Below are 143,535 nucleotides of genomic sequence, written 5' to 3'. Positions count from 1 at the left end.
GGTGCCCGGGAGCACTCTTCACATTCATAGCAAGGGCAACGTACTCCTTTCTGGGATGCCTAGGTAGAGTGTTCCAATCGTCATAGAGCCTAGCGAAAGCAGCGCCTGGCAGACTCTCTTTGCAAGTGGATCGTCCTCAGTGACAGAAACAGAACTGCAGTGTTACTGCACAATGTGCTTGTGATTCAGTCTGGGACACAGGATAGCACTCTCACAGAATAGAAAGCTAACCTTTGCATCCAGCCTGAAGACCAGTACATTCTTCACTCTTCACACTGTTAAGTATGTGCAGGAGCCTTGATCACCGAGGCCTACCTAAGGTACTGAAATACTTACCCATTTCATCCTATGCAGAGGTCCCTGTGCCCACAGGAACTCCTTGGAAGAGCCCTGTGGGTCCCGTGTGTTTCCTTGAGGTAGTCAGAAACTACTGAGGATAACCTTATGAGCTCAAGTTTGAAACCGGGCAACCCTGGCAAAACCTTCATTTCGTCCGTGGTAGGCGAGACAGGTGCGGATTGAAAGCTGCCTGAAACTCACTCCTGCGGCCCATCTTCTCTTTGCTGCCTGACGGCATCACGAAAGAACTTGAGTGTAATCGTATGAGGAATGCTGGTCTCGGTTCCTTGCTGGGAGTTCCTCCAGGAGCACACTGGAGCTTGCCGGGAAAGAACTGGCACCCCTGTGCTCAAGTAAAATGCAGATTGCTCCCAAAGTAAGTTTAGCTATGCACTAGTGGCGAAGAAGCATGTGCTAAAGGAAGGCTGCAACACTGTTACGTATTTCACGACTCATTGTGCACTCACCTTGGGTGTAACATCTGTGAAAGGGCACTGAATGCCGTCCAAATCTTCTGCTGCGTTTGAGTTCCAGGAAAAATGGGTTCGTTGGTTTTAAAGCTGTGAACGTGCAGCTGTAATGGAAAGCCCTGCCCGGATCGCTCGACAGCTCTCGTTTGTACAGCATTCAAACGGCTTCAGGAACGCCGTTCCAAGCAGCCTTACATTCCATGCTGGCGTAGCCAGGGAGGCATTTGGATTCTTCTCAGAAACAACACTGTGCCTCCCAAGTGAAACCTGTGGGCTCCCAAATACGTCTCCCTACGGCAGCCTGAAATTACATGTTTAGTTCCAGTATGAAAACAACGGACAGCTTTAGCTGTGACAATGCTGGACTTCTTGGACCATCCAGATTCACCAAGGCCTAACTGTTGCCCGGCGGGGGAATGCTCTTCTGTACGTACAGCACTCACCACGTTGAAACCTTTCTTAGCACAAGGAAGCAGTCTTATCCTAGTAGTAGAGAGGTAGGCAGAATCTTCAGATAAACCTGCTGTGTCATCAAGCGTGAAAGTCGGACACCGATGGGAACGTTCATAGTCTCCTGCATGGAAGCCACTTGCTTTGGGCTTCAAAGCTGCCTGAACAGCCCTAGGGGCCCTACTTCTCTTCACTGCAGGATGCTCGCTGTGGGCCAAGGCTGCGTTCTCTCAAAGGCAATAATGTCCTGGCAATTGGTTTCAAAAACTCATCCAACTGCACTCCAGATTCAGCTCCATACAAATGAAATGTGACCTAAGTCCTCAGCGTTAGGTCCAGTGTTTCACATCAGCAGAGATGAGTGTGCAGTTGTAGCCACGAAGCCATACTCTGAAAAGGAGTGCCTTAACTCTGCTATGCCCCTGAGGACACATAGGGCAGTGTATGGTGCACCAGTTTCTCATGATGACCACTGTGTGCTAGAAGAGAGGCCGCTGGCTTCTGAGGAACCCTAGGCGCAGTAGGTGCCCGGGAGCACTCTTCACATTCATAGCAAGGGCAACGTACTCCTTTCTTTTTTTTTTTTTTTTTTTTTTTTTTTTTTTTATAAATCAGTTTATTAATTGCCACAATGGTATAATGCAGTATTTTTTTTTCCATTTTTTAAATTAATTAATTAATTTATTTATGGCTGTGTTGGGTCTTCGTTTCTGTGTGAAGGCTTTCTCCAGTTACGGCAAGTGGGGGCCACTCTTCATCTTCATCGCGGTGCGCGGGCCTCTCACTATTGTGGCCTCTCCTGCTGCGGAGCACAAGCTCCAGACGCGCAGGCTCAGTAGTTGTGGCTCACGGGCCCAGTTGCTCCGTGGCATGTGGGATCTTCCCAGACCAGGGCTCGAACCCGTGTCCCCTGCATTGGCAGGCAGACTCTCAACCACTGTGCCACCTGGGAAGCCCCGTACTCCTTTCTGGGATGCCTAGGTAGAGTGTTCCAATCGTCATAGAGCCTAGCGAAAGCAGCGCCTGGCAGACTCTCTTTGCAAGTGGATCGTCCTCAGTGACAGAAACAGAACTGCAGTGTTACTGCACAATGTGCTTGTGATTCAGTCTGGGACACAGGATAGCACTCTCACAGAATAGAAAGCTAACCTTTGCATCCAGCCTGAAGACCAGTACATTCTTCACTCTTAACACTTTTAAGTATGTGCAGAAGCCTTGATCACCGAGGCCTACCGAAGGTACTGAAATACTTACCCATTTCATCCTATGCAGATGTCCCTGTGCCCACAGGAACTCCTTGGAAGAGCCCTGTGGGTCCCATGTGTTTCCTTGAGGTAGTCAGAAACTACTGAGGATAACCTTATGAGCTCAAGTTTGAAACCGGGCAACCCTGGCAAAACCTTCATTTCGTCCGTGGTAGGCGAGACAGGTGCGGTTTGAAAGCTGCCTGAAACTCACTCCTGCGGCCCATCTTCTCTTTGCTGCCTGACGGCATCACGAAAGAACTTGAGTGTAATCGTATGAGGCATGCTGGTCTCGGTTCCTTGCTGGGAGCTCCTCCAGGAGCACACTGGAGCCTGCCGGGAAAGAACTGGCACCCCTGTGCTCAAGTAAAATGCAGATTTCTCCCAAAGTAAGTTTAGCTATGCCCTAGTGGCGAAGAAGCATGTGTTAAAGGAAGGCTGCAACACTGTTACGTATTTCACGACTCATTGTGAACTCACCTTGGGTGTAACATCTGTGAAAGGGCACTGAATGCCGTCCAAATCTTCTGCTTCGTTTGAGTTCCAGGAAAAATGGGTTCGTTGGTTTTAAAGCTGTGAACGTGCAGCTGTAATGGAAAGCCCTGCCCGAATCGCTCGACAGCTCTCGTTTGTACAGCATTCAAAGGGCTTCAGGAACGCCGTTCCAAGCAGCCTTACATTCCATGCTGGCGTAGCCAGGGAGGCATTTGGATTCTTCTGAGAAACACCACTGTGCCTCCCAAGTGAAACCTGTGGGCTCCCAAATACGTCTCCCTACGGCAGCCTGAAATTACATGTTTAGTTCCAGTATGAAAACAACGGACAGCTTTAGCTGTGACAATGCTGGACTTCTGGGACCATCCAGATTCACCAAGGCCTAACTGTTGCCCGGCGGGGGAATGCTCTTCTGCACGAACAGCACTCACCACGTGAAAACCTTTCTTACCACAAGGAAGCAGTCTTACCCTAGTAGTAGAGAGGTAGGCAGAATCTTCAGATAAACCTGCTGTGTCATCAAGCTTGAAAGTCGGACACCGATGGGAACGTTCATAGTCTCCTGCAATGGAAGCCACTTGCTTTGGGCTTCAAAGCTGCCTGAACAGCCCTAGGGGCCCTACTTCTCTTCACTGCAGGATGCTCGCTGTGGGCCAAGGCTGCGTTCTCTCAAAGGCAATAATGTACTGGCAATTGGTTTCTAAAAACTCATCCAACTGCACTCCAGATTCAGCTCCATACAAATGAAATGTGACCTAAGTCCTCAGCGTAAGGTCCAGTGTTTCACATCAGCAGAGTTGAGTGTGCAGTGGTAGCCACGAAGCCATACTCTGAAAAGGAGTGCCTTAACTCTGCTATGCCCCTGAGGACACATAGGGCAGTGTATCGTGCACCAGGTTCTCATGATGACCACTGTGTGCTAGAAGAGAGGCCGCTGGCTTCTGAGGAACCCTAGGCGCAGTAGGTGCCCGGGAGCACTCTTCACATTCATAGCAAGGGCAATGTAGTCCTTTCTGGGATGCCTAGGTAGAGTGCTCCAATCGTCACAGAGCCTAGCGAAAGCAGCGCCTGGCAGACTCTGTTTGCAAGTGGATCGTCCTCAGTGACTGAAACAGAACTGCACTGCTACGGCACAATGTGCTTGTGATTCAGTCTGGGACACAGGATAGCTCTCTCACAGAAGCGAAAGCTAACCATTACATCCAGCCTGAAGACCTGTACATTTTACCCACTTCACACTGTTAAGTATGTGCAAGACCCATGGTCACCGAGACCTACCTAAGGTACTGAAATACCCGCTTCATCCTATGCAGAGGTCCCTGTGCCCACAGGAACTGCATGGAAGAGCCCTGTGAGTCCGTGTGTTTCCTTGAGGTAGTCAGAAACTACTGAGGATAACCTTATGAGCTCAAGTTTGAAACCGGGCAACCGTGGCAAAACCTTCATTTCGTCCGTGGTAGGCGAGACAGGTGCGGTTTGAAAGCTGCCTGAAAATCACTCCTGCTGCCCATCTTCTCTTTGCTGCCTGACGGCATCAAGAAAGAACTTGAGTGTAATCGTATGAGGCATGCTGGTCTCGGTTCCTTGCTGGGAGCTCCTCTAGGAGCACACTGGAGCCTGCTGGCAAAGAACTGGCAACCCTGTGCTCAAGTAAAATGCAGATTTCTCCCAAAGTAAGTTTAGCTATGCCCTAGTGGCTAAGAAGCATGTGTTAAAGGAAGGCTGCAACACTGTTACGTATTTCACAACTCACTGTGCACTCAACTTGGTTGTAACATCTGTGAAAAGGCACTGAATGCCTCCAAATCTTCTGCTGCGTTTGAGTCCCAGGACGCAAATGGGTTCGTTGGCTTTAAAGCTGTGAACGGGCAGCAGTAATGGCAAAGCCCTGCCCGGATCGCTCCAGAGCTCTCGTTTGTACAGCATTCAAACGGCTTCAGGAAGGCCGTTCCAAGCATCCTTACATTCCAGGCTGTCGTAGCCAGGAAGGCATTTGGATTCTTTTGAGAAACACCACTGTGCCTCACAAGTGAAACCTGCGGGCTCCTAAATACGTCTCCCTACGGCAGCCTGAAACTATATGTTTAGTTCCAGTATGAAAAAAACGGACAGCTTTACTTGAGACAATGCTGGACGTCTGGGACCATCCAGATTCACCAAGGCCTAACTTTTGCCCGGCGGGGGAATGCTCTTCTGCACGTACAGCACTCACCACGTGAAAACCTTTCTTAGCACAAGGAAGCAGTCTTACCCTAGTAGTAGAGAGGTAGGCAGAATCTTCAGATAAACCTGCTGTGTCATCAAGCTTGAAAGTCGGACACCGATGGGATCTTTCGTATTCCCCTGCCATGGAAGCTTCTTTCTTTGGGCTTCAAAGCTGCCTGAACAGCGCGAGGGGCCAGCTTCTCTTCACTGCAGGATTGTCGCTGTGGGCCAAGGCTGCGTTCTCTCAATGGCAATAATGTGCTGGCAATTGCTTTCTAGTAACTCATCCAACTGCACTCCAGATTCAGCTCCATTCAAATGAAAGGTGACCTAGGTCCTCAGGGTAAGGTCCAGTGTTTCACATCAGCAGAGTTGAGTGTGCAGTGGTAGCCACGAAGCCATACTCTGAAAAGGAGTGCCTTAACTCTGCTGTGAGCCTGAGGACACATAGGGCAGTGTATCGTGCACCAGTTTCTCATGATGACCACTGTGTGCTAGAAGAGAGGCCGCTGGCTTCTGAGGAACCCTAGGCGCAGTAGGTGCCCGGGAGCACTCTTCACATTCATAGCAAGGGCAACGTACTCCTTTCTGGGATGCCTAGGTAGAGTGTTCCAATCGTCATAGAGCCTAGCGAAAGCAGCGCCTGGCAGACTCTCTTTGCAAGTGGATCGTCCTCAGTGACAGAAACAGAACTGCAGTGTTAATGCACAATGTGCTTGTGATTCAGTCTGGGACACAGGATAGCACTCTCACAGAATAGAAAGCTAACCTTTGCATCCAGCCTGAAGACCAGTACATTCTTCACTCTTCACACTGTTAAGTATGTGCAGGAGCCTTGATCACCGAGGCCTACCTAAGGTACTGAAATACTTACCCATTTCATCCTATGCAGAGGTCCCTGTGCCCACAGGAACTCCTTGGAAGAGCCCTGTGGGTCCCGTGTGTTTCCTTGAGGTAGTCAGAAACTACTGAGGATAACCTTATGAGCTCAAGTTTGAAACCGGGCAACCCTGGCAAAACCTTCATTTCGTCCGTGGTAGGCGAGACAGGTGCGGATTGAAAGCTGCCTGAAACTCACTCCTGCGGCCCATCTTCTCTTTGCTGCCTGACGGCATCACGAAAGAACTTGAGTGTAATCGTATGAGGCATGCTGGTCTCGGTTCCTTGCTGGGAGTTCCTACAGGAGCACACTGGAGCTTGCCGGGAAAGAACTGGCACCCCTGTGCTCAAGTAAAATGCAGATTGCTCCCAAAGTAAGTTTAGCTATGCCCTAGTGGCGAAGAAGCATGTGTTAAAGGAAGGCTGCAACACTGTTACGTATTTCACGACTCATTGTGCACTCACCTTGGGTGTAACATCTGTGAAAGGGCACTGAATGCCTTCCAAATCTTCTGCTGCGTTTGAGTTCCAGGAAAAATGGGTTCGTTGGTTTTTTTTTTTTTTTTTTTTTTTAACATCTTTGTTGAAGTATAATTGCCTTACAATGGTGTGTTAGCTTCTGCTTTATAACAAAGTGAATCAGTTATACATATACAATATGTTCCCATTTCTCTTCCCTCTTGCATCTCCCTCCCTCCCACCCTCCCCATCCCATCCCTCTAGGTGGTCACAAAGCACCGAGCTGATCTCCCTGTGCTATGCGGCTGCTTCCCACTAGTTATCTATTTTACATTTGGTAGTGTATATATGTCCATGACACTCTCTCACCCTGTCACATCTCACCCCACCCCCTCCCCATATCCTCAAGTCCATTCTCTAGTAGGTCTGTGTCTTTATTCCCGTCTTGCCACTAGGTTCTTCATGGCCTCTTTTTTTTTTTTTTTTTTTTTTCCCCTTAGATTCCGTATATATGTGTTAGCATACTGTATTTGTTTTTCTCTTTCTGACTTACTTCACTCTGTATGACAGACTCTAACTCCATCCACCTCATTACAAATACCTCCATTTCATTTCTTTTTATGGCTGAGTAATATTCCATTGTATATATGTGCCACATCTTCTTTATCCATTCATCTGTCGATGGACATTTAGATTGCTTCCATGTCCTGGCTATTGTAAATAGAGCTGCAATGAACATTTTGGTACATGACTCTTTTTGACCTATGGTTTTCTCAGGGTATATGCCCAGTAGTGGGATTGCTGGGTCGTATGGTAGTTCTATTTGTAGTTTTTTAAGGAACCTCCATACTGTTCTCCATAGTGGCTGTATCAATTTACATTCCCACCAACAGTGCAAGAGTGTTCCCTTTCCTCCACACCCTCTCCAGCATTTATTGTTTCTAGATTTTTTGATGATGGCCATTCTGACCGGTGTGAGATGATATCTCATTGTAGTTTTGATTTGCATTTCTCTAATGATTAATGATGTTGAGCATTCTTTCATGTGTCTGTAGGCCATCTGTATATCTTCTTTGGAGAAATGTCTATTTAGGTCTTCGGCCCATTTTTGGATTGGGTTATTCGTTTTTTTGTTATTGAGCTGCATGAGCTGCTTGTAAATCTTGGAGATTAATCCTTTGTCAGTTGCTTCATTTGCAAATATTTTCTCCCATTCTGATGGTTGTCTTTTGGTCTTGTTTATGGTTTCCTTTGCTGTGCAAAAGCTTTTAAGTTTCATTAGGTCCCATTTGTTTATTTGTGTTCTTATTTCCATTTCTCTGGGAGCTGGGTCAAAAAGAATCTTGCTGTGATGTATGTCATAGAGTGTTCTGCCTATGTTTTCCTCTAAGAGTTTGATAGTGTCTGCCCTTACACTTAGGTCTTTAATCCATTTTGAGTTTATTTTTGTGCATGGTGTCAGGGAGTGTTCTATTTTCATACTTTTACATGTACCTGTCCAATTTTCCCAGCACCACTTATTGAAGAGGCTGTCTTTTCTCCACTGTATATGCTTGCCTCCTTTATCAAAAATAAGGTGCCCATATGTGTGTGGGTTTATCTCTGGGCTTTCTATCCTGTTCCATTGATCTATATTTCTGTTTTTGTGCCAGTACCAAACTGTCTTGATTACTGAAGCTTTGTAATATAGTCTGAAGTCAGGGAGCCTGATTCCCCCAGCTCCATTTTTCGTTCTCAAGATTGCTTTGGCTATTCGGGGTCTTTTGTGTTTCCATACAAATTGTGAAATTTTTTGTTCTAGTTCTGTGAAAAATGCCAGTGGTACTTTGATAGGGATTGCATTGAATCTGTAGATTGCTTTGGGTAGTAGAGTCATTTTCACAATGTTGATTCTTCCAATCCAAGAACATGGTATATCTCTCCATCTATTTGTATCATCTTTAATTTCTTTCATCAGTGTCTTATAATTTTCTGCATACAGGTCTTTTGTCTCCTTAGGTAGGTTTATTCCTAGATATTTTATTCTTTTTGTTGCAATGGTAAATGGGAGTGTTTTCTTTATTTCACTTTCAGATTTTTCGTCATTAGTGTATAGAAATGCAAGAGATTTCTGTGCATTAATTTTGTATCCTGCTACTTTACCAAATTCATTGATTAGCTCTAGGAGTTTTCTGGTAGCATCTTTAGGATTCTCTATGTATAGTATCATGTCATCTGCAAATAGTGACAGCTTTACTTCTTCTTTTCCGATTTGGATTCCTTTTATTTCTTTGTCTTCTCTGATTGCTGTGGCTAACACTTCCAAAACTATGTTGAATAATAGTGGTGAGAGTGGGCAACCTTGTCTTGTTCCTGATCTTAGTGGAAATGGTTTCAGTTTTTCACCATTGAGGACAATGTTGGCTGTGGGTTTGTCATATATGGCCTTTATTATGTTGAGGAAAGTTCCCTCTATGCCTACTTTCTGCAGGGCTTTTATCATAAATGGGTGTTGAATTTTGTCGAAAGCTTTCTCTGCATCTATTGAGATGATCATATGGTTTTTCTCCTTCAGTTTGTTAATATGATGTATCACATTGATTGATTTGCGTATATTGAAGAATCCTTGCATTCCTGGGATAAACCCCACTTGATCATGGTGTATGATCCTTTTAATGTGCTGTTGGATTCTGTTTGCTAGTATTTTGTTGAGGATTTTTGCATCTATGTTCATCAGTGATATTGGCCTGTAGTTTTCTTTCTTTGTGACATCTTTGGTTTTGGTATCAGGGTGATGGTGGCCTCGTAGAATGAGTTTGGGAGTGTTCCTCCCTCTGCAATATTTTGGAAGAGTTTGAGAAGGATAGGTGTTAGCTCTTCTCTAAATGTTTGATAGAATTCACCTGTGAAGCCATCTGGTCCTGGGCTTTTGTTTGTTGGAAGGTTTTTAATCACAGTTTCAATTTCAGTGCTTGTGATTGGTCTGTTCATATTTTCTATTTCTTCCTGGTTCAGTCTCGGCAGTTTGTGCCTTTCTAAGAATCTGTCCATTTCTTCCAGGTTGTCCATTTTATTGGCATAGAGTTGCTTGTAGTAATCTCTCATGATCTTTTGTATTTCTGCAGTGTCAGTGGTTACTTCTCCTTTTTCATTTCTAATTCTATTGATCTGAGTCTTCTCCCTTTTTCTCTTGATGAGTCTGGCTAATGGTTTATCAATTTTGTTTATCTTCTCAAAGAACCAGCTTTTAGTTTCATTGATTTTTGCTATTGTTTCCTTCATTTCTTTTTCATTTATTTCTGACCTGATCTTTATAATTTCTTTCCTTCTGCTGGCTTTGGGGTTTTTTTGTTCTTCTTTCTCTAATTGCTTTAGGTGCAAGGTTAGGTTGTTTATTCGAGATGTTTCTTGTTTCTTGAGGTAGGCTTGTATTGCTATAAACTTCCCTCTTAGCACTGCTTTTGCTGTGTCCCATAGGTTTTGGGTCGTCGTATCTCCATTGTCATTTGTTTCTAGGTATTTTTTGATTTCCCCTTTGATTTCTTCAGTGATCACTTCGTTATTAAGTAATGTATTGTGTAGCCTCCATGTGTTTGTATTTTTTACAGGTCTTTTCCTGTAATTGATATCTAGTCTCATAGCGTTGTGGTCGGAAAAGATACTTGATACGATTTCAATTTTCTTAAATTTACCAAGGCTTGATTTGTGACCCAAGATATGATCTATCCTGGAGAATGTTCCATGAGCACTTGAGAAAAATGTGCATTCTGTTGTTTTTGGATGGAATGTCCTATAAATATCAATTAAGTCTATCTTGTTTAATGTATCATTTAAAGCTTGTGTTTCCTTATTTATTTTCATTTTGGATGATCTGTCCATTGGTGAGAGTGGGGTGTTAAAGTCCCCTACTATGATTGTGTTGCTGTCGATTTGGGTTCGTTGGTTTTAAAGCTGTGATCGTGCAGCTGTAATGGAAAGCCCTGCCCGGATCGCTCGACAGCTCTCGTTTGTACAGCATTCAAAGGGCTTCAGGAACGCCGTTCCAAGCAGCCTTACATTCCATGCTGGCGTAGCCAGGGAGGCATTTGGATTCTTCTGAGAAACACCACTGTGCCTCACAAGTGAAACCTGTGGGCTCCCAAATACGTCTCCCTAATGCAGCCTGAAATTACATGTTTAGTTCCAGTATGAAAACAACGGACAGCTTTAGCTGTGACAATGCTGGACTTCTGGGACCATCCAGATTCACCAAGGCCTAACTGTTGCCCGGCGGGGGAATGCTCTTCTGCACGTACAGCACTCACCACGTGAAAACCTTTCTTAGCACAAGGAAGCAGTCTTACCCTACTAGTAGAGAGGTAGGCAGAATCTTCAGATAAACCTGCTGTGTCATCAAGCTTGAAAGTCGGACACCGATGGGAACGTTCATAGTCTCCTGCAATGGAAGCCACTTGCTTTGGGCTTCAAAGCTGCCTGAACAGCCCTAGGGGCCCTTCTTCTCTTCACTGCAGGATGCTCGCTGTGGGCCAAGGCTGCGTTCTCTCAAAGGCAATAATGTCCTGGCAATTGGTTTCTAAAAACTCATCCAACTGCACTCCAGATTCAGCTCCATACAAATGAAATGTGACCTAAGTCCTCAGCGTTAGGTCCAGTGTTTCACATCAGCAGAGATGAGTGTGCAGTTGTAGCCACGAAGCCATACTCTGAAAAGGAGTGCCTTAACTCTGCTATGCCCCTGAGGACACATAGGGCAGTGTATGGTGCACCAGTTTCTCATGATAACCACTGTGTGCTAGAAGAGAGGCCGCTGGCTTCTGAGGAACCCTAGGCGAAATAGGTCCACGGGAGTACTATTCACATTCATAGCAAGGGCAACGTACTCCTTTCTGGGATGCCTAGGTAGAGTGTTCCAATCGTCATAGAGCCTAGCGAAAGCAGCGCCTGGCAGACTCTCTTTGCAAATGGTCGTCCTCAGTGACAGAAACAGAACTGCACTGCTACTGCACAATGTGCTTGTGATTCACTCTGGGACACAGGATAGCACTCTCACAGAATAGAAAGCTAACCTTTGCATCCAGCCTGAAGACCAGTATATTCTTCACACTTCACACTGTTAAGTATGTGCAGAAGCCTTGATCACCAAGGCCTACCTACGGTACTGAAATACTTACCCATTTCATCCTATGCAGAGGTCCCTGTACCCTCAGAACTCAATGGAAGAGCCCTGTGGGTCCCGTGTGTTTCCTTGAGGTAGTCAGAAACTACTGAGGATAACCTTATGAACTCAAGTTTGAAACCGGGCAAACCTGGCAAAACCTTTAGTTCGTCCGTGGTAGGCCAGACAGGTGCGGTTTGAAAGCTGCCTGAAAATCACTCACGCTGCCCATCTTCTCTTTCCTGCCTGACGGCATCACGAAAGAACTTGAGTGTAATCGTATAAGGCATGCTGTTCTCGGTTCCTTGCTGGGAGCTCCTCCAGGAGCACACTGGAGCCTGCCGGGAAAGAACTGGCACCCCTGTGCTCAAGTAAAATGCAGATTTCTCCCAAAGTAAGTTTAGCTACGCCCTAGTGGCGAAGAAGCATGTGTTAAAGGAAGGCTGCAACACTGTTACGTATTTCACGACTCATTGTGCACTCACCTTGGGCGTAACATCTGTGAAAGGGCATTGAATGTCTTCCAAATCTTCTGCTGCGTTTGAGTTCCAGGAAAAATGGGTTCCTTGCTTTTAAACCTGTGAACGTGCAGCTGTAAAAGAAAGCCCTGCCCGGATCGCTCGACAGCTCTCGTTTGTACAGCATTCAAACGGCTTCAGGAACGCCGTTCCAAGCAGCCTTACATTCCATGCTGGCGTAGCCAGGGAGGCATTTGGATTCTTCTGAGAAACACCACTGTGCCTCACAAGTGAAACCTGTGGGATCCCAAATACGTCTCCTACGGCAGCCTGAAATTATATGTTTAGTTCCAGTATGAAAACAACGGACAGCTTTAGCTGTGACAATGCTGGACTTCTGGGACCATCCAGATTCACCAAGGCCTAAATGTTGCCCGGCGGGGGAATGCTCTTCTGCACGTACAGCACTCACCACGTGAAAACCTTTCTTAACACAAGGAAGCAGTCTTACCCTAGTAGTAGAGAGGTAGGCAGAATCTTCAGATAAACCTGCTGTGTCATCAAGCTTGAAAGTCGGACAGCGATGGGATCTTTCGTATTCCCCTGCAATGGAAGCTTCTTTCTTTGGGCTTCAAAGCTGCCTGAACAGCGCGAGGGGCCAGCTTCTCTTCACTGCAGGATTGTCGCTGTGGGCCAAGGCTGCGTTCTCTCAATGGCAATAATGTGCTAGCAATTGCTTTCTAGTAACTCATCGAACTGCACTCCAGATTCAGCTCCATTCAAATGAAAGGTGACCTAGGTCCTCAGGGTAAGGTCCAGTGTTTCACATCAGCAGAGTTGAGTGAGCAGTGGTAGCCACGAAGCCATACTCTGAAAAGGAGTGCCTTAACTCTGCTATGCCCCTGAGGACACATAGGGCAGTTATGGTGCACCAGTTTCTCATGATGACCACTGTGTGCTAGAAGAGAGGCCGCTGGCTTCTGAGGAACCCTAGGCGCAGTAGGTGCCCGGGAGCACTCTTCACATTCATAGCAAGGGCAATGTAGTCCTTTCTGGGATGCCTAGGTAGAGTGCTCCAATCGTCACAGAGCCTAGCGAAAGCAGCGCCTGGCAGACTCTGTTTGCAAGTGGATCGTCCTCAGTGACTGAAACAGAACTGCAGTGCTACGGCACAATGTGCTTGTGATTCAGTCTGGGACACAGGATAGCTCTCTCACAGAAGCGAAAGCTAACCATTACATCCAGCCTGAAGACCAGTACATTTTACCCACTTCACACTGTTAAGTATGTGCAAGAGCCATGGTCACCGAGACCTACCTAAGGTACTGAAATACCCGCTTCATCCTAAGCAGAGGTCCCTGTGCCCACAGGAACTGCATGAAAGAGCCCTGTGGGTCCGTGTGTTTCCTTGAGGTAGTCAGAAACTACTGAGGATAACCTTATGAGCTCAAGTTTGAAACCGGGCAACCCTGGCAAAACCTTCATTTCGTCCGTGGTAGGCGAGACAGGTGCGGTTTGAAAGCTGCCTGAAAATCACTCCTGCTGCCCATCTTCTCTTTGCTGCCTGACGGCATCACGAAAGATGTTGAGTGTAATAGTATGAGGCATGCTGGTCTCGGTTCCTTGCTGGGAGCTCCTCTAGGAGCACACTGGAGCCTGCTGGCAAAGAACTGGCACCCCTGTGCTCAAGTAAAATGCAGATTTCTCCCAAAGTAAGTTTAGCTATGCCCTAGTGGCGAAGAAGCATGTGTTAAAGGAAGGCTGCAACACTGTTACGTATTTCACAACTCACTGTGCACTCAACTTGGTTGTAACATCTGTGAAAAGGCACTGAATGCCTCCAAATCTTCTGCTGCGTTTGAGTCCCAGGACGCAAATGGGTTCGTTGGCTTTAAGGCTGTGAACGGGCAGCAGTAATGGCAAAGCCCTGCCCGGATCGCTCCAGAGCTCTCGTTTGTACAGCATTCAAACGGCTTCAGGAAGGCCGTTCCAAGCATCCTTACATTCCAGGCTGTCGTAGCCAGGAAGGCATTTGGATTCTTTTGAGAAACACCACTGTGCCTCACAAGTGAAACCTGCGGGCTCCTAAATACGTCTCCCTACGGCAGCCTGAAACTATATGTTTAGTTCCAGTATGAAAAAAACGGACAGCTTTACTTGAGACAATGCTGGACGTCTGGGACCATCCAGATTCACCAAGGCCTAACTTTTGCCCAGCGGGGGAATGCTCTTCTGCACGTACAGCACTCACCACGTGAAAACCTTTCTTAGCACAAGAAAGCAGTCTTACTCTAGTAGTAGAGAGGTAGGCAGAATCTTCAGATAAACCTGCTGTGTCATCAAGCTTGAAAGTCGGACAGCGATGGGATCTTTCGTATTCCCCTGCAATGGAAGCTTCTTTCTTTGGGCTTCAAAGCTGCCTGAACAGCGCGAGGGGCCAGCTTCTCTTCACTGCAGGATTGTCGCTGTGGGCCAAGGCTGCGTTCTATCAATGGCAATAATGTGCTAGCAATTGCTTTCTAGTAACTCATCCAACTGCACTCCAGATTCAGCTCCATTCAAATGAAAGGTGACCTAGGTCCTCAGGGTAAGGTCCAGTGTTTCACATCAGCAGAGTTGAGTTGCAGTGGTAGCCACGAAGCCATACTCTGAAAAGGAGTGCCTTAACTCTGCTGTGAGCCTGAGGACACATAGGGCAGTGTATCGTGCACCAGTGTCTCAAGATGACCACTGTGTGCTAGAAGAGAGGCCGCTGGCTTCTGAGGAACCCTAGGCGCAGTAGGTGCCCGGGAGCACTCTTCACATTCATAGCAAGGGCAACGTACTCCTTTCTGGGATGCCTAGGTAGAGTGTTCCAATCGTCATAGAGCCTAGCGAAAGCAGCGCCTGGCAGACTCTCTTTGCAAGTGGATCGTCCTCAGTGACAGAAACAGAACTGCAGTGTTAATGCACAATGTGCTTGTGATTCAGTCTGGGACACAGGATAGCACTCTCACAGAATAGAAAGCTAACCTTTGCATCCAGCCTGAAGACCAGTACATTCTTCACTCTTCACACTGTTAAGTATGTGCAGGAGCCTTGATCACCGAGGCCTACCTAAGGTACTGAAATACTTACCCATTTCATCCTATGCAGAGGTCCCTGTGCCCACAGGAACTGCATGGAAGAGCCCTGTGGGTCCCGTGTGTTTCCTTGAGGTAGTCAGAAACTACTGAGGATAACCTTATGAGCTCAAGTTTGAAACCGGGCAACCCTGGCAAAACCTTCATTTCGTCCGTGGTAGGCGAGACAGGTGCGGATTGAAAGCTGCCTGAAACTCACTCCTGCGGCCCATCTTCTCTTTGCTGCCTGACGGCATCACGAAAGAACTTGAGTGTAATCGTATGAGGCATGCTGGTCTCGGTTCCTTGCTGGGAGTTCCTCCAGGAGCACACTGGAGCTTGCCGGGAAAGAACTGGCACCCCTGTGCTCAAGTAAAATGCAGATTGCTCCCATAGTAAGTTTAGCTATGCCCTAGTGGCGAAGAAGCATGTGTTAAAGGAAGGCTGCAACACTGTTACGTATTTCACGACTCATTGTGCACTCACCTTGGGTGTAACATCTGTGAAAGGGCACTGAATGCCGTCCAAATCTTCTGCTGCGTTTGAGTTCCAGGAAAAATGGGTTCGTTGGTTTTAAAGCTGTGAACGTGCAGCTGTAATGGAGAGCCCTGCCCGGATCGCTCGACAGCTCTCGTTTGTACAGCATTCAAAGGGCTTCAGGAACGCCGTTCCAAGCAGCCTTACATTCCATGCTGGCGTAACCAGGGAGGCATTTGGATTCTTCTGAGAAACACCACTGTGCCTCACAAGTGAAACCTGTGGGCTCCCAAATACGTCTCCCTACGGCAGCCTGAAATTACATGTTTAGTTCCAGTATGAAAACAACGGACAGCTTTAGCTGTGACAATGCTGGACTTCTGGGACCATCCAGATTCACCAAGGCCTAACTGTTGCCCGGCGGGGGAATGCTCTTCTGCACGTACAGCACTCACCACGTGAAAACCTTTCTTAGCACAAGGAAGCAGTCTTACCCTAGTAGTAGAGAGGTAGGCAGAATCTTCAGATAAACCTGCTGTGTCATCAAGCTTGAAAGTCGGACACCGATGGGAACGTTCATAGTCTCCTGCAATGGAAGCCACTTGCTTTGGGCTTCAAAGCTGCCTGAACAGCCCTAGGGGCCCTACTTCTCTTCACTGCAGGATGCTCGCTGTGGGCCAAGGCTGCGTTCTCTCAAAGGCAATAATGTCCTTGCAATTGGTTTCTAAAAACTCATCCAACTGCACTCCAGATTCAGCTCCATACAAATGAAATGTGACCTAAGTCCTCAGCGTTAGGTCCAGTGTTTCACATCAGCAGAGATGAGTGTGCAGTTGTAGCCACGAAGCCATATTCTGAAAAGGAGTGCCTTAACTCTGCTATGCCCCTGAGGACACATAGGGCAGTGTATGGTGCACCAGTTTCTCATGATAACCACTGTGTGCTAGAAGAGAGGCCGCTGGCTTCTGAGGAACCCTAGGCGAAATAGGTCCACGGGAGTACTATTCACATTCATAGCAAGGGCAACGTACTCCTTTCTGGGATGCCTAGGTAGAGTGTTCCAATCGTCATAGAGCCTAGCGAAAGCAGCGCCTGGCAGACTCTCTTTGCAAATGGATCGTCCTCAGTGACAGAAACAGAACTGCACTGCTACTGCACAATGTGCTTGTGATTCACTCTGGGACACAGGATAGCACTCTCACAGAATAGAAAGCTAACCTTTGCATCCAGCCTGAAGACCAGTATATTCTTCACACTTCACACTGTTAAGTATGTGCAGAAGCCTTGATCACCAAGGCCTACCTACGGTACTGAAATACTTACCCATTTCATCCTATGCAGAGGTCCCTGTACCCTCAGGAACTCAATGGAAGAGCCCTGTGGGTCCCGTGTGTTTCCTTGAGGTAGTCAGAAACTACTGAGGATAACCTTATGAACTCAAGTTTGAAACCGGGCAAATCTGGCAAAACCTTTAGTTCGTCCGTGGTAGGCGAGACAGGTGCGGTTTGAAAGCTGCCTGAAAATCACTCCTGCTGCCCATCTTCTCTTTGCTGCCTGACGGCATCACGAAAGAACTTGAGTGTAATCGTATAAGGCATGCTGGTCTCGGTTCCTTGCTGGGAGCTCCTCCAGGAGCACACTGGAGCCTGCTGGGAAAGAACTGGCACCCCTGTGCTCAAGTAAAATGCAGATTTCTCCCAAAGTAAGTTTAGCTACGCCCTAGTGGCGAAGAAGCATGTGTTAAAGGAAGGCTGCAACACTGTTACGTATTTCACGACTCATTGTGCACTCACCTTGGGCGTAACATCTGTGAAAGGGCATTGAATGCCTTCCAAATCTTCTGCTGCGTTTGAGTTCCAGGAAAAATGGGTTCGTTGGTTTTAAACCTGTGAACGTGCAGCTGTAAAAGAAAGCCCTGCCCGGATCGCTCGACAGCTCTCGTTTGTACAGCATTCAAACGGCTTCAGGAACGCCGATCCAAGCAGCCTTACATTCCATGCTGGCGTAGCCAGGGAGGCATTTGGATTCTTCTGAGAAACACCACTGTGCCTCACAAGTGAAACCTGTGGGATCCCAAATACGTCTCCTACGGCAGCCTGAAATTATATGTTTAGTTCCAGTATGAAAACAACGGACAGCTTTAGCTGTGACAATGCTGGACTTCTGGGACCATCCAGATTCACCAAGGCCTAACTTTTGCCCGGCGGGGGAATGCTCTTCTGCACGTACAGCACTCACCACGTGAAAACCTTTCTTACCACAAGGAAGCAGTCTTACCCTAGTAGTAGAGAGGTAGGCAGAATCTTCAGATAAACCTGCTGTGTCATCAAGCTTGAAAGTCGGACAGCGATGGGATCTTTCGTATTCCCCTGCAATGGAAGCTTCTTTCTTTGGGCTTCAAAGCTGCCTGAACAGTGCGAGGGGCCAGCTTCTCTTCACTGCAGGATTGTCGCTGTGGGCCAAGGCTGCGTTCTCTCAATGGCAATAATGTGCTAGCAATTGCTTTCTAGTAACTCATCCAACTGCACTCCAGATTCAGCTCCATTCAAATGGAAGGTGACCTAGGTCCTCAGGGTAAGGTCCAGTGTTTCACATCAGCAGAGTTGAGTGTGCAGTGGTAGCCACGAAGTCATACTCTGAAAAGGAGTGCCTTAACTCTGCTATGCCCCTGAGGACACATAGGGCAGTTATGGTGCACCAGTTTCTCATGATGACCACTGTGTGCTAGAAGAGAGGCTGCTGGCTTCTGAGGAACCCTAGGCGCAGTAGGTGCCCGGGAGCACTCTTCACATTCATAGCAAGGGCAATGTAGTCCTTTCTAGGATGCCTAGGTAGAGTGCTCCAATCGTCACAGAGCCTAGCGAAAGCAGCGCCTGGCAGACTCTGCTTGCAAGTGGATCGTCCTCAGTGACTGAAACAGAACTGCACTGCTACGGCACAATGTGCTTGTGATTCAGTCTGGGACACAGGATAGCTCTCTAACAAAAGCGAAAGCTAACCATTACATCCAGCCTGAAGACCAGTACATTTTACACACTTCACACTGTTAAGTATGTGCAAGAGCCATGGTCACCGAGACCTACCTAAGGTACTGAAATACCCGCTTCATCCTAAGCAGAGGTCCCTGTACCCACAGGAACTGCATGAAAGAGCACTGTGGGTCCGTGTGTTTCCTTGAGGTAGTCAGAAACTACTGAGGATAACCTTACGAGCTCAAGTTTGAAACAGGGCAACCCTGGCAAAACCTTCATTTCGTCCGTGGTAGGCGAGACAGGTGCGGTTTGAAAGTTGCCTGAAAATCACTCCTGCTGCCCATCTTCTCTTTGCTGCCTGACGGCATCACGAAAGATGTTGAGTGTAATCGTATGAGGCATGCTGGTCTCGGTTCCTTGTTGGGAGCTCCTCTAGGAGCACACTGGAGCCTGCTGGCAAAGAACTGGCACCCCTGTGCTCAAGTAAAATGCAGATTTCTCCCAAAGTAAGTTTAGCTATGCCCTAGTGGCGAAGAAGCATGTGTTAAAGGAAGGCTGCAACACTGTTACGTATTTCACGACTCATTGTGCACTCACCTTGGGTGTAACATCTGTGAAAGGGCACTGAATGCCGTCCAAATCTTCTGCTGCGTTTGAGTTCCAGGAAAAATGGGTTCGTTGGTTTTAAAGCTGTGAACGTGCAGCTGTAATGGAAAGCCCTGCCCGAATCGCTCGACAGCTCTCGTTTGTACAGCATTCAAAGGGCTTCAGGAACGCCGTTCCAAGCAGCCTTACATTCCATGCTGGCGTAGCCAGGGAGGCATTTGGATTCTTCTGAGAAACACCACTGTGCCTCACAAGTGAAACCTGCGGGCTCCTAAATACGTCTCCCTACGGCAGCCTGAAACTATATGTTTAGTTCCAGTATGAAAAAAACGGACAGCTTTACTTGAGACAATGCTGGACGTCTGAGACCACCCAGATTCACCAAGGCCTAACTTTTGCCCGGCGGGGGAATGCTCTTCTGCACGTACAGCACTCACCACGTGAAAACCTTTCTTAGCACAAGGAAGCAGTCTTACCCTAGTAGTAGAGAGGTAGGCAGAATCTTCAGATAAACCTGCTGTGTCATCAAGCTTGAAAGTCGGACACCGATGGGATCTTTCGTATTCCCCTGCAATGGAAGCTTCTTTCTTTGGGCTTCAAAGCTGCCTGAACAGTGCGAGGGGCCAGCTTCTCTTCACTGCAGGATTGTCGCTGTGGGCCAAGGCTGCGTTCTCTCAATGGCAATAATGTGCTAGCAATTGCTTTCTAGTAACTCATCCAACTGCACTCCAGATTCAGCTCCATTCAAATGAAAGGTGACCTAGGTCCTCAGGGTAAGGTCCAGTGTTTCACATCAGCAGAGTTGAGTGTGCAGTGGTAGCCACGAAGCCATACTCTGAAAAGGAGTGCCTTAACTCTGCTATGCCCCTGAGGACACATAGGGCAGTTATGGTGCACCAGTTTCTCATGATGACCACTGTGTGCTAGAAGAGAGGCTGCTGGCTTCTGAGGAACCCTAGGCGCAGTAGGTGCCCGGGAGCACTCTTCACATTCATAGCAAGGGCAATGTAGTCCTTTCTAGGATGCCTAGGTAGAGTGCTCCAATCGTCACAGAGCCTAGCGAAAGCAGCGCCTGGCAGACTCTGCTTGCAAGTGGATCGTCCTCAGTGACTGAAACAGAACTGCACTGCTACGGCACAATGTGCTTGTGATTCAGTCTGGGACACAGGATAGCTCTCTAACAAAAGCGAAAGCTAACCATTACATCCAGCCTGAAGACCAGTACATTTTACACACTTCACACTGTTAAGTATGTGCAAGAGCCATGGTCACCGAGACCTACCTAAGGTACTGAAATACCCGCTTCATCCTAAGCAGAGGTCCCTGTGCCCACAGGAACTGCATGAAAGAGCACTGTGGGTCCGTGTGTTTCCTTGAGGTAGTCAGAAACTACTGAGGATAACCTTACGAGCTCAAGTTTGAAACAGGGCAACCCTGGCAAAACCTTCATTTCGTCCGTGGTAGGCGAGACAGGTGCGGTTTGAAAGTTGCCTGAAAATCACTCCTGCTGCCCATCTTCTCTTTGCTGCCTGACGGCATCACGAAAGATGTTGAGTGTAATCGTATGAGGCATGCTGGTCTCGGTTCCTTGTTGGGAGCTCCTCTAGGAGCACACTGGAGCCTGCTGGCAAAGAACTGGCACCCCTGTGCTCAAGTAAAATGCAGATTTCTCCCAAAGTAAGTTTAGCTATGCCCTAGTGGCGAAGAAGCATGTGTTAAAGGAAGGCTGCAACACTGTTACGTATTTCACGACTCATTGTGCACTCACCTTGGGTGTAACATCTGTGAAAGGGCACTGAATGCCGTCCAAATCTTCTGCTGCGTTTGAGTTCCAGGAAAAATGGGTTCGTTGGTTTTAAAGCTGTGAACGTGCAGCTGTAATGGAAAGCCCTGCCCGAATCGCTCGACAGCTCTCGTTTGTACAGCATTCAAAGGGCTTCAGGAACGCCGTTCCAAGCAGCCTTACATTCCATGCTGGCGTAGCCAGGGAGGCATTTGGATTCTTCTGAGAAACACCACTGTGCCTCACAAGTGAAACCTGCGGGCTCCTAAATACGTCTCCCTACGGCAGCCTGAAACTATATGTTTAGTTCCAGTATGAAAAAAACGGACAGCTTTACTTGAGACAATGCTGGACGTCTGAGACCACCCAGATTCACCAAGGCCTAACTTTTGCCCGGCGGGGGAATGCTCTTCTGCACGTACAGCACTCACCACGTGAAAACCTTTCTTAGCACAAGGAAGCAGTCTTACCCTAGTAGTAGAGAGGTAGGCAGAATCTTCAGATAAACCTGCTGTGCCATCAAGCTTGAAAGTCGGACACCGATGGCATCTTTCGTATTCCCCTGCAATGGAAGCTTCTTTCTTTGGGCTTCAAAGCTGCCTGAACAGCGCGAGGGGCCAGCTTCTCTTCACTGCAGGATTGTCGCTGTGGGCCAAGGCTGCGTTCTCTCAATGGCAATAATGTGCTAGCAATTGCTTTCTAGTAACTCATCCAACTGCACTCCAGATTCAGCTCCATTCAAATGAAAGGTGACCTAGGTCCTCAGGGTAAGGTCCACTGTTTCACATCAGCAGAGTTGAGTGTGCAGTGGTAGCCACGAAGCCATACTCTGAAAAGGAGTGCCTTAACTCTGCTGTGAGCCTGAGGACACATAGGGCAGTGTATCGTGCACCAGTTTCTCAAGATGACCACTGTGTGCTAGAAGAGAGGCCGCTGGCTTCTGAGGAACCCTAGGCGCAGTAGGTGCCCGGGAGCACTCTTCACATTCATAGCAAGGGCAACGTACTCCTTTCTGGGATGCCTAGGTAGAGTGTTCCAATCGTCGTAGAGCCTAGCGAAAGCAGCGCCTGGCAGACTCTCTTTGCAAGTGGATCGTCCTCAGTGACAGAAACAGAACTGCAGTGTTACTGCACAATGTGCTTGTGATTCAGTCTGGGACACAGGATAGCACTCTCACAGAATAGAAAGCTAACCTTTGCATCCAGCCTGAAGACCAGTACATTCTTCACTCTTCACACTGTTAAGTATGTGCAGGAGCCTTGATCACCGAGGCCTACCTAAGGTACTGAAATACTTACCCATTTCATCCTATGCAGAGGTCCCTGTGCCCACAGGAACTCCTTGGAAGAGCCCTGTGGGTCCCGTGTGTTTCCTTGAGGTAGTCAGAAACTACTGAGGATAACCTTATGAGCTCAAGTTTGAAACCGGGCAACCCTGGCAAAACCTTCATTTCGTCCGTGGTAGGCGAGACAGGTGCGGATTGAAAGCTGCCTGAAACTCACTCCTGCGGCCCATCTTCTCTTTGCTGCCTGACGGCATCACGAAAGAAATTGAGTGTAATCGTATGAGGCATGCTGGTCTCGGTTCCTTGCTGGGAGTTCCTCCAGGAGCACACTGGAGCCTGCCGGGAAAGAACTGGCACCCCTGTGCTCAAGTAAAATGCAGATTTCTCCCAAAGTAAGTTTAGCTATGCCCTAGTGGCGAAGAAGCATGTGTTAAAGGAAGGCTGCAACACTGTTACGTATTTCACGACTCATTGTGCACTCACCTTGGGTGTAACATCTGTGAAAGGGCACTGAATGCCGTCCAAATCTTCTGCTGCGTTTGAGTTCCAGGAAAAATGGGTTCGTTGGTTTTAAAGCTGTGAACGTGCAGCTGTAATGGAAAGCCCTGCCCGGATCGCTCGACAGCTCTCGTTTGTACAGCATTCAAAGGGCTTCAGGAACGCCGTTCCAAGCAGCCTTACATTCCATGCTGGCGTAGCCAGGGAGGCATTTGGATTCTTCTGAGAAACACCACTGTGCCTCCCAAGTGAAACCTGTGGGCTCCCAAATACGTCTCCCTACGGCAGCCTGAAATTACATGTTTAGTTCCAGTATGAAAACAACGGACAGCTTTAGCTGTGACAATGCTGGACTTCTGGGACCATCCAGATTCACCAAGGCCTAACTGTTGCCCGGCGGGGAAATGCTCTTCTGCACGTACAGCACTCACCACGTGAAAACCTTTCTTACCACAAGGAAGCAGTCTTACCCTAGTAGTAGAGAGGTAGGCAGAATCTTCAGATAAACCTGCTGTGTCATCAAGCTTGAAAGTCGGACACCGATGGGAACATTCATAATCTCCTGCAATGGAAGCCACTTGCTTTGGGCTTCAAAGCTGCCTGAACAGCCCTAGGGGCCCTACTTCTCTTCACTGCAGGATGCTCGCGGTGGGCCAAGGCTGCGTTCTCTCAAAGGCAATAATGTACTGGCAATTGGTTTCTAAAAACTCATCCAACTGCACTCCAGATTCAGCTCCATACAAATGAAATGTGACCTAAGTCCTCAGCGTAAGGTCCAGTGTTTCACATCAGCAGAGTTGAGTGTGCAGTGGTAGCCACGAAGCCATACTCTGAAAAGGAGTGCCTTAACTCTGCTATGCCCCTGAGGACACATAGGGCAGTGTATGGTGCACCAGTTTCTCATGATGACCACTGTGTGCTAGAAGAGAGGCGGCTGGCTTCTGAGGAACCCTAGGCGCAGTAGTTGCCCGGGAGCACTCTTCACATTCATAGCAAGGGCAATGTAGTCCTTTCTGGGATGCCTAGGTAGAGTGTTCCAATTGTCACAGAGCCTAGCGAAAGCAGCGCCTGGCAGACTCTGTTTGCAAGTGGATCGTCCTCAGTGACTGAAACAGAACTGCACTGCTACGGCACAATGTGCTTGTGATTCAGTCTGGGACACAGGATAGCTCTCTCACAGAAGCGAAAGCTAACCATTACATCCAGCCTGAAGACCAGTACATTCTTCACTCTTCACACTGTTAAGTATGTGCAAGAGCCATGGTCACCGAGACCTACCTAAGGTACTGATATACCGCTTCATCCTATGCAGAGGTCCCTGTGCCCACAGGAACTGCATGGAAGAGCCCTGTGGGTCCGTGTGTTTCCTTGAGGTTTTCAGAAACTACTGAGGATAACCTTATGAGCTCAAGTTTGAAACCGGGCAACCCTGGCAAAACCTTCATTTCGTCCGTGGTAGGCGAGACAGGTGCGGTTTGAAAGCTGCCTGAAAATCACTCCTGCTGCCCATCTTCTCTTTGCTGCCTGACGGCATCACGAAAGAACTTGAGTGTAATCGTATGAGGCATGCTGGTCTCGGTTCCTTGCTGGGAGCTCCTCCAGGAGCACACTGGAGCCTGCTGGCAAAGAACTGGCACCCCTGTGCTCAAGTAAAATGCAGATTTCTCCCAAAGTAAGTTTAGCTATGCCCTAGTGGCGAAGAAGCATGTGTTAAAGGAAGGCTGCAACACTGTTACGTATTTCACAACTCACTGTGCACTCAACTTGCTTGTAACATCTGTGAAAAGGCACTGAATGCCTCCAAATCTTCTGCTGCGTTTGAGTCCCAGGACGCAAATGGGTTCGTTGGCTTTAAGGCTGTGAACGGGCAGCAGTAATGGCAAAGCCCTGCCCGGATCGCTCGACAGCTCTCGTTTGTACAGCATTCAAACGGCTTCAGGAAGGCCGTTCCAAGCATCCTTACATTCCAGGCTGTCGTAGCCAGGAAGGCATTTGGATTCTTTTGAGAAACACCACTGTGCCTCACAAGTGAAACCTGCGGGCTCCTAAATACGTCTCCCTACGGCAGCCTGAAACTATATGTTTAGTTCCAGTATGAAAAAAACGGACAGCTTTACTTGAGACAATGCTGGACGTCTGGGACCATCCAGATTCACCAAGGCCTAACTTTTGCCCGGCGGGGGAATGCTCTTCTGCACGTACAGCACTCAACTCGTGAAAACCTTTCTTAGCACAAGGAAGCAGTCTTACCCTAGTTGTAGAGAGGTAGGCAGAATCTTCAGATAAACCTGCTGTGTCATCAAGCTTGAAAGTCGGACAGCGATGGGATCCTTCGTATTCCCCTGCAATGGAAGCTTCTTTCTTTGGGCTTCAAAGCTGCCTGAACAGCGCGAGGGGCCAGCTTCTCTTCACTGCAGGATTGTCGCTGTGGGCCAAGGCTGCGTTCTCTCAATGGCAATAATGTGCTAGCAATTGCTTTCTAGTAACTCATCCAACTGCACTCCAGATTCAGCTCCATTCAAATGAAAGGTGACCTAGGTCCTCAGGGTAAGGTCCAGTGTTTCACATCAGCAGAGTTGAGTGTGCAGTGGTAGCCACGAAGCCATACTCTGAAAAGGAGTGCCTTAAGTCTGCTGTGAGCCTGAGGACACATAGGGCAGTGTATCGTGCACCAGTTTCTCATGATGACCACTGTGTGCTAGAAGAGAGGCCGCTGGCTTCTGAGGAACCCTAGGCGCAGTAGGTGCCCGGGAGCACTCTTCACATTCATAGCAAGGGCAACGTACTCCTTTCCTGGATGCCTAGGTAGAGTGTTCCAATCGTCATAGAGCCTAGCGAAAGCAGCGCCTGGCAGACTCTCTTTGCAAGTGGATCGTCCTCAGTGACAGAAACAGAACTGCAGTGTTACTGCACAATGTGCTTGTGATTCAGTCTGGGACACAGGATAGCACTCTCACAGAATAGAAAGCTAACCTTTGCATCCAGCCTGAAGACCAGTACATTCTTCACTCTTCACACTGTTAAGTATGTGCAGGAGCCTTGATCACCGAGGCCTACCTAAGGTACTGAAATACTTACCCATTTCATCCTATGCAGAGGTCCCTGTGCCCACAGGAACTCCTTGGAAGAGCCCTGTGGGTCCCATGTGTTTCCTTGAGGTAGTCAGAAACTACTGAGGATAACCTTATGAGCTCAAGTTTGAAACCGGGCAACCCTGGCAAAACCTTCACTTCGTCCGTGGTAGGCGAGACAGGTGCGGTTTGAAAGCTGCCTGAAACTCACTCCTGCGGCCCATCTTCTCTTTGCTGCCTGACGGCATCACGAAAGAACTTGAGTGTAATCGTATGAGGCATGCTGGTCTCGGTTCCTTGCTGGGAGCTCCTCCAGGAGCACACTGGAGCCTGCCGGGAAAGAACTGGCACCCCTGTGCTCAAGTAAAATGCAGATTTCTCCCAAAGTAAGTTTAGCTATGCCCTAGTGGCGAAGAAGTATGTGTTAAAGGAAGGCTGCAACACTGTTACGTATTTCACGACTCATTGTGCACTCACCTTGGGTGTAACATCTGTGAAAGGGCACTGAATGCCGTCCAAATCTTCTGCTGCGTTTGAGTTTCAGGAAAAATGGGTTCGTTGGTTTTAAAGCTGTGAACGTGCAGTTGTAATGGAAAGCCCTGCCCGGATCGCTCGACAGCTCTCGTTTGTACAGCATTCAAAGGGCTTCAGGAACGCCGTTCCAAGCAGCCTTACATTCCATGCTGGCGTAGCCAGGGAGGCATTTGGATTCTTCTGAGAAACACCACTGTGCCTCCCAAGTGAAACCTGTGGGCTCCCAAATACGTCTCCCTACGGCAGCCTGAAATTACATGTTTAGTTCCAGTATGAAAACAACGGACAGCTTTAGCTGTGACAATGCTGGACTTCTGGGACCATCCAGATTCACCAAGGCCTAACTGTTGCCCGGCGGGGGAATGCTCTTCTGCACGTACAGCACTCACCACGTGAAAACCTTTCTTACCACAAGGAAGCAGTCTTACCCTAGTAGTAGAGAGGTAGGCAGAATCTTCAGATAAACCTGCTGTGTCATCAAGCTTGAAAGTCGGACACCGATGGGAACGTTCATAGTCTCCTGCAATGGAAGCCACTTGCTTTGGGCTTCAAAGCTGCCTGAACAGCCCTAGGGGCCCTACTTCTCTTCACTGCAGGATGCTCGCGGTGGGCCAAGGCTGCGTTCTCTCAAAGGCAATAATGTACTGGCAATTGGTTTCTAAAAACTCATCCAACTGCACTCCAGATTCAGCTCCATACAAATGAAATGTGACCTAAGTCCTCAGCGTAAGGTCCAGTGTTTCACATCAGCAGAGTTGAGTGTGCAGTGGTAGCCACGAAGCCATACTCTGAAAAGGAGTGCCTTAACTCTGCTATGCCCCTGAGGACACATAGGGCAGTGTATGGTGCACCAGTTTCTCATGATGACCACTGTGTGCTAGAAGAGAGGCGGCTGGCTTCTGAGGAACCCTAGGCGCAGTAGTTGCCCGGGAGCACTCTTCACATTCATAGCAAGGGCAATGTAGTCCTTTCTGGGATGCCTAGGTAGAGTGTTCCAATTGTCACAGAGCCTAGCGAAAGCAGCGCCTGGCAGACTCTGTTTGCAAGTGGATCGTCCTCAGTGACTGAAACAGAACTGCACTGCTACGGCACAATGTGCTTGTGATTCAGTCTGGGACACAGGATAGCTCTCTCACAGAAGCGAAAGCTAACCATTACATCCAGCCTGAAGACCAGTACATTTTACACACTTCACACTGTTAAGTATGTGCAAGAGCCATGGTCACCGAGACCTACCTAAGGTAATGAAATACCGCTTCATCCTATGCAGAGGTCCCTGTGCCCACAGGAACTGCATGGAAGAGCCCTGTGGGTCCGTGTGTTTCCTTGAGGTAGTCAGAAACTACTGAGGATAACCTTATGAGCTCAAGTTTGAAACCGGGCAACCCTGGCAAAACCTTCATTTCGTCCGTGGTAGGCGAGACAGGTGCGGTTTGAAAGCTGCCTGAAAATCACTCCTGCTGCCCATCTTCTCTTTGCTGCCTGACGGCATCACGAAAGAACTTGAGTGTAATCGTATGAGGCATGCTGGTCTCGGTTCCTTGCTGGGAGCTCCTCTAGGAGCACACTGGAGCCTGCTGGCAAAGAAGTGGCACCCCTGTGCTCAACTAAAATGCAGATTTCTCCCAAAGTAAGTTTAGCTATGCCCTAGTGGCGAAGAAGCATGTGTTAAAGGAAGGCTGCAACACTGTTACGTATTTCACGACTCATTGTGCACTCACTTTGGGTGTAACATCTGTGAAAGGGCACTGAATGCCGTCCAAATCTTCTGCTGCGTTTGAGTTCCAGGAAAAATGGGTTCGTTGGTTTTAAAGCTGTGAACGTGCAGCTGTAATGGAAAGCCCTGCCCGAATCGCTCGACAGCTCTCGTTTGTGCAGCATTCAAAGGGCTTCAGGAACGCCGTTCCAAGCAGCCTTACATTCCATGCTGGCGTAGCCAGGGAGGCATTTGGATTCTTCTGAGAAACACCACTGTGCCTCACAAGTGAAACCTGCGGGCTCCTAAATACGTCTCCCTACGGCAGCCTGAAACTATATGTTTAGTTCCAGTATGAAAAAAACGGACAGCTTTACTTGAGACAATGCTGGACGTCTGAGACCACCCAGATTCACCAAGGCCTAACTTTTGCCCGGCGGGGGAATGCTCTTCTGCACGTACAGCACTCACCACGTGAAAACCTTTCTTAGCACAAGGAAGCAGTCTTACCCTAGTAGTAGAGAGGTAGGCAGAATCTTCAGATAAACCTGCTGTGTCATCAAGCTTGAAAGTCGGACACCGATGGGATCTTTCGTATTCCCCTGCAATGGAAGCTTCTTTCTTTGGGCTTCAAAGCTGCCTGAACAGCGCGAGGGGCCAGCTTCTCTTCACTGCAGGATTGTCGCTGTGGGCCAAGGCTGCGTTCTCTCAATGGCAATAATGTGCTAGCAATTGCTTTCTAGTAACTCATCCAACTGCACTCCAGATTCAGCTCCATTCAAATGAAAGGTGACCTAGGTCCTCAGGGTAAGGTCCACTGTTTCACATCAGCAGAGTTGAGTGTGCAGTGGTAGCCACGAAGCCATACTCTGAAAAGGAGTGCCTTAACTCTGCTGTGAGCCTGAGGACACATAGGGCAGTGTATCGTGCACCAGTTTCTCAAGATGACCACTGTGTGCTAGAAGAGAGGCCGCTGGCTTCTGAGGAACCCTAGGCGCAGTAGGTGCCCGGGAGCACTCTTCACATTCATAGCAAGGGCAACGTACTCCTTTCTGGGATGCCTAGGTAGAGTGTTCCAATCGTCGTAGAGCCTAGCGAAAGCAGCGCCTGGCAGACTCTCTTTGCAAGTGGATCGTCCTCAGTGACAGAAACAGAACTGCAGTGTTACTGCACAATGTGCTTGTGATTCAGTCTGGGACACAGGATAGCACTCTCACAGAATAGAAAGCTAACCTTTGCATCCAGCCTGAAGACCAGTACATTCTTCACTCTTCACACTGTTAAGTATGTGCAGGAGCCTTGATCACCGAGGCCTACCTAAGGTACTGAAATACTTACCCATTTCATCCTATGCAGAGGTCCCTGTGCCCACAGGAACTCCTTGGAAGAGCCCTGTGGGTCCCGTGTGTTTCCTTGAGGTAGTCAGAAACTACTGAGGATAACCTTATGAGCTCAAGTTTGAAACCGGGCAACCCAGGCAAAACCTTCATTTCGTCCGTGGTAGGCGAGACAGGTGCGGATTGAAAGCTGCCTGAAACTCACTCCTGCGGCCCATCTTCTCTTTGCTGCCTGACGGCATCACGAAAGAAATTGAGTGTAATCGTATGAGGCATGCTGGTCTCGGTTCCTTGCTGGGAGTTCCTCCAGGAGCACACTGGAGCCTGCCGGGAAAGAACTGGCACCCCTGTGCTCAAGTAAAATGCAGATTTCTCCCAAAGTAAGTTTAGCTATGCCCTAGTGGCGAAGAAGCATGTGTTAAAGGAAGGCTGCAACACTGTTACGTATTTCACGACTCATTGTGCACTCACCTTGGGTGTAACATCTGTGAAAGGGCACTGAATGCCGTCCAAATCTTCTGCTGCGTTTGAGTTCCAGGAAAAATGGGTTCGTTGGTTTTAAAGCTGTGAACGTGCAGCTGTAATGGAAAGCCCTGCCCGGATCGCTCGACAGCTCTCGTTTGTACAGCATTCAAAGGGCTTCAGGAACGCCGTTCCAAGCAGCCTTACATTTCATGCTGGCGTAGCCAGGGAGGCATTTGGATTCTTCTGAGAAACACCACTGTGCCTCCCAAGTGAAACCTGTGGGCTCCCAAATACGTCTCCCTACGGCAGCCTGAAATTACATGTTTAGTTCCAGTATGAAAACAACGGACAGCTTTAGCTGTGACAATGCTGGACTTCTGGGACCATCCAGATTCACCAAGGCCTAACTGTTGCCCGGCGGGGAAATGCTCTTCTGCACGTACAGCACTCACCACGTGAAAACCTTTCTTACCACAAGGAAGCAGTCTTACCCTAGTAGTAGAGAGGTAGGCAGAATCTTCAGATAAACCTGCTGTGTCATCAAGCTTGAAAGTCGGACACCGATGGGAACATTCATAATCTCCTGCAATGGAAGCCACTTGCTTTGGGCTTCAAAGCTGCCTGAACAGCCCTAGGGGCCCTACTTCTCTTCACTGCAGGATGCTCGCGGTGGGCCAAGGCTGCGTTCTCTCAAAGGCAATAATGTACTGGCAATTGGTTTCTAAAAACTCATCCAACTGCACTCCAGATTCAGCTCCATACAAATGAAATGTGACCTAAGTCCTCAGCGTAAGGTCCAGTGTTTCACATCAGCAGAGTTGAGTGTGCAGTGGTAGCCACGAAGCCATACTCTGAAAAGGAGTGCCTTAACTCTGCTATGCCCCTGAGGACACATAGGGCAGTGTATGGTGCACCAGTTTCTCATGATGACCACTGTGTGCTAGAAGAGAGGCGGCTGGCTTCTGAGGAACCCTAGGCGCAGTAGTTGCCCGGGAGCACTCTTCACATTCATAGCAAGGGCAATGTAGTCCTTTCTGGGATGCCTAGGTAGAGTGTTCCAATTGTCACAGAGCCTAGCGAAAGCAGCGCCTGGCAGACTCTGTTTGCAAGTGGATCGTCCTCAGTGACTGAAACAGAACTGCACTGCTACGGCACAATGTGCTTGTGATTCAGTCTGGGACACAGGATAGCTCTCTCACAGAAGCGAAAGCTAACCATTACATCCAGCCTGAAGACCAGTACATTTTACACACTTCACACTGTTAAGTATGTGGAAGAGCCATGGTCACCGAGACCTACCTAAGGTACTGATATACCGCTTCATCCTATGCAGAGGTCCCTGTGCCCACAGGAACTGCATGGAAGAGCCCTGTGGGTCCGTGTGTTTCCTTGAGGTTTTCAGAAACTACTGAGGATAACCTTATGAGCTCAAGTTTGAAACCGGGCAACCCTGGCAAAACCTTCATTTCGTCCGTGGTAGGCGAGACAGGTGCGGTTTGAAAGCTGCCTGAAAATCACTCCTGCTGCCCATCTTCTCTTTGCTGCCTGACGGCATCACGAAAGAACTTGAGTGTAATCGTATGAGGCATGCTGGTCTCGGTTCCTTGCTGGGAGCTCCTCCAGGAGCACACTGGAGCCTGCTGGCAAAGAACTGGCACCCCTGTGCTCAAGTAAAATGCAGATTTCTCCCAAAGTAAGTTTAGCTATGCCCTAGTGGCGAAGAAGCATGTGTTAAAGGAAGGCTGCAACACTGTTACGTATTTCACAACTCACTGTGCCCTCAACTTGCTTGTAACATCTGTGAAAAGGCACTGAATGCCTCCAAATCTTCTGCTGCGTTTGAGTCCCAGGACGCAAATGGGTTCGTTGGCTTTAAGGCTGTGAACGGGCAGCAGTAATGGCAAAGCCCTGCCCGGATCGCTCGACAGCTCTCGTTTGTACAGCATTCAAACGGCTTCAGGAAGGCCGTTCCAAGCATCCTTACATTCCAGGCTGTCGTAGCCAGGAAGGCATTTGGATTCTTTTGAGAAACACCACTGTGCCTCACAAGTGAAACCTGCGGGCTCCTAAATACGTCTCCCTACGGCAGCCTGAAACTATATGTTTAGTTCCAGTATGAAAAAAACGGACAGCTTTACTTGAGACAATGCTGGACGTCTGGGACCATCCAGATTCACCAAGGCCTAACTTTTGCCCGGCGGGGGAATGCTCTTCTGCACGTACAGCACTCAACTCGTGAAAACCTTTCTTAGCACAAGGAAGCAGTCTTACCCTAGTTGTAGAGAGGTAGGCAGAATCTTCAGATAAACCTGCTGTGTCATCAAGCTTGAAAGTCGGACAGCGATGGGATCCTTCGTATTCCCCTGCAATGGAAGCTTCTTTCTTTGGGCTTCAAAGCTGCCTGAACAGCGCGAGGGGCCAGCTTCTCTTCACTGCAGGATTGTCGCTGTGGGCCAAGGCTGCGTTCTCTCAATGGCAATAATGTGCTAGCAATTGCTTTCTAGTAACTCATCCAACTGCACTCCAGATTCAGCTCCATTCAAATGAAAGGTGACCTAGGTCCTCAGGGTAAGGTCCAGTGTTTCACATCAGCAGAGTTGAGTGTGCAGTGGTAGCCACGAAGCCATACTCTGAAAAGGAGTGCCTTAAGTCTGCTGTGAGCCTGAGGACACATAGGGCAGTGTATCGTGCACCAGTTTCTCATGATGACCACTGTGTGCTAGAAGAGAGGCCGCTGGCTTCTGAGGAACCCTAGGCGCAGTAGGTGCCCGGGAGCACTCTTCACATTCATAGCAAGGGCAACGTACTCCTTTCCTGGATGCCTAGGTAGAGTGTTCCAATCGTCATAGAGCCTAGCGAAAGCAGCGCCTGGCAGACTCTCTTTGCAAGTGGATCGTCCTCAGTGACAGAAACAGAACTGCAGTGTTACTGCACAATGTGCTTGTGATTCAGTCTGGGACACAGGATAGCACTCTCACAGAATAGAAAGCTAACCTTTGCATCCAGCCTGAAGACCAGTACATTCTTCACTCTTCACACTGTTAAGTATGTGCAGGAGCCTTGATCACCGAGGCCTACCTAAGGTACTGAAATACTTACCCATTTCATCCTATGCAGAGGTCCCTGTGCCCACAGGAACTCCTTGGAAGAGCCCTGTGGGTCCCATGTGTTTCCTTGAGGTAGTCAGAAACTACTGAGGATAACCTTATGAGCTCAAGTTTGAAACCGGGCAACCCTGGCAAAACCTTCACTTCGTCCGTGGTAGGCGAGACAGGTGCGGTTTGAAAGCTGCCTGAAACTCACTCCTGCGGCCCATCTTCTCTTTGCTGCCTGACGGCATCACGAAAGAACTTGAGTGTAATCGTATGAGGCATGCTGGTCTCGGTTCCTTGCTGGGAGCTCCTCCAGGAGCACACTGGAGCCTGCCGGGAAAGAACTGGCACCCCTGTGCTCAAGTAAAATGCAGATTTCTCCCAAAGTAAGTTTAGCTATGCCCTAGTGGCGAAGAAGTATGTGTTAAAGGAAGGCTGCAACACTGTTACGTATTTCACGACTCATTGTGCACTCACCTTGGGTGTAACATCTGTGAAAGGGCACTGAATGCCGTCCAAATCTTCTGCTGCGTTTGAGTTCCAGGAAAAATGGGTTCGTTGGTTTTAAAGCTGTGAACGTGCAGCTGTAATGGAAAGCCCTGCCCGGATCGCTCGACAGCTCTCGTTTGTACAGCATTCAAAGGGCTTCAGGAACGCCGTTCCAAGCAGCCTTACATTCCATGCTGGCGTAGCCAGGGAGGCATTTGGATTCTTCTGAGAAACACCACTGTGCCTCCCAAGTGAAACCTGTGGGCTCCCAAATACGTCTCCCTACGGCAGCCTGAAATTACATGTTTAGTTCCAGTATGAAAACAACGGACAGCTTTAGCTGTGACAATGCTGGACTTCTGGGACCATCCAGATTCACCAAGGCCTAACTGTTGCCCGGCGGGGGAATGCTCTTCTGCACGTACAGCACTCACCACGTGAAAACCTTTCTTACCACAAGGAAGCAGTCTTACCCTAGTAGTAGAGAGGTAGGCAGAATCTTCAGATAAACCTGCTGTGTCATCAAGCTTGAAAGTCGGACACCGATGGGAACGTTCATAGTCTCCTGCAATGGAAGCCACTTGCTTTGGGCTTCAAAGCTGCCTGAACAGCCCTAGGGGCCCTACTTCTCTTCACTGCAGGATGCTCGCGGTGGGCCAAGGCTGCGTTCTCTCAAAGGCAATAATGTACTGGCAATTGGTTTCTAAAAACTCATCCAACTGCACTCCAGATTCAGCTCCATACAAATGAAATGTGACCTAAGTCCTCAGCGTAAGGTCCAGTGTTTCACATCAGCAGAGTTGAGTGTGCAGTGGTAGCCACGAAGCCATACTCTGAAAAGGAGTGCCTTAACTCTGCTATGCCCCTGAGGACACATAGGGCAGTGTATGGTGCACCAGTTTCTCATGATGACCACTGTGTGCTAGAAGAGAGGCGGCTGGCTTCTGAGGAACCCTAGGCGCAGTAGTTGCCCGGGAGCACTCTTCACATTCATAGCAAGGGCAATGTAGTCCTTTCTGGGATGCCTAGGTAGAGTGTTCCAATTGTCACAGAGCCTAGCGAAAGCAGCGCCTGGCAGACTCTGTTTGCAAGTGGATCGTCCTCAGTGACTGAAACAGAACTGCACTGCTACGGCACAATGTGCTTGTGATTCAGTCTGGGACACAGGATAGCTCTCTCACAGAAGCGAAAGCTAACCATTACATCCAGCCTGAAGACCAGTACATTTTACACACTTCACACTGTTAAGTATGTGCAAGAGCCATGGTCACCGAGACCTACCTAAGGTAATGAAATACCGCTTCATCCTATGCAGAGGTCCCTGTGCCCACAGGAACTGCATGGAAGAGCCCTGTGGGTCCGTGTGTTTCCTTGAGGTAGTCAGAAACTACTGAGGATAACCTTATGAGCTCAAGTTTGAAACCGGGCAACCCTGGCAAAACCTTCATTTCGTCCGTGGTAGGCGAGACAGGTGCGGTTTGAAAGCTGCCTGAAAATCACTCCTGCTGCCCATCTTCTCTTTGCTGCCTGACGGCATCACGAAAGAACTTGAGTGTAATCGTATGAGGCATGCTGGTCTCGGTTCCTTGCTGGGAGCTCCTCTAGGAGCACACTGGAGCCTGCTGGCAAAGAAGTGGCACCCCTGTGCTCAACTAAAATGCAGATTTCTCCCAAAGTAAGTTTAGCTATGCCCTAGTGGCGAAGAAGCATGTGTTAAAGGAAGGCTGCAACACTGTTACGTATTTCACAACTCACTGTGCACTCAACTTGGTTGTAACATCTGTGAAAAGACACTGAATGCCTCCAAATCTTCTGCTGCGTTTGAGTCCCAGGACGCAAATGGGTTCGTTGGCTTTAAGGCTGTGAACGGGCAGCAGTAATGGCAAAGCCCTGCCCGGATCGCTCCAGAGCTCTCGTTTGTACAGCATTCAAACGGCTTCAGGAAGGCCGTTCCAAGCATCCTTACATTCCAGGCTGTCGTAGCCAGGAAGGCATTTGGATTCTTTTGAGAAACACCACTGTGCCTCACAAGTGAAACCTGCGGGCTCCTAAATACGTCTCCCTACGGCAGCCTGAAACTATATGTTTAGTTCCAGTATGAAAAAAACGGACAGCTTTACTTGAGACAATGCTGGACGTCTGGGACCATCCAGATTCACCAAGGCCTAACTTTTGCCCGGCGGGGGAATGCTCTTCTGCACGTACAGCACTCACCACGTGAAAACCTTTCTTAGCACAAGGAAGCAGTCTTACCCTAGTAGTAGAGAGGTAGGCAGAATCTTCAGATAAACCTGCTGTGTCATCAAGCTTGAAAGTCGGACACCGATGGGATCTTTCGTATTCCCCTGCAATGGAAGCTTCTTTCTTTGGGCTTCAAAGCTGCCTGAACAGCGCGAGGGGCCAGCTTCTCTTCACTGCAGGATTGTTGCTGTGGGCCAAGGTTGCGTTCTCACAAAGGCAATAATGTATTGGCAATTGGTTTCTAAAAACTCATCCAACTGCACTCCAGATTCAGCTCCATACAAATGAAATGTGACCTAAATCCTCAGCGTAAGGTCCAGTGTTTCACATCAGCAGAGTTGAGTGTGCAGTGGTAGCCACGAAGCCATACTCTGAAAAGGAGTGCCTTAACTCTGCTATGCCCCTGAGGACACATAGGGCAGTGTATCGTGCACCAGGTTCTCATGATGACCACTGTGTGCTAGAAGAGAGGCCGCTGGCTTCTGAGGAACCCCAGGCGCAGTAGGTGCCCGGGAGCACTCTTCACATTCATAGCAAGGGCAACGTACTCCTTTCTGGGATGCCTAGGTAGAGTGTTCCAATCGTCATAGAGCCTAGCGAAAGCAGCGCCTGGCAGACTCTCTTTGAAAGTGGATCGTCCTCAGTGACAGAAACAGAACTGCAGTGTTACTGCACAATGTGCTTGTGATTCAGTCTGGGACACAGGATAGCACTCTCACAGAATAGAAAGCTAACCTTTGCATCCAGCCTGAAGACCAGTACATTCTTCACTCTTCACACTGTTAAGTATGTGCAGGAGCCTAGATCACCGAGGCCTACCTAAGGTACTGAAATACTTACCCATTTCATCCTATGCAGAGGTCCCTGTGCCCACAGGAACTCCTTGGAAGAGCCCTGTGGGTCCCGTGTGTTTCCTTGAGGTAGTCAGAAACTACTGAGGATAACCTTATGAGCTCAAGTTTGAAACCGGGCAACCCTGGCAAAACCTTCATTTCGTCCGTGGTAGGCGAGACAGGTGCGGTTTGAAAGCTGCCTGAAACTCACTCCTGCGGCCCATCTTCTCTTTGCTGCCTGACGGCATCACGAAAGAACTTGATTGTAATCGTATGAGGCATGCTGGTCTCGGTTCCTTGCTGGGAGCTCCTCTAGGAGCACACTGGAGCCTGCTGGCAAAGAACTGGCACCCCTGTGCTCAAGTAAAATGCAGATTTCTCCCAAAGTAAGTTTAGCTATGCCCTAGTGGCGAAGAAGCATGTGTTAAAGGAAGGCTGCAACACTGTTATGTATTTCACAACTCACTGTGCACTCAACTTGGTTGTAACATCTGTGAAAAGGCACTGAATGCCTCCAAATCTTCTGCTGCGTTTGAGTCCCAGGACGCAAATGGGTTCGTTGGCTTTAAGGCTGTGAACGGGCAGCAGTAATGGCAAAGCCCTGCCCGGATCGCTCCAGAGCTCTCGTTTGTACAGCATTCAAACGGCTTCAGGAAGGCCGTTCCAAGCATCCTTACATTCCAGGCTGTCGTAGCCAGGAAGGCATTTGGATTCTTTTGAGAAACACCACTGTGCCTCACAAGTGAAACCTGCGGGCTCCTAAATACGTCTCCCTACGGCAGCCTGAAACTATATGTTTAGTTCCAGTATGAAAAAAACGGACAGCTTTACTTGAGACAATGCTGGACGTCTGGGACCATCCAGATTCACTAAGGCCTAACTTTTGCCCGGTGGGGGAATGCTCTTCTGCACGTACAGCACTCACCACGTGAAAACCTTTCTTAGCACAAGGAAGCAATCTTACCCTAGTAGTAGAGAGGTGGGCAGAATCTTCAGATAAACCTGCTCTGTCATCAAACTTGAAAGTCGGACACCGATGGGATCTTTCGTATTCCCCTGCAATGGAAGCTTCTTTCTTTGGGCTTCAAAGCTGCCTGAACAGCGCGAGGGGCCAGCTTCTCTTCACTGCAGGATTGTTGCTGTGGGCCAAGGTTGCGTTCTCACAAAGGCAATAATGTACTGGCAATTGGTTTCTAAAAACTCATCCAACTGCACTCCAGATTCAGCTCCATACAAATGAAATGTGACCTAAGTCCTCAGCGTAAGGTCCAGTGTTTCACATCAGCAGAGTTGAGTGTGCAGTGGTAGCCACGAAGCCATACTCTGAAAAGGAGTGCCTTAACTCTGCTATGCCCCTGAGGACACATAGGGCAGTGTATCGTGCACCAGGTTCTCATGATGACCACTGTGTGCTAGAAGAGAGGCCGCTGGCTTCTGAGGAACCCTAGGCGCAGTAGGTGCCCGGGAGCACTCTTCACATTCATAGCAAGGGCAACGTACTCCTTTCTGGGATGCCTAGGTAGAGTGTTCCAATCGTCATAGAGCCTAGCGAAAGCAGCGCCTGGCAGACTCTCTTTGCAAGTGGATCGTCCTCAGTGACAGAAACAGAACTGCAGTGTTACTGCACAATGTGCTTGTGATTCAGTCTGGGACACAGGATAGCACTCTCACAGAATAGAAAGCTAACCTTTGCATCCAGCCTGAAGACCAGTACATTCTTCACTCTTCACACTGTTAAGTATGTGCAGGAGCCTTGATCACCGAGGCCTACCTAAGGTACTGAAATACTTACCCATTTCATCCTATGCAGAGGTCCCTGTGCCCACAGGAACTCCTTGGAAGAGCCCTGTGGGTCCCGTGTGTTTCCTTGAGGTAGTCAGAAACTACTGAGGATAACCTTATGAGCTCAAGTTTGAAACCGGGCAACCCTGGCAAAACCTTCATTTCGTCCGTGGTAGGCGAGACAGGTGCGGATTGAAAGCTGCCTGAAACTCACTCCTGCGGCCCATCTTCTCTTTGCTGCCTGACGGCATCACGAAAGAACTTGAGTGTAATCGTATGAGGCATGCTGGTCTCGGTTCCTTGCTGGGAGCTCCTGTAGGAGCACACTGGAGCCTGCTGGCAAAGAACTGGCACCCCTGTGCTCAAGTAAAAGGCAGATTTCTCCCAAAGTAAGTTTAGCTATGCCCTAGTGGCGAAGAAGCATGTGTTAAAGGAAGGCTGCAACACTGTTACGTATTTCACGACTCATTGTGCACTCACTTTGGGTGTAACATCTGTGAAAGGGCACTGAATGCCGTCCAAATCTTCTGCTGCGTTTGAGTTCCAGGAAAAATGGGTTCGTTGGTTTTCAAGCTGTGAACGTGCAGCTGTAATGGAAAGCCCTGCCCGAATCGCTCGACAGCTCTCGTTTGTGCAGCATTCAAAGGGCTTCAGGAACGCCGTTCCAAGCAGCCTTACATTCCATGCTGGCGTAGCCAGGGAGGCATTTGGATTCTTCTGAGAAACACCACTGTGCCTCACAAGTGAAACCTGCGGGCTCCTAAATACGTCTCCCTACGGCAGCCTGAAACTATATGTTTAGTTCCAGTATGAAAAAAACGGACAGCTTTACTTGAGACAATGCTGGACGTCTGAGACCACCCAGATTCACCAAGGCCTAACTTTTGCCCGGCGGGGGAATGCTCTTCTGCACGTACAGCACTCACCACGTGAAAACCTTTCTTAGCACAAGGAAGCAGTCTTACCCTAGTAGTAGAGAGGTAGGCAGAATCTTCAGATAAACCTGCTGTGTCATCAAGCTTGAAAGTCGGACACCGATGGGATCTTTCGTATTCCCCTGCAATGGAAGCTTCTTTCTTTGGGCTTCAAAGCTGCCTGAACAGCGCGAGGGGCCAGCTTCTCTTCACTGCAGGATTGTCGCTGTGGGCCAAGGCTGCGTTCTCTCAATGGCAATAATGTGCTAGCAATTGCTTTCTAGTAACTCATCCAACTGCACTCCAGATTCAGCTCCATTCAAATGAAAGGTGACCTAGGCCCTCAGGGTAAGGTCCAGTGTTTCACATCAGCAGAGTTGAGTGTGCAGTGGTAGCCACGAAGCCATACTCTGAAAAGGAGTGCCTTAACTCTGCTGTGAGCCTGAGGACACATAGGGCAGTGTATCGTGCACCAGTTTCTCAAGATGACCACTGTGTGCTAGAAGAGAGGCCGCTGGCTTCTGAGGAACCCTAGACGCAGTAGGTGCCCGGGAGCACTCTTCACATTCATAGCAAGGGCAACGTACTCCTTTCTGGGATGCCTAGGTAGAGTGTTCCAATCGTCGTAGAGCCTAGCGAAAGCAGCGCCTAGCAGACTCTCTTTGCAAGTGGATCGTCCTCAGTGACAGAAACAGAACTGCAGTGTTAATGCACAATGTGCTTGTGATTCAGTCTGGGACACAGGATAGCACTCTCACAGAATAGAAAGCTAACCTTTGCATCCAGCCTGAAGACCAGTACATTCTTCACTCTTCACACTGTTAAGTATGTGCAGGAGCCTTGATCACCGAGGCCTACCTAAGGTACTGAAATACTTACCCATTTCATCCTATGCAGAGGTCCCTGTGCCCACAGGAACTCCTTGGAAGAGCCCTGTGGGTCCCGTGTGTTTCCTTGAGGTAGTCAGAAACTACTGAGGATAACCTTATGAGCTCAAGTTTGAAACCGGGCAACCCTGGCAAAACCTTCATTTCGTCCGTGGTAGGCGAGACAGGTGCGGATTGAAAGCTGCCTGAAACTCACTCCTGCGGCCCATCTTCTCTTTGCTGCCTGACGGCATCACGAAAGAACTTGAGTGTAATCGTATGAGGCATGCTGGTCTCGGTTCCTTTCTAGGAGTTCCTCCAGGAGCACTATGGAGCTTGCCGGGAAAGAACTGGCACCCCTGTGCTCAAGTAAAATGCAGATTTCTCCCAAAGTAAGTTTAGCTATGCCCTAGTGGCGAAGAAGCATGTGTTAAAGGAAGGCTGCAACACTGTTACGTATTTCACGACTCATTGTGCACTCACCTTGGGTGTAACATCTGTGAAAGGGCACTGAATGCCGTCCAAACCTTCTGCTGCGTTTGAGTTCCAGGAAAAATGGGTTCCTTGGTTTTAAACCTGTGAACGTGCAGCTGTAATGGAAAGCCCTGCCCGGATCGCTCGACAGCTCTCGTTTGTACAGCATTCAAAGGGCTTCAGGAACGCCGTTCCAAGCAGCCTTACATTCCATGCTGGCGTAGCCAGGGAGGCATTTGGATTCTTCTGAGAAACACCACTGTGCCTCCCAAGTGAAACCTGTGGGCTCGAAAATACGTCTCCCTACGGCAGCCTGAAATTACATGTTTAGTTCCAGTATGAAAACAACGGACAGCTTTAGCTGTGACAATGCTGGACTTCTGGGACCATCCAGATTCACCAAGGCCTAACTGTTGCCCGGCGGGGGAATGCTCTTCTGCACGTACAGCACTCACCACGTGAAAACCTTTCTTACCACAAGGAAGCAGTCTTACCCTAGTAGTAGAGAGGTAGGCAGAATCTTCAGATAAACCTGCTGTGTCATCAAGCTTGAAAGTCGGACACCGATGGGAACGTTCATAGTCTCCTGCAATGGAAGCCACTTGCTTTGGGCTTCAAAGCTGCCTGAACAGCCCTAGGGGCCCTACTTCTCTTCACTGCAGGATGCTCGCTGTGGGCCAAGGCTGCGTTCTCTCAAAGGCAATAATGTACTGGCAATTGGTTTCTAAAAACTCATCCAACTGCACTCCAGATTCAGCTCCATACAAATGAAATGTGACCTAAGTCCTCAGCGTAAGGTCCAGTGTTTCACATCAGCAGAGTTGTGTGTGCAGTGGTAGCCGCGAAGCCATACTCTGAAAAGGAGTGCCTTAACTCTGCTATGCCCCTGAGGACACATAGGGCAGTGTATGGTGCACCAGTTTCTCATGATGACCACTGTGTGCTAGAAGAGAGGCGGCTGGCTTCTGAGGAACCCTAGGCGCAGTAGTTGCCCGGGAGCACTCTTCACATTCATAGCAAGGGCAATGTAGTCCTTTCTGGGATGCCTAGGTAGAGTGCTCCAATCGTCACAGAGCCTAGTGAAAGCAGCCCCTGGCAGACTTTGTTTGCAAGTGGATCGTCCTCAGTGACTGAAACAGAACTGCACTGCTACGGCACAATGTGCTTGTGATTCAGTCTGGGACACAGGATAGCACTCTCACAGAATAGAAAGCTAACCTTTGCATCCAGCCTGAAGACCAGTACATTCTTCACTCTTAACACTTTTAAGTATGTGCAGAAGCCTTGATCACCGAGGCCTACCTAAGGTACTGAAATACTTACCCATTTCATCCTATGCAGAGGTCCCTGTGCCCACAGGAACTCCTTGGAAGAGCCCTGTGGGTCCCGTGTGTTTCCTTGAGGTAGTCAGAAACTACTGAGGATAACCTTATGAGCTCAAGTTTGGAACCGGGCAACCCTGGCAAAACCTTCATTTCGTCCGTGGTAGGCGAGACAGGTGCGGTTTGAAAGCTGCCTGAAACTCACTCCTGCGGCCCATCTTCTCTTTGCTGCCTGACGGCATCACGAAAGAACTTGAGTGTAATCGTATGAGGCATGCTGGTCTCGGTTCCTTGCTGGGAGCTCCTCTAGGAGCACACTGGAGCCTGCTGGCAAAGAACTGGCACCCCTGTGCTCAAGTAAAATGCAGATTTCTCCCAAAGTAAGTTTAGCTATGCCCTAGTGGCGAAGAAGCATGTGTTAAAGGAAGGCTGCAACACTGTTACGTATTTCACAACTCACTGTGCACTCAACTTGGTTGTAACATCTGTGAAAAGGCACTGAATGCCTCCAAATCTTCTGCTGCGTTTGAGTCCCAGGACGCAAATGGGTTCGTTGGCTTTAAGGCTGTGAACGGGCAGCAGTAATGGCAAAGCCCTGCCCGGATCGCTCGACAGCTCTCGTTTGTACAGCATTCAAACGGCTTCAGGAAGGCCGTTCCAAGCATCCTTACATTCCAGGCTGTCGTAGCCAGGAAGGCATTTGGATTCTTTTGAGAAACACCACTGTGCCTCACAAGTGAAACCTGCGGGCTCCTAAATACGTCTCCCTACGGCAGCCTGAAACTATATGTTTAGTTCCAGTATGAAAAAAACGGACAGCTTTACTTGAGACAATGCTGGACGTCTGGGACCATCCAGATTCACCAAGGCCTATCTTTTGCCCGGCGGGGGAATGCTCTTCTGCAAGTACAGCACTCACCACGTGAAAACCTTTCTTAGCACAAGGAAGCAGTCTTACCCTAGTAGTAGAGAGGTAGGCAGAATCTTCAGATAAACCTGCTGTGTCATCAAGCTTGAAAGTCGGACACCGATGGGATCTTTCGTATTCCCCTGCAATGGAAGCTTCTTTCTTTGGGCTTCAAAGCTGCCTGAACAGCGCGAGGGGCCAGCTTCTCTTCACTGCAGGATTGTCGCTGTGGGCCAAGGCTGCGTTCTCTCAATGGCAATAATGTGCTAGCAATTGCTTTCTAGTAACTCATCCAACTGCACTCCAGATTCAGCTCCATTCAAATGAAAGGTGACCTAGGTCCTCAGGGTAAGGTCCAGTGTTTCACATCAGCAGAGTTGAGTGTGCAGTGGTAGCCACGAAGCCATACTCTGAAAAGGAGTGCCTTAACTCTGCTGTGAGCCTGAGGACACATAGGGCAGTGTATCGTGCACCAGTTTCTCAAGATGACCACTGTGTGCTAGAAGAGAGGCCGCTGGCTTCTGAGGAACCCTAGGCGCAGTAGGTGCCCGGGAGCACTCTTCACATTCATAGCAAGGGCAACGTACTCCTTTCTGGGATGCCTAGGTAGAGTGTTCCAATCGTCGTAGAGCCTAGCGAAAGCAGCGCCTGGCAGACTCTCTTTGCAAGTGGATCGTCCTCAGTGACAGAAACAGAACTGCAGTGTTAATGCACAATGTGCTTGTGATTCAGTCTGGGACACAGGATAGCACTCTCACAGAATAGAAAGCTAACCTTTGCATCCAGCCTGAAGACCAGTACATTCTTCACTCTTCACACTGTTAAGTATGTGCAGGAGCCTTGATCACCGAGGCCTACCTAAGGTACTGAAATACTTACCAATTTCATCCTATGCAGAGGTCCCTGTGCCCACAGGAACTCCTTGGAAGAGCCCTGTGGGTCCCGTGTGTTTCCTTGAGGTAGTCAGAAACTCCTGAGGATAACCTTATGAGCTCAAGTTTGAAACCGGGCAACCCTGGGAAAACCTTCATTTCGTCCGTGCTAGGCGAGACAGGTGCGGTTTGAAAGCTGCCTGAAACTCACTCCTGCGGCCCATCTTCTCTTTGCTGCCTGACGGCATCACGAAAGAACTTGAGTGTAATCGTATGAGGCATGCTGGTCTCGGTTCCTTGCTGGGAGCTCCTCCAGGAGCACACTGGAGCCTGCCGGGAAAGAACTGGCACCCCTGTGCTCAAGTAAAATGCAGATTTCTCCCAAAGTTTAGCTATGCCCTAGTGGCGAAGAAGCATGTGTTAAAGGAAGGCTGCAACACTGTTACGTATTTCACGACTCATTGTGCACTCACCTTGGGTGTAACATCTGTGAAAGGGCACTGAATGCCGTCCAAATCTTCTGCTGCGTTTGAGTTCCAGGAAAAATGGATTCGTTGGTTTTAAAGCTGTGAACGTGCAGCTGTAATGGAAAGCCCTGCCCGAATCGCTCGACAGCTCTCGTTTGTACAGCATTCAAAGGGCTTCAGGAACGCCGTTCCAAGCAGCCTTACATTCCATGCTGGCGTAGCCAGGGAGGCATTTGGATTCTTCTGAGAAACACCACTGGGCCTCCCAAGTGAAACCTGTGGGCTCCCAAATACGTCTCCCTACGGCAGCCTGAAATTACATGTTTAGTTCCAGTATGAAAACAACGGACAGCTTTAGCTGTGACAATGCTGGACTTCTGGGACCATCCAGATTCACCAAGGCCTAACTGTTGCCCGGCGGGGGAATGCTCTTCTGCACGTACAGCACTCACCACGTGAAAACCTTTCTTACCACAAGGAAGCAGTCTTACCCTAGTAGTAGAGAGGTAGGCAGAATCTTCAGATAAACCTGCTGTGTCATCAAGCTTGAAAGTCGGACACCGATGGGAACGTTCATAGTCTCCTGCAATGGAAGCCACTTGCTTTGGGCTTCAAAGCTGCCTGAACAGCCCTAGGGGCCCTACTTCTCTTCACTGCAGGATGCTCGCTGTGGGCCAAGGCTGCGTTCTCTCAAAGGCAATAATGTACTGGCAATTGGTTTCTAAAAAGTCATCCAACTGCACTCCAGATTCAGCTCCATACAAATGAAAGGTGACCTAAGTCCTCAGCGTAAGGTCCAGTGTTTCACATCAGCAGAGTTGAGTGTGCAGTGGTAGCCGCGAAGCCATACTCTGAAAAGGAGTGCCTTAACTCTGCTATGCCCCTGAGGACACATAGGGCAGTGTATGGTGCACCAGTTTCTCATGATGACCACTGTGTGCTAGAAGAGAGGCGGCTGGCTTCTGAGGAACCCTAGGCGCAGTAGTTGCCCGGGAGCACTCTTCACATTCATAGCAAGGGCAATGTAGTCCTTTCTGGGATGCCTAGGTAGAGTGCTCCAATCGTCACAGAGCCTAGTGAAAGCAGCCCCTGGCAGACTCTGTTTGCAAGTGGATCGTCCTCAGTGACTGAAACAGAACTGCACTGCTACGGCACAATGTGCTTGTGATTCAGTCTGGGACACAGGATAGCTCTCTCACAGAAGCGAAAGCTAACCATTACATCCAGCCTGAAGACCAGTACATTTTACACACTTCACACTGTTAAGTATGTGCAAGAGCCATGGTCACCGAGACCTACCTAAGGTACTGAAATACCGCTTCATCCTATGCAGAGGTCCCTGTGCCCACAGAACTGCATGGAAGAGCCCTGTGGGTCCGTGTGTTTCCTTGAGGTAGTCAGAAACTACTGAGGATAACCTTATGAGCTCAAGTTTGAAACCGGGCAACCCTGGCAAAACCTTCATTTCGTCCGTGGTAGGCGAGACAGGTGCGGTTTGAAAGCTGCCTGCAAATCACTCCTGCTGCCCATCTTCTCTTTGCTGCCTGACGGCATCACGAAAGAAGTTGAGTGTAATCGTATGAGGCATGCTGGTCTCGGTTCCTTGCTGGGAGCTCCTCTAGGAGCACACTGGAGCCTGCTGGCAAAGAACTGGCACCCCTGTGCTCAAGTAAAATGCAGATTTCTCCCAAAGTAAGTTTAGCTATGCCCTAGTGGCGAAGAAGCATGTGTTAAAGGAAGGCTGCAACACTGTTACGTATTTCACAACTCACTGTGCACTCAACTTGGTTGTAACATCTGTGAAAAGGCACTGAATGCCTCCAAATCTTCTGCTGCGTTTGAGTCCCAGGACGCAAATGGGTTCGTTGGCTTTAAGGCTGTGAACGGGCAGCAGTAATGGCAAAGCCCTGCCCGGATCGCTCGACAGCTCTCGTTTGTACAGCATTCAAACGGCTTCAGGAAGGCCGTTCCAAGCATCCTTACATTCCAGGCTGTCGTAGCCAGGAAGGCATTTGGATTCTTTTGAGAAACACCACTGTGCCTCACAAGTGAAACCTGCGGGCTCCTAAATACGTCTCCCTACGGCAGCCTGAAACTATATGTTTAGTTCCAGTATGAAAAAAACGGACAGCTTTACTTGAGACAATGCTGGACGTCTGGGACCATCCAGATTCACCAAGGCCTAACTTTTGCCCGGCGGGGGAATGCTCTTCTGCACGTACAGCACTCACCACGTGAAAACCTTTCTTAGCACAAGGAAGCAGTCTTACCCTAGTAGTAGAGAGGTAGGCAGAATCTTCAGATAAACCTGCTGTGTCATCAAGCTTGAAAGTCGGACACCGATGGGATCTTTCGTATTCCCCTGCAATGGAAGCTTCTTTCTTTGGGCTTCAAAGCTGCCTGAACAGCGCGAGGGGCCAGCTTCTCTTCACTGCAGGATTGTCGCTGTGGGCCAAGGCTGCGTTCTCTCAATGGCAATAATGTGCTAGCAATTGCTTTCTAGTAACTCATCCAACTGCACTCCAGATTCAGCTCCATTCAAATGAAAGGTGACCTAGGTCCTCAGGGTAAGGTCCAGTGTTTCACATCAGCAGAGTTGAGTGTGCAGTGGTAGCCACGAAGCCATACTCTGAAAAGGAGTGCCTTAACTCTGCTGTGAGCCTGAGGACACATAGGGCAGTGTATCGTGCACCAGTTTCTCAAGATGACCACTGTGTGCTAGAAGAGAGGCCGCTGGCTTCTGAGGAACCCTAGGCGCAGTAGGTGCCCGGGAGCACTCTTCACATTCATAGCAAGGGCAACGTACTCCTTTCTGGGATGCCTAGGTAGAGTGTTCCAATCGTCGTAGAGCCTAGCGAAAGCAGCGCCTGGCAGACTCTCTTTGCAAGTGGATCGTCCTCAGTGACAGAAACAGAACTGCAGTGTTAATGCACAATGTGCTTGTGATTCAGTCTGGGACACAGGATAGCACTCTCACAGAATAGAAAGCTAACCTTTGCATCCAGCCTGAAGACCAGTACATTCTTCACTCTTCACACTGTTAAGTATGTGCAGGAGCCTTGATCACCGAGGCCTACCTAAGGTACTGAAATACTTACCAATTTCATCCTATGCAGAGGTCCCTGTGCCCACAGGAACTCCTTGGAAGAGCCCTGTGGGTCCCGTGTGTTTCCTTGAGGTAGTCAGAAACTCCTGAGGATAACCTTATGAGCTCAAGTTTGAAACCGGGCAACCCTGGGAAAACCTTCATTTCGTCCGTGCTAGGCGAGACAGGTGCGGTTTGAAAGCTGCCTGAAACTCACTCCTGCGGCCCATCTTCTCTTTGCTGCCTGACGGCATCACGAAAGAACTTGAGTGTAATCGTATGAGGCATGCTGGTCTCGGTTCCTTGCTGGGAGCTCCTCCAGGAGCACACTGGAGCCTGCCGGGAAAGAACTGGCACCCCTGTGCTCAAGTAAAATGCAGATTTCTCCCAAAGTTTAGCTATGCCCTAGTGGCGAAGAAGCATGTGTTAAAGGAAGGCTGCAACACTGTTACGTATTTCACGACTCATTGTGCACTCACCTTGGGTGTAACATCTGTGAAAGGGCACTGAATGCCGTCCAAATCTTCTGCTGCGTTTGAGTTCCAGGAAAAATGGATTCGTTGGTTTTAAAGCTGTGAACGTGCAGCTGTAATGGAAAGCCCTGCCCGAATCGCTCGACAGCTCTCGTTTGTACAGCATTCAAAGGGCTTCAGGAACGCCGTTCCAAGCAGCCTTACATTCCATGCTGGCGTAGCCAGGGAGGCATTTGGATTCTTCTGAGAAACACCACTGGGCCTCCCAAGTGAAACCTGTGGGCTCCCAAATACGTCTCCCTACGGCAGCCTGAAATTACATGTTTAGTTCCAGTATGAAAACAACGGACAGCTTTAGCTGTGACAATGCTGGACTTCTGGGACCATCCAGATTCACCAAGGCCTAACTGTTGCCCGGCGGGGGAATGCTCTTCTGCACGTACAGCACTCACCACGTGAAAACCTTTCTTACCACAAGGAAGCAGTCTTACCCTAGTAGTAGAGAGGTAGGCAGAATCTTCAGATAAACCTGCTGTGTCATCAAGCTTGAAAGTCGGACACCGATGGGAACGTTCATAGTCTCCTGCAATGGAAGCCACTTGCTTTGGGCTTCAAAGCTGCCTGAACAGCCCTAGGGGCCCTACTTCTCTTCACTGCAGGATGCTCGCGGTGGGCCAAGGCTGCGTTCTCTCAAAGGCAATAATGTACTGGCAATTGGTTTCTAAAAACTAATCCAACTGCACTCCAGATTCAGCTCCATACAAATGAAATGTGACCTAAGTCCTCAGCGTAAGGTCCAGTGTTTCACATCAGCAGAGTTGAGTGTGCAGTGGTAGCCACGAAGCCATACTCTGAAAAGGAGTGCCTTAACTCTGCTATGCCCCTGAGGACACATAGGGCAGTGTATGGTGCACCAGTTTCTCATGATGACCACTGTGTGCTAGAAGAGAGGCGGCTGGCTTCTGAGGAACCCTAGGCGCAGTAGGTGCCCGGGAGCACTCTTCACATTCATAGCAAGGGCAATGTAGTCCTTTCTGGGATGCCTAGGTAGAGTGCTCCAATTGTCACAGAGCCTAGCGAAAGCAGCGCCTGGCAGACTCTGTTTGCAAGTGGATCGTCCTCAGTGACTGAAACAGAACTGCACTGCTACGGCACAATGTGCTTGTGATTCAGTCTGGGACACAGGATAGCTCTCTCACAGAAGCGAAAGCTAACCATTACATCCAGCCTGAAGACCAGTACATTTTACCCACTTCACACTGTTAAGTATGTGCAAGAGCCATGGTCACCGAGACCTACCTAAGGTACTGAAATACCGCTTCATCCTATGCAGAGGTCCCTGTGCCCACAGGAACTGCATGGAAGAGCCCTGTGGGTCCGTGTGTTTCCTTGAGGTAGTCAGAAACTACTGAGGATAACCTTATGAGCTCAAGTTTGAAACCGGGCAACCCTGGCAAAACCTTCATTTCGTCCGTGGTAGGCGAGACAGGTGCGGTTTGAAAGCTGCCTGAAAATCACTCCTGCTGCCCATCTTCTCTTTGCTGCCTGACGGCATCACGAAAGAAGTTGAGTGTAATCGTATGAGGCATGCTGGTCTCGGTTCCTTGCTGGGAACTCCTCTAGGAGCACACTGGAGCCTGCTGGCAAAGAACTGGCACCCCTGTGCTCAAGTAAAATGCAGATTTCTCCCAAAGTAAGTTTAGCTATGCCCTAGTGGCGAAGAAGCATGTGTTAAAGGAAGGCTGCAACACTGTTACGTATTTCACAACTCACTGTGCACTCAACTTGGTTGTAACATCTGTGAAAAGGCACTGAATGCCTCCAAATCTTCTGCTGCGTTTGAGTCCCAGGACGCAAATGGGTTCGTTGGCTTTAAGGCTGTGAACGGGCAGCAGTAATGGCAAAGCCCTGCCCGGATCGCTCGACAGCTCTCGTTTGTACAGCATTCAAACGGCTTCAGGAAGGCCGTTCCAAGCATCCTTACATTCCAGGCTGTCGTAGCCAGGAAGGCATTTGGATTCTTTTGAGAAAAACCACTGTGCCTCACAAGTGAAACCTGCGGGCTCCTAAATACGTCTCCCTACGGCAGCCTGAAACTATATGTTTAGTTCCAGTATGAAAAAAACGGACAGCTTTACTTGAGACAATGCTGGACGTCTGGGACCATCCAGATTCACCAAGACCTAACTTTTGCCCGGCGGGGGAATGCTCTTCTGCACGTACAGCACTCAACTCGTGAAAACCTTTCTTAGCACAAGGAAGCAGTCTTACCCTAGTTGTAGAGAGGTAGGCAGAATCTTCAGATAAACCTGCTGTGTCATCAAGCTTGAAAGTCGGACACCGATGGGATCTTTCATATTCCCCTGCAATGGAAGCTTCTTTCTTTGGGCTTCAAAGCTGCCTGAACAGCGCGAGGGGCCAGCTTCTCTTCACTGCAGGATTGTCGCTGTGGGCCAAGGCTGCGTTCTCTCAATGGCAATAATGTGCTAGCAATTGCTTTCTAGTAACTCATCCAACTGCACTCCAGATTCAGCTCCATTCAAATGAAAGGTGACCTAGGTCCTCAGGGTAAGGTCCAGTGTTTCACATCAGCAGAGTTGAGTGTGCAGTGGTAGCCACGAAGCCATACTCTGAAAAGGAGTGCCTTAAGTCTGCTGTGAGCCTGAGGACACATAGGGCAGTGTATCGTGCACCAGTTTCTCATGATGACCACTGTGTGCTAGAAGAGAGGCCGCTGGCTTCTGAGGAACCCTAGGCGCAGTAGGTGCCCGGGAGCACTCTTCACATTCATAGCAAGGGCAACGTACTCCTTTCTGGGATGCCTAGGTAGAGTGTTCCAATCGTCATAGAGCCTAGCGAAAGCAGCGCCTGGCAGACTCTCTTTGCAAGTGGATCGTCCTCAGTGACAGAAACAGAACTGCAGTGTTACTGCACAATGTGCTTGTGATTCAGTCTGGGACACAGGATAGCACTCTCACAGAATAGAAAGCTAACCTTTGCATCCAGCCTGAAGACCAGTACATTCTTCACTCTTCACACTGTTAAGTATGTGCAGGAGCCTTGATCACCGAGGCCTACCTAAGGTACTGAAATACTTACCCATTTCATCCTATGCAGAGGTCCCTGTGCCCACAGGAACTCCTTGGAAGAGCCCTGTGGGTCCCGTGTGTTTCCTTGAGGTAGTCAGAAACTCCTGAGGATAACCTTATGAGCTCAAGTTTGAAACCGGGCAACCCTGGCAAAACCTTCATTTCGTCCGTGCTAGGCGAGACAGGTGCGGTTTGAAAGCTGCCTGAAACTCACTCCTGCGGCCCATCTTCTCTTTGCTGCCTGACGGCATCACGAAAGAACTTGAGTGTAATCGTATGAGGCATGCTGGTCTCGGTTCCTTGCTGGGAGCTCCTCCAGGAGCACACTGGAGCCTGCCGGGAAAGAACTGGCACCCCTGTGCTCAAGTAAAATGCAGATTTCTCCCAAAGTTTAGCTATGCCCTAGTGGCGAAGAAGCATGTGTTAAAGGAAGGCTGCAACACTGTTACGTATTTCACGACTCATTGTGCACTCACCTTGGGTGTAACATCTGTGAAAGGGCACTGAATGCCGTCCAAATCTTCTGCTGCGTTTGAGTTCCAGGAAAAATGGATTCGTTGGTTTTAAAGCTGTGAACGTGCAGCTGTAATGGAAAGCCCTGCCCGAATCGCTCGACAGCTCTCGTTTGTACAGCATTCAAAGGGCTTCAGGAACGCCGTTCCAAGCAGCCTTACATTGCATGCTGGCGTAGCCAGGGAGGCATTTGGATTCTTCTGAGAAACACCACTGGGCCTCCCAAGTGAAACCTGTGGGCTCCCAAATACGTCTCCCTACGGCAGCCTGAAATTACATGTTTAGTTCCAGTATGAAAACAACGGACAGCTTTAGCTGTGACAATGCTGGACTTCTGGGACCATCCAGATTCACCAAGGCCTAACTGTTGCCCGGCGGGGGAATGCTCTTCTGCACGTACAGCACTCACCACGTGAAAACCTTTCTTACCACAAGGAAGCAGTCTTACCCTAGTAGTAGAGAGGTAGGCAGAATCTTCAGATAAACCTGCTGTGTCATCAAGCTTGAAAGTCGGACACCGATGGGAACGTTCATAGTCTCCTGCAATGGAAGCCACTTGCTTTGGGCTTCAAAGCTGCCTGAACAGCCCTAGGGGCCCTACTTCTCTTCACTGCAGGATGCTCGCTGTGGGCCAAGGCTGCGTTCTCTCAAAGGCAATAATGTACTGGCAATTGGTTTCTAAAAACTCATCCAACTGCACTCCAGATTCAGCTCCATACAAATGAAAGGTGACCTAAGTCCTCAGCGTAAGGTCCAGTGTTTCACATCAGCAGAGTTGAGTGTGCAGTGGTAGCCGCGAAGCCATACTCTGAAAAGGAGTGCCTTAACTCTGCTATGCCCCTGAGGACACATAGGGCAGTGTATGGTGCACCAGTTTCTCATGATGACCACTGTGTGCTAGAAGAGAGGCGGCTGGCTTCTGAGGAACCCTAGGCGCAGTAGTTGCCCGGGAGCACTCTTCACATTCATAGCAAGGGCAATGTAGTCCTTTCTGGGATGCCTAGGTAGAGTGCTCCAATCGTCACAGAGCCTAGTGAAAGCAGCCCCTGGCAGACTCTGTTTGCAAGTGGATCGTCCTCAGTGACTGAAACAGAACTGCACTGCTACGGCACAATGTGCTTGTGATTCAGTCTGGGACACAGGATAGCTCTCTCACAGAAGCGAAAGCTAACCATTACATCCAGCCTGAAGACCAGTACATTTTACACACTTCACACTGTTAAGTATGTGCAAGAGCCATGGTCACCGAGACCTACCTAAGGTACTGAAATACCGCTTCATCCTATGCAGAGGTCCCTGTGCCCACAGAACTGCATGGAAGAGCCCTGTGGGTCCGTGTGTTTCCTTGAGGTAGTCAGAAACTACTGAGGATAACCTTATGAGCTCAAGTTTGAAACCGGGCAACCCTGGCAAAACCTTCATTTCGTCCGTGGTAGGCGAGACAGGTGCGGTTTGAAAGCTGCCTGCAAATCACTCCTGCTGCCCATCTTCTCTTTGCTGCCTGACGGCATCACGAAAGAAGTTGAGTGTAATCGTATGAGGCATGCTGGTCTCGGTTCCTTGCTGGGAGCTCCTCTAGGAGCACACTGGAGCCTGCTGGCAAAGAACTGGCACCCCTGTGCTCAAGTAAAATGCAGATTTCTCCCAAAGTAAGTTTAGCTATGCCCTAGTGGCGAAGAAGCATGTGTTAAAGGAAGGCTGCAACACTGTTACGTATTTCACAACTCACTGTGCACTCAACTTGGTTGTAACATCTGTGAAAAGGCACTGAATGCCTCCAAATCTTCTGCTGCGTTTGAGTCCCAGGACGCAAATGGGTTCGTTGGCTTTAAGGCTGTGAACGGGCAGCAGTAATGGCAAAGCCCTGCCCGGATCGCTCGACAGCTCTCGTTTGTACAGCATTCAAACGGCTTCAGGAAGGCCGTTCCAAGCATCCTTACATTCCAGGCTGTCGTAGCCAGGAAGGCATTTGGATTCTTTTGAGAAACACCACTGTGCCTCACAAGTGAAACCTGCGGGCTCCTAAATACGTCTCCCTACGGCAGCCTGAAACTATATGTTTAGTTCCAGTATGAAAAAAACGGACAGCTTTACTTGAGACAATGCTGGACGTCTGGGACCATCCAGATTCACCAAGGCCTAACTTTTGCCCGGCGGGGGAATGCTCTTCTGCACGTACAGCACTCACCACGTGAAAACCTTTCTTAGCACAAGGAAGCAGTCTTACCCTAGTAGTAGAGAGGTAGGCAGAATCTTCAGATAAACCTGCTGTGTCATCAAGCTTGAAAGTCGGACACCGATGGGATCTTTCGTATTCCCCTGCAATGGAAGCTTCTTTCTTTGGGCTTCAAAGCTGCCTGAACAGCGCGAGGGGCCAGCTTCTCTTCACTGCAGGATTGTCGCTGTGGGCCAAGGCTGCGTTCTCTCAATGGCAATAATGTGCTAGCAATTGCTTTCTAGTAACTCATCCAACTGCACTCCAGATTCAGCTCCATTCAAATGAAAGGTGACCTAGGTCCTCAGGGTAAGGTCCAGTGTTTCACATCAGCAGAGTTGAGTGTGCAGTGGTAGCCACGAAGCCATACTCTGAAAAGGAGTGCCTTAACTCTGCTGTGAGCCTGAGGACACATAGGGCAGTGTATCGTGCACCAGTTTCTCAAGATGACCACTGTGTGCTAGAAGAGAGGCCGCTGGCTTCTGAGGAACCCTAGGCGCAGTAGGTGCCCGGGAGCACTCTTCACATTCATAGCAAGGGCAACGTACTCCTTTCTGGGATGCCTAGGTAGAGTGTTCCAATCGTCGTAGAGCCTAGCGAAAGCAGCGCCTGGCAGACTCTCTTTGCAAGTGGATCGTCCTCAGTGACAGAAACAGAACTGCAGTGTTAATGCACAATGTGCTTGTGATTCAGTCTGGGACACAGGATAGCACTCTCACAGAATAGAAAGCTAACCTTTGCATCCAGCCTGAAGACCAGTACATTCTTCACTCTTCACACTGTTAAGTATGTGCAGGAGCCTTGATCACCGAGGCCTACCTAAGGTACTGAAATACTTACCAATTTCATCCTATGCAGAGGTCCCTGTGCCCACAGGAACTCCTTGGAAGAGCCCTGTGGGTCCCGTGTGTTTCCTTGAGGTAGTCAGAAACTCCTGAGGATAACCTTATGAGCTCAAGTTTGAAACCGGGCAACCCTGGGAAAACCTTCATTTCGTCCGTGCTAGGCGAGACAGGTGCGGTTTGAAAGCTGCCTGAAACTCACTCCTGCGGCCCATCTTCTCTTTGCTGCCTGACGGCATCACGAAAGAACTTGAGTGTAATCGTATGAGGCATGCTGGTCTCGGTTCCTTGCTGGGAGCTCCTCCAGGAGCACACTGGAGCCTGCCGGGAAAGAACTGGCACCCCTGTGCTCAAGTAAAATGCAGATTTCTCCCAAAGTTTAGCTATGCCCTAGTGGCGAAGAAGCATGTGTTAAAGGAAGGCTGCAACACTGTTACGTATTTCACGACTCATTGTGCACTCACCTTGGGTGTAACATCTGTGAAAGGGCACTGAATGCCGTCCAAATCTTCTGCTGCGTTTGAGTTCCAGGAAAAATGGATTCGTTGGTTTTAAAGCTGTGAACGTGCAGCTGTAATGGAAAGCCCTGCCCGAATCGCTCGACAGCTCTCGTTTGTACAGCATTCAAAGGGCTTCAGGAACGCCGTTCCAAGCAGCCTTACATTCCATGCTGGCGTAGCCAGGGAGGCATTTGGATTCTTCTGAGAAACACCACTGGGCCTCCCAAGTGAAACCTGTGGGCTCCCAAATACGTCTCCCTACGGCAGCCTGAAATTACATGTTTAGTTCCAGTATGAAAACAACGGACAGCTTTAGCTGTGACAATGCTGGACTTCTGGGACCATCCAGATTCACCAAGGCCTAACTGTTGCCCGGCGGGGGAATGCTCTTCTGCACGTACAGCACTCACCACGTGAAAACCTTTCTTACCACAAGGAAGCAGTCTTACCCTAGTAGTAGAGAGGTAGGCAGAATCTTCAGATAAACCTGCTGTGTCATCAAGCTTGAAAGTCGGACACCGATGGGAACGTTCATAGTCTCCTGCAATGGAAGCCACTTGCTTTGGGCTTCAAAGCTGCCTGAACAGCCCTAGGGGCCCTACTTCTCTTCACTGCAGGATGCTCGCGGTGGGCCAAGGCTGCGTTCTCTCAAAGGCAATAATGTACTGGCAATTGGTTTCTAAAAACTAATCCAACTGCACTCCAGATTCAGCTCCATACAAATGAAATGTGACCTAAGTCCTCAGCGTAAGGTCCAGTGTTTCACATCAGCAGAGTTGAGTGTGCAGTGGTAGCCACGAAGCCATACTCTGAAAAGGAGTGCCTTAACTCTGCTATGCCCCTGAGGACACATAGGGCAGTGTATGGTGCACCAGTTTCTCATGATGACCACTGTGTGCTAGAAGAGAGGCGGCTGGCTTCTGAGGAACCCTAGGCGCAGTAGGTGCCCGGGAGCACTCTTCACATTCATAGCAAGGGCAATGTAGTCCTTTCTGGGATGCCTAGGTAGAGTGCTCCAATTGTCACAGAGCCTAGCGAAAGCAGCGCCTGGCAGACTCTGTTTGCAAGTGGATCGTCCTCAGTGACTGAAACAGAACTGCACTGCTACGGCACAATGTGCTTGTGATTCAGTCTGGGACACAGGATAGCTCTCTCACAGAAGCGAAAGCTAACCATTACATCCAGCCTGAAGACCAGTACATTTTACCCACTTCACACTGTTAAGTATGTGCAAGAGCCATGGTCACCGAGACCTACCTAAGGTACTGAAATACCGCTTCATCCTATGCAGAGGTCCCTGTGCCCACAGGAACTGCATGGAAGAGCCCTGTGGGTCCGTGTGTTTCCTTGAGGTAGTCAGAAACTACTGAGGATAACCTTATGAGCTCAAGTTTGAAACCGGGCAACCCTGGCAAAACCTTCATTTCGTCCGTGGTAGGCGAGACAGGTGCGGTTTGAAAGCTGCCTGAAAATCACTCCTGCTGCCCATCTTCTCTTTGCTGCCTGACGGCATCACGAAAGAAGTTGAGTGTAATCGTATGAGGCATGCTGGTCTCGGTTCCTTGCTGGGAACTCCTCTAGGAGCACACTGGAGCCTGCTGGCAAAGAACTGGCACCCCTGTGCTCAAGTAAAATGCAGATTTCTCCCAAAGTAAGTTTAGCTATGCCCTAGTGGCGAAGAAGCATGTGTTAAAGGAAGGCTGCAACACTGTTACGTATTTCACAACTCACTGTGCACTCAACTTGGTTGTAACATCTGTGAAAAGGCACTGAATGCCTCCAAATCTTCTGCTGCGTTTGAGTCCCAGGACGCAAATGGGTTCGTTGGCTTTAAGGCTGTGAACGGGCAGCAGTAATGGCAAAGCCCTGCCCGGATCGCTCGACAGCTCTCGTTTGTACAGCATTCAAACGGCTTCAGGAAGGCCGTTCCAAGCATCCTTACATTCCAGGCTGTCGTAGCCAGGAAGGCATTTGGATTCTTTTGAGAAAAACCACTGTGCCTCACAAGTGAAACCTGCGGGCTCCTAAATACGTCTCCCTACGGCAGCCTGAAACTATATGTTTAGTTCCAGTATGAAAAAAACGGACAGCTTTACTTGAGACAATGCTGGACGTCTGGGACCATCCAGATTCACCAAGACCTAACTTTTGCCCGGCGGGGGAATGCTCTTCTGCACGTACAGCACTCAACTCGTGAAAACCTTTCTTAGCACAAGGAAGCAGTCTTACCCTAGTTGTAGAGAGGTAGGCAGAATCTTCAGATAAACCTGCTGTGTCATCAAGCTTGAAAGTCGGACACCGATGGGATCTTTCATATTCCCCTGCAATGGAAGCTTCTTTCTTTGGGCTTCAAAGCTGCCTGAACAGCGCGAGGGGCCAGCTTCTCTTCACTGCAGGATTGTCGCTGTGGGCCAAGGCTGCGTTCTCTCAATGGCAATAATGTGCTAGCAATTGCTTTCTAGTAACTCATCCAACTGCACTCCAGATTCAGCTCCATTCAAATGAAAGGTGACCTAGGTCCTCAGGGTAAGGTCCAGTGTTTCACATCAGCAGAGTTGAGTGTGCAGTGGTAGCCACGAAGCCATACTCTGAAAAGGAGTGCCTTAAGTCTGCTGTGAGCCTGAGGACACATAGGGCAGTGTATCGTGCACCAGTTTCTCATGATGACCACTGTGTGCTAGAAGAGAGGCCGCTGGCTTCTGAGGAACCCTAGGCGCAGTAGGTGCCCGGGAGCACTCTTCACATTCATAGCAAGGGCAACGTACTCCTTTCTGGGATGCCTAGGTAGAGTGTTCCAATCGTCATAGAGCCTAGCGAAAGCAGCGCCTGGCAGACTCTCTTTGCAAGTGGATCGTCCTCAGTGACAGAAACAGAACTGCAGTGTTACTGCACAATGTGCTTGTGATTCAGTCTGGGACACAGGATAGCACTCTCACAGAATAGAAAGCTAACCTTTGCATCCAGCCTGAAGACCAGTACATTCTTCACTCTTCACACTGTTAAGTATGTGCAGGAGCCTTGATCACCGAGGCCTACCTAAGGTACTGAAATACTTACCCATTTCATCCTATGCAGAGGTCCCTGTGCCCACAGGAACTCCTTGGAAGAGCCCTGTGGGTCCCGTGTGTTTCCTTGAGGTAGTCAGAAACTACTGAGGATAACCTTATGAGCTCAAGTTTGAAACCGGGCAACCCTGGCAAAACCTTCATTTCGTCCGTGGTAGGCGAGACAGGTGCGGTTTGAAAGCTGCCTGAAACTCACTCCTGCGGCCCATCTTCTCTTTGCTGCCTGACGGCATCACGAAAGAACTTGAGTGTAATCGTATGAGGCATGCTGGTCTCGGTTCCTTGCTGGGAGCTCCTCCAGGAGCACATTGGAGCCTGCCGGGAAAGAACTGGCACCCCTGTGCTCAAGTAAAATGCAGATTTCTCCCAAAGTAAGTTTAGCTATGCCCTAGTGGCGAAGAAGCATGTGTTAAAGGAAGGCTGCAACACTGTTACGTATTTCACGACTCATTGTGCACTCACCTTGGGTGTAACATCTGTGAAAGGGCACTGAATGCCGTCCAAATATTCTGCTGCGTTTGAGTTCCAGGAAAAATGGGTTCGTTGGTTTTAAAGCTGTGAACGTGCAGCTGTAATGGAAAGCCCTGCCCGAATCGCTCGACAGCTCTCGTTTGTACAGCATTCAAAGGGCTTCAGGAACGCCGTTCCAAGCAGCCTTACATTCCATGCTGGCGTAGCCAGGGAGGCATTTGGATTCTTCTGAGAAACACCACTGTGACTCACAAGTGAAACCTGCGGGCTCCTAAATACGTCTCCCTACGGCAGCCTGAATCTATATGTTTAGTTCCAGTATGAGAAAAACGGACAGCTTTACTTGAGACAATGCTGGACGTCTGAGACCATCCAGATTCACCAAGGCCTAACTTTTGCCCGGCGGGGGAATGCTCTTCTGCACGTACAGCACTCACCACGTGAAAACCTTTCTTAGCACAAGGAAGCAGTCTTACCCTAGTAGTAGAGAGGTAGGCAGAATCTTCAGATAAACCTGCTGTGTCATCAAGCTTGAAAGTCGGACACCGATGGGAACGTTCATAGTCTCCTGCAATGGAAGCCACTTGCTTTGGGCTTCAAAGCTGCCTGAACAGCCCTAGGGGCCCTACTTCTCTTCACTGCAGGATGCTCGCGGTGGGCCAAGGCTGCGTTCTCTCAAAGGCAATAATGTACTGGCAATTGGTTTCTAAAAACTCATCCAACTGCACTCCAGATTCAGCTCCATACAAATGAAAGGTGACCTAAGTCCTCAGCGTAAGGTCCAGTGTTTCACATCAGCAGAGTTGAGTGTGCAGTGGTAGCCACGAAGCCATACTCTGAAAAGGAGTGCCTTAACTCTGCTATGCCCCTGAGGACACATAGGGCAGTGTATGGTGCACCAGTTTCTCATGATGACCACTGTGTGCTAGAAGAGAGGCGGCTGGCTTCTGAGGAACCCTAGGCGCAGTAGTTGCCCGGGAGCACTCTTCACATTCATAGCAAGGGCAATGTAGTCCTTTCTGGGATGCCTAGGTAGAGTGCTCCACTCGTCACAGAGCCTAGCGAAAGCAGCGCCTGGCAGACTCTGTTTGCAAGTGGATCGTCGTCAGTGACTGAAACAGAACTGCACTGCTACGGCACAATGTGCTTGTGATTCAGTCTGGGACACAGGATAGCTCTCTCACAGAAGCGAAAGCTAACCATTACATCCAGCCTGAAGACCAGTACATTTTACCCACTTCACACTGTTAAGTATGTGCAAGAGCCATGGTCACCGAGACCTACCTAAGGTACTGAAATACCGCTTCATCCTATGCAGAGGTCCCTGTGCCCACAGAACTGCATGGAAGAGCCCTGTGGGTCCGTGTGTTTCCTTGAGGTAGTCAGAAACTACTGAGGATAACCTTATGAGCTCAAGTTTGAAACCGGGCAACCCTGGCAAAACCTTCATTTCGTCCGTGGTAGGCGAGACAGGTGCGGTTTGAAAGCTGCCTGAAAATCACTCCTGCTGCCCATCTTCTCTTTGCTGCCTGACGGCATCACGCAAGAAGTTGAGTGTAATCGTATGAGGCATGCTGGTCTCGGTTCCTTGCTGGGAGCTCCTCTAGGAGCACACTGGAGCCTGCTGGCAAAGAACTGGCACCCCTGTGCTCAAGTAAAATGCAGATTTCTCCCAAAGTAAGTTTAGCTATGCCCTAGTGGCGAAGAAGCATGTGTTAAAGGAAGGCTGCAACACTGTTACGTATTTCACAACTCACTGTGCACTCAACTTGGTTGTAACATCTGTGAAAAGGCACTGAATGCCTCCAAATCTTCTGCTGCGTTTGAGTCCCAGGACGCAAATGGGTTCGTTGGCTTTAAGGCTGTGAACGGGCAGCAGTAATGGCAAAGCCCTGCCCGGATTGCTCGACAGCTCTCGTTTGTACAGCATTCAAACGGCTTCAGGAAGGCCGTTCCAAGCATCCTTACATTCCAGGCTGTCGTAGCCAGGAAGGCATTTGGATTCTTTTGAGAAAAACCACTGTGCCTCACAAGTGAAACCTGCGGGCTCCTAAATACGTCTCCCTACGGCAGCCTGAAATTATATGTTTAGTTCCAGTATGAAAAAAACGGACAGCTTTACTTGAGACAATGCTGGACGTCTGGGACCATCCAGATTCACCAAGACCTAACTTTTGCCCGGCGGGGGAATGCTCTTCTGCACGTACAGCACTCAACTCGTGAAAACCTTTCTTAGCACAAGGAAGCAGTCTTACCCTAGTTGTAGAGAGGTAGGCAGAATCTTCAGATAAACCTGCTGTGTCATCAAGCTTGAAAGTCGGACACCGATGGGATCTTTCGTATTCCCCTGCAATGGAAGCTTCTTTCTTTGGGCTTCAAAGCTGCCTGAACAGCGCGAGGGGCCAGCTTCTCTTCACTGCAGGATTGTCGCTGTGGGCCAAGGCTGCGTTCTCTCAATGGCAATAATGTGCTAGCAATTGCTTTCTAGTAACTCATCCAACTGCACTCCAGATTCAGCTCCATTCAAATGAAAGGTGACCTAGGTCCTCAGGGTAAGGTCCAGTGTTTCACATCAGCAGAGTTGAGTGTGCAGTGGTAGCCACGAAGCCATACTCTGAAAAGGAGTGCCTTAAGTCTGCTGTGAGCCTGAGGACACATAGGGCAGTGTATCGTGCACCAGTTTCTCATGATGACCACTGTGTGCTAGAAGAGAGGCCGCTGGCTTCTGAGGAACCCTAGGCGCAGTAGGTGCCCGGGAGCACTCTTCACATTCATAGCAAGGGCAACGTACTCCTTTCTGGGATGCCTAGGTAGAGTGTTCCAATCGTCATAGAGCCTAGCGAAAGCAGCGCCTGGCAGACTCTCTTTGCAAGTGGATCGTCCTCAGTGACAGAAACAGAACTGCAGTGTTACTGCACAATGTGCTTGTGATTCAGTCTGGGACACAGGATAGCACTCTCACAGAATAGAAAGCTAACCTTTGCATCCAGCCTGAAGACCAGTACATTCTTCACTCTTCACACTGTTAAGTATGTGCAGGAGCCTTGATCACCGAGGCCTACCTAAGGTACTGAAATACTTACCCATTTCATCCTATGCAGAGGTCCCTGTGCCCACAGGAACTCCTTGGAAGAGCCCTGTGGGTCCCGTGTGTTTCCTTGAGGTAGTCAGAAACTACTGAGGATAACCTTATGAGCTCAAGTTTGAAACCGGGCAACCCTGGCAAAACCTTCATTTCGTCCGTGGTAGGCGAGACAGGTGCGGTTTGAAAGCTGCCTGAAACTCACTCCTGCGGCCCATCTTCTCTTTGCTGCCTGACGGCATCACGAAAGAACTTGAGTGTAATCGTATGAGGCATGCTGGTCTCGGTTCCTTGCTGGGAGCTCCTCCAGGAGCACACTGGAGCCTGCCGGGAAAGAACTGGCACCCCTGTGCTCAAGTAAAATGCAGATTTCTCCCAAAGTAAGTTTAGCTATGCCCTAGTGGCGAAGAAGCATGTGTTAAAGGAAGGCTGCAACACTGTTACGTATTTCACGACTCATTGTGCACTCACCTTGGGTGTAACATCTGTGAAAGGGCACTGAATGCCGTCCAAATCTTCTGCTGCGTTTGAGTTCCAGGAAAAATGGGTTCGTTGGTTTTAAAGCTGTGAACGTGCAGCTGTAATGGAAAGCCCTGCCCGAATCGCTCGACAGCTCTCGTTTGTACAGCATTCAAAGGGCTTCAGGAACGCCGTTCCAAGCAGCCTTACATTCCATGCTGGCGTAGCCAGGGAGGCATTTGGATTCTTCTGAGAAACACCACTGTGCCTCACAAGTGAAACCTGCGGGCTCCTAAATACGTCTCCCTACGGCAGCCTGAATCTATATGTTTAGTTCCAGTATGAGAAAAACGGACAGCTTTACTTGAGACAATGCTGGACGTCTGAGACCATCCAGATTCACCAAGGCCTAACTTTTGCCCGGCGGGGGAATGCTCTTCTGCACGTACAGCACTCACCACCTGAAAACCTTTCTTAGCACAAGGAAGCAATCTTACCCTAGTAGTAGAGAGGTAGGCAGAATCTTCAGATAAACCTGCTGTGTCATCAAGCTTGAAAGTCGGACACCGATGGGAACGTTCATAGTCTCCTGCAATGGAAGCCACTTGCTTTGGGCTTCAAAGCTGCCTGAACAGCCCTAGGGGCCCTACTTCTCTTCACTGCAGGATGCTCGCGGTGGGCCAAGGCTGCGTTCTCTCAAAGGCAATAATGTACTGGCAATTGGTTTCTAAAAACTCATCCAACTGCACTCCAGATTCAGCTCCATACAAATGAAAGGTGACCTAAGTCCTCAGCGTAAGGTCCAGTGTTTCACATCAGCAGAGTTGAGTGTGCAGTGGTAGCCACGAAGCCATACTCTGAAAAGGAGTGCCTTAACTCTGCTATGCCCCTGAGGACACATAGGGCAGTGTATGGTGCACCAGTTTCTCATGATGACCACTGTGTGCTAGAAGAGAGGCGGCGGCTTCTGAGGAACCCTAGGCGCAGTAGTTGCCCGGGAGCACTCTTCACATTCATAGCAAGGGCAATGTAGTCCTTTCTGGGATGCCTAGGTAGAGTGCTCCACTCGTCACAGAGCCTAGCGAAAGCAGCGCCTGGCAGACTCTGTTTGCAAGTGGATCGTCCTCAGTGACTGAAACAGAACTGCACTGCTACGGCACAATGTGCTTGTGATTCAGTCTGGGACACAGGATAGCTCTCTCACAGAAGCGAAAGCTAACCATTACATCCAGCCTGAAGACCAGTACATTTTACCCACTTCACACTGTTAAGTATGTGCAAGAGCCATGGTCACCGAGACCTACCTAAGGTACTGAAATACCGCTTCATCCTATGCAGAGGTCCCTGTGCCCACAGAACTGCATGGAAGAGCCCTGTGGGTCCGTGTGTTTCCTTGAGGTAGTCAGAAACTACTGAGGATAACCTTATGAGCTCAAGTTTGAAACCGGGCAACCCTGGCAAAACCTTCATTTCGTCCGTGGTAGGCGAGACAGGTGCGGTTTGAAAGCTGCCTGAAAATCACTCCTGCTGCCCATCTTCTCTTTGCTGCCTGACGGCATCACGCAAGAAGTTGAGTGTAATCGTATGAGGCATGCTGGTCTCGGTTCCTTGCTGGGAGCTCCTCTAGGAGCACACTGGAGCCTGCTGGCAAAGAACTGGCACCCCTGTGCTCAAGTAAAATGCAGATTTCTCCCAAAGTAAGTTTAGCTATGCCCTAGTGGCGAAGAAGCATGTGTTAAAGGAAGGCTGCAACACTGTTACGTATTTCACAACTCACTGTGCACTCAACTTGGTTGTAACATCTGTGAAAAGGCACTGAATGCCTCCAAATCTTCTGCTGCGTTTGAGTCCCAGGACGCAAATGGGTTCGTTGGCTTTAAGGCTGTGAACGGGCAGCAGTAATGGCAAAGCCCTGCCCGGATTGCTCGACAGCTCTCGTTTGTACAGCATTCAAACGGCTTCAGGAAGGCCGTTCCAAGCATCCTTACATTCCAGGCTGTCGTAGCCAGGAAGGCATTTGGATTCTTTTGAGAAAAACCACTGTGCCTCACAAGTGAAACCTGCGGGCTCCTAAATACGTCTCCCTACGGCAGCCTGAAATTATATGTTTAGTTCCAGTATGAAAAAAACGGACAGCTTTACTTGAGACAATGCTGGACGTCTGGGACCATCCAGATTCACCAAGACCTAACTTTTGCCCGGCGGGGGAATGCTCTTCTGCACGTACAGCACTCAACTCGTGAAAACCTTTCTTAGCACAAGGAAGCAGTCTTACCCTAGTTGTAGAGAGGTAGGCAGAATCTTCAGATAAACCTGCTGTGTCATCAAGCTTGAAAGTCGGACACCGATGGGATCTTTCGTATTCCCCTGCAATGGAAGCTTCTTTCTTTGGGCTTCAAAGCTGCCTGAACAGCGCGAGGGGCCAGCTTCTCTTCACTGCAGGATTGTCGCTGTGGGCCAAGGCTGCGTTCTCTCAATGGCAATAATGTGCTAGCAATTGCTTTCTAGTAACTCATCCAACTGCACTCCAGATTCAGCTCCATTCAAATGAAAGGTGACCTAGGTCCTCAGGGTAAGGTCCAGTGTTTCACATCAGCAGAGTTGAGTGTGCAGTGGTAGCCACGAAGCCATACTCTGAAAAGGAGTGCCTTAAGTCTGCTGTGAGCCTGAGGACACATAGGGCAGTGTATCGTGCACCAGTTTCTCATGATGACCACTGTGTGCTAGAAGAGAGGCCGCTGGCTTCTGAGGAACCCTAGGCGCAGTAGGTGCCCGGGAGCACTCTTCACATTCATAGCAAGGGCAACGTACTCCTTTCTGGGATGCCTAGGTAGAGTGTTCCAATCGTCATAGAGCCTAGCGAAAGCAGCGCCTGGCAGACTCTCTTTGCAAGTGGATCGTCCTCAGTGACAGAAACAGAACTGCAGTGTTACTGCACAATGTGCTTGTGATTCAGTCTGGGACACAGGATAGCACTCTCACAGAATAGAAAGCTAACCTTTGCATCCAGCCTGAAGACCAGTACATTCTTCACTCTTCACACTGTTAAGTATGTGCAGGAGCCTTGATCACCGAGGCCTACCTAAGGTACTGAAATACTTACCCATTTCATCCTATGCAGAGGTCCCTGTGCCCACAGGAACTCCTTGGAAGAGCCCTGTGGGTCCCGTGTGTTTCCTTGAGGTAGTCAGAAACTCCTGAGGATAACCTTATGAGCTCAAGTTTGAAACCGGGCAACCCTGGGAAAACCTTCATTTCGTCCGTGCTAGGCGAGACAGGTGCGGTTTGAAAGCTGCCTGAAACTCACTCCTGCGGCCCATCTTCTCTTTGCTGCCTGACGGCATCACGAAAGAACTTGAGTGTAATCGTATGAGGCATGCTGGTCTCGGTTCCTTGCTGGGAGCTCCTCCAGGAGCACACTGGAGCCTGCCGGGAAAGAACTGGCACCCCTGTGCTCAAGTAAAATGCAGATTTCTCCCAAAGTAAGTTTAGCTATGCCCTAGTGGCGAAGAAGCATGTGTTAAAGGAAGGCTGCAACACTGTTACGTATTTCACGACTCATTGTGCACTCACCTTGGGTGTAACATCTGTGAAAGGGCACTGAATGCCGTCCAAATCTTCTGCTGCGTTTGAGTTCCAGGAAAAATGGGTTCGTTGGTTTTAAAGCTGTGAACGTGCAGCTGTAATGGAAAGCCCTGCCCGAATCGCTCGACAGCTCTCGTTTGTACAGCATTCAAAGGGCTTCAGGAACGCCGTTCCAAGCAGCCTTACATTCCATGCTGGCGTAGCCAGGGAGGCATTTGGATTCTTCTGAGAAACACCACTGTGCCTCACAAGTGAAACCTGCGGGCTCCTAAATACGTCTCCCTACGGCAGCCTGAATCTATATGTTTAGTTCCAGTATGAGAAAAACGGACAGCTTTACTTGAGACAATGCTGGACGTCTGAGACCATCCAGATTCACCAAGGCCTAACTTTTGCCCGGCGGGGGAATGCTCTTCTGCACGTACAGCACTCACCACCTGAAAACCTTTCTTAGCACAAGGAAGCAATCTTACCCTAGTAGTAGAGAGGTAGGCAGAATCTTCAGATAAACCTGCTGTGTCATCAAGCTTGAAAGTCGGACACCGATGGGAACGTTCATAGTCTCCTGCAATGGAAGCCACTTGCTTTGGGCTTCAAAGCTGCCTGAACAGCCCTAGGGGCCCTACTTCTCTTCACTGCAGGATGCTCGCGGTGGGCCAAGGCTGCGTTCTCTCAAAGGCAATAATGTACTGGCAATTGGTTTCTAAAAACTCATCCAACTGCACTCCAGATTCAGCTCCATACAAATGAAAGGTGACCTAAGTCCTCAGCGTAAGGTCCAGTGTTTCACATCAGCAGAGTTGAGTGTGCAGTGGTAGCCACGAAGCCATACTCTGAAAAGGAGTGCCTTAACTCTGCTATGCCCCTGAGGACACATAGGGCAGTGTATGGTGCACCAGTTTCTCATGATGACCACTGTGTGCTAGAAGAGAGGCGGCGGCTTCTGAGGAACCCTAGGCGCAGTAGTTGCCCGGGAGCACTCTTCACATTCATAGCAAGGGCAATGTAGTCCTTTCTGGGATGCCTAGGTAGAGTGCTCCACTCGTCACAGAGCCTAGCGAAAGCAGCGCCTGGCAGACTCTGTTTGCAAGTGGATCGTCCTCAGTGACTGAAACAGAACTGCACTGCTACGGCACAATGTGCTTGTGATTCAGTCTGGGACACAGGATAGCTCTCTCACAGAAGCGAAAGCTAACCATTACATCCAGCCTGAAGACCAGTACATTTTACACACTTCACACTGTTAAGTATGTGCAAGAGCCATGGTCACCGAGACCTACCTAAGGTACTGAAATACCGCTTCATCCTATGCAGAGGTCCCTGTGCCCACAGAACTGCATGGAAGAGCCCTGTGGGTCCGTGTGTTTCCTTGAGGTAGTCAGAAACTACTGAGGATAACCTTATGAGCTCAAGTTTGAAACCGGGCAACCCTGGCAAAACCTTCATTTCGTCCGTGGTAGGCGAGACAGGTGCGGTTTGAAAGCTGCCTGAAAATCACTCCTGCTGCCCATCTTCTCTTTGCTGCCTGACGGCATCACGAAAGAACTTGAGTGTAATCGTATGAGGCATGCTGGTCTCGGTTCCTTGCTGGGAGCTCCTCTAGGAGCACACTGGAGCCTGCTGGCAAAGAACTGGCACCCCTGTGCTCAAGTAAAATGCAGATTTCTCCCAAAGTAAGTTTAGCTATGCCCTAGTGGCGAAGAAGCATGTGTTAAAGGAAGGCTGCAACACTGTTACGTATTTCACAACTCACTGTGCACTCAACTTGCTTGTAACATCTGTGAAAAGGCACTGAATGCCTCCAAATCTTCTGCTGCGTTTGAGTCCCAGTACGCAAATGGGTTCGTTGGCTTTAAGGCTGTGAACGGGCAGCAGTAATGGCAAAGCCCTGCCCGGATCGCTCGACAGCTCTCGTTTGTACAGCATTTAAACGGCTTCAGGAAGGCCGTTCCAAGCATCCTTACATTCCAGGCTGTCATAGCCAGGAAGGCATTTGGATTCTTTTGAGAAACACCACTGTGCCTCACAAGTGAAACCTGCGGGCTTCTAAATACGTCTCCCTACGGCAGCCTGAAACTATATGTTTAGTTCCAGTATGAAAAAAACGGACAGCTTTACTTGAGCCAATGCTGGACGTCTGGGACCATCCAGATTCACCAAGGCCTAACTTTTGCCCGGCGGGGGAATGCTCTTCTGCACGTACAGCACTCAACTCGTGAAAACCTTTCTTAGCACAAGGAAGCAGTCTTACCCTAGTTGTAGAGAGGTAGGCAGAATCTTCAGATAAATCTGCTGTGTCATCAAGCTTGAAAGTCGGACAGCGATGGGATCCTTCGTATTCCCCTGCAATGGAAGCTTCTTTCTTTGGGCTTCAAAGCTGCCTGAACAGCGCGAGGGGCCAGCTTCTCTTCACTGCAGGATTGTCGCTGTGGGCCAAGGCTGCGTTCTCTCAATGGCAATAATGTGCTAGCAATTGCTTTCTAGTAACTCATCCAACTGCACTCCAGATTCAGCTCCATTCAAATGAAAGGTGACCTAGGTCCTCAGGGTAAGGTCCAGTGTTTCACATCAGCAGAGTTGAGTGTGCAGTGGTAGCCACGAAGCCATACTCTGAAAAGGAGTGCCTTAAGTCTGCTGTGAGCCTGAGGACACATAGGGCAGTGTATCGTGCACCAGTTTCTCATGATGACCACTGTGTGCTAGAAGAGAGGCCGCTGGCTTCTGAGGAACCCTAGGCGCAGTAGGTGCCCGGGAGCACTCTTCACATTCATAGCAAGGGCAACGTACTCCTTTCTGGGATGCCTAGGTAGAGTGTTCCAATCGTCATAGAGCCTAGCGAAAGCAGCGCCTGGCAGACTCTCTTTGCAAGTGGATCGTCCTCAGTGACAGAAACAGAACTGCAGTGTTACTGCACAATGTGCTTGTGATTCAGTCTGGGACACAGGATAGCACTCTCACAGAATAGAAAGCTAACCTTTGCATCCAGCCTGAAGACCAATACATTCTTCACTCTTCACACTGTTAAGTATGTGCAGGAGCCTTGATCACCGAGGTCTACCTAAGGTACTGAAATACTTACCCATTTCATCCTATGCAGAGGTCCCTGTGCCCACAGGAACTCCTTGGAAGAGCCCTGTGGGTCCCGTGTGTTTCCTTGAGGTAGTCAGAAACTACTGAGGATAACCTTATGAGCTCAAGTTTGAAACCGGGCAACCCTGGCAAAACCTTCACTTCGTCCGTGGTAGGCGAGACAGGTGCGGTTTGAAAGCTGCCTGAAACTCACTCCTGCGGCCCATCTTCTCTTTGCTGCCTGACGGCATCACGAAAGAACTTGAGTGTAATCGTATGAGGCATGCTGGTCTCGGTTCCTTGCTGCGAGCTCCTCCAGGAGCACACTGGAGCCTGCCGGGAAGGAACTGGCACCCCTGTGCTCAAGTAAAATGCAGATTTCTCCCAAAGTAAGTTTAGCTATGCCCTAGTGGCGAAGAAGCATGTGTTAAAGGAAGGCTGCAACACTGTTACGTATTTCACGACTCATTGTGCACTCACCTTGGGTGTAACATCTGTGAAAGGGCACTGAATGCCGTCCAAATCTTCTGCTGCGTTTGAGTTCCAGGAAAAATGGGTTCGTTGGTTTTAAAGCTGTGAACGTGCAGCTGTAATGGAAAGCCCTGCCCGGATCGCTCGACAGCTCTCGTTTGTACAGCATTCAAAGGGCTTCAGGAACGCCGTTCCAAGCAGCCTTACATTCCATGCTGGCGTAGCCAGGGAGGCATTTGGATTCTTCTGAGAAACACCACTGTGCCTCACAAGTGAAACCTGTGGGCTCCCAAATACGTCTCCCTACGGCAGCCTGAAATTACATGTTTAGTTCCAGTATGAAAACAACGGACAGCTTTAGCTGTGACAATGCTGGACTTCTGGGACCATCCAGATTCACCAAGGCCTAACTGTTGCCCGGCGGGGGAATGCTCTTCTGCACGTACAGCACTCACCACGTGAAAACCTTTCTTACCACAAGGAAGCAGTCTTACCCTAGTAGTAGAGAGGTAGGCAGAATCTTCAGATAAACCTGCTGTGTCATCAAGCTTGAAAGTCGGACACCGATGGGAACGTTCATAGTCTCCTGCAATGGAAGCCACTTGCTTTGGGCTTCAAAGCTGCCTGAACAGCCCTAGAGGCCCTACTTCTCTTCACTGCAGGATGCTCGCTGTGGGCCAAGGCTGCGTTCTCTCAAAGGCAATAATGTACTGGCAATTGGTTTCTAAAAACTCATCCAACTGCACTCCAGATTCAGCTCCATACAAATGAAATGTGACCTAAGTCCTCAGCGTAAGGTCCAGTGTTTCACATCAGCAGAGTTGAGTGTGCAGTGGTAGCCACGAAGCCATACTCTGAAAAGGAGTGCCTTAACTCTGCTATGCCCCTGAGGACACATAGGGCAGTGTATCGTGCACCAGGTTCTCATGATGACCACTGTGTGCTAGAAGAGAGGCCGCTGGCTTCTGAGGAACCCTAGGCGCAGTAGGTGCCCGGGAGCACTCTTCACATTCATAGCAAGGGCAATGTAGTCCTTTCTGGGATGCCTAGGTAGAGTGCTCCAATCGTCACAGAGCCTAGCGAAAGCAGCGCCTGGCAGACTCTGTTTGCAAGTGGATCGTCCTCAGTGACTGAAACAGAACTGCACTGCTACGGCACAATGTGCTTGTGATTCAGTCTGGGACACAGGATAGCTCTCTCACAGTAGCGAAAGCTAACCATTACATCCAGCCTGAAGACCAGTACATTTTACCCACTTCACACTGTTAAGTATGTGCAAGAGCCATGGTCACCGAGACCTACCTAAGGTACTGAAATACCCGCTTCATCCTATGCAGAGGTCCCTGTGCCCACAGGAACTGCATGGAAGAGCCCTGTGGGTCCGTGTGTTTCTTTGAGGTAGTCAGAAACTACTGAGGATAACCTTATGAGCTCAAGTTTGAAACCGGGCAACCCTGGCAAAACCTTCATTTCGTCTGTGGTAGGCGAGACAGGTGCGGTTTGAAGGCTGCCTGAAAATCACTCCTGCTGCCCATCTTCTCTTTGCTGCCTGACGGCATCACGAAAGAACTTGAGTGTAATCGTATGAGGCATGCTGGTCTCGGTTCCTTGCTGGGAGCTCCTCTAGGAGCACACTGGAGCCTGCTGGCAAAGAACTGGCACCCCTGTGCTCAAGTAAAATGCAGATTTCTCCCAAAGTAAGTTTAGCTATGCCCTAGTGGCGAAGAAGCATGTGTTAAAGGAAGGCTGCAACACTGTTACGTATTTCACAACTCACTGTGCACTCAACTTGGTTGTAACATCTGTGAAAAGGCACTGAATGCCTCCAAATCTTCTGCTGCGTTTGAGTCCCAGGACGCAAATGGGTTCGTTGGCTTTAAGGCTGTGAACGGGCAGCAGTAATGGCAAAGCCCTGCCCGGATCGCTCCAGAGCTCTCGTTTGTACAGCATTCAAACGGCTTCAGGAAGGCCGTTCCAAGCATCCTTACATTCCAGGCTGTCGTAGCCAGGAAGGCATTTGGATTCTTTTGACAAACACCACTGTGCCTCACAAGTGCAACCTGCGGGCTCCTAAATACGTCTCCCTACGGCAGCCTGAAACTATATGTTTAGTTCCAGTATGAAAAAAACGGACAGCTTTACTTGAGACAATGCTGGACGTCTGGGACCATCCAGATTCACCAAGGCCTAACTTTTGCCCGGCGGGGGAATGCTCTTCTGCACGTACAGCACTCACCACGTGAAAACCTTTCTTAGCACAAGGAAGCAGTCTTACCCTAGTAGTAGAGAGGTAGGCAGAATCTTCAGATAAACCTGCTGTGTCATCAAGCTTGAAAGTCGGACACCGATGGGATCTTTCGTATTCCCCTGCAATGGAAGCTTCTTTCTTTGGGCTTCAAAGCTGCCTGAACAGCGCGAGGGGCCAGCTTCTCTTCACTGCAGGATTGTTGCTGTGGGCCAAGGTTGCGTTCTCACAAAGGCAATAATGTATTGGCAATTGGTTTCTAAAAACTCATCCAACTGCACTCCAGATTCAGCTCCATACAAATGAAATGTGACCTAAATCCTCAGCGTAAGGTCCAGTGTTTCACATCAGCAGAGTTGAGTGTGCAGTGGTAGCCACGAAGCCATACTCTGAAAAGGAGTGCCTTAACTCTGCTATGCCCCTGAGGACACATAGGGCAGTGTATCGTGCACCAGGTTCTCATGATGACCACTGTGTGCTAGAAGAGAGGCCGCTGGCTTCTGAGGAACCCTAGGCGCAGTAGGTGCCCGGGAGCACTCTTCACATTCATAGCAAGGGCAACGTACTCCTTTCTGGGATGCCTAGGTAGAGTGTTCCAATCGTCATAGAGCCTAGCGAAAGCAGCGCCTGGCAGACTCTCTTTGCAAGTGGATCGTCCTCAGTGACAGAAACAGAACTGCAGTGTTACTGCACAATGTGCTTGTGATTCAGTCTGGGACACAGGATAGCACTCTCACAGAATAGAAAGCTAACCTTTGCATCCAGCCTGAAGACCAGTACATTCTTCACTCTTCACACTGTTAAGTATGTGCAGGAGCCTTGATCACCGAGGCCTACCTAAGGTACTGAAATACTTATCCATTTCATCCTATGCAGAGGTCCCTGTGCCTACAGGAACTCCTTGGAAGAGCCCTGTGGGTCCCGTGTGTTTCCTTGAGGTAGTCAGAAACTACTGAGGATAACCTTATGAGCTCAAGTTTGAAACCGGGCAACCCTGGCAAAACCTTCATTTCGTCCGTGGTAGGCGAGACAGGTGCGGTTTGAAAGCTGCCTGAAACTCACTCCTGCGGCCCATCTTCTCTTTGCTGCCTGACGGCATCACGAAAGAACTTGAGTGTAATCGTATGAGGCATGCTGGTCTCGGTTCCTTGCTGGGAGCTCCTCTAGGAGCACACTGGAGCCTGCTGGCAAAGAACTGGCACCCCTGTGCTCAAGTAAAATGCAGATTTCTCCCAAAGTAAGTTTAGCTATGCCCTAGTGGCGAAGAAGCATGTGTTAAAGGAAGGCTGCAACACTGTTACGTATTTCACAACTCACTGTGCACTCAACTTGGTTGTAACACCTGTGAAAAGGCACTGAATGCCTCCAAATCTTCTGCTGCGTTTGAGTCCCAGGACGCAAATGGGTTCGTTGGCTTTAAGGCTGTGAACGGGCAGCAGTAATGGCAAAGCCCTGCCCGGATCGCTCCAGAGCTCTCGTTTGTACAGCATTCAAACGGCTTCAGGAAGGCCGTTCCAAGCATCCTTACATTCCAGGCTGTCGTAGCCAGGAAGGCATTTGGATTCTTTTGAGAAACACCACTGTGCCTCACAAGTGAAACCTGCGGGCTCCTAAATACGTCTCCCTACGGCAGCCTGAAACTATATGTTTAGTTCCAGTATGAAAAAAACGGACAGCTTTACTTGAGACAATGCTGGACGTCTGGGACCATCCAGATTCAACAAGGCCTAACTTTTGCCCGGCGGGGGAATGCTCTTCTGCACGTACAGCACTCACCACGTGAAAACCTTTCTTAGCACAAGGAAGCAGTCTTACCCTAGTAGTAGAGAGGTAGGCAGAATCTTCAGATAAACCTGCTGTGTCATCAAGCTTGAAAGTCGGACACCGATGGGATCTTTCGTATTCCCCTGCAATGGAAGCTTCTTTCTTTGGGCTTCAAAGCTGCCTGAACAGCGCGAGGGGCCAGCTTCTCTTCACTGCAGGATTGTTGCTGTGGGCCAAGGTTGCGTTCTCACAAAGGCAATAATGTACTGGCAATTGGTTTCTAAAAACTCATCCAACTGCACTCCAGATTCAGCTCCATACAAATGAAATGTGAACTAAGTCCTCAGCGTAAGGTCCAGTGTTTCACATCAGCAGAGTTGAGTGTGCAGTGGTAGCCACGAAGCCATACTCTGAAAAGGAGTGCCTTAACTCTGCTATGCCCCTGAGGACACATAAGGCAGTGTATGGTGCACCAGGTTCTCATGATGACCACTGTGTGCTAGAAGAGAGGCCGCTGGCTTCTGAGGAACCCTAGGCGCAGTAGGTGCCCGGGAGCACTCTTCACATTCATAGCAAGGGCAACGTACTCCTTTCTGGGATGCCTAGGTAGAGTGTTCCAATCGTCATAGAGCCTAGCGAAAGCAGCGCCTGGCAGACTCTCTTTGCAAGTGGATCGTCCTCAGTGACAGAAACAGAACTGCAGTGTTACTGCACAATGTGCTTGTGATTCAGTTTGGGACACAGGATAGCACTCTCACAGAATAGAAAGCTAACCTTTGCATCCAGCCTGAAGACCAGTACATTCTTCACTCTTCACACTGTTAAGTATGTGCAGGAGCCTTGATCACCGAGGCCTACCTAAGGTACTGAAATACTTACCCATTTCATCCTATGCAGAGGTCCCTGTGCCCACAGGAACTCCTTGGAAGAGCCCTGTGGGTCCCGTGTGTTTCCTTGAGGTAGTCAGAAACTACTGAGGATAACCTTATGAGCTCAAGTTTGAAACCGGGCAACCCTGGCAAAACCTTCATTTCGTCCGTGGTAGGCGAGACAGGTGCGGTTTGAAAGCTGCCTGAAACTCACTCCTGCGGCCCATCTTCTCTTTGCTGCCTGACGGCATCACGAAAGAACTTGAGTGTAATCGTATGAGGCATGCTGGTCTCGGTTCCTTGCTGGGAGCTCCTCCAGGAGCACACTGGAGCCTGCCGGGAAAGAACTGGCACCCCTGTGCTCAAGTAAAATGCAGATTTCTCCCAAAGTAAGTTTAGCTATGCCCTAGTGGCGAAGAAGCATGTGTTAAAGGAAGGCTGCAACACTGTTACGTATTTCACGACTCATTGTGCACTCACCTTGGGCGTAACATCTGTGAAAGGGCACTGAATGCCGTCCAAATCTTCTGCTGCGTTTGAGTTCCAGGAAAAATGGGTTCGTTGGTTTTAAAGCTGTGAACGTGCAGCTGTAATGGAAAGCCCTGCCCGAATCGCTCGACAGCTCTCGTTTGTACAGCATTCAAAGGGCTTCAGGAACGCCGTTCCAAGCAGCCTTACATTCCATGCTGGCGTAGCCAGGGAGGCATTTGGATTCTTCTGAGAAACACCACTGTGCCTCACAAGTGAAACCTGCGGGCTCCTAAATACGTCTCCCTACGGCAGCCTGAAACTATATGTTTAGTTCCAGTATGAAAAAAACGGACAGCTTTACTTGAGACAATGCTGGACGTCTGAGACCATCCAGATTCACCAAGGCCTAACTTTTGCCCGGCGGGGGAATGCTCTTCTGCACGTACAGCACTCACCACGTGAAAACCTTTCTTAGCACAAGGAAGCATTCTTACCCTAGTAGTAGAGAGGTAGGCAGAATCTTCAGATAAACCTGCTGTGTCATCAAGCTTGAAAGTCGGACACCGATGGGATCTTTCGTATTCCCCTGCAATGGAAGCTTCTTTCTTTGGGCTTCAAAGCTGCCTGAACAGCGCGAGGGGCCAGCTTCTCTTCACTGCAGGATTGTCGCTGTGGGCCAAGGCTGCGTTCTCTCAATGGCAATAATGTGCTAGCAATTGCTTTCTAGTAACTCATCCAACTGCACTCCAGATTCAGCTCCATTCAAATGAAAGGTGACCTAGGTCCTAAGGGTAAGGTCCAGTGTTTCACATCAGCAGAGTTGAGTGTGCCGTGGTAGGCACGAAGCCATACTCTGAAAAGGAGTGCCTTAACTCTGCTATGCCCCTGAGGACACATAGGGCAGTGTATGGTGCACCAGTTTCTCATGATGACCACTGTGTGCTAGAAGAGAGGCCGCTGGCTTCTGAGGAACCCTAGGCGCAGTAGGTGCCCGGGAGCACTCTTCACATTCATAGCAAGGGCAATGTAGTCCTTTCTGGGATGCCTAGGTAGAGTGCTCCAATCGTCACAGAGCCTAGCGAAAGCAGCGCCTGGCAGACTCTGTTTGCAAGTGGATCGTCCTCAGTGACTGAAACAGAACTGCACTGCTACGGCACAATGTGCTTGTGATTCAGTCTGGGACACAGGATAGCTCTCTCAGAGAAGCGAAAGCTAACCATTACATCCAGCCTGAAGACCAGTACATTTTACCCACTTCACACTGTTAAGTATGTGCAAGAGCCATGGTCACCGAGACCTACCTAAGGTACTGAAATACCCGCTTCATCCTATGCAGAGGTCCCTGTGCCCACAGGAACTGCATGGAAGAGCCCTGTGGGTCCGTGTGTTTCTTTGAGGTAGTCAGAAACTACTGAGGATAACCTTATGAGCTCAAGTTTGAAACCGGGCAACCCTGGCAAAACCTTCATTTCGTCCGTGGTAGGCGAGACAGGTGCGGTTTGAAAGCTGCCTGAAAATCACTCCTGCTGCCCATCTTCTCTTTGCTGCCTGACGGCATCACGAAAGAACTTGAGTGTAATCGTATGAGGCATGCTGGTCTCGGTTCCTTGCTGGGAGCTCCTCTAGGAGCACACTGGAGCCTGCTGGCAAAGAACTGGCACCCCTGTGCTCAAGTAAAATGCAGATTTCTCCCAAAGTAAGTTTAGCTATGCCCTAGTGGCGAAGAAGCATGTGTTAAAGGAAGGCTGCAACACTGTTACGTATTTCACAACTCACTGTGCACTCAACTTGGTTGTAACATCTGTGAAAAGGCACTGAATGCCTCCAAATCTTCTGCTGCGTTTGAGTCCCAGGACGCAAATGGGTTCGTTGGCTTTAAGGCTGTGAACGGGCAGCAGTAATGGCAAAGCCCTGCCCGGATCGCTCCAGAGCTCTCGTTTGTACAGCATTCAAACGGCTTCAGGAAGGCCGTTCCAAGCATCCTTACATTCCAGGCTGTCGTAGCCAGGAAGGCATTTGGATTCTTTTGAGAAACACCACTGTGCCTCACAAGTGAAACCTGCGGGCTCCTAAATACGTCTCCCTACGGCAGCCTGAAACTATATGTTTAGTTCCAGTATGAAAACAACGGACAGCTTTACTTGAGACAATGCTGGACGTCTGGGACCATCCAGATTCACCAAGGCCTAACTTTTGCCCGGCGGGGGAATGCTCTTCTGCACGTACAGCACTCACCACGTGAAAACCTTTCTTAGCACAAGGAAGCAGTCTTACCCTAGTAGTAGAGAGGTAGGCAGAATCTTCAGATAAACCTGCTGTGTCATCAAGCTTGAAAGTCGGACACCGATGGGATCTTTCGTATTCCCCTGCAATGGAAGCTTCTTTCTTTGGGCTTCAAAGCTGCCTGAACAGCGCGAGGGGCCAGCTTCTCTTCACTGCAGGATTGTTGCTGTGGGCCAAGGTTGCGTTCTCACAAAGGCAATAATGTATTGGCAATTGGTTTCTAAAAACTCATCCAACTGCAGTCCAGATTCACCTCCATACAAATGAAATGTGACCTAAATCCTCAACGTAAGGTCCAGTGTTTCACATCAGCAGAGTTGAGTGTGCAGTGGTAGCCACGAAGCCATACTCTGAAAAGGAGTGCCTTAACTCTGCTATGCCCCTGAGGACACATAGGGCAGTGTATCGTGCACCAGGTTCTCATGATGACCACTGTGTGCTAGAAGAGAGGCCGCTGGCTTCTGAGGAACCCTAGGCGCAGTAGGTGCCCGGGAGCACTCTTCACATTCATAGCAAGGGCAACGTACTCCTTTCTGGGATGCCTAGGTAGAGTGTTCCAATCGTCGTAAAGCCTAGCGAAAGCAGCGCCTGGCAGACTCTCTTTGCAAGTGGATCGTCCTCAGTGACAGAAACAGAACTGCAGTGTTAATGCACAATGTGCTTGTGATTCAGTCTGGGACACAGGATAGCACTCTCACAGAATAGAAAGCTAACCTTTGCATCCAGCCTGAAGACCAGTACATTCTTCACTCTTCACACTGTTAAGTATGTGCAGGAGCCTTGATCACCGAGGCCTACCTAAGGTACTGAAATACTTACCAATTTCATCCTATGCAGAGGTCCCTGTGCCCACAGGAACTCCTTGGAAGAGCCCTGTGGGTCCCGTGTGTTTCCTTGAGGTAGTCAGAAACTCCTGAGGATAACCTTATGAGCTCAAGTTTGAAACCGGGCAACCCTGGGAAAACCTTCATTTCGTCCGTGCTAGGCGAGACAGGTGCGGTTTGAAAGCTGCCTGAAACTCACTCCTGCGGCCCATCTTCTCTTTGCTGCCTGACGGCATCACGAAAGAACTTGAGTGTAATCGTATGAGGCATGCTGGTCTCGGTTCCTTGCTGGGAGCTCCTCCAGGAGCACACTGGAGCCTGCCGGGAAAGAACTGGCACCCCTGTGCTCAAGTAAAATGCAGATTTCTCCCAAAGTTTAGCTATGCCCTAGTGGCGAAGAAGCATGTGTTAAAGGAAGGCTGCAACACTGTTACGTATTTCACGACTCATTGTGCACTCACCTTGGGTGTAACATCTGTGAAAGGGCACTGAATGCCGTCCAAATCTTCTGCTGCGTTTGAGTTCCAGGAAAAATGGATTCGTTGGTTTTAAAGCTGTGAACGTGCAGCTGTAATGGAAAGCCCTGCCCGAATCGCTCGACAGCTCTCGTTTGTACAGCATTCAAAGGGCTTCAGGAACGCCGTTCCAAGCAGCCTTACATTCCATGCTGGCGTAGCCAGGGAGGCATTTGGATTCTTCTGAGAAACACCACTGGGCCTCCCAAGTGAAACCTGTGGGCTCCCAAATACGTCTCCCTACGGCAGCCTGAAATTACATGTTTAGTTCCAGTATGAAAACAACGGACAGCTTTAGCTGTGACAATGCTGGACTTCTGGGACCATCCAGATTCACCAAGGCCTAACTGTTGCCCGGCGGGGGAATGCTCTTCTGCACGTACAGCACTCACCACGTGAAAACCTTTCTTACCACAAGGAAGCAGTCTTACCCTAGTAGTAGAGAGGTAGGCAGAATCTTCAGATAAACCTGCTGTGTCATCAAGCTTGAAAGTCGGACACCGATGGGAACGTTCATAGTCTCCTGCAATGGAAGCCACTTGCTTTGGGCTTCAAAGCTGCCTGAACAGCCCTAGGGGCCCTACTTCTCTTCACTGCAGGATGCTCGCTGTGGGCCAAGGCTGCGTTCTCTCAAAGGCAATAATGTACTGGCAATTGGTTTCTAAAAACTCATCCAACTGCACTCCAGATTCAGCTCCATACAAATGAAAGGTGACCTAAGTCCTCAGCGTAAGGTCCAGTGTTTCACATCAGCAGAGTTGAGTGTGCAGTGGTAGCCGCGAAGCCATACTCTGAAAAGGAGTGCCTTAACTCTGCTATGCCCCTGAGGACACATAGGGCAGTGTATGGTGCACCAGTTTCTCATGATGACCACTGTGTGCTAGAAGAGAGGCGGCTGGCTTCTGAGGAACCCTAGGCGCAGTAGTTGCCCGGGAGCACTCTTCACATTCATAGCAAGGGCAATGTAGTCCTTTCTGGGATGCCTAGGTAGAGTGCTCCAATCGTCACAGAGCCTAGTGAAAGCAGCCCCTGGCAGACTCTGTTTGCAAGTGGATCGTCCTCAGTGACTGAAACAGAACTGCACTGCTACGGCACAATGTGCTTGTGATTCAGTCTGGGACACAGGATAGCTCTCTCACAGAAGCGAAAGCTAACCATTACATCCAGCCTGAAGACCAGTACATTTTACACACTTCACACTGTTAAGTATGTGCAAGAGCCATGGTCACCGAGACCTACCTAAGGTACTGAAATACCGCTTCATCCTATGCAGAGGTCCCTGTGCCCACAGAACTGCATGGAAGAGCCCTGTGGGTCCGTGTGTTTCCTTGAGGTAGTCAGAAACTACTGAGGATAACCTTATGAGCTCAAGTTTGAAACCGGGCAACCCTGGCAAAACCTTCATTTCGTCCGTGGTAGGCGAGACAGGTGCGGTTTGAAAGCTGCCTGCAAATCACTCCTGCTGCCCATCTTCTCTTTGCTGCCTGACGGCATCACGAAAGAAGTTGAGTGTAATCGTATGAGGCATGCTGGTCTCGGTTCCTTGCTGGGAGCTCCTCTAGGAGCACACTGGAGCCTGCTGGCAAAGAACTGGCACCCCTGTGCTCAAGTAAAATGCAGATTTCTCCCAAAGTAAGTTTAGCTATGCCCTAGTGGCGAAGAAGCATGTGTTAAAGGAAGGCTGCAACACTGTTACGTATTTCACAACTCACTGTGCACTCAACTTGGTTGTAACATCTGTGAAAAGGCACTGAATGCCTCCAAATCTTCTGCTGCGTTTGAGTCCCAGGACGCAAATGGGTTCGTTGGCTTTAAGGCTGTGAACGGGCAGCAGTAATGGCAAAGCCCTGCCCGGATCGCTCGACAGCTCTCGTTTGTACAGCATTCAAACGGCTTCAGGAAGGCCGTTCCAAGCATCCTTACATTCCAGGCTGTCGTAGCCAGGAAGGCATTTGGATTCTTTTGAGAAACACCACTGTGCCTCACAAGTGAAACCTGCGGGCTCCTAAATACGTCTCCCTACGGCAGCCTGAAACTATATGTTTAGTTCCAGTATGAAAAAAACGGACAGCTTTACTTGAGACAATGCTGGACGTCTGGGACCATCCAGATTCACCAAGGCCTAACTTTTGCCCGGCGGGGGAATGCTCTTCTGCACGTACAGCACTCACCACGTGAAAACCTTTCTTAGCACAAGGAAGCAGTCTTACCCTAGTAGTAGAGAGGTAGGCAGAATCTTCAGATAAACCTGCTGTGTCATCAAGCTTGAAAGTCGGACACCGATGGGATCTTTCGTATTCCCCTGCAATGGAAGCTTCTTTCTTTGGGCTTCAAAGCTGCCTGAACAGCGCGAGGGGCCAGCTTCTCTTCACTGCAGGATTGTCGCTGTGGGCCAAGGCTGCGTTCTCTCAATGGCAATAATGTGCTAGCAATTGCTTTCTAGTAACTCATCCAACTGCACTCCAGATTCAGCTCCATTCAAATGAAAGGTGACCTAGGTCCTCAGGGTAAGGTCCAGTGTTTCACATCAGCAGAGTTGAGTGTGCAGTGGTAGCCACGAAGCCATACTCTGAAAAGGAGTGCCTTAACTCTGCTGTGAGCCTGAGGACACATAGGGCAGTGTATCGTGCACCAGTTTCTCAAGATGACCACTGTGTGCTAGAAGAGAGGCCGCTGGCTTCTGAGGAACCCTAGGCGCAGTAGGTGCCCGGGAGCACTCTTCACATTCATAGCAAGGGCAACGTACTCCTTTCTGGGATGCCTAGGTAGAGTGTTCCAATCGTCGTAGAGCCTAGCGAAAGCAGCGCCTGGCAGACTCTCTTTGCAAGTGGATCGTCCTCAGTGACAGAAACAGAACTGCAGTGTTAATGCACAATGTGCTTGTGATTCAGTCTGGGACACAGGATAGCACTCTCACAGAATAGAAAGCTAACCTTTGCATCCAGCCTGAAGACCAGTACATTCTTCACTCTTCACACTGTTAAGTATGTGCAGGAGCCTTGATCACCGAGGCCTACCTAAGGTACTGAAATACTTACCAATTTCATCCTATGCAGAGGTCCCTGTGCCCACAGGAACTCCTTGGAAGAGCCCTGTGGGTCCCGTGTGTTTCCTTGAGGTAGTCAGAAACTCCTGAGGATAACCTTATGAGCTCAAGTTTGAAACCGGGCAACCCTGGGAAAACCTTCATTTCGTCCGTGCTAGGCGAGACAGGTGCGGTTTGAAAGCTGCCTGAAACTCACTCCTGCGGCCCATCTTCTCTTTGCTGCCTGACGGCATCACGAAAGAACTTGAGTGTAATCGTATGAGGCATGCTGGTCTCGGTTCCTTGCTGGGAGCTCCTCCAGGAGCACACTGGAGCCTGCCGGGAAAGAACTGGCACCCCTGTGCTCAAGTAAAATGCAGATTTCTCCCAAAGTTTAGCTATGCCCTAGTGGCGAAGAAGCATGTGTTAAAGGAAGGCTGCAACACTGTTACGTATTTCACGACTCATTGTGCACTCACCTTGGGTGTAACATCTGTGAAAGGGCACTGAATGCCGTCCAAATCTTCTGCTGCGTTTGAGTTCCAGGAAAAATGGATTCGTTGGTTTTAAAGCTGTGAACGTGCAGCTGTAATGGAAAGCCCTGCCCGAATCGCTCGACAGCTCTCGTTTGTACAGCATTCAAAGGGCTTCAGGAACGCCGTTCCAAGCAGCCTTACATTCCATGCTGGCGTAGCCAGGGAGGCATTTGGATTCTTCTGAGAAACACCACTGGGCCTCCCAAGTGAAACCTGTGGGCTCCCAAATACGTCTCCCTACGGCAGCCTGAAATTACATGTTTAGTTCCAGTATGAAAACAACGGACAGCTTTAGCTGTGACAATGCTGGACTTCTGGGACCATCCAGATTCACCAAGGCCTAACTGTTGCCCAGCGGGGGAATGCTCTTCTGCACGTACAGCACTCACCACGTGAAAACCTTTCTTACCACAAGGAAGCAGTCTTACCCTAGTAGTAGAGAGGTAGGCAGAATCTTCAGATAAACCTGCTGTGTCATCAAGCTTGAAAGTCGGACACCGATGGGAACGTTCATAGTCTCCTGCAATGGAAGCCACTTGCTTTGGGCTTCAAAGCTGCCTGAACAGCCCTAGGGGCCCTACTTCTCTTCACTGCAGGATGCTCGCGGTGGGCCAAGGCTGCGTTCTCTCAAAGGCAATAATGTACTGGCAATTGGTTTCTAAAAACTAATCCAACTGCACTCCAGATTCAGCTCCATACAAATGAAATGTGACCTAAGTCCTCAGCGTAAGGTCCAGTGTTTCACATCAGCAGAGTTGAGTGTGCAGTGGTAGCCACGAAGCCATACTCTGAAAAGGAGTGCCTTAACTCTGCTATGCCCCTGAGGACACATAGGGCAGTGTATGGTGCACCAGTTTCTCATGATGACCACTGTGTGCTAGAAGAGAGGCGGCTGGCTTCTGAGGAACCCTAGGCGCAGTAGGTGCCCGGGAGCACTCTTCACATTCATAGCAAGGGCAATGTAGTCCTTTCTGGGATGCCTAGGTAGAGTGCTCCAATTGTCACAGAGCCTAGCGAAAGCAGCGCCTGGCAGACTCTGTTTGCAAGTGGATCGTCCTCAGTGACTGAAACAGAACTGCACTGCTACGGCACAATGTGCTTGTGATTCAGTCTGGGACACAGGATAGCTCTCTCACAGAAGCGAAAGCTAACCATTACATCCAGCCTGAAGACCAGTACATTTTACCCACTTCACACTGTTAAGTATGTGCAAGAGCCATGGTCACCGAGACCTACCTAAGGTACTGAAATACCGCTTCATCCTATGCAGAGGTCCCTGTGCCCACAGGAACTGCATGGAAGAGCCCTGTGGGTCCGTGTGTTTCCTTGAGGTAGTCAGAAACTACTGAGGATAACCTTATGAGCTCAAGTTTGAAACCGGGCAACCCTGGCAAAACCTTCATTTCGTCCGTGGTAGGCGAGACAGGTGCGGTTTGAAAGCTGCCTGAAAATCACTCCTGCTGCCCATCTTCTCTTTGCTGCCTGACGGCATCACGAAAGAAGTTGAGTGTAATCGTATGAGGCATGCTGGTCTCGGTTCCTTGCTGGGAACTCCTCTAGGAGCACACTGGAGCCTGCTGGCAAAGAACTGGCACCCCTGTGCTCAAGTAAAATGCAGATTTCTCCCAAAGTAAGTTTAGCTATGCCCTAGTGGCGAAGAAGCATGTGTTAAAGGAAGGCCGCAACACTGTTACGTATTTCACAACTCACTGTGCACTCAACTTGGTTGTAACATCTGTGAAAAGGCACTGAATGCCTCCAAATCTTCTGCTGCGTTTGAGTCCCAGGACGCAAATGGGTTCGTTGGCTTTAAGGCTGTGAACGGGCAGCAGTAATGGCAAAGCCCTGCCCGGATCGCTCGACAGCTCTCGTTTGTACAGCATTCAAACGGCTTCAGGAAGGCCGTTCCAAGCATCCTTACATTCCAGGCTGTCGTAGCCAGGAAGGCATTTGGATTCTTTTGAGAAAAACCACTGTGCCTCACAAGTGAAACCTGCGGGCTCCTAAATACGTCTCCCTACGGCAGCCTGAAACTATATGTTTAGTTCCAGTATGAAAAAAACGGACAGCTTTACTTGAGACAATGCTGGACGTCTGGGACCATCCAGATTCACCAAGACCTAACTTTTGCCCGGCGGGGGAATGCTCTTCTGCACGTACAGCACTCAACTCGTGAAAACCTTTCTTAGCACAAGGAAGCAGTCTTACCCTAGTTGTAGAGAGGTAGGCAGAATCTTCAGATAAACCTGCTGTGTCATCAAGCTTGAAAGTCGGACACCGATGGGATCTTTCATATTCCCCTGCAATGGAAGCTTCTTTCTTTGGGCTTCAAAGCTGCCTGAACAGCGCGAGGGGCCAGCTTCTCTTCACTGCAGGATTGTCGCTGTGGGCCAAGGCTGCGTTCTCTCAATGGCAATAATGTGCTAGCAATTGCTTTCTAGTAACTCATCCAACTGCACTCCAGATTCAGCTCCATTCAAATGAAAGGTGACCTAGGTCCTCAGGGTAAGGTCCAGTGTTTCACATCAGCAGAGTTGAGTGTGCAGTGGTAGCCACGAAGCCATACTCTGAAAAGGAGTGCCTTAAGTCTGCTGTGAGCCTGAGGACACATAGGGCAGTGTATCGTGCACCAGTTTCTCATGATGACCACTGTGTGCTAGAAGAGAGGCCGCTGGCTTCTGAGGAACCCTAGGCGCAGTAGGTGCCCGGGAGCACTCTTCACATTCATAGCAAGGGCAACGTACTCCTTTCTGGGATGCCTAGGTAGAGTGTTCCAATCGTCATAGAGCCTAGCGAAAGCAGCGCCTGGCAGACTCTCTTTGCAAGTGGATCGTCCTCAGTGACAGAAACAGAACTGCAGTGTTACTGCACAATGTGCTTGTGATTCAGTCTGGGACACAGGATAGCACTCTCACAGAATAGAAAGCTAACCTTTGCATCCAGCCTGAAGACCAGTACATTCTTCACTCTTCACACTGTTAAGTATGTGCAGGAGCCTTGATCACCGAGGCCTACCTAAGGTACTGAAATACTTACCCATTTCATCCTATGCAGAGGTCCCTGTGCCCACAGGAACTCCTTGGAAGAGCCCTGTGGGTCCCGTGTGTTTCCTTGAGGTAGTCAGAAACTACTGAGGATAACCTTATGAGCTCAAGTTTGAAACCGGGCAACCCTGGCAAAACCTTCATTTCGTCCGTGGTAGGCGAGACAGGTGCGGTTTGAAAGCTGCCTGAAACTCACTCCTGCGGCCCATCTTCTCTTTGCTGCCTGACGGCATCACGAAAGAACTTGAGTGTAATCGTATGAGGCATGCTGGTCTCGGTTCCTTGCTGGGAGCTCCTCCAGGAGCACATTGGAGCCTGCCGGGAAAGAACTGGCACCCCTGTGCTCAAGTAAAATGCAGATTTCTCCCAAAGTAAGTTTAGCTATGCCCTAGTGGCGAAGAAGCATGTGTTAAAGGAAGGCTGCAACACTGTTACGTATTTCACGACTCATTGTGCACTCACCTTGGGTGTAACATCTGTGAAAGGGCACTGAATGCCGTCCAAATATTCTGCTGCGTTTGAGTTCCAGGAAAAATGGGTTCGTTGGTTTTAAAGCTGTGAACGTGCAGCTGTAATGGAAAGCCCTGCCCGAATCGCTCGACAGCTCTCGTTTGTACAGCATTCAAAGGGCTTCAGGAACGCCGTTCCAAGCAGCCTTACATTCCATGCTGGCGTAGCCAGGGAGGCATTTGGATTCTTCTGAGAAACACCACTGTGACTCACAAGTGAAACCTGCGGGCTCCTAAATACGTCTCCCTACGGCAGCCTGAATCTATATGTTTAGTTCCAGTATGAGAAAAACGGACAGCTTTACTTGAGACAATGCTGGACGTCTGAGACCATCCAGATTCACCAAGGCCTAACTTTTGCCCGGCGGGGGAATGCTCTTCTGCACGTACAGCACTCACCACGTGAAAACCTTTCTTAGCACAAGGAAGCAGTCTTACCCTAGTAGTAGAGAGGTAGGCAGAATCTTCAGATAAACCTGCTGTGTCATCAAGCTTGAAAGTCGGACACCGATGGGAACGTTCATAGTCTCCTGCAATGGAAGCCACTTGCTTTGGGCTTCAAAGCTGCCTGAACAGCCCTAGGGGCCCTACTTCTCTTCACTGCAGGATGCTCGCGGTGGGCCAAGGCTGCGTTCTCTCAAAGGCAATAATGTACTGGCAATTGGTTTCTAAAAACTCATCCAACTGCACTCCAGATTCAGCTCCATACAAATGAAAGGTGACCTAAGTCCTCAGCGTAAGGTCCAGTGTTTCACATCAGCAGAGTTGAGTGTGCAGTGGTAGCCACGAAGCCATACTCTGAAAAGGAGTGCCTTAACTCTGCTATGCCCCTGAGGACACATAGGGCAGTGTATGGTGCACCAGTTTCTCATGATGACCACTGTGTGCTAGAAGAGAGGCGGCTGGCTTCTGAGGAACCCTAGGCGCAGTAGTTGCCCGGGAGCACTCTTCACATTCATAGCAAGGGCAATGTAGTCCTTTCTGGGATGCCTAGGTAGAGTGCTCCACTCGTCACAGAGCCTAGCGAAAGCAGCGCCTGGCAGACTCTGTTTGCAAGTGGATCGTCGTCAGTGACTGAAACAGAACTGCACTGCTACGGCACAATGTGCTTGTGATTCAGTCTGGGACACAGGATAGCTCTCTCACAGAAGCGAAAGCTAACCATTACATCCAGCCTGAAGACCAGTACATTTTACCCACTTCACACTGTTAAGTATGTGCAAGAGCCATGGTCACCGAGACCTACCTAAGGTACTGAAATACCGCTTCATCCTATGCAGAGGTCCCTGTGCCCACAGAACTGCATGGAAGAGCCCTGTGGGTCCGTGTGTTTCCTTGAGGTAGTCAGAAACTACTGAGGATAACCTTATGAGCTCAAGTTTGAAACCGGGCAACCCTGGCAAAACCTTCATTTCGTCCGTGGTAGGCGAGACAGGTGCGGTTTGAAAGCTGCCTGAAAATCACTCCTGCTGCCCATCTTCTCTTTGCTGCCTGACGGCATCACGCAAGAAGTTGAGTGTAATCGTATGAGGCATGCTGGTCTCGGTTCCTTGCTGGGAGCTCCTCTAGGAGCACACTGGAGCCTGCTGGCAAAGAACTGGCACCCCTGTGCTCAAGTAAAATGCAGATTTCTCCCAAAGTAAGTTTAGCTATGCCCTAGTGGCGAAGAAGCATGTGTTAAAGGAAGGCTGCAACACTGTTACGTATTTCACAACTCACTGTGCACTCAACTTGGTTGTAACATCTGTGAAAAGGCACTGAATGCCTCCAAATCTTCTGCTGCGTTTGAGTCCCAGGACGCAAATGGGTTCGTTGGCTTTAAGGCTGTGAACGGGCAGCAGTAATGGCAAAGCCCTGCCCGGATTGCTCGACAGCTCTCGTTTGTACAGCATTCAAACGGCTTCAGGAAGGCCGTTCCAAGCATCCTTACATTCCAGGCTGTCGTAGCCAGGAAGGCATTTGGATTCTTTTGAGAAAAACCACTGTGCCTCACAAGTGAAACCTGCGGGCTCCTAAATACGTCTCCCTACGGCAGCCTGAAATTATATGTTTAGTTCCAGTATGAAAAAAACGGACAGCTTTACTTGAGACAATGCTGGACGTCTGGGACCATCCAGATTCACCAAGACCTAACTTTTGCCCGGCGGGGGAATGCTCTTCTGCACGTACAGCACTCAACTCGTGAAAACCTTTCTTAGCACAAGGAAGCAGTCTTACCCTAGTTGTAGAGAGGTAGGCAGAATCTTCAGATAAACCTGCTGTGTCATCAAGCTTGAAAGTCGGACACCGATGGGATCTTTCGTATTCCCCTGCAATGGAAGCTTCTTTCTTTGGGCTTCAAAGCTGCCTGAACAGCGCGAGGGGCCAGCTTCTCTTCACTGCAGGATTGTCGCTGTGGGCCAAGGCTGCGTTCTCTCAATGGCAATAATGTGCTAGCAATTGCTTTCTAGTAACTCATCCAACTGCACTCCAGATTCAGCTCCATTCAAATGAAAGGTGACCTAGGTCCTCAGGGTAAGGTCCAGTGTTTCACATCAGCAGAGTTGAGTGTGCAGTGGTAGCCACGAAGCCATACTCTGAAAAGGAGTGCCTTAAGTCTGCTGTGAGCCTGAGGACACATAGGGCAGTGTATCGTGCACCAGTTTCTCATGATGACCACTGTGTGCTAGAAGAGAGGCCGCTGGCTTCTGAGGAACCCTAGGCGCAGTAGGTGCCCGGGAGCACTCTTCACATTCATAGCAAGGGCAACGTACTCCTTTCTGGGATGCCTAGGTAGAGTGTTCCAATCGTCATAGAGCCTAGCGAAAGCAGCGCCTGGCAGACTCTCTTTGCAAGTGGATCGTCCTCAGTGACAGAAACAGAACTGCAGTGTTACTGCACAATGTGCTTGTGATTCAGTCTGGGACACAGGATAGCACTCTCACAGAATAGAAAGCTAACCTTTGCATCCAGCCTGAAGACCAGTACATTCTTCACTCTTCACACTGTTAAGTATGTGCAGGAGCCTTGATCACCGAGGCCTACCTAAGGTACTGAAATACTTACCCATTTCATCCTATGCAGAGGTCCCTGTGCCCACAGGAACTCCTTGGAAGAGCCCTGTGGGTCCCGTGTGTTTCCTTGAGGTAGTCAGAAACTACTGAGGATAACCTTATGAGCTCAAGTTTGAAACCGGGCAACCCTGGCAAAACCTTCATTTCGTCCGTGGTAGGCGAGACACGTGCGGTTTGAAAGCTGCCTGAAACTCACTCCTGCGGCCCATCTTCTCTTTGCTGCCTGACGGCATCACGAAAGAACTTGAGTGTAATCGTATGAGGCATGCTGGTCTCGGTTCCTTGCTGGGAGCTCCTCCAGGAGCACACTGGAGCCTGCCGGGAAAGAACTGGCACCCCTGTGCTCAAGTAAAATGCAGATTTCTCCCAAAGTAAGTTTAGCTATGCCCTAGTGGCGAAGAAGCATGTGTTAAAGGAAGGCTGCAACACTGTTACGTATTTCACGACTCATTGTGCACTCACCTTGGGTGTAACATCTGTGAAAGGGCACTGAATGCCGTCCAAATCTTCTGCTGCGTTTGAGTTCCAGGAAAAATGGGTTCGTTGGTTTTAAAGCTGTGAACGTGCAGCTGTAATGGAAAGCCCTGCCCGAATCGCTCGACAGCTCTCGTTTGTACAGCATTCAAAGGGCTTCAGGAACGCCGTTCCAAGCAGCCTTACATTCCATGCTGGCGTAGCCAGGGAGGCATTTGGATTCTTCTGAGAAACACCACTGTGCCTCACAAGTGAAACCTGCGGGCTCCTAAATACGTCTCCCTACGGCAGCCTGAATCTATATGTTTAGTTCCAGTATGAGAAAAACGGACAGCTTTACTTGAGACAATGCTGGACGTCTGAGACCATCCAGATTCACCAAGGCCTAACTTTTGCCCGGCGGGGGAATGCTCTTCTGCACGTACAGCACTCACCACCTGAAAACCTTTCTTAGCACAAGGAAGCAATCTTACCCTAGTAGTAGAGAGGTAGGCAGAATCTTCAGATAAACCTGCTGTGTCATCAAGCTTGAAAGTCGGACACCGATGGGAACGTTCATAGTCTCCTGCAATGGAAGCCACTTGCTTTGGGCTTCAAAGCTGCCTGAACAGCCCTAGGGGCCCTACTTCTCTTCACTGCAGGATGCTCGCGGTGGGCCAAGGCTGCGTTCTCTCAAAGGCAATAATGTACTGGCAATTGGTTTCTAAAAACTCATCCAACTGCACTCCAGATTCAGCTCCATACAAATGAAAGGTGACCTAAGTCCTCAGCGTAAGGTCCAGTGTTTCACATCAGCAGAGTTGAGTGTGCAGTGGTAGCCACGAAGCCATACTCTGAAAAGGAGTGCCTTAACTCTGCTATGCCCCTGAGGACACATAGGGCAGTGTATGGTGCACCAGTTTCTCATGATGACCACTGTGTGCTAGAAGAGAGGCGGCGGCTTCTGAGGAACCCTAGGCGCAGTAGTTGCCCGGGAGCACTCTTCACATTCATAGCAAGGGCAATGTAGTCCTTTCTGGGATGCCTAGGTAGAGTGCTCCACTCGTCACAGAGCCTAGCGAAAGCAGCGCCTGGCAGACTCTGTTTGCAAGTGGATCGTCCTCAGTGACTGAAACAGAACTGCACTGCTACGGCACAATGTGCTTGTGATTCAGTCTGGGACACAGGATAGCTCTCTCACAGAAGCGAAAGCTAACCATTACATCCAGCCTGAAGACCAGTACATTTTACCCACTTCACACTGTTAAGTATGTGCAAGAGCCATGGTCACCGAGACCTACCTAAGGTACTGAAATACCGCTTCATCCTATGCAGAGGTCCCTGTGCCCACAGAACTGCATGGAAGAGCCCTGTGGGTCCGTGTGTTTCCTTGAGGTAGTCAGAAACTACTGAGGATAACCTTATGAGCTCAAGTTTGAAACCGGGCAACCCTGGCAAAACCTTCATTTCGTCCGTGGTAGGCGAGACAGGTGCGGTTTGAAAGCTGCCTGAAAATCACTCCTGCTGCCCATCTTCTCTTTGCTGCCTGACGGCATCACGCAAGAAGTTGAGTGTAATCGTATGAGGCATGCTGGTCTCGGTTCCTTGCTGGGAGCTCCTCTAGGAGCACACTGGAGCCTGCTGGCAAAGAACTGGCACCCCTGTGCTCAAGTAAAATGCAGATTTCTCCCAAAGTAAGTTTAGCTATGCCCTAGTGGCGAAGAAGCATGTGTTAAAGGAAGGCTGCAACACTGTTACGTATTTCACAACTCACTGTGCACTCAACTTGGTTGTAACATCTGTGAAAAGGCACTGAATGCCTCCAAATCTTCTGCTGCGTTTGAGTCCCAGGACGCAAATGGGTTCGTTGGCTTTAAGGCTGTGAACGGGCAGCAGTAATGGCAAAGCCCTGCCCGGATTGCTCGACAGCTCTCGTTTGTACAGCATTCAAACGGCTTCAGGAAGGCCGTTCCAAGCATCCTTACATTCCAGGCTGTCGTAGCCAGGAAGGCATTTGGATTCTTTTGAGAAAAACCACTGTGCCTCACAAGTGAAACCTGCGGGCTCCTAAATACGTCTCCCTACGGCAGCCTGAAATTATATGTTTAGTTCCAGTATGAAAAAAACGGACAGCTTTACTTGAGACAATGCTGGACGTCTGGGACCATCCAGATTCACCAAGACCTAACTTTTGCCCGGCGGGGGAATGCTCTTCTGCACGTACAGCACTCAACTCGTGAAAACCTTTCTTAGCACAAGGAAGCAGTCTTACCCTAGTTGTAGAGAGGTAGGCAGAATCTTCAGATAAACCTGCTGTGTCATCAAGCTTGAAAGTCGGACACCGATGGGATCTTTCGTATTCCCCTGCAATGGAAGCTTCTTTCTTTGGGCTTCAAAGCTGCCTGAACAGCGCGAGGGGCCAGCTTCTCTTCACTGCAGGATTGTCGCTGTGGGCCAAGGCTGCGTTCTCTCAATGGCAATAATGTGCTAGCAATTGCTTTCTAGTAACTCATCCAACTGCACTCCAGATTCAGCTCCATTCAAATGAAAGGTGACCTAGGTCCTCAGGGTAAGGTCCAGTGTTTCACATCAGCAGAGTTGAGTGTGCAGTGGTAGCCACGAAGCCATACTCTGAAAAGGAGTGCCTTAAGTCTGCTGTGAGCCTGAGGACACATAGGGCAGTGTATCGTGCACCAGTTTCTCATGATGACCACTGTGTGCTAGAAGAGAGGCCGCTGGCTTCTGAGGAACCCTAGGCGCAGTAGGTGCCCGGGAGCACTCTTCACATTCATAGCAAGGGCAACGTACTCCTTTCTGGGATGCCTAGGTAGAGTGTTCCAATCGTCATAGAGCCTAGCGAAAGCAGCGCCTGGCAGACTCTCTTTGCAAGTGGATCGTCCTCAGTGACAGAAACAGAACTGCAGTGTTACTGCACAATGTGCTTGTGATTCAGTCTGGGACACAGGATAGCACTCTCACAGAATAGAAAGCTAACCTTTGCATCCAGCCTGAAGACCAGTACATTCTTCACTCTTCACACTGTTAAGTATGTGCAGGAGCCTTGATCACCGAGGCCTACCTAAGGTACTGAAATACTTACCCATTTCATCCTATGCAGAGGTCCCTGTGCCCACAGGAACTCCTTGGAAGAGCCCTGTGGGTCCCGTGTGTTTCCTTGAGGTAGTCAGAAACTACTGAGGATAACCTTATGAGCTCAAGTTTGAAACCGGGCAACCCTGGCAAAACCTTCATTTCGTCCGTGGTAGGCGAGACAGGTGCGGTTTGAAAGCTGCCTGAAACTCACTCCTGCGGCCCATCTTCTCTTTGCTGCCTGACGGCATCACGAAAGAACTTGAGTGTAATCGTATGAGGCATGCTGGTCTCGGTTCCTTGCTGGGAGCTCCTCCAGGAGCACACTGGAGCCTGCCGGGAAAGAACTGGCACCCCTGTGCTCAAGTAAAATGCAGATTTCTCCCAAAGTAAGTTTAGCTATGCCCTAGTGGCGAAGAAGCATGTGTTAAAGGAAGGCTGCAACACTGTTACGTATTTCACGACTCATTGTGCACTCACCTTGGGTGTAACATCTGTGAAAGGGCACTGAATGCCGTCCAAATCTTCTGCTGCGTTTGAGTTCCAGGAAAAATGGGTTCGTTGGTTTTAAAGCTGTGAACGTGCAGCTGTAATGGAAAGCCCTGCCCGAATCGCTCGACAGCTCTCGTTTGTACAGCATTCAAAGGGCTTCAGGAACGCCGTTCCAAGCAGCCTTACATTCCATGCTGGCGTAGCCAGGGAGGCATTTGGATTCTTCTGAGAAACACCACTGTGCCTCACAAGTGAAACCTGCGGGCTCCTAAATACGTCTCCCTACGGCAGCCTGAATCTATATGTTTAGTTCCAGTATGAGAAAAACGGACAGCTTTACTTGAGACAATGCTGGACGTCTGAGACCATCCAGATTCACCAAGGCCTAACTTTTGCCCGGCGGGGGAATGCTCTTCTGCACGTACAGCACTCACCACCTGAAAACCTTTCTTAGCACAAGGAAGCAATCTTACCCTAGTAGTAGAGAGGTAGGCAGAATCTTCAGATAAACCTGCTGTGTCATCAAGCTTGAAAGTCGGACACCGATGGGAACGTTCATAGTCTCCTGCAATGGAAGCCACTTGCTTTGGGCTTCAAAGCTGCCTGAACAGCCCTAGGGGCCCTACTTCTCTTCACTGCAGGATGCTCGCGGTGGGCCAAGGCTGCGTTCTCTCAAAGGCAATAATGTACTGGCAATTGGTTTCTAAAAACTCATCCAACTGCACTCCAGATTCAGCTCCATACAAATGAAAGGTGACCTAAGTCCTCAGCGTAAGGTCCAGTGTTTCACATCAGCAGAGTTGAGTGTGCAGTGGTAGCCACGAAGCCATACTCTGAAAAGGAGTGCCTTAACTCTGCTATGCCCCTGAGGACACATAGGGCAGTGTATGGTGCACCAGTTTCTCATGATGACCACTGTGTGCTAGAAGAGAGGCGGCGGCTTCTGAGGAACCCTAGGCGCAGTAGTTGCCCGGGAGCACTCTTCACATTCATAGCAAGGGCAATGTAGTCCTTTCTGGGATGCCTAGGTAGAGTGCTCCACTCGTCACAGAGCCTAGCGAAAGCAGCGCCTGGCAGACTCTGTTTGCAAGTGGATCGTCCTCAGTGACTGAAACAGAACTGCACTGCTACGGCACAATGTGCTTGTGATTCAGTCTGGGACACAGGATAGCTCTCTCACAGAAGCGAAAGCTAACCATTACATCCAGCCTGAAGACCAGTACATTTTACACACTTCACACTGTTAAGTATGTGCAAGAGCCATGGTCACCGAGACCTACCTAAGGTACTGAAATACCGCTTCATCCTATGCAGAGGTCCCTGTGCCCACAGAACTGCATGGAAGAGCCCTGTGGGTCCGTGTGTTTCCTTGAGGTAGTCAGAAACTACTGAGGATAACCTTATGAGCTCAAGTTTGAAACCGGGCAACCCTGGCAAAACCTTCATTTCGTCCGTGGTAGGCGAGACAGGTGCGGTTTGAAAGCTGCCTGAAAATCACTCCTGCTGCCCATCTTCTCTTTGCTGCCTGACGGCATCACGAAAGAAGTTGAGTGTAATCGTATGAGGCATGCTGGTCTCGGTTCCTTGCTGGGAGCTCCTCTAGGAGCACACTGGAGCCTGCTGGCAAAGAACTGGCACCCCTGTGCTCAAGTAAAATGCAGATTTCTCCCAAAGTAAGTTTAGCTATGCCCTAGTGGCGAAGAAGCATGTGTTAAAGGAAGGCTGCAACACTGTTACGTATTTCACAACTCACTGTGCACTCAACTTGCTTGTAACATCTGTGAAAAGGCACTGAATGCCTCCAAATCTTCTGCTGCGTTTGAGTCCCAGTACGCAAATGGGTTCGTTGGCTTTAAGGCTGTGAACGGGCAGCAGTAATGGCAAAGCCCTGCCCGGATCGCTCGACAGCTCTCGTTTGTACAGCATTTAAACGGCTTCAGGAAGGCCGTTCCAAGCATCCTTACATTCCAGGCTGTCATAGCCAGGAAGGCATTTGGATTCTTTTGAGAAACACCACTGTGCCTCACAAGTGAAACCTGCGGGCTTCTAAATACGTCTCCCTACGGCAGCCTGAAACTATATGTTTAGTTCCAGTATGAAAAAAACGGACAGCTTTACTTGAGCCAATGCTGGACGTCTGGGACCATCCAGATTCACCAAGGCCTAACTTTTGCCCGGCGGGGGAATGCTCTTCTGCACGTACAGCACTCAACTCGTGAAAACCTTTCTTAGCACAAGGAAGCAGTCTTACCCTAGTTGTAGAGAGGTAGGCAGAATCTTCAGATAAATCTGCTGTGTCATCAAGCTTGAAAGTCGGACAGCGATGGGATCCTTCGTATTCCCCTGCAATGGAAGCTTCTTTCTTTGGGCTTCAAAGCTGCCTGAACAGCGCGAGGGGCCAGCTTCTCTTCACTGCAGGATTGTCGCTGTGGGCCAAGGCTGCGTTCTCTCAATGGCAATAATGTGCTAGCAATTGCTTTCTAGTAACTCATCCAACTGCACTCCAGATTCAGCTCCATTCAAATGAAAGGTGACCTAGGTCCTCAGGGTAAGGTCCAGTGTTTCACATCAGCAGAGTTGAGTGTGCAGTGGTAGCCACGAAGCCATACTCTGAAAAGGAGTGCCTTAAGTCTGCTGTGAGCCTGAGGACACATAGGGCAGTGTATCGTGCACCAGTTTCTCATGATGACCACTGTGTGCTAGAAGAGAGGCCGCTGGCTTCTGAGGAACCCTAGGCGCAGTAGGTGCCCGGGAGCACTCTTCACATTCATAGCAAGGGCAACGTACTCCTTTCTGGGATGCCTAGGTAGAGTGTTCCAATCGTCATAGAGCCTAGCGAAAGCAGCGCCTGGCAGACTCTCTTTGCAAGTGGATCGTCCTCAGTGACAGAAACAGAACTGCAGTGTTACTGCACAATGTGCTTGTGATTCAGTCTGGGACACAGGATAGCACTCTCACAGAATAGAAAGCTAACCTTTGCATCCAGCCTGAAGACCAATACATTCTTCACTCTTCACACTGTTAAGTATGTGCAGGAGCCTTGATCACCGAGGTCTACCTAAGGTACTGAAATACTTACCCATTTCATCCTATGCAGAGGTCCCTGTGCCCACAGGAACTCCTTGGAAGAGCCCTGTGGGTCCCGTGTGTTTCCTTGAGGTAGTCAGAAACTACTGAGGATAACCTTATGAGCTCAAGTTTGAAACCGGGCAACCCTGGCAAAACCTTCACTTCGTCCGTGGTAGGCGAGACAGGTGCGGTTTGAAAGCTGCCTGAAACTCACTCCTGCGGCCCATCTTCTCTTTGCTGCCTGACGGCATCACGAAAGAACTTGAGTGTAATCGTATGAGGCATGCTGGTCTCGGTTCCTTGCTGCGAGCTCCTCCAGGAGCACACTGGAGCCTGCCGGGAAGGAACTGGCACCCCTGTGCTCAAGTAAAATGCAGATTTCTCCCAAAGTAAGTTTAGCTATGCCCTAGTGGCGAAGAAGCATGTGTTAAAGGAAGGCTGCAACACTGTTACGTATTTCACGACTCATTGTGCACTCACCTTGGGTGTAACATCTGTGAAAGGGCACTGAATGCCGTCCAAATCTTCTGCTGCGTTTGAGTTCCAGGAAAAATGGGTTCGTTGGTTTTAAAGCTGTGAACGTGCAGCTGTAATGGAAAGCCCTGCCCGGATCGCTCGACAGCTCTCGTTTGTACAGCATTCAAAGGGCTTCAGGAACGCCGTTCCAAGCAGCCTTACATTCCATGCTGGCGTAGCCAGGGAGGCATTTGGATTCTTCTGAGAAACACCACTGTGCCTCACAAGTGAAACCTGTGGGCTCCCAAATACGTCTCCCTACGGCAGCCTGAAATTACATGTTTAGTTCCAGTATGAAAACAACGGACAGCTTTAGCTGTGACAATGCTGGACTTCTGGGACCATCCAGATTCACCAAGGCCTAACTGTTGCCCGGCGGGGGAATGCTCTTCTGCACGTACAGCACTCACCACGTGAAAACCTTTCTTACCACAAGGAAGCAGTCTTACCCTAGTAGTAGAGAGGTAGGCAGAATCTTCAGATAAACCTGCTGTGTCATCAAGCTTGAAAGTCGGACACCGATGGGAACGTTCATAGTCTCCTGCAATGGAAGCCACTTGCTTTGGGCTTCAAAGCTGCCTGAACAGCCCTAGAGGCCCTACTTCTCTTCACTGCAGGATGCTCGCTGTGGGCCAAGGCTGCGTTCTCTCAAAGGCAATAATGTACTGGCAGTTGGTTTCTAAAAACTCATCCAACTGCACTCCAGATTCAGCTCCATACAAATGAAATGTGACCTAAGTCCTCAGCGTAAGGTCCAGTGTTTCACATCAGCAGAGTTGAGTGTGCAGTGGTAGCCACGAAGCCATACTCTGAAAAGGAGTGCCTTAACTCTGCTATGCCCCTGAGGACACATAGGGCAGTGTATGGTGCACCAGTTTCTCATGATGACCACTGTGTGCTAGAAGAGAGGCCGCTGGCTTCTGAGGAACCCTAGGCGCAGTAGGTGCCCGGGAGCACTCTTCACATTCATAGCAAGGGCAACGTACTCCTTTCTGGGATGCCTAGGTAGAGTGTTCCAATCCTCATAGAGCCTAGCGAAAGCAGCGCCTGGCAGACTCTCTTTGCAAGTGGATCGTCCTCAGTGACAGAAACAGAACTGCAGTGTTACTGCACAATGTGCTTGTGATTCAGTCTGGGACACAGGATAGCACTCTCACAGAATAGAAAGCTAACCTTTGCATCCAGCCTGAAGACCAGTACATTCTTCACTCTTCACACTGTTAAGTATGTGCAGGAGCCTTGATCACCGAGGCCTACCTAAGGTACTGAAATACTTACCCATTTCATCCTATGCAGAGGTCCCTGTGCCCACAGGAACTCCTTGGAAGAGCCCTGTGGGTCCCGTGTGTTTCCTTGAGGTAGTCAGAAACTACTGAGGATAACCTTATGAGCTCAAGTTTGAAACCGGGCAACCCTGGCAAAACCTTCATTTCGTCCGTGGTAGGCGAGACAGGTGCGGTTTGAAAGCTGCCTGAAACTCACTCCTGCGGCCCATCTTCTCTTTGCTGCCTGACGGCATCACGAAAGAACTTGAGTGTAATCGTATGAGGCATGCTGGTCTCGGTTCCTTGCTGGGAGCTCCTCTAGGAGCACACTGGAGCCTGCTGGCAAAGAACTGGCACCCCTGTGCTCAAGTAAAATGCAGATTTCTCCCAAAGTAAGTTTAGCTATGCCCTAGTGGCGAAGAAGCATGTGTTAAAGGAAGGCTGCAACACTGTTACGTATTTCACAACTCACTGTGCACTCAACTTGGTTGTAACATCTGTGAAAAGGCACTGAATGCCTCCAAATCTTCTGCTGCGTTTGAGTCCCAGGACGCAAATGGGTTCGTTGGCTTTAAGGCTGTGAACGGGCAGCAGTAATGGCAAAGCCCTGCCCGGATCGCTCCAGAGCTCTCGTTTGTACAGCATTCAAACGGCTTCAGGAAGGCCGTTCCAAGCATCCTTACATTCCAGGCTGTCGTAGCCAGGAAGGCATTTGGATTCTTTTGAGAAACACCACTGTGCCTCACAAGTGAAACCTGCGGGCTCCTAAATACGTCTCCCTACGGCAGCCTGAAACTATATGTTTAGTTCCAGTATGAAAAAAACGGACAGCTTTACTTGAGACAATGCTGGACGTCTGGGACCATCCAGATTCACTAAGGCCTAACTTTTGCCCGGTGGGGGAATGCTCTTCTGCACGTACAGCACTCACCACGTGAAAACCTTTCTTAGCACAAGGAAGCAGTCTTACCCTAGTAGTAGAGAGGTAGGCAGAATCTTCAGATAAACCTGCTGTGTCATCAAGCTTGAAAGTCGGACACCGATGGGATCTTTCGTATTCCCCTGCAATGGAAGCTTCTTTCTTTGGGCTTCAAAGCTGCCTGAACAGCGCGAGGGGCCAGCTTCTCTTCACTGCAGGATTGTTGCTGTGGGCCAAGGTTGCGTTCTCACAAAGGCAATAATGTACTGGCAATTGGTTTCTAAAAACTCATCCAACTGCACTCCAGATTCAGCTCCATACAAATGAAATGTGACCTAAATCCTCAGCGTAAGGTCCAGTGTTTCACATCAGCAGAGTTGAGTGTGCAGTGGTAGCCACGAAGCCATACTCTGAAAAGGAGTGCCTTAACTCTGCTATGCCCCTGAGGACACATAGGGCAGTGTATCGTGCACCAGGTTCTCATGATGACCACTGTGTGCTAGAAGAGAGGCCGCTGGCTTCTGAGGAACCCTAGGCGCAGTAGGTGCCCGGGAGCACTCTTCACATTCATAGCAAGGGCAACGTACTCCTTTCTGGGATGCCTAGGTAGAGTGTTCCAATCCTCATAGAGCCTAGCGAAAGCAGCGCCTGGCAGACTCTCTTTGCAAGTGGATCGTCCTCAGTGACAGAAACAGAACTGCAGTGTTACTGCACAATGTGCTTGTGATTCAGTCTGGGACACAGGATAGCACTCTCACAGAATAGAAAGCTAACCTTTGCATCCAGCCTGAAGACCAGTACATTCTTCACTCTTCACACTGTTAAGTATGTGCAGGAGCCTTGATCACCGAGGCCTACCTAAGGTACTGAAATACTTACCCATTTCATCCTATGCAGAGGTCCCTGTGCCCACAGGAACTCCTTGGAAGAGCCCTGTGGGTCCCGTGTGTTTCCTTGAGGTAGTCAGAAACTACTGAGGATAACCTTATGAGCTCAAGTTTGAAACCGGGCAACCCTGGCAAAACCTTCATTTCGTCCGTGGTAGGCGAGACAGGTGCGGTTTGAAAGCTGCCTGAAACTCACTCCTGCGGCCCATCTTCTCTTTGCTGCCTGACGGCATCACGAAAGAACTTGAGTGTAATCGTATGAGGCATGCTGGTCTCGGTTCCTTGCTGGGAGCTCCTCTAGGAGCACACTGGAGCCTGCTGGCAAAGAACTGGCACCCCTGTGCTCAAGTAAAATGCAGATTTCTCCCAAAGTAAGTTTAGCTATGCCCTAGTGGCGAAGAAGCATGTGTTAAAGGAAGGCTGCAACACTGTTACGTATTTCACAACTCACTGTGCACTCAACTTGGTTGTAACATCTGTGAAAAGGCACTGAATGCCTCCAAATCTTCTGCTGCGTTTGAGTCCCAGGACGCAAATGGGTTCGTTGGCTTTAAGGCTGTGAACGGGCAGCAGTAATGGCAAAGCCCTGCCCGGATCGCTCCAGAGCTCTCGTTTGTACAGCATTCAAACGGCTTCAGGAAGGCCGTTCCAAGCATCCTTACATTCCAGGCTGTCGTAGCCAGGAAGGCATTTGGATTCTTTTGAGAAACACCACTGTGCCTCACAAGTGAAACCTGCGGGCTCCTAAATACGTCTCCCTACGGCAGCCTGAAACTATATGTTTAGTTCCAGTATGAAAAAAACGGACAGCTTTACTTGAGACAATGCTGGACGTCTGGGACCATCCAGATTCACTAAGGCCTAACTTTTGCCCGGTGGGGGAATGCTCTTCTGCACGTACAGCACTCACCACGTGAAAACCTTTCTTAGCACAAGGAAGCAGTCTTACCCTAGTAGTAGAGAGGTAGGCAGAATCTTCAGATAAACCTGCTGTGTCATCAAGCTTGAAAGTCGGACACCGATGGGATCTTTCGTATTCCCCTGCAATGGAAGCTTCTTTCTTTGGGCTTCAAAGCTGCCTGAACAGCGCGAGGGGCCAGCTTCTCTTCACTGCAGGATTGTTGCTGTGGGCCAAGGTTGCGTTCTCACAAAGGCAATAATGTACTGGCAATTGGTTTCTAAAAACTCATCCAACTGCACTCCAGATTCAGCTCCATACAAATGAAATGTGACCTAAATCCTCAGCGTAAGGTCCAGTGTTTCACATCAGCAGAGTTGAGTGTGCAGTGGTAGCCACGAAGCCATACTCTGAAAAGGAGTGCCTTAACTCTGCTATGCCCCTGAGGACACATAGGGCAGTGTATCGTGCACCAGGTTCTCATGATGACCACTGTGTGCTAGAAGAGAGGCCGCTGGCTTCTGAGGAACCCTAGGCGCAGTAGGTGCCCGGGAGCACTCTTCACATTCATAGCAAGGGCAACGTACTCCTTTCTGGGATGCCTAGGTAGAGTGTTCCAATCGTCATAGAGCCTAGCGAAAGCAGCGCCTGGCAGACTCTCTTTGCAAGTGGATCGTCCTCAGTGACAGAAACAGAACTGCAGTGTTACTGCACAATGTGCTTGTGATTCAGTCTGGGACACAGGATAGCACTCTCACAGAATAGAAAGCTAACCTTTGCATCCAGCCTGAAGACCAGTACATTCTTCACTCTTCACACTGTTAAGTATGTGCAGGAGCCTTGATCACCGAGGCCTACCTAAGGTACTGAAATACTTACCCATTTCATCCTATGCAGAGGTCCCTGTGCCCACAGGAACTCCTTGGAAGAGCCCTGTGGGTCCCGTGTGTTTCCTTGAGGTAGTCAGAAACTACTGAGGATAACCTTATGAGCTCAAGTTTGAAACCGGGCAACCCTGGCAAAACCTTCATTTCGTCCGTGGTAGGCGAGACAGGTGCGGTTTGAAAGCTGCCTGAAACTCACTCCTGCGGCCCATCTTCTCTTTGCTGCCTGACGGCATCACGAAAGAACTTGAGTGTAATCGTATGAGGCATGCTGGTCTCGGTTCCTTGCTGGGAGCTCCTCTAGGAGCACACTGGAGCCTGCTGGCAAAGAACTGGCACCCCTGTGCTCAAGTAAAATGCAGATTTCTCCCAAAGTAAGTTTAGCTATGCCCTAGTGGCGAAGAAGCATGTGTTAAAGGAAGGCTGCAACACTGTTACGTATTTCACAACTCACTGTGCACTCAACTTGGTTGTAACACCTGTGAAAAGGCACTGAATGCCTCCAAATCTTCTGCTGCGTTTGAGTCCCAGGACGCAAATGGGTTCGTTGGCTTTAAGGCTGTGAACGGGCAGCAGTAATGGCAAAGCCCTGCCCGGATCGCTCCAGAGCTCTCGTTTGTACAGCATTCAAACGGCTTCAGGAAGGCCGTTCCAAGCATCCTTACATTCCAGGCTGTCGTAGCCAGGAAGGCATTTGGATTCTTTTGAGAAACACCACTGTGCCTCACAAGTGAAACCTGCGGGCTCCTAAATACGTCTCCCTACGGCAGCCTGAAACTATATGTTTAGTTCCAGTATGAAAAAAACGGACAGCTTTACTTGAGACAATGCTGGACGTCTGGGACCATCCAGATTCAACAAGGCCTAACTTTTGCCCGGCGGGGGAATGCTCTTCTGCACGTACAGCACTCACCACGTGAAAACCTTTCTTAGCACAAGGAAGCAGTCTTACCCTAGTAGTAGAGAGGTAGGCAGAATCTTCAGATAAACCTGCTGTGTCATCAAGCTTGAAAGTCGGACACCGATGGGATCTTTCGTATTCCCCTGCAATGGAAGCTTCTTTCTTTGGGCTTCAAAGCTGCCTGAACAGCGCGAGGGACCAGCTTCTCTTCACTGCAGGATTGTCGCTGTGGGCCAAGGCTGCGTTCTCTCAATGGCAATAATGTGCTAGCAATTGCTTTCTAGTAACTCATCCAACTGCACTCCAGATTCAGCTCCATTCAAATGAAAGGTGACCTAGGTCCTCAGGGTAAGGTCCAGTGTTTCACATCAGCAGAGTTGAGTGTGCCGTGGTAGGCACGAAGCCATACTCTGAAAAGGAGTGCCTTAACTCTGCTATGCCCCTGAGGACACATAGGGCAGTGTATGGTGCACCAGTTTCTCATGATGACCACTGTGTGCTAGAAGAGAGGCCGCTGGCTTCTGAGGAACCCTAGGCGCAGTAGGTGCCCGGGAGCACTCTTCACATTCATAGCAAGGGCAATGTAGTCCTTTCTGGGATGCCTAGGTAGAGTGCTCCAATCGTCACAGAGCCTAGCGAAAGCAGCGCCTGGCAGACTCTGTTTGCAAGTGGATCGTCCTCAGTGACTGAAACAGAACTGCACTGCTACGGCACAATGTGCTTGTGATTCAGTCTGGGACACAGGATAGCTCTCTCACAGAAGCGAAAGCTAACCATTACATCCAGCCTGAAGACCAGTACATTTTACCCACTTCACACTGTTAAGTATGTGCAAGAGCCATGGTCACCGAGACCTACCTAAGGTACTGAAATACCCGCTTCATCCTATGCAGAGGTCCCTGTGCCCACAGGAACTGCATGGAAGAGCCCTGTGGGTCCGTGGGTTTCTTTGAGGTAGTCAGAAACTACTGAGGATAACCTTATGAGCTCAAGTTTGAAACCGGGCAACCCTGGCAAAACCTTCATTTCGTCCGTGGTAGGCGAGACAGGTGCGGTTTGAAAGCTGCCTGAAAATCACTCCTGCTGCCCATCTTCTCTTTGCTGCCTGACGGCATCACGAAAGAACTTGAGTGTAATCGTATGAGGCATGCTGGTCTCGGTTCCTTGCTGGGAGCTCCTCCAGGAGCACACTGGAGCCTGCCGGGAAAGAACTGGCACCCCTGTGCTCAAGTAAAATGCAGATTTCTCCCAAAGTAAGTTTAGCTATGCCCTAGTGGCGAAGAAGCATGTGATAAAGGAAGGCTGCAACACTGTTACGTATTTCACGACTCATTGTGCACTCACCTTGGGCGTAACATCTGTGAAAGGGCACTGAATGCCGTCCAAATCTTCTGCTGCGTTTGAGTTCCAGGAAAAATGGGTTCGTTGGTTTTAAAGCTGTGAACGTGCAGCTGTAATGGAAAACCCTGCCCGAATCGCTCGACAGCTCTCGTTTGTACAGCATTCAAAGGGCTTCAGGAACGCCGTTCCAAGCAGCCTTACATTCCATGCTGGCGTAGCCAGGGAGGCATTTGGATTCTTCTGAGAAACACCACTGTGCCTCACAAGTGAAACCTGCGGGCTCCTAAATACGTCTCCCTACGGCAGCCTGAAACTATATATTTAGTTCCAGTATGGAAAAAAAAGGACAGCTTTACTTGAGACAATGCTGGACGTCTGAGACCATCCAGATTCACCAAGGCCTAACTTTTGCCCGGCGGGGGAATGCTCTTCTGCACGTACAGCACTCACCACGTGAAAACCTTTCTTAGCACAAGGAAGCAGTCTTACCCTAGTAGTAGAGAGGTAGGCAGAATCTTCAGATAAACCTGCTGTGTCATCAAGCTTGAAAGTCGGACACCGATGGGATCTTTCGTATTCCCCTGCAATGGAAGCTTCTTTCTTTGGGCTTCAAAGCTGCCTGAACAGCGCGAGGGGCCAGCTTCTCTTCACTGCAGGATTGTCGCTGTGGGCCAAGGCTGCGTTCTCTCAATGGCAATAATGTGCTAGCAATTGCTTTCTAGTAACTCATCCAACTGCACTCCAGATTCAGCTCCATTCAAATGAAAGGTGACCTAGGTCCTCAGGGTAAGGTCCAGTGTTTCACATCAGCAGAGTTGAGTGTGCCGTGGTAGGCACGAAGCCATACTCTGAAAAGGAGTGCCTTAACTCTGCTATGCCCCTGAGGACACATAGGGCAGTGTATGGTGCACCAGTTTCTCATGATGACCACTGTGTGCTAGAAGAGAGGCCGCTGGCTTCTGAGGAACCCTAGGCGCAGTAGGTGCCCGGGAGCACTCTTCACATTCATAGCAAGGGCAATGTAGTCCTTTCTGGGATGCCTAGGTAGAGTGCTCCAATCGGCACAGAGCCTAGCGAAAGCAGCGCCTGGCAGACTCTGTTTGCAAGTGGATCGTCCTCAGTGACTGAAACAGAACTGCACTGCTACGGCACAATGTGCTTGTGATTCAGTCTGGGACACAGGATAGCTCTCTCACAGAAGCGAAAGCTAACCATTACATCCAGCCTGAAGACCAGTACATTTTACCCACTTCACACTGTTCAGTATGTGCAAGAGCCATGGTCACCGAGACCTACCTAAGGTACTGAAATACCCGCTTCATCCTATGCAGAGGTCCCTGTGCCCACAGGAACTGCATGGAAGAGCCCTGTGGGTCCGTGTGTTTCTTTGAGGTAGTCAGAAACTACTGAGGATAACCTTATGAGCTCATGTTTGAAACCGGGCAACCCTGGCAAAACCTTCATTTCGTCCGTGGTAGGCGAGACAGGTGCGGTTTGAAAGCTGCCTGAAAATCACTCCTGCTGCCCATCTTCTCTTTGCTGCCTGACGGCATCACGAAAGAACTTGAGTGTAATCGTATGAGGCATGCTGGTCTCGGTTCCTTGCTGGGAGCTCCTCCAGGAGCACACTGGAGCCTGCCGGGAAAGAACTGGCACCCCTGTGCTCAAGTAAAATGCAGATTTCTCCCAAAGTAAGTTTAGCTATGCCCTAGTGGCGAAGAAGCATGTGATAAAGGAAGGCTGCAACACTGTTACGTATTTCACGACTCATTGTGCACTCACCTTGGGCGTAACATCTGTGAAAGGGCACTGAATGCCGTCCAAATCTTCTGCTTCGTTTGAGTTCCAGGAAAAATGGGTTCGTTGGTTTTAAAGCTGTGAACGTGCAGCTGTAATGGAAAGCCCTGCCCGAATCGCTCGACAGCTCTCGTTTGTACAGCATTCAAAGGGCTTCAGGAACGCCGTTCCAAGCAGCCTTACATTCCATGCTGGCGTAGCCAGGGAGGCATTTGGATTCTTCTGAGAAACACCACTGTGCCTCACAAGTGAAACCTGCGGGCTCCTAAATACGTCTCCCTACGGCAGCCTGAAACTATATGTTTAGTTCCAGTATGGAAAAAAAAGGACAGCTTTACTTGAGACAATGCTGGACGTCTGAGACCATCCAGATTCACCAAGGCCTAACTTTTGCCCGGCGGGGGAATGCTCTTCTGCACGTACAGCACTCACCACGTGAAAACCTTTCTTAGCACAAGGAAGCAGTCTTACCCTAGTAGTAGAGAGGTAGGCAGAATCTTCAGATAAACCTGCTGTGTCATCAAGCTTGAAAGTCGGACACCGATGGGATCTTTCGTATTCCCCTGCAATGGAAGCTTCTTTCTTTGGGCTTCAAAGCTGCCTGAACAGCGCGAGGGGCCAGCTTCTCTTCACTGCAGGATTGTCGCTGTGGGCCAAGGTTGCGTTCTCACAAAGGCAATAATGTACTGGCAATTGGTTTCTAAAAACTCATCCAACTGCACTCCAGATTCAGCTCCATTCAAATGAAATGTGACCTAAATCCTCAGCGTAAGGTCCAGTGTTTCACATCAGCAGAGTTGAGTGTGCAGTGGTAGCTACGAAGCCATACTCTGAAAAGGAGTGCCTTAACTCTGCTATGCCCCTGAGGACACATAGGGCAGTGTATCGTGCACCAGGTTCTCATGATGACCACTGTGTGCTAGAAGAGAGGCCGCTGGCTTCTGAGGAACCCTAGGCGCAGTAGGTGCCCGGGAGCACTCTTCACATTCATAGCAAGGGCAACGTACTCCTTTCTGGGATGCCTAGGTAGAGTGTTCCAATCGTCATAGAGCCTAGCGAAAGCAGCGCCTGGCAGACTCTCTTTGCAAGTGGATCGTCCTCAGTGACAGAAACAGAACTGCAGTGTTACTGCACAATGTGCTTGTGATTCAGTCTGGGACACAGGATAGCACTCTCACAGAATAGAAAGCTAACCTTTGCATCCAGCCTGAAGACCAGTACATTCTTCACTCTTCACACTGTTAAGTATGTGCAGGAGCCTTGATCACCGAGGCCTACCTAAGGTACTGAAATACTTACCCATTTCATCCTATGCAGAGGTCCCTGTGCCCACAGGAACTCCTTGGAAGAGCCCTGTGGGTCCCGTGTGTTTCCTTGAGGTAGTCAGAAACTACTGAGGATAACCTTATGAGCTCAAGTTTGAAACCGGGCAACCCTGGCAAAACCTTCATTTCGTCCGTGGTAGGCGAGACAGGTGCGGTTTGAAAGCTGCCTGAAACTCACTCCTGCGGCCCATCTTCTCTTTGCTGCCTGACGGCATCACGAAAGAACTTGAGTGTAATCGTATGAGGCATGCTGGTCTCGGTTCCTTGCTGGGAGCTCCTCTAGGAGCACACTGGAGCCTGCTGGCAAAGAACTGGCACCCCTGTGCTCAAGTAAAATGCAGATTTCTCCCAAAGTAAGTTTAGCTATGCCCTAGTGGCGAAGAAGCATGTGTTAAAGGAAGGCTGCAACACTGTTACGTATTTCACAACTCACTGTGCACTCAACTTGGTTGTAACATCTGTGAAAAGGCACTGAATGCCTCCAAATCTTCTGCTGCGTTTGAGTCCCAGGACGCAAATGGGTTCGTTGGCTTTAAGGCTGTGAACGGGCAGCAGTAATGGCAAAGCCCTGCCCGGATCGCTCCAGAGCTCTCGTTTGTACAGCATTCAAAGGGCTTCAGGAAGGCCGTTCCAAGCATCCTTACATTCCAGGCTGTCGTAGCCAGGAAGGCATTTGGATTCTTTTGAGAAACACCACTGTGCCTCACAAGTGAAACCTGCGGGCTCCTAAATACGTCTCCCTACGGCAGCCTGAAACTATATGTTTAGTTCCAGTATGAAAAAAACGGACAGCTTTACTTGAGACAATGCTGGACGTCTGGGACCATCCAGATTCACCAAGGCCTAACTTTTGCCCGGTGGGGGAATGCTCTTCTGCACGTACAGCACTCACCACGTGAAAACCTTTCTTAGCACAAGGAAGCAGTCTTACCCTAGTAGTAGAGAGGTAGGCAGAATCTTCAGATAAACCTGCTGTGTCATCAAGCTTGAAAGTCGGACACCGATGGGATCTTTCGTATTCCCCTGCAATGGAAGCTTCTTTCTTTGGGCTTCAAAGCTGCCTGAACAGCGCGAGGGGCCAGCTTCTCTTCACTGCAGGATTGTCGCTGTGGGCCAAGGCTGCGTTCTCTCAATGGCAATAATGTGCTGGCAATTGGTTTCTAAAAACTCATCCAACTGCACTCCAGATTCAGCTCCATTCAAATGAAAGGTGACCTAAATCCTCAGCGTAAGGTCCAGTGTTTCACATCAGCAGAGTTGAGTGTGCAGTGGTAGCCACGAAGCCATACTCTGAAAAGGAGTGCCTTAACTCTGCTATGCCCCTGAGGACACATAGGGCAGTGTATGGTGCACCAGTTTCTCATGATGACCACTGTGTGCTAGAAGAGAGGCCGCTGGCTTCTGAGGAACCCTAGGCGCAGTAGGTGCCCGGGAGCACTCTTCACATTCATAGCAAGGGCAACGTACTCCTTTCTGGGATGCCTAGGTAGAGTGTTCCAATCGTCATAGAGCCTAGCGAAAGCAGCGCCTGGCAGACTCTCTTTGCAAGTGGATCGTCCTCAGTGACAGAAACAGAACTGCAGTGTTACTGCACAATGTGCTTGTGATTCAGTCTGGGACACAGGATAGCACTCTCACAGAATAGAAAGCTAACCTTTGCATCCAGCCTGAAGACCAGTACATTCTTCACTCTTCACACTGTTAAGTATGTGCAGGAGCCTTGATCACCGAGGCCTACCTAAGGTACTGAAATACTTACCCATTTCATCCTATGCAGAGGTCCCTGTGCCCACAGGAACTCCTTGGAAGAGCCCTGTGGGTCCCGTGTGTTTCCTTGAGGTAGTCAGAAACTACTGAGGATAACCTTATGAGCTCAAGTTTGAAACCGGGCAACCCTGGCAAAACCTTCATTTCGTCCGTGGTAGGCGAGACAGGTGCGGTTTGAAAGCTGCCTGAAACTCACTCCTGCGGCCCATCTTCTCTTTGCTGCCTGACGGCATCACGAAAGAACTTGAGTGTAATCGTATGAGGCATGCTGGTCTCGGTTCCTTGCTGGGAGCTCCTCTAGGAGCACACTGGAGCCTGCTGGCAAAGAACTGGCACCCCTGTGCTCAAGTAAAATGCAGATTTCTCCCAAAGTAAGTTTAGCTATGCCCTAGTGGCGAAGAAGCATGTGTTAAAGGAAGGCTGCAACACTGTTACGTATTTCACAACTCACTGTGCACTCAACTTGGTTGTAACATCTGTGAAAAGGCACTGAATGCCTCCAAATCTTCTGCTGCGTTTGAGTCCCAGGACGCAAATGGGTTCGTTGGCTTTAAGGCTGTGAACGGGCAGCAGTAATGGCAAAGCCCTGCCCGGATCGCTCCAGAGCTCTCGTTTGTACAGCATTCAAACGGCTTCAGGAAGGCCGTTCCAAGCATCCTTACATTCCAGGCTGTCGTAGCCAGGAAGGCATTTGGATTCTTTTGAGAAACACCACTGTGCCTCACAAGTGAAACCTGCGGGCTCCTAAATACGTCTCCCTACGGCAGCCTGAAACTATATGTTTAGTTCCAGTATGAAAAAAACGGACAGCTTTACTTGAGACAATGCTGGACGTCTGGGACCATCCAGATTCACTAAGGCCTAACTTTTGCCCGGTGGGGGAATGCTCTTCTGCACGTACAGCACTCACCACGTGAAAACCTTTCTTAGCACAAGGAAGCAGTCTTACCCTAGTAGTAGAGAGGTAGGCAGAATCTTCAGATAAACCTGCTGTGTCATCAAGCTTGAAAGTCGGACACCGATGGGATCTTTCGTATTCCCCTGCAATGGAAGCTTCTTTCTTTGGGCTTCAAAGCTGCCTGAACAGCGCGAGGGGCCAGCTTCTCTTCACTGCAGGATTGTTGCTGTGGGCCAAGGTTGCGTTCTCACAAAGGCAATAATGTACTGGCAATTGGTTTCTAAAAACTCATCCAACTGCACTCCAGATTCAGCTCCATACAAATGAAATGTGACCTAAATCCTCAGCGTAAGGTCCAGTGTTTCACATCAGCAGAGTTGAGTGTGCAGTGGTAGCCACGAAGCCATACTCTGAAAAGGAGTGCCTTAACTCTGCTATGCCCCTGAGGACACATAGGGCAGTGTATCGTGCACCAGGTTCTCATGATGACCACTGTGTGCTAGAAGAGAGGCCGCTGGCTTCTGAGGAACCCTAGGCGCAGTAGGTGCCCGGGAGCACTCTTCACATTCATAGCAAGGGCAACGTACTCCTTTCTGGGATGCCTAGGTAGAGTGTTCCAATCGTCATAGAGCCTAGCGAAAGCAGCGCCTGGCAGACTCTCTTTGCAAGTGGATCGTCCTCAGTGACAGAAACAGAACTGCAGTGTTACTGCACAATGTGCTTGTGATTCAGTCTGGGACACAGGATAGCACTCTCACAGAATAGAAAGCTAACCTTTGCATCCAGCCTGAAGACCAGTACATTCTTCACTCTTCACACTGTTAAGTATGTGCAGGAGCCTTGATCACCGAGGCCTACCTAAGGTACTGAAATACTTACCCATTTCATCCTATGCAGAGGTCCCTGTGCCCACAGGAACTCCTTGGAAGAGCCCTGTGGGTCCCGTGTGTTTCCTTGAGGTAGTCAGAAACTACTGAGGATAACCTTATGAGCTCAAGTTTGAAACCGGGCAACCCTGGCAAAACCTTCATTTCGTCCGTGGTAGGCGAGACAGGTGCGGTTTGAAAGCTGCCTGAAACTCACTCCTGCGGCCCATCTTCTCTTTGCTGCCTGACGGCATCACGAAAGAACTTGAGTGTAATCGTATGAGGCATGCTGGTCTCGGTTCCTTGCTGGGAGCTCCTCTAGGAGCACACTGGAGCCTGCTGGCAAAGAACTGGCACCCCTGTGCTCAAGTAAAATGCAGATTTCTCCCAAAGTAAGTTTAGCTATGCCCTAGTGGCGAAGAAGCATGTGTTAAAGGAAGGCTGCAACACTGTTACGTATTTCACAACTCACTGTGCACTCAACTTGGTTGTAACATCTGTGAAAAGGCACTGAATGCCTCCAAATCTTCTGCTGCGTTTGAGTCCCAGGACGCAAATGGGTTCGTTGGCTTTAAGGCTGTGAACGGGCAGCAGTAATGGCAAAGCCCTGCCCGGATCGCTCCAGAGCTCTCGTTTGTACAGCATTCAAACGGCTTCAGGAAGGCCGTTCCAAGCATCCTTACATTCCAGGCTGTCGTAGCCAGGAAGGCATTTGGATTCTTTTGAGAAACACCACTGTGCCTCACAAGTGAAACCTGCGGGCTCCTAAATACGTCTCCCTACGGCAGCCTGAAACTATATGTTTAGTTCCAGTATGAAAAAAACGGACAGCTTTACTTGAGACAATGCTGGACGTCTGGGACCATCCAGATTCACTAAGGCCTAACTTTTGCCCGGTGGGGGAATGCTCTTCTGCACGTACAGCACTCACCACGTGAAAACCTTTCTTAGCACAAGGAAGCAGTCTTACCCTAGTAGTAGAGAGGTAGGCAGAATCTTCAGATAAACCTGCTGTGTCATCAAGCTTGAAAGTCGGACACCGATGGGATCTTTCGTATTCCCCTGCAATGGAAGCTTCTTTCTTTGGGCTTCAAAGCTGCCTGAACAGCGCGAGGGGCCAGCTTCTCTTCACTGCAGGATTGTTGCTGTGGGCCAAGGTTGCGTTCTCACAAAGGCAATAATGTACTGGCAATTGGTTTCTAAAAACTCATCCAACTGCACTCCAGATTCAGCTCCATACAAATGAAATGTGACCTAAATCCTCAGCGTAAGGTCCAGTGTTTCACATCAGCAGAGTTGAGTGTGCAGTGGTAGCCACGAAGCCATACTCTGAAAAGGAGTGCCTTAACTCTGCTATGCCCCTGAGGACACATAGGGCAGTGTATCGTGCACCAGGTTCTCATGATGACCACTGTGTGCTAGAAGAGAGGCCGCTGGCTTCTGAGGAACCCTAGGCGCAGTAGGTGCCCGGGAGCACTCTTCACATTCATAGCAAGGGCAACGTACTCCTTTCTGGGATGCCTAGGTAGAGTGTTCCAATCGTCATAGAGCCTAGCGAAAGCAGCGCCTGGCAGACTCTCTTTGCAAGTGGATCGTCCTCAGTGACAGAAACAGAACTGCAGTGTTACTGCACAATGTGCTTGTGATTCAGTCTGGGACACAGGATAGCACTCTCACAGAATAGAAAGCTAACCTTTGCATCCAGCCTGAAGACCAGTACATTCTTCACTCTTCACACTGTTAAGTATGTGCAGGAGCCTTGATCACCGAGGCCTACCTAAGGTACTGAAATACTTACCCATTTCATCCTATGCAGAGGTCCCTGTGCCCACAGGAACTCCTTGGAAGAGCCCTGTGGGTCCCGTGTGTTTCCTTGAGGTAGTCAGAAACTACTGAGGATAACCTTATGAGCTCAAGTTTGAAACCGGGCAACCCTGGCAAAACCTTCATTTCGTCCGTGGTAGGCGAGACAGGTGCGGTTTGAAAGCTGCCTGAAACTCACTCCTGCGGCCCATCTTCTCTTTGCTGCCTGACGGCATCACGAAAGAACTTGAGTGTAATCGTATGAGGCATGCTGGTCTCGGTTCCTTGCTGGGAGCTCCTCTAGGAGCACACTGGAGCCTGCTGGCAAAGAACTGGCACCCCTGTGCTCAAGTAAAATGCAGATTTCTCCCAAAGTAAGTTTAGCTATGCCCTAGTGGCGAAGAAGCATGTGTTAAAGGAAGGCTGCAACACTGTTACGTATTTCACAACTCACTGTGCACTCAACTTGGTTGTAACATCTGTGAAAAGGCACTGAATGCCTCCAAATCTTCTGCTGCGTTTGAGTCCCAGGACGCAAATGGGTTCGTTGGCTTTAAGGCTGTGAACGGGCAGCAGTAATGGCAAAGCCCTGCCCGGATCGCTCCAGAGCTCTCGTTTGTACAGCATTCAAACGGCTTCAGGAAGGCCGTTCCAAGCATCCTTACATTCCAGGCTGTCGTAGCCAGGAAGGCATTTGGATTCTTTTGAGAAACACCACTGTGCCTCACAAGTGAAACCTGCGGGCTCCTAAATACGTCTCCCTACGGCAGCCTGAAACTATATGTTTAGTTCCAGTATGAAAAAAACGGACAGCTTTACTTGAGACAATGCTGGACGTCTGGGACCATCCAGATTCACTAAGGCCTAACTTTTGCCCGGTGGGGGAATGCTCTTCTGCACGTACAGCACTCACCACGTGAAAACCTTTCTTAGCACAAGGAAGCAGTCTTACCCTAGTAGTAGAGAGGTAGGCAGAATCTTCAGATAAACCTGCTGTGTCATCAAGCTTGAAAGTCGGACACCGATGGGATCTTTCGTATTCCCCTGCAATGGAAGCTTCTTTCTTTGGGCTTCAAAGCTGCCTGAACAGCGCGAGGGGCCAGCTTCTCTTCACTGCAGGATTGTTGCTGTGGGCCAAGGTTGCGTTCTCACAAAGGCAATAATGTACTGGCAATTGGTTTCTAAAAACTCATCCAACTGCACTCCAGATTCAGCTCCATACAAATGAAATGTGACCTAAATCCTCAGCGTAAGGTCCAGTGTTTCACATCAGCAGAGTTGAGTGTGCAGTGGTAGCCACGAAGCCATACTCTGAAAAGGAGTGCCTTAACTCTGCTATGCCCCTGAGGACACATAGGGCAGTGTATCGTGCACCAGGTTCTCATGATGACCACTGTGTGCTAGAAGAGAGGCCGCTGGCTTCTGAGGAACCCTAGGCGCAGTAGGTGCCCGGGAGCACTCTTCACATTCATAGCAAGGGCAACGTACTCCTTTCTGGGATGCCTAGGTAGAGTGTTCCAATCGTCATAGAGCCTAGCGAAAGCAGCGCCTGGCAGACTCTCTTTGCAAGTGGATCGTCCTCAGTGACAGAAACAGAACTGCAGTGTTACTGCACAATGTGCTTGTGATTCAGTCTGGGACACAGGATAGCACTCTCACAGAATAGAAAGCTAACCTTTGCATCCAGCCTGAAGACCAGTACATTCTTCACTCTTCACACTGTTAAGTATGTGCAGGAGCCTTGATCACCGAGGCCTACCTAAGGTACTGAAATACTTACCCATTTCATCCTATGCAGAGGTCCCTGTGCCCACAGGAACTCCTTGGAAGAGCCCTGTGGGTCCCGTGTGTTTCCTTGAGGTAGTCAGAAACTACTGAGGATAACCTTATGAGCTCAAGTTTGAAACCGGGCAACCCTGGCAAAACCTTCATTTCGTCCGTGGTAGGCGAGACAGGTGCGGTTTGAAAGCTGCCTGAAACTCACTCCTGCGGCCCATCTTCTCTTTGCTGCCTGACGGCATCACGAAAGAACTTGAGTGTAATCGTATGAGGCATGCTGGTCTCGGTTCCTTGCTGGGAGCTCCTCTAGGAGCACACTGGAGCCTGCTGGCAAAGAACTGGCACCCCTGTGCTCAAGTAAAATGCAGATTTCTCCCAAAGTAAGTTTAGCTATGCCCTAGTGGCGAAGAAGCATGTGTTAAAGGAAGGCTGCAACACTGTTACGTATTTCACAACTCACTGTGCACTCAACTTGGTTGTAACATCTGTGAAAAGGCACTGAATGCCTCCAAATCTTCTGCTGCGTTTGAGTCCCAGGACGCAAATGGGTTCGTTGGCTTTAAGGCTGTGAACGGGCAGCAGTAATGGCAAAGCCCTGCCCGGATCGCTCCAGAGCTCTCGTTTGTACAGCATTCAAACGGCTTCAGGAAGGCCGTTCCAAGCATCCTTACATTCCAGGCTGTCGTAGCCAGGAAGGCATTTGGATTCTTTTGAGAAACACCACTGTGCCTCACAAGTGAAACCTGCGGGCTCCTAAATACGTCTCCCTACGGCAGCCTGAAACTATATGTTTAGTTCCAGTATGAAAAAAACGGACAGCTTTACTTGAGACAATGCTGGACGTCTGGGACCATCCAGATTCACCAAGGCCTAACTTTTGCCCGGTGGGGGAATGCTCTTCTGCACGTACAGCACTCACCACGTGAAAACCTTTCTTAGCACAAGGAAGCAGTCTTACCCTAGTAGTAGAGAGGTAGGCAGAATCTTCAGATAAACCTGCTGTGTCATCAAGCTTGAAAGTCGGACACCGATGGGATCTTTCGTATTCCCCTGCAATGGAAGCTTCTTTCTTTGGGCTTCAAAGCTGCCTGAACAGCGCGAGGGGCCAGCTTCTCTTCACTGCAGGATTGTTGCTGTGGGCCAAGGTTGCGTTCTCACAAAGGCAATAATGTACTGGCAATTGGTTTCTAAAAACTCATCCAACTGCACTCCAGATTCAGCTCCATACAAATGAAATGTGACCTAAATCCTCAGCGTAAGGTCCAGTGTTTCACATCAGCAGAGTTGAGTGTGCAGTGGTAGCCACGAAGCCATACTCTGAAAAGGAGTGCCTTAACTCTGCTATGCCCCTGAGGACACATAGGGCAGTGTATCGTGCACCAGGTTCTCATGATGACCACTGTGTGCTAGAAGAGAGGCCGCTGGCTTCTGAGGAACCCTAGGCGCAGTAGGTGCCCGGGAGCACTCTTCACATTCATAGCAAGGGCAACGTACTCCTTTCTGGGATGCCTAGGTAGAGTGTTCCAATCGTCATAGAGCCTAGCGAAAGCAGCGCCTGGCAGACTCTCTTTGCAAGTGGATCGTCCTCAGTGACAGAAACAGAACTGCAGTGTTACTGCACAATGTGCTTGTGATTCAGTCTGGGACACAGGATAGCACTCTCACAGAATAGAAAGCTAACCTTTGCATCCAGCCTGAAGACCAGTACATTCTTCACTCTTCACACTGTTAAGTATGTGCAGGAGCCTTGATCACCGAGGCCTACCTAAGGTACTGAAATACTTACCCATTTCATCCTATGCAGAGGTCCCTGTGCCCACAGGAACTCCTTGGAAGAGCCCTGTGGGTCCCGTGTGTTTCCTTGAGGTAGTCAGAAACTACTGAGGATAACCTTATGAGCTCAAGTTTGAAACCGGGCAACCCTGGCAAAACCTTCATTTCGTCCGTGGTAGGCGAGACAGGTGCGGTTTGAAAGCTGCCTGAAACTCACTCCTGCGGCCCATCTTCTCTTTGCTGCCTGACGGCATCACGAAAGAACTTGAGTGTAATCGTATGAGGCATGCTGGTCTCGGTTCCTTGCTGGGAGCTCCTCTAGGAGCACACTGGAGCCTGCTGGCAAAGAACTGGCACCCCTGTGCTCAAGTAAAATGCAGATTTCTCCCAAAGTAAGTTTAGCTATGCCCTAGTGGCGAAGAAGCATGTGTTAAAGGAAGGCTGCAACACTGTTACGTATTTCACAACTCACTGTGCACTCAACTTGGTTGTAACATCTGTGAAAAGGCACTGAATGCCTCCAAATCTTCTGCTGCGTTTGAGTCCCAGGACGCAAATGGGTTCGTTGGCTTTAAGGCTGTGAACGGGCAGCAGTAATGGCAAAGCCCTGCCCGGATCGCTCCAGAGCTCTCGTTTGTACAGCATTCAAACGGCTTCAGGAAGGCCGTTCCAAGCATCCTTACATTCCAGGCTGTCGTAGCCAGGAAGGCATTTGGATTCTTTTGAGAAACACCACTGTGCCTCACAAGTGAAACCTGCGGGCTCCTAAATACGTCTCCCTACGGCAGCCTGAAACTATATGTTTAGTTCCAGTATGAAAAAAACGGACAGCTTTACTTGAGACAATGCTGGACGTCTGGGACCATCCAGATTCACTAAGGCCTAACTTTTGCCCGGTGGGGGAATGCTCTTCTGCACGTACAGCACTCACCACGTGAAAACCTTTCTTAGCACAAGGAAGCAGTCTTACCCTAGTAGTAGAGAGGTAGGCAGAATCTTCAGATAAACCTGCTGTGTCATCAAGCTTGAAAGTCGGACACCGATGGGATCTTTCGTATTCCCCTGCAATGGAAGCTTCTTTCTTTGGGCTTCAAAGCTGCCTGAACAGCGCGAGGGGCCAGCTTCTCTTCACTGCAGGATTGTTGCTGTGGGCCAAGGTTGCGTTCTCACAAAGGCAATAATGTACTGGCAATTGGTTTCTAAAAACTCATCCAACTGCACTCCAGATTCAGCTCCATACAAATGAAATGTGACCTAAATCCTCAGCGTAAGGTCCAGTGTTTCACATCAGCAGAGTTGAGTGTGCAGTGGTAGCCACGAAGCCATACTCTGAAAAGGAGTGCCTTAACTCTGCTATGCCCCTGAGGACACATAGGGCAGTGTATCGTGCACCAGGTTCTCATGATGACCACTGTGTGCTAGAAGAGAGGCCGCTGGCTTCTGAGGAACCCTAGGCGCAGTAGGTGCCCGGGAGCACTCTTCACATTCATAGCAAGGGCAACGTACTCCTTTCTGGGATGCCTAGGTAGAGTGTTCCAATCGTCATAGAGCCTAGCGAAAGCAGCGCCTGGCAGACTCTCTTTGCAAGTGGATCGTCCTCAGTGACAGAAACAGAACTGCAGTGTTACTGCACAATGTGCTTGTGATTCAGTCTGGGACACAGGATAGCACTCTCACAGAATAGAAAGCTAACCTTTGCATCCAGCCTGAAGACCAGTACATTCTTCACTCTTCACACTGTTAAGTATGTGCAGGAGCCTTGATCACCGAGGCCTACCTAAGGTACTGAAATACTTACCCATTTCATCCTATGCAGAGGTCCCTGTGCCCACAGGAACTCCTTGGAAGAGCCCTGTGGGTCCCGTGTGTTTCCTTGAGGTAGTCAGAAACTACTGAGGATAACCTTATGAGCTCAAGTTTGAAACCGGGCAACCCTGGCAAAACCTTCATTTCGTCCGTGGTAGGCGAGACAGGTGCGGTTTGAAAGCTGCCTGAAACTCACTCCTGCGGCCCATCTTCTCTTTGCTGCCTGACGGCATCACGAAAGAACTTGAGTGTAATCGTATGAGGCATGCTGGTCTCGGTTCCTTGCTGGGAGCTCCTCTAGGAGCACACTGGAGCCTGCTGGCAAAGAACTGGCACCCCTGTGCTCAAGTAAAATGCAGATTTCTCCCAAAGTAAGTTTAGCTATGCCCTAGTGGCGAAGAAGCATGTGTTAAAGGAAGGCTGCAACACTGTTACGTATTTCACAACTCACTGTGCACTCAACTTGGTTGTAACATCTGTGAAAAGGCACTGAATGCCTCCAAATCTTCTGCTGCGTTTGAGTCCCAGGACGCAAATGGGTTCGTTGGCTTTAAGGCTGTGAACGGGCAGCAGTAATGGCAAAGCCCTGCCCGGATCGCTCCAGAGCTCTCGTTTGTACAGCATTCAAACGGCTTCAGGAAGGCCGTTCCAAGCATCCTTACATTCCAGGCTGTCGTAGCCAGGAAGGCATTTGGATTCTTTTGAGAAACACCACTGTGCCTCACAAGTGAAACCTGCGGGCTCCTAAATACGTCTCCCTACGGCAGCCTGAAACTATATGTTTAGTTCCAGTATGAAAAAAACGGACAGCTTTACTTGAGACAATGCTGGACGTCTGGGACCATCCAGATTCACCAAGGCCTAACTTTTGCCCGGTGGGGGAATGCTCTTCTGCACGTACAGCACTCACCACGTGAAAACCTTTCTTAGCACAAGGAAGCAGTCTTACCCTAGTAGTAGAGAGGTAGGCAGAATCTTCAGATAAACCTGCTGTGTCATCAAGCTTGAAAGTCGGACACCGATGGGATCTTTCGTATTCCCCTGCAATGGAAGCTTCTTTCTTTGGGCTTCAAAGCTGCCTGAACAGCGCGAGGGGCCAGCTTCTCTTCACTGCAGGATTGTTGCTGTGGGCCAAGGTTGCGTTCTCACAAAGGCAATAATGTACTGGCAATTGGTTTCTAAAAACTCATCCAACTGCACTCCAGATTCAGCTCCATACAAATGAAATGTGACCTAAATCCTCAGCGTAAGGTCCAGTGTTTCACATCAGCAGAGTTGAGTGTGCAGTGGTAGCCACGAAGCCATACTCTGAAAAGGAGTGCCTTAACTCTGCTATGCCCCTGAGGACACATAGGGCAGTGTATCGTGCACCAGGTTCTCATGATGACCACTGTGTGCTAGAAGAGAGGCCGCTGGCTTCTGAGGAACCCTAGGCGCAGTAGGTGCCCGGGAGCACTCTTCACATTCATAGCAAGGGCAACGTACTCCTTTCTGGGATGCCTAGGTAGAGTGTTCCAATCGTCATAGAGCCTAGCGAAAGCAGCGCCTGGCAGACTCTCTTTGCAAGTGGATCGTCCTCAGTGACAGAAACAGAACTGCAGTGTTACTGCACAATGTGCTTGTGATTCAGTCTGGGACACAGGATAGCACTCTCACAGAATAGAAAGCTAACCTTTGCATCCAGCCTGAAGACCAGTACATTCTTCACTCTTCACACTGTTAAGTATGTGCAGGAGCCTTGATCACCGAGGCCTACCTAAGGTACTGAAATACTTACCCATTTCATCCTATGCAGAGGTCCCTGTGCCCACAGGAACTCCTTGGAAGAGCCCTGTGGGTCCCGTGTGTTTCCTTGAGGTAGTCAGAAACTACTGAGGATAACCTTATGAGCTCAAGTTTGAAACCGGGCAACCCTGGCAAAACCTTCATTTCGTCCGTGGTAGGCGAGACAGGTGCGGTTTGAAAGCTGCCTGAAACTCACTCCTGCGGCCCATCTTCTCTTTGCTGCCTGACGGCATCACGAAAGAACTTGAGTGTAATCGTATGAGGCATGCTGGTCTCGGTTCCTTGCTGGGAGCTCCTCTAGGAGCACACTGGAGCCTGCTGGCAAAGAACTGGCACCCCTGTGCTCAAGTAAAATGCAGATTTCTCCCAAAGTAAGTTTAGCTATGCCCTAGTGGCGAAGAAGCATGTGTTAAAGGAAGGCTGCAACACTGTTACGTATTTCACAACTCACTGTGCACTCAACTTGGTTGTAACATCTGTGAAAAGGCACTGAATGCCTCCAAATCTTCTGCTGCGTTTGAGTCCCAGGACGCAAATGGGTTCGTTGGCTTTAAGGCTGTGAACGGGCAGCAGTAATGGCAAAGCCCTGCCCGGATCGCTCCAGAGCTCTCGTTTGTACAGCATTCAAACGGCTTCAGGAAGGCCGTTCCAAGCATCCTTACATTCCAGGCTGTCGTAGCCAGGAAGGCATTTGGATTCTTTTGAGAAACACCACTGTGCCTCACAAGTGAAACCTGCGGGCTCCTAAATACGTCTCCCTACGGCAGCCTGAAACTATATGTTTAGTTCCAGTATGAAAAAAACGGACAGCTTTACTTGAGACAATGCTGGACGTCTGGGACCATCCAGATTCACCAAGGCCTAACTTTTGCCCGGTGGGGGAATGCTCTTCTGCACGTACAGCACTCACCACGTGAAAACCTTTCTTAGCACAAGGAAGCAGTCTTACCCTAGTAGTAGAGAGGTAGGCAGAATCTTCAGATAAACCTGCTGTGTCATCAAGCTTGAAAGTCGGACACCGATGGGATCTTTCGTATTCCCCTGCAATGGAAGCTTCTTTCTTTGGGCTTCAAAGCTGCCTGAACAGCGCGAGGGGCCAGCTTCTCTTCACTGCAGGATTGTTGCTGTGGGCCAAGGTTGCGTTCTCACAAAGGCAATAATGTACTGGCAATTGGTTTCTAAAAACTCATCCAACTGCACTCCAGATTCAGCTCCATACAAATGAAATGTGACCTAAATCCTCAGCGTAAGGTCCAGTGTTTCACATCAGCAGAGTTGAGTGTGCAGTGGTAGCCACGAAGCCATACTCTGAAAAGGAGTGCCTTAACTCTGCTATGCCCCTGAGGACACATAGGGCAGTGTATCGTGCACCAGGTTCTCATGATGACCACTGTGTGCTAGAAGAGAGGCCGCTGGCTTCTGAGGAACCCTAGGCGCAGTAGGTGCCCGGGAGCACTCTTCACATTCATAGCAAGGGCAACGTACTCCTTTCTGGGATGCCTAGGTAGAGTGTTCCAATCGTCATAGAGCCTAGCGAAAGCAGCGCCTGGCAGACTCTCTTTGCAAGTGGATCGTCCTCAGTGACAGAAACAGAACTGCAGTGTTACTGCACAATGTGCTTGTGATTCAGTCTGGGACACAGGATAGCACTCTCACAGAATAGAAAGCTAACCTTTGCATCCAGCCTGAAGACCAGTACATTCTTCACTCTTCACACTGTTAAGTATGTGCAGGAGCCTTGATCACCGAGGCCTACCTAAGGTACTGAAATACTTACCCATTTCATCCTATGCAGAGGTCCCTGTGCCCACAGGAACTCCTTGGAAGAGCCCTGTGGGTCCCGTGTGTTTCCTTGAGGTAGTCAGAAACTACTGAGGATAACCTTATGAGCTCAAGTTTGAAACCGGGCAACCCTGGCAAAACCTTCATTTCGTCCGTGGTAGGCGAGACAGGTGCGGTTTGAAAGCTGCCTGAAACTCACTCCTGCGGCCCATCTTCTCTTTGCTGCCTGACGGCATCACGAAAGAACTTGAGTGTAATCGTATGAGGCATGCTGGTCTCGGTTCCTTGCTGGGAGCTCCTCTAGGAGCACACTGGAGCCTGCTGGCAAAGAACTGGCACCCCTGTGCTCAAGTAAAATGCAGATTTCTCCCAAAGTAAGTTTAGCTATGCCCTAGTGGCGAAGAAGCATGTGTTAAAGGAAGGCTGCAACACTGTTACGTATTTCACAACTCACTGTGCACTCAACTTGGTTGTAACATCTGTGAAAAGGCACTGAATGCCTCCAAATCTTCTGCTGCGTTTGAGTCCCAGGACGCAAATGGGTTCGTTGGCTTTAAGGCTGTGAACGGGCAGCAGTAATGGCAAAGCCCTGCCCGGATCGCTCCAGAGCTCTCGTTTGTACAGCATTCAAACGGCTTCAGGAAGGCCGTTCCAAGCATCCTTACATTCCAGGCTGTCGTAGCCAGGAAGGCATTTGGATTCTTTTGAGAAACACCACTGTGCCTCACAAGTGAAACCTGCGGGCTCCTAAATACGTCTCCCTACGGCAGCCTGAAACTATATGTTTAGTTCCAGTATGAAAAAAACGGACAGCTTTACTTGAGACAATGCTGGACGTCTGGGACCATCCAGATTCACTAAGGCCTAACTTTTGCCCGGTGGGGGAATGCTCTTCTGCACGTACAGCACTCACCACGTGAAAACCTTTCTTAGCACAAGGAAGCAGTCTTACCCTAGTAGTAGAGAGGTAGGCAGAATCTTCAGATAAACCTGCTGTGTCATCAAGCTTGAAAGTCGGACACCGATGGGATCTTTCGTATTCCCCTGCAATGGAAGCTTCTTTCTTTGGGCTTCAAAGCTGCCTGAACAGCGCGAGGGGCCAGCTTCTCTTCACTGCAGGATTGTTGCTGTGGGCCAAGGTTGCGTTCTCACAAAGGCAATAATGTACTGGCAATTGGTTTCTAAAAACTCATCCAACTGCACTCCAGATTCAGCTCCATACAAATGAAATGTGACCTAAATCCTCAGCGTAAGGTCCAGTGTTTCACATCAGCAGAGTTGAGTGTGCAGTGGTAGCCACGAAGCCATACTCTGAAAAGGAGTGCCTTAACTCTGCTATGCCCCTGAGGACACATAGGGCAGTGTATCGTGCACCAGGTTCTCATGATGACCACTGTGTGCTAGAAGAGAGGCCGCTGGCTTCTGAGGAACCCTAGGCGCAGTAGGTGCCCGGGAGCACTCTTCACATTCATAGCAAGGGCAACGTACTCCTTTCTGGGATGCCTAGGTAGAGTGTTCCAATCGTCATAGAGCCTAGCGAAAGCAGCGCCTGGCAGACTCTCTTTGCAAGTGGATCGTCCTCAGTGACAGAAACAGAACTGCAGTGTTACTGCACAATGTGCTTGTGATTCAGTCTGGGACACAGGATAGCACTCTCACAGAATAGAAAGCTAACCTTTGCATCCAGCCTGAAGACCAGTACATTCTTCACTCTTCACACTGTTAAGTATGTGCAGGAGCCTTGATCACCGAGGCCTACCTAAGGTACTGAAATACTTACCCATTTCATCCTATGCAGAGGTCCCTGTGCCCACAGGAACTCCTTGGAAGAGCCCTGTGGGTCCCGTGTGTTTCCTTGAGGTAGTCAGAAACTACTGAGGATAACCTTATGAGCTCAAGTTTGAAACCGGGCAACCCTGGCAAAACCTTCATTTCGTCCGTGGTAGGCGAGACAGGTGCGGTTTGAAAGCTGCCTGAAACTCACTCCTGCGGCCCATCTTCTCTTTGCTGCCTGACGGCATCACGAAAGAACTTGAGTGTAATCGTATGAGGCATGCTGGTCTCGGTTCCTTGCTGGGAGCTCCTCTAGGAGCACACTGGAGCCTGCTGGCAAAGAACTGGCACCCCTGTGCTCAAGTAAAATGCAGATTTCTCCCAAAGTAAGTTTAGCTATGCCCTAGTGGCGAAGAAGCATGTGTTAAAGGAAGGCTGCAACACTGTTACGTATTTCACAACTCACTGTGCACTCAACTTGGTTGTAACATCTGTGAAAAGGCACTGAATGCCTCCAAATCTTCTGCTGCGTTTGAGTCCCAGGACGCAAATGGGTTCGTTGGCTTTAAGGCTGTGAACGGGCAGCAGTAATGGCAAAGCCCTGCCCGGATCGCTCCAGAGCTCTCGTTTGTACAGCATTCAAACGGCTTCAGGAAGGCCGTTCCAAGCATCCTTACATTCCAGGCTGTCGTAGCCAGGAAGGCATTTGGATTCTTTTGAGAAACACCACTGTGCCTCACAAGTGAAACCTGCGGGCTCCTAAATACGTCTCCCTACGGCAGCCTGAAACTATATGTTTAGTTCCAGTATGAAAAAAACGGACAGCTTTACTTGAGACAATGCTGGACGTCTGGGACCATCCAGATTCACCAAGGCCTAACTTTTGCCCGGTGGGGGAATGCTCTTCTGCACGTACAGCACTCACCACGTGAAAACCTTTCTTAGCACAAGGAAGCAGTCTTACCCTAGTAGTAGAGAGGTAGGCAGAATCTTCAGATAAACCTGCTGTGTCATCAAGCTTGAAAGTCGGACACCGATGGGATCTTTCGTATTCCCCTGCAATGGAAGCTTCTTTCTTTGGGCTTCAAAGCTGCCTGAACAGCGCGAGGGGCCAGCTTCTCTTCACTGCAGGATTGTTGCTGTGGGCCAAGGTTGCGTTCTCACAAAGGCAATAATGTACTGGCAATTGGTTTCTAAAAACTCATCCAACTGCACTCCAGATTCAGCTCCATACAAATGAAATGTGACCTAAATCCTCAGCGTAAGGTCCAGTGTTTCACATCAGCAGAGTTGAGTGTGCAGTGGTAGCCACGAAGCCATACTCTGAAAAGGAGTGCCTTAACTCTGCTATGCCCCTGAGGACACATAGGGCAGTGTATCGTGCACCAGGTTCTCATGATGACCACTGTGTGCTAGAAGAGAGGCCGCTGGCTTCTGAGGAACCCTAGGCGCAGTAGGTGCCCGGGAGCACTCTTCACATTCATAGCAAGGGCAACGTACTCCTTTCTGGGATGCCTAGGTAGAGTGTTCCAATCGTCATAGAGCCTAGCGAAAGCAGCGCCTGGCAGACTCTCTTTGCAAGTGGATCGTCCTCAGTGACAGAAACAGAACTGCAGTGTTACTGCACAATGTGCTTGTGATTCAGTCTGGGACACAGGATAGCACTCTCACAGAATAGAAAGCTAACCTTTGCATCCAGCCTGAAGACCAGTACATTCTTCACTCTTCACACTGTTAAGTATGTGCAGGAGCCTTGATCACCGAGGCCTACCTAAGGTACTGAAATACTTACCCATTTCATCCTATGCAGAGGTCCCTGTGCCCACAGGAACTCCTTGGAAGAGCCCTGTGGGTCCCGTGTGTTTCCTTGAGGTAGTCAGAAACTACTGAGGATAACCTTATGAGCTCAAGTTTGGAACCGGGCAACCCTGGCAAAACCTTCATTTCGTCCGTGGTAGGCGAGACAGGTGCGGTTTGAAAGCTGCCTGAAACTCACTCCTGCGGCCCATCTTCTCTTTGCTGCCTGACGGCATCACGAAAGAACTTGAGTGTAATCGTATGAGGCATGCTGGTCTCGGTTCCTTGCTGGGAGCTCCTCTAGGAGCACACTGGAGCCTGCTGGCAAAGAACTGGCACCCCTGTGCTCAAGTAAAATGCAGATTTCTCCCAAAGTAAGTTTAGCTATGCCCTAGTGGCGAAGAAGCATGTGTTAAAGGAAGGCTGCAACACTGTTACGTATTTCACAACTCACTGTGCACTCAACTTGGTTGTAACATCTGTGAAAAGGCACTGAATGCCTCCAAATCTTCTGCTGCGTTTGAGTCCCAGGACGCAAATGGGTTCGTTGGCTTTAAGGCTGTGAACGGGCAGCAGTAATGGCAAAACCCTGCCCGGATCGCTCCAGAGCTCTCGTTTGTACAGCATTCAAACGGCTTCAGGAAGGCCATTCCAAGCATCCTTACATTCCAGGCTGTCGTAGCCAGGAAGGCATTTGGATTCTTTTGAGAAACACCACTGTGCCTCACAAGTGAAACCTGCGGGCTCCTAAATACGTCTCCCTACGGCAGCCTGAAACTATATGTTTAGTTCCAGTATGAAAAAAACGGACAGCTTTACTTGAGACAATGCTGGACGTCTGGGACCATCCAGATTCACTAAGGCCTAACTTTTGCCCGGTGGGGGAATGCTCTTCTGCACGTACAGCACTCACCACGTGAAAACCTTTCTTAGCACAAGGAAGCAGTCTTACCCTAGTAGTAGAGAGGTAGGCAGAATCTTCAGATAAACCTGCTGTGTCATCAAGCTTGAAAGTCGGACACCGATGGGATCTTTCGTATTCCCCTGCAATGGAAGCTTCTTTCTTTGGGCTTCAAAGCTGCCTGAACAGCGCGAGGGGCCAGCTTCTCTTCACTGCAGGATTGTTGCTGTGGGCCAAGGTTGCGTTCTCACAAAGGCAATAATGTACTGGCAATTGGTTTCTAAAAGCTCATCCAACTGCACTCCAGATTCAGCTCCATACAAATGAAATGTGACCTAAATCCTCAGCGTAAGGTCCAGTGTTTCACATCAGCAGAGTTGAGTGTGCAGTGGTAGCCACGAAGCCATACTCTGAAAAGGAGTGCCTTAACTCTGCTATGCCCCTGAGGACACATAGGGCAGTGTATCGTGCACCAGGTTCTCATGATGACCACTGTGTGCTAGAAGAGAGGCCGCTGGCTTCTGAGGAACCCTAGGCGCAGTAGGTGCCCGGGAGCACTCTTCACATTCATAGCAAGGGCAACGTACTCCTTTCTGGGATGCCTAGGTAGAGTGTTCCAATCGTCATAGAGCCTAGCGAAAGCAGCGCCTGGCAGACTCTCTTTGCAAGTGGATCGTCCTCAGTGACAGAAACAGAACTGCAGTGTTACTGCACAATGTGCTTGTGATTCAGTCTGGGACACAGGATAGCACTCTCACAGAATAGAAAGCTAACCTTTGCATCCAGCCTGAAGACCAGTACATTCTTCACTCTTCACACTGTTAAGTATGTGCAGGAGCCTTGATCACCGAGGCCTACCTAAGGTACTGAAATACTTACCCATTTCATCCTATGCAGAGGTCCCTGTGCCCACAGGAACTCCTTGGAAGAGCCCTGTGGGTCCCGTGTGTTTCCTTGAGGTAGTCAGAAACTACTGAGGATAACCTTATGAGCTCAAGTTTGAAACCGGGCAACCCTGGCAAAACCTTCATTTCGTCCGTGGTAGGCGAGACAGGTGCGGTTTGAAAGCTGCCTGAAACTCACTCCTGCGGCCCATCTTCTCTTTGCTGCCTGACGGCATCACGAAAGAACTTGAGTGTAATCGTATGAGGCATGCTGGTCTCGGTTCCTTGCTGGGAGCTCCTCTAGGAGCACACTGGAGCCTGCTGGCAAAGAACTGGCACCCCTGTGCTCAAGTAAAATGCAGATTTCTCCCAAAGTAAGTTTAGCTATGCCCTAGTGGCGAAGAAGCATGTGTTAAAGGAAGGCTGCAACACTGTTACGTATTTCACAACTCACTGTGCACTCAACTTGGTTGTAACATCTGTGAAAAGGCACTGAATGCCTCCAAATCTTCTGCTGCGTTTGAGTCCCAGGACGCAAATGGGTTCGTTGGCTTTAAGGCTGTGAACGGGCAGCAGTAATGGCAAAGCCCTGCCCGGATCGCTCCAGAGCTCTCGTTTGTACAGCATTCAAACGGCTTCAGGAAGGCCGTTCCAAGCATCCTTACATTCCAGGCTGTCGTAGCCAGGAAGGCATTTGGATTCTTTTGAGAAACACCACTGTGCCTCACAAGTGAAACCTGCGGGCTCCTAAATACGTCTCCCTACGGCAGCCTGAAACTATATGTTTAGTTCCAGTATGAAAAAAACGGACAGCTTTACTTGAGACAATGCTGGACGTCTGGGACCATCCAGATTCACTAAGGCCTAACTTTTGCCCGGTGGGGGAATGCTCTTCTGCACGTACAGCACTCACCACGTGAAAACCTTTCTTAGCACAAGGAAGCAGTCTTACCCTAGTAGTAGAGAGGTAGGCAGAATCTTCAGATAAACCTGCTGTGTCATCAAGCTTGAAAGTCGGACACCGATGGGATCTTTCGTATTCCCCTGCAATGGAAGCTTCTTTCTTTGGGCTTCAAAGCTGCCTGAACAGCGCGAGGGGCCAGCTTCTCTTCACTGCAGGATTGTTGCTGTGGGCCAAGGTTGCGTTCTCACAAAGGCAATAATGTACTGGCAATTGGTTTCTAAAAACTCATCCAACTGCACTCCAGATTCAGCTCCATACAAATGAAATGTGACCTAAATCCTCAGCGTAAGGTCCAGTGTTTCACATCAGCAGAGTTGAGTGTGCAGTGGTAGCCACGAAGCCATACTCTGAAAAGGAGTGCCTTAACTCTGCTATGCCCCTGAGGACACATAGGGCAGTGTATCGTGCACCAGGTTCTCATGATGACCACTGTGTGCTAGAAGAGAGGCCGCTGGCTTCTGAGGAACCCTAGGCGCAGTAGGTGCCCGGGAGCACTCTTCACATTCATAGCAAGGGCAACGTACTCCTTTCTGGGATGCCTAGGTAGAGTGTTCCAATCGTCATAGAGCCTAGCGAAAGCAGCGCCTGGCAGACTCTCTTTGCAAGTGGATCGTCCTCAGTGACAGAAACAGAACTGCAGTGTTACTGCACAATGTGCTTGTGATTCAGTCTGGGACACAGGATAGCACTCTCACAGAATAGAAAGCTAACCTTTGCATCCAGCCTGAAGACCAGTACATTCTTCACTCTTCACACTGTTAAGTATGTGCAGGAGCCTTGATCACCGAGGCCTACCTAAGGTACTGAAATACTTACCCATTTCATCCTATGCAGAGGTCCCTGTGCCCACAGGAACTCCTTGGAAGAGCCCTGTGGGTCCCGTGTGTTTCCTTGAGGTAGTCAGAAACTACTGAGGATAACCTTATGAGCTCAAGTTTGAAACCGGGCAACCCTGGCAAAACCTTCATTTCGTCCGTGGTAGGCGAGACAGGTGCGGTTTGAAAGCTGCCTGAAACTCACTCCTGCGGCCCATCTTCTCTTTGCTGCCTGACGGCATCACGAAAGAACTTGAGTGTAATCGTATGAGGCATGCTGGTCTCGGTTCCTTGCTGGGAGCTCCTCTAGGAGCACACTGGAGCCTGCTGGCAAAGAACTGGCACCCCTGTGCTCAAGTAAAATGCAGATTTCTCCCAAAGTAAGTTTAGCTATGCCCTAGTGGCGAAGAAGCATGTGTTAAAGGAAGGCTGCAACACTGTTACGTATTTCACAACTCACTGTGCACTCAACTTGGTTGTAACATCTGTGAAAAGGCACTGAATGCCTCCAAATCTTCTGCTGCGTTTGAGTCCCAGGACGCAAATGGGTTCGTTGGCTTTAAGGCTGTGAACGGGCAGCAGTAATGGCAAAGCCCTGCCCGGATCGCTCCAGAGCTCTCGTTTGTACAGCATTCAAACGGCTTCAGGAAGGCCGTTCCAAGCATCCTTACATTCCAGGCTGTCGTAGCCAGGAAGGCATTTGGATTCTTTTGAGAAACACCACTGTGCCTCACAAGTGAAACCTGCGGGCTCCTAAATACGTCTCCCTACGGCAGCCTGAAACTATATGTTTAGTTCCAGTATGAAAAAAACGGACAGCTTTACTTGAGACAATGCTGGACGTCTGGGACCATCCAGATTCACTAAGGCCTAACTTTTGCCCGGTGGGGGAATGCTCTTCTGCACGTACAGCACTCACCACGTGAAAACCTTTCTTAGCACAAGGAAGCAGTCTTACCCTAGTAGTAGAGAGGTAGGCAGAATCTTCAGATAAACCTGCTGTGTCATCAAGCTTGAAAGTCGGACACCGATGGGATCTTTCGTATTCCCCTGCAATGGAAGCTTCTTTCTTTGGGCTTCAAAGCTGCCTGAACAGCGCGAGGGGCCAGCTTCTCTTCACTGCAGGATTGTTGCTGTGGGCCAAGGTTGCGTTCTCACAAAGGCAATAATGTACTGGCAATTGGTTTCTAAAAACTCATCCAACTGCACTCCAGATTCAGCTCCATACAAATGAAATGTGACCTAAATCCTCAGCGTAAGGTCCAGTGTTTCACATCAGCAGAGTTGAGTGTGCAGTGGTAGCCACGAAGCCATACTCTGAAAAGGAGTGCCTTAACTCTGCTATGCCCCTGAGGACACATAGGGCAGTGTATCGTGCACCAGGTTCTCATGATGACCACTGTGTGCTAGAAGAGAGGCCGCTGGCTTCTGAGGAACCCTAGGCGCAGTAGGTGCCCGGGAGCACTCTTCACATTCATAGCAAGGGCAACGTACTCCTTTCTGGGATGCCTAGGTAGAGTGTTCCAATCGTCATAGAGCCTAGCGAAAGCAGCGCCTGGCAGACTCTCTTTGCAAGTGGATCGTCCTCAGTGACAGAAACAGAACTGCAGTGTTACTGCACAATGTGCTTGTGATTCAGTCTGGGACACAGGATAGCACTCTCACAGAATAGAAAGCTAACCTTTGCATCCAGCCTGAAGACCAGTACATTCTTCACTCTTCACACTGTTAAGTATGTGCAGGAGCCTTGATCACCGAGGCCTACCTAAGGTACTGAAATACTTACCCATTTCATCCTATGCAGAGGTCCCTGTGCCCACAGGAACTCCTTGGAAGAGCCCTGTGGGTCCCGTGTGTTTCCTTGAGGTAGTCAGAAACTACTGAGGATAACCTTATGAGCTCAAGTTTGAAACCGGGCAACCCTGGCAAAACCTTCATTTCGTCCGTGGTAGGCGAGACAGGTGCGGTTTGAAAGCTGCCTGAAACTCACTCCTGCGGCCCATCTTCTCTTTGCTGCCTGACGGCATCACGAAAGAACTTGAGTGTAATCGTATGAGGCATGCTGGTCTCGGTTCCTTGCTGGGAGCTCCTCTAGGAGCACACTGGAGCCTGCTGGCAAAGAACTGGCACCCCTGTGCTCAAGTAAAATGCAGATTTCTCCCAAAGTAAGTTTAGCTATGCCCTAGTGGCGAAGAAGCATGTGTTAAAGGAAGGCTGCAACACTGTTACGTATTTCACAACTCACTGTGCACTCAACTTGGTTGTAACATCTGTGAAAAGGCACTGAATGCCTCCAAATCTTCTGCTGCGTTTGAGTCCCAGGACGCAAATGGGTTCGTTGGCTTTAAGGCTGTGAACGGGCAGCAGTAATGGCAAAGCCCTGCCCGGATCGCTCCAGAGCTCTCGTTTGTACAGCATTCAAACGGCTTCAGGAAGGCCGTTCCAAGCATCCTTACATTCCAGGCTGTCGTAGCCAGGAAGGCATTTGGATTCTTTTGAGAAACACCACTGTGCCTCACAAGTGAAACCTGCGGGCTCCTAAATACGTCTCCCTACGGCAGCCTGAAACTATATGTTTAGTTCCAGTATGAAAAAAACGGACAGCTTTACTTGAGACAATGCTGGACGTCTGGGACCATCCAGATTCACCAAGGCCTAACTTTTGCCCGGTGGGGGAATGCTCTTCTGCACGTACAGCACTCACCACGTGAAAACCTTTCTTAGCACAAGGAAGCAGTCTTACCCTAGTAGTAGAGAGGTAGGCAGAATCTTCAGATAAACCTGCTGTGTCATCAAGCTTGAAAGTCGGACACCGATGGGATCTTTCGTATTCCCCTGCAATGGAAGCTTCTTTCTTTGGGCTTCAAAGCTGCCTGAACAGCGCGAGGGGCCAGCTTCTCTTCACTGCAGGATTGTTGCTGTGGGCCAAGGTTGCGTTCTCACAAAGGCAATAATGTACCGGCAATTGGTTTCTAAAAACTCATCCAACTGCACTCCAGATTCAGCTCCATACAAATGAAATGTGACCTAAATCCTCAGCGTAAGGTCCAGTGTTTCACATCAGCAGAGTTGAGTGTGCAGTGGTAGCCACGAAGCCATACTCTGAAAAGGAGTGCCTTAACTCTGCTATGCCCCTGAGGACACATAGGGCAGTGTATCGTGCACCAGGTTCTCATGATGACCACTGTGTGCTAGAAGAGAGGCCGCTGGCTTCTGAGGAACCCTAGGCGCAGTAGGTGCCCGGGAGCACTCTTCACATTCATAGCAAGGGCAACGTACTCCTTTCTGGGATGCCTAGGTAGAGTGTTCCAATCGTCATAGAGCCTAGCGAAAGCAGCGCCTGGCAGACTCTCTTTGCAAGTGGATCGTCCTCAGTGACAGAAACAGAACTGCAGTGTTACTGCACAATGTGCTTGTGATTCAGTCTGGGACACAGGATAGCACTCTCACAGAATAGAAAGCTAACCTTTGCATCCAGCCTGAAGACCAGTACATTCTTCACTCTTCACACTGTTAAGTATGTGCAGGAGCCTTGATCACCGAGGCCTACCTAAGGTACTGAAATACTTACCCATTTCATCCTATGCAGAGGTCCCTGTGCCCACAGGAACTCCTTGGAAGAGCCCTGTGGGTCCCGTGTGTTTCCTTGAGGTAGTCAGAAACTACTGAGGATAACCTTATGAGCTCAAGTTTGAAACCGGGCAACCCTGGCAAAACCTTCATTTCGTCCGTGGTAGGCGAGACAGGTGCGGTTTGAAAGCTGCCTGAAACTCACTCCTGCGGCCCATCTTCTCTTTGCTGCCTGACGGCATCACGAAAGAACTTGAGTGTAATCGTATGAGGCATGCTGGTCTCGGTTCCTTGCTGGGAGCTCCTCTAGGAGCACACTGGAGCCTGCTGGCAAAGAACTGGCACCCCTGTGCTCAAGTAAAATGCAGATTTCTCCCAAAGTAAGTTTAGCTATGCCCTAGTGGCGAAGAAGCATGTGTTAAAGGAAGGCTGCAACACTGTTACGTATTTCACAACTCACTGTGCACTCAACTTGGTTGTAACATCTGTGAAAAGGCACTGAATGCCTCCAAATCTTCTGCTGCGTTTGAGTCCCAGGACGCAAATGGGTTCGTTGGCTTTAAGGCTGTGAACGGGCAGCAGTAATGGCAAAGCCCTGCCCGGATCGCTCCAGAGCTCTCGTTTGTACAGCATTCAAACGGCTTCAGGAAGGCCGTTCCAAGCATCCTTACATTCCAGGCTGTCGTAGCCAGGAAGGCATTTGGATTCTTTTGAGAAACACCACTGTGCCTCACAAGTGAAACCTGCGGGCTCCTAAATACGTCTCCCTACGGCAGCCTGAAACTATATGTTTAGTTCCAGTATGAAAAAAACGGACAGCTTTACTTGAGACAATGCTGGACGTCTGGGACCATCCAGATTCAACAAGGCCTAACTTTTGCCCGGCGGGGGAATGCTCTTCTGCACGTACAGCACTCACCACGTGAAAACCTTTTTTGCACAAGGAAGCAGTCTTACCCTAGTAGTAGAGAGGTAGGCAGAATCTTCAGATAAACCTGCTGTGTCATCAAGCTTGAAAGTCGGACACCGATGGGATCTTTCGTATTCCCCTGCAATGGAAGCTTCTTTCTTTGGGCTTCAAAGCTGCCTGAACAGCGCGAGGGGCCAGCTTCTCTTCACTGCAGGATTGTTGCTGTGGGCCAAGGTTGCGTTCTCACAAAGGCAATAATGTATTGGCAATTGGTTTCTAAAAACTCATCCAACTGCACTCCAGATTCAGCTCCATACAAATGAAATGTGACCTAAATCCTCAGCGTAAGGTCCAGTGTTTCACATCAGCAGAGTTGAGTGTGCAGTGGTAGCCACGAAGCCATACTCTGAAAAGGAGTGCCTTAACTCTGCTATGCCCCTGAGGACACATAGGGCAGTGTATCGTGCACCAGGTTCTCATGATGACCACTGTGTGCTAGAAGAGAGGCCGCTGGCTTCTGAGGAACCCTAGGCGCAGTAGGTGCCCGGGAGCACTCTTCACATTCATAGCAAGGGCAACGTACTCCTTTCTGGGATGCCTAGGTAGAGTGTTCCAATCGTCATAGAGCCTAGCGAAAGCAGCGCCTGGCAGACTCTCTTTGCAAGTGGATCGTCCTCAGTGACAGAAACAGAACTGCAGTGTTACTGCACAATGTGCTTGTGATTCAGTCTGGGACACAGGATAGCACTCTCACAGAATAGAAAGCTAACCTTTGCATCCAGCCTGAAGACCAGTACATTCTTCACTCTTCACACTGTTAAGTATGTGCAGGAGCCTTGATCACCGAGGCCTACCTAAGGTACTGAAATACTTACCCATTTCATCCTATGCAGAGGTCCCTGTGCCCACAGGAACTCCTTGGAAGAGCCCTGTGGGTCCCGTGTGTTTCCTTGAGGTAGTCAGAAACTACTGAGGATAACCTTATGAGCTCAAGTTTGAAACCGGGCAACCCTGGCAAAACCTTCATTTCGCCGTGGTAGGCGAGACAGGTGCGGTTTGAAAGCTGCCTGAAACTCACTCCTGCGGCCCATCTTCTCTTTGCTGCCTGACGGCATCACGAAAGAACTTGAGTGTAATCGTATGAGGCATGCTGGTCTCGGTTCCTTGCTGGGAGCTCCTCTAGGAGCACACTGGAGCCTGCTGGCAAAGAACTGGCACCCCTGTGCTCAAGTAAAATGCAGATTTCTCCCAAAGTAAGTTTAGCTATGCCCTAGTGGCGAAGAAGCATGTGTTAAAGGAAGGCTGCAACACTGTTACGTATTTCACAACTCACTGTGCACTCAACTTGCTTGTAACATCTGTGAAAAGGCACTGAATGCCTCCAAATCTTCTGCTGCGTTTGAGTCCCAGGACGCAAATGGGTTCGTTGGCTTTAAGGCTGTGAACGGGCAGCAGTAATGGCAAAGCCCTGCCCGGATCGCTCCAGAGCTCTCGTTTGTACAGCATTCAAACGGCTTCAGGAAGGCCGTTCCAAGCATCCTTACATTCCAGGCTGTCGTAGCCAGGAAGGCATTTGGATTCTTTTGAGAAACACCACTGTGCCTCACAAGTGAAACCTGCGGGCTCCTAAATACGTCTCCCTACGGCAGCCTGAAACTATATGTTTAGTTCCAGTATGAAAAAAACGGACAGCTTTACTTGAGACAATGCTGGACGTCTGGGACCATCCAGATTCACTAAGGCCTAACTTTTGCCCGGTGGGGGAATGCTCTTCTGCACGTACAGCACTCACCACGTGAAAACCTTTCTTAGCACAAGGAAGCAGTCTTACCCTAGTAGTAGAGAGGTAGGCAGAATCTTCAGATAAACCTGCTGTGTCATCAAGCTTGAAAGTCGGACACCGATGGGATCTTTCGTATTCCCCTGCAATGGAAGCTTCTTTCTTTGGGCTTCAAAGCTGCCTGAACAGCGCGAGGGGCCAGCTTCTCTTCACTGCAGGATTGTTGCTGTGGGCCAAGGTTGCGTTCTCACAAAGGCAATAATGTACTGGCAATTGGTTTCTAAAAACTCATCCAACTGCACTCCAGATTCAGCTCCATACAAATGAAATGTGACCTAAGTCCTCAGCGTAAGGTCCAGTGTTTCACATCAGCAGAGTTGAGTGTGCAGTGGTAGCCACGAAGCCATACTCTGAAAAGGAGTGCCTTAACTCTGCTATGCCCCTGAGGACACATAGGGCAGTGTATCGTGCACCAGGTTCTCATGATGACCACTGTGTGCTAGAAGAGAGGCCGCTGGCTTCTGAGGAACCCTAGGCGCAGTAGGTGCCCGGGAGCACTCTTCACATTCATAGCAAGGGCAACGTACTCCTTTCTGGGATGCCTAGGTAGAGTGTTCCAATCGTCATAGAGCCTAGCGAAAGCAGCGCCTGGCAGACTCTCTTTGCAAGTGGATCGTCCTCAGTGACAGAAACAGAACTGCAGTGTTACTGCACAATGTGCTTGTGATTCAGTCTGGGACACAGGATAGCACTCTCACAGAATAGAAAGCTAACCTTTGCATCCAGCCTGAAGACCAGTACATTCTTCACTCTTCACACTGTTAAGTATGTGCAGGAGCCTTGATCACCGAGGCCTACCTAAGGTACTGAAATACTTACCCATTTCATCCTATGCAGAGGTCCCTGTGCCCACAGGAACTCCTTGGAAGAGCCCTGTGGGTCCCGTGTGTTTCCTTGAGGTAGTCAGAAACTACTGAGGATAACCTTATGAGCTCAAGTTTGAAACCGGGCAACCCTGGCAAAACCTTCATTTCGCCGTGGTAGGCGAGACAGGTGCGGTTTGAAAGCTGCCTGAAACTCACTCCTGCGGCCCATCTTCTCTTTGCTGCCTGACGGCATCACGAAAGAACTTGAGTGTAATCGTATGAGGCATGCTGGTCTCGGTTCCTTGCTGGGAGCTCCTCTAGGAGCACACTGGAGCCTGCTGGCAAAGAACTGGCACCCCTGTGCTCAAGTAAAATGCAGATTTCTCCCAAAGTAAGTTTAGCTATGCCCTAGTGGCGAAGAAGCATGTGTTAAAGGAAGGCTGCAACACTGTTACGTATTTCACAACTCACTGTGCACTCAACTTGCTTGTAACATCTGTGAAAAGGCACTGAATGCCTCCAAATCTTCTGCTGCGTTTGAGTCCCAGGACGCAAATGGGTTCGTTGGCTTTAAGGCTGTGAACGGGCAGCAGTAATGGCAAAGCCCTGCCCGGATCGCTCCAGAGCTCTCGTTTGTACAGCATTCAAACGGCTTCAGGAAGGCCGTTCCAAGCATCCTTACATTCCAGGCTGTCGTAGCCAGGAAGGCATTTGGATTCTTTTGAGAAACACCACTGTGCCTCACAAGTGAAACCTGCGGGCTCCTAAATACGTCTCCCTACGGCAGCCTGAAACTATATGTTTAGTTCCAGTATGAAAAAAACGGACAGCTTTACTTGAGACAATGCTGGACGTCTGGGACCATCCAGATTCACTAAGGCCTAACTTTTGCCCGGTGGGGGAATGCTCTTCTGCACGTACAGCACTCACCACGTGAAAACCTTTCTTAGCACAAGGAAGCAGTCTTACCCTAGTACTAGAGAGGTAGGCAGAATCTTCAGATAAACCTGCTGTGTCATCAAGCTTGAAAGTCGGACACCGATGGGATCTTTCGTATTCCCCTGCAATGGAAGCTTCTTTCTTTGGGCTTCAAAGCTGCCTGAACAGCGCGAGGGGCCAGCTTCTCTTCACTGCAGGATTGTTGCTGTGGGCCAAGGTTGCGTTCTCACAAAGGCAATAATGTACTGGCAATTGGTTTCTAAAAACTCATCCAACTGCACTCCAGATTCAGCTCCATACAAATGAAATGTGACCTAAGTCCTCAGCGTAAGGTCCAGTGTTTCACATCAGCAGAGTTGAGTGTGCAGTGGTAGCCACGAAGCCATACTCTGAAAAGGAGTGCCTTAACTCTGCTATGCCCCTGAGGACACATAGGGCAGTGTATCGTGCACCAGGTTCTCATGATGACCACTGTGTGCTAGAAGAGAGGCCGCTGGCTTCTGAGGAACCCTAGGCGCAGTAGGTGCCCGGGAGCACTCTTCACATTCATAGCAAGGGCAACGTACTCCTTTCTGGGATGCCTAGGTAGAGTGTTCCAATCGTCATAGAGCCTAGCGAAAGCAGCGCCTGGCAGATTCTCTTTGCAAGTGGATCGTCCTCAGTGACAGAAACAGAACTGCAGTATTACTGCACAATGTGCTTGTGATTCAGTTTGGGACACAGGATAGCACTCTCACAGAATAGAAAGCTAACCTTTGCATCCAGCCTGAAGACCAGTACATTCTTCACTCTTCACACTGTTAAGTATGTGCAGGAGCCTTGATCACCGAGGCCTACCTAAGGTACTGAAATACTTACCCATTTCATCCTATGCAGAGGTCCCTGTGCCCACAGGAACTCCTTGGAAGAGCCCTGTGGGTCCCGTGTGTTTCCTTGAGGTAGTCAGAAACTACTGAGGATAACCTTATGAGCTCAAGTTTGAAACCGGGCACCCCTGGCAAAACCTTCATTTCGTCCGTGGTAGGCGAGACAGGTGCGGTTTGAAAGCTGCCTGAAACTCACTCCTGCGGCCCATCTTCTCTTTGCTGCCTGACGGCATCACGAAAGAACTTGAGTGTAATCGTATGAGGCATGCTGGTCTCGGTTCCTTGCTGGGAGCTCCTCCAGGAGCACACTGGAGCCTGCCGGGAAAGAACTGGCACCACTGTGCTCAAGTAAAATGCAGATTTCTCCCAAAGTAAGTTTAGCTATGCCCTAGTGGCGAAGAAGCATGTGTTAAAGGAAGGCTGCAACACTGTTACGTATTTCACGACTCATTGTGCACTCACCTTGGGTGTAACATCTGTGAAAGGGCACTGAATGCCGTCCAAATCTTCTGCTGCGTTTGAGTTCCAGGAAAAATGGGTTCGTTGGTTTTAAAGCTGTGAACGTGCAGCTGTAATGGAAAGCCCTGCCCGAATCGCTCGACAGCTCTCGTTTGTACAGCATTCAAAGGGCTTCAGGAACGCCGTTCCAAGCAGCCTTACATTCCATGCTGGCGTAGCCAGGGAGGCATTTGGATTCTTCTGAGAAACACCACTGTGCCTCACAAGTGAAACCTGCGGGCTCCTAAATACGTCTCCCTACGGCAGCCTGAAACTATATGTTTAGTTCCAGTATGAAAAAAACGGACAGCTTTACTTGAGACAATGCTGGACGTCTGAGACCATCCAGATTCACCAAGGCCTAACTTTTGCCCGGCGGGGGAATGCTCTTCTGCACGTACAGCACTCACCACGTGAAAACCTTTCTTAGCACAAGGAAGCAGTCTTACCCTAGTAGTAGAGAGGTAGGCAGAATCTTCAGATAAACCTGCTGTGTCATCAAGCTTGAAAGTCGGACACCGATGGGATCTTTCGTATTCCCCTGCAATGGAAGCTTCTTTCTTTGGGCTTCAAAGCTGCCTGAACAGCGCGAGGGGCCAGCTTCTCTTCACTGCAGGATTGTCGCTGTGGGCCAAGGCTGCGTTCTCTCAATGGCAATAATGTGCTAGCAATTGCTTTCTAGTAACTCATCCAACTGCACTCCAGATTCAGCTCCATTCAAATGAAAGGTGACCTAGGTCCTCAGGGTAAGGTCCAGTGTTTCACATCAGCAGAGTTGAGTGTGCCGTGGTAGGCACGAAGCCATACTCTGAAAAGGAGTGCCTTAACTCTGCTATGCCCCTGAGGACACATAGGGCAGTGTATGGTGCACCAGTTTCTCATGATGACCACTGTGTGCTAGAAGAGAGGCCGCTGGCTTCTGAGGAACCCTAGGCGCAGTAGGTGCCCGGGAGCACTCTTCACATTCATAGCAAGGGCAATGTAGTCCTTTCTGGGATGCCTAGGTAGAGTGCTCCAATCGTCACAGAGCCTAGCGAAAGCAGCGCCTGGCAGACTCTGTTTGCAAGTGGATCGTCCTCAGTGACTGAAACAGAACTGCACTGCTACGGCACAATGTGCTTGTGATTCAGTCTGGGACACAGGATAGCTCTCTCACAGAAGCGAAAGCTAACCATTACATCCAGCCTGAAGACCAGTACATTTTACCCACTTCACACTGTTAAGTATGTGCAAGAGCCATGGTCACCGAGACCTACCTAAGGTACTGAAATACCCGCTTCATCCTATGCAGAGGTCCCTGTGCCCACAGGAACTGCATGGAAGAGCCCTGTGGGTCCGTGTGTTTCTTTGAGGTAGTCAGAAACTACTGAGGATAACCTTATGAGCTCAAGTTTGAAACCGGGCAACCCTGGCAAAACCTTCATTTCGTCCGTGGTAGGCGAGACAGGTGCGGTTTGAAAGCTGCCTGAAAATCACTCCTGCTGCCCATCTTCTCTTTGCTGCCTGACGGCATCACGAAAGAACTTGAGTGTAATCGTATGAGGCATGCTGGTCTCGGTTCCTTGCTGGGAGCTCCTCTAGGAGCACACTGGAGCCTGCTGGCAAAGAACTGGCACCCCTGTGCTCAAGTAAAATGCAGATTTCTCCCAAAGTAAGTTTAGCTATGCCCTAGTGGCGAAGAAGCATGTGTTAAAGGAAGGCTGCAACACTGTTACGTATTTCACAACTCACTGTGCACTCAACTTGCTTGTAACATCTGTGAAAAGGCACTGAATGCCTCCAAATCTTCTGCTGCGTTTGAGTCCCAGGACGCAAATGGGTTCGTTGGCTTTAAGGCTGTGAACGGGCAGCAGTAATGGCAAAGCCCTGCCCGGATCGCTCCAGAGCTCTCGTTTGTACAGCATTCAAACGGCTTCAGGAAGGCCGTTCCAAGCATCCTTACATTCCAGGCTGTCGTAGCCAGGAAGGCATTTGGATTCTTTTGAGAAACACCACTGTGCCTCACAAGTGAAACCTGCGGGCTCCTAAATACGTCTCCCTACGGCAGCCTGAAACTATATGTTTAGTTCCAGTATGAAAAAAACGGACAGCTTTACTTGAGACAATGCTGGACGTCTGGGACCATCCAGATTCACCAAGGCCTAACTTTTGCCCGGCGGGGGAATGCTCTTCTGCACGTACAGCACTCACCACGTGAAAACCTTTCTTAGCACAAGGAAGCAGTCTTACCCTAGTAGTAGAGAGGTAGGCAGAATCTTGAGATAAACCTGCTGTGTCATCAAGCTTGAAAGTCGGACACCGATGGGATCTTTCGTATTCCCCTGCAATGGAAGCTTCTTTCTTTGGGCTTCAAAGCTGCCTGAACAGCGCGAGGGGCCAGCTTCTCTTCACTGCAGGATTGTTGCTGTGGGCCAAGGTTGCGTTCTCACAAAGGCAATAATGTACTGGCAATTGGTTTCTAAAAACTCATCCAACTGCACTCCAGATTCAGCTCCATACAAATGAAATGTGACCTAAATCCTCAGCGTAAGGTCCAGTGTTTCACATCAGCAGAGTTGAGTGTGCAGTGGTAGCCACGAAGCCATACTCTGAAAAGGAGTGCCTTAACTCTGCTATGCCCCTGAGGACACATAGGGCAGTGTATCGTGCACCAGGTTCTCATGATGACCACTGTGTGCTAGAAGAGAGGCCGCTGGCTTCTGAGGAACCCTAGGCGCAGTAGGTGCCCGGGAGCACTCTTCACATTCATAGCAAAGGAAACGTACTCCTTTCTGGGATGCCTAGGTAGAGTGTTCCAATCGTCATAGAGCCTAGCGAAAGCAGCGCCTGGCAGACTCTCTTTGAAGTGGATCGTCCTCAGTGACAGAAACAGAACTGCAGTGTTACTGCACAATGTGCTTGTGATTCAGTCTGGGACACAGGATAGCACTCTCACAGAATAGAAAGCTAACCTTTGCATCCAGCCTGAAGACCAGTACATTCTTCACTCTTCACACTGTTAAGTATGTGCAGGAGCCTTGATCACCGAGGCCTACCTAAGGTACTGAAATACTTACCCATTTCATCCTATGCAGAGGTCCCTGTGCCCACAGGAACTCCTTGGAAGAGCCCTGTGGGTCCCGTGTGTTTCCTTGAGGTAGTCAGAAACTACTGAGGATAACCTTATGAGCTCAAGTTTGAAACCGGGCAACCCTGGCAAAACCTTCATTTCGTCCGTGGTAGGCGAGACAGGTGCGGTTTGAAAGCTGCCTGAAACTCACTCCTGCGGCCCATCTTCTCTTTGCTGCCTGACGGCATCACGAAAGAACTTGAGTGTAATCGTATGAGGCATGCTGGTCTCGGTTCCTTGCTGGGAGCTCCTCTAGGAGCACACTGGAGCCTGCTGGCAAAGAACTGGCACCCCTGTGCTCAAGTAAAATGCAGATTTCTCCCAAAGTAAGTTTAGCTATGCCCTAGTGGCGAAGAAGCATGTGTTAAAGGAAGGCTGCAACACTGTTACGTATTTCACAACTCACTGTGCACTCAACTTGGTTGTAACATCTGTGAAAAGGCACTGAATGCCTCCAAATCTTCTGCTGCGTTTGAGTCCCAGGACGCAAATGGGTTCGTTGGCTTTAAGGCTGTGAACGGGCAGCAGTAATGGCAAAGCCCTGCCCGGATCGCTCCAGAGCTCTCGTTTGTACAGCATTCAAACGGCTTCAGGAAGGCCGTTCCAAGCATCCTTACATTCCAGGCTGTCGTAGCCAGGAAGGCATTTGGATTCTTTTGAGAAACACCACTGTGCCTCACAAGTGAAACCTGCGGGCTCCTAAATACGTCTCCCTACGGCAGCCTGAAACTATATGTTTAGTTCCAGTATGAAAAAAACGGACAGCTTTACTTGAGACAATGCTGGACGTCTGAGACCATCCAGATTCACCAAGGCCTATCTTTTGCCCGGCGGGGGAATGCTCTTCTGCACGTACAGCACTCACCACGTGAAAACCTTTCTTAGCACAAGGAAGCAGTCTTACCCTAGTAGTAGAGAGGTAGGCAGAATCTTCAGATAAACCTGCTGTGTCATCAAGCTTGAAAGTCGGACACCGATGGGATCTTTCGTATTCCCCTGCAATGGAAGCTTCTTTCTTTGGGCTTCAAAGCTGCCTGAACAGCGCGAGGGGCCAGCTTCTCTTCACTGCAGGATTGTCGCTGTGGGCCAAGGCTGCGTTCTCTCAATGGCAATAATGTGCTAGCAATTGCTTTCTAGTAACTCATCCAACTGCACTCCAGATTCAGCTCCATTCAAATGAAAGGTGACCTAGGTCCTCAGGGTAAGGTCCAGTGTTTCACATCAGCAGAGTTGAGTGTGCAGTGGTAGCCACGAAGCCATACTCTGAAAAGGAGTGCCTTAAATCTGCTATGCCCCTGAGGACACATAGTGCAGTGTATGGTGCACCAGTTTCTCATGATGACCACTGTGTGCTAGAAGAGAGGCCGCTGGCTTCTGAGGAACCCTAGGCGCAGTAGGTGCCCGGGAGCACTCTTCACATTCATAGCAAGGGCAATGTAGTCCTTTCTGGGATGCCTAGGTAGAGTGCTCCAATCGTCACAGAGCCTAGCGAAAGCAGCGCCTGGCAGACTCTGTTTGCAAGTGGATCGTCCTCAGTGACTGAAACAGAACTGCACTGCTACGGCACAATGTGCTTGTGATTCAGTCTGGGACACAGGATAGCTCTCTCACAGAAGCGAAAGCTAACCATTACATCCAGCCTGAAGACCAGTACATTTTACCCACTTCACACTGTTAAGTATGTGCAAGAGCCATGGTCACCGAGACCTACCTAAGGTACTGAAATACCCGCTTCATCCTATGCAGAGGTCCCTGTGCCCACAGGAACTGCATGGAAGAGCCCTGTGGGTCCGTGTGTTTCTTTGAGGTAGTCAGAAACTACTGAGGATAACCTTATGAGCTCAAGTTTGAAACCGGGCAACCCTGGCAAAACCTTCATTTCGTCCGTGGTAGGCGAGACAGGTGCGGTTTGAAAGCTGCCTGAAAATCACTCCTGCTGCCCATCTTCTCTTTGCTGCCTGACGGCATCACGAAAGAACTTGAGTGTAATCGTATGAGGCATGCTGGTCTCGGTTCCTTGCTGGGAGCTCCTCTAGGAGCACACTGGAGCCTGCTGGCAAAGAACTGGCACCCCTGTGCTCAAGTAAAATGCAGATTTCTCCCAAAGTAAGTTTAGCTATGCCCTAGTGGCGAAGAAGCATGTGTTAAAGGAAGGCTGCAACACTGTTACGTATTTCACAACTCACTGTGCACTCAACTTGGTTGTAACATCTGTGAAAAGGCACTGAATGCCTCCAAATCTTCTGCTGCGTTTGAGTTCCAGGAAAAATGGGTTCGTTGGTTTTAAAGCTGTGAACGTGCAGCTGTAATGGAAAGCCCTGCCCGGATCGCTCCAGAGCTCTCGTTTGTACAGCATTCAAACGGCTTCAGGAAGGCCGTTCCAAGCATCCTTACATTCTAGGCTGTCGTAGCCAGGGAGGCATTTGGATTCTTTTGAGAAACACCACTGTGCCTCACAAGTGAAACCAGCGGGCTCCTAAATACGTCTCCCTACGGCAGCCTGAAACTATATGTTTAGTTCCAGTATGAAAAAAACGGACAGCTTTACTTGAGACAATGCTGGACGTCTGGGACCATCCAGATTCACCAAGGCCTAACTTTTGCCCGGCGGGGGAATGCTCTTCTGCACGTACAGCACTCACCACGTGAAAACCTTTCTTAGCACAAGGAAGCAGTCTTACCCTAGTAGTAGAGAGGTAGGCAGAATCTTCAGATAAACCTGCTGTGTCATCAAGCTTGAAAGTCGGACACCGATGGGATCTTTCGTATACCCCTGCAATGGAAGCTTCTTTCTTTGGGCTTCAAAGCTGCCTGAACAGCGCGAGGGGCCAGCTTCTCTTCACTGCAGGATTGTTGCTGTGGGCCAAGGCTGCGTTCTCACAAAGGCAATAATGTACTGGCAATTGGTTTCTAAAAACTCATCCAACTGCACTCCAGATTCAGCTCCATACAAATGAAATGTGACCTAAGTCCTCAGCGTAAGGTCCAGTGTTTCACATCAGCAGAGTTGAGTGTGCAGTGGTAGCCACGAAGCCATACTCTGAAAAGGAGTGCCTTAACTCTGCTATGCCCCTGAGGACACATAGGGCAGTGTATCGTGCACCAGGTTCTCATGATGACCACTGTGTGCTAGAAGAGAGGCCGCTGGCTTCTGAGGAACCCTAGGCGCAGTAGGTGCCCGGGAGCACTCTTCACATTCATAGCAAGGGCAACGTACTCCTTTCTGGGATGCCTAGGTAGAGTGTTCCAATCGTCATAGAGCCTAGCGAAAGCAGCGCCTGGCAGACTCTCTTTGCAAGTGGATCGTCCTCAGTGACAGAAACAGAACTGCAGTGTTAATGCACAATGTGCTTGTGATTCAGTCTGGGACACAGGATAGCACTCTCACAGAATAGAAAGCTACCCTTTGCATCCAGCCTGAAAACCAGTACATTCTTCACTCTTCACACTGTTAAGTATGTGCAGGAGCCTTGATCACCGAGGCCTACCTAAG

This window comes from Balaenoptera physalus, assembly GCF_965194825.1.
Source record: "Balaenoptera physalus genome assembly, chromosome: 16".
Taxonomy (NCBI): Eukaryota; Metazoa; Chordata; class Mammalia; order Artiodactyla; family Balaenopteridae; genus Balaenoptera; species Balaenoptera physalus.
This window is presented reverse-complemented; position numbering follows the sequence as displayed.